Source organism: Ptychodera flava, chromosome 14, assembly GCF_041260155.1.
Source record: "Ptychodera flava strain L36383 chromosome 14, AS_Pfla_20210202, whole genome shotgun sequence".
Lineage (NCBI taxonomy): Eukaryota > Metazoa > Hemichordata > Enteropneusta > Ptychoderidae > Ptychodera > Ptychodera flava.
Window position 1 is genome coordinate 7,309,976 of NC_091941.1, and position 103,752 is coordinate 7,413,727.

General features: G+C 38.9%; 1 protein-coding gene across 1 annotated transcript; it reads right to left on the minus strand.

The window, feature by feature from the left end:
- Window positions 1–6,407: 6,407 nt before the first annotated feature.
- Window positions 6,408–86,935, minus strand: LOC139149155 (UNC5C-like protein). Its single transcript, XM_070720726.1, has 9 exons — window positions 86,867–86,935; window positions 84,748–84,872; window positions 75,710–75,948; window positions 72,183–72,330; window positions 71,582–71,629; window positions 60,128–61,063; window positions 14,756–14,902; window positions 7,670–7,843; window positions 6,408–6,916 (listed from the first exon to the last, which is right to left on the minus strand). The coding sequence occupies exons 2-9, from the start codon at window positions 84,802–84,804 to the stop codon at window positions 6,536–6,538; spliced, it is 2,130 nt and encodes a 709-aa protein (XP_070576827.1). The 5' UTR covers window positions 84,805–84,872; window positions 86,867–86,935; the 3' UTR covers window positions 6,408–6,535.
- Window positions 86,936–103,752: the final 16,817 nt, after the last annotated feature.

The window sequence follows — 103,752 nt, forward strand, 5'->3', positions numbered from 1 at the left end:
AGGGGAGGGGAGGGGGAGGGGGAGGGGGAGGGGGGAGGGGGTGTTCCCAGCTCCTCTACATTGTATGAGATGGATTAACTCCCCATATTTTTTATTTTTATTTTTTATTTTATATACTAGTCAGCAATCATGGATATTAAAACAGTTGTAAACACAATGTACGATGGTATTGTAATCGCAGGACTTGCGATGGGATATCTAATGATCTCCAGCAAATTTCTGAAAATAGAGGTTGGCGATCCAAGTCGTCCAAATTTGACTCGATTGGCAAAATTAGGCGGTGCGACTGCTGCCGCGGTAGCAACCAAAGATCTCCTTGAACAGAAAAATATTATTCCTGCAGAACCTTATACTTCGTAATGGGCACCTTCGGAATAATAATAATATTCATCGAACATTTATACTTAGTAATATATACATACAACGTACAACAATGATCATTTGGATTGAAAGCCAAACAGGTGAACCAGTCACTGTTAATTTTTACCCTTGCATTGACACGACACAGTTTACGAAGATAAGACTGCTAGAGTGCGGACTATATAATTCATGGCATAACATAACATCGACGAATAATGTAATAAAATATCAAGAAGGTGACCAACCGAAGAAGACTAAATCAATACGTCCAGGTAACTACAATATCGATACGTTAAACAAAGCAATCGGGTTGAAGCAAAAAATTAATTTTGAAAAACATCTGCCGACAAACCATGTTTATCTAACTTTGGCTAAAGATATTAAAGTCTATTTCAATGCCACAGGTAGCTTCGCCAACGTCGTTGGCTTTTCAGATAAGCCAGAGGACAACCCAGTTATAAAAAGTACTATGAGTCCGAAGAAAGTGGATTTCTTAACAGTCACTAAATATATAGTTCATTCAGATGTAGTCGATGTTACTGGAAATTATGTTTCATTTGGTTCGGGTGCCTCCGGAGGATACATACAGGGGAAAGTATCGAACTGTTTACAAATACTTCCCATCCGGGATACGAGAGAAATAAGTGAAAAGGTTACTTACGATTTTAAAAACGGAGCAATTTCTATGCCATTGAGAAAAGGGGGAGATTACATGAATTCAATGCGTATCTGGATAACAGATCAGGATGGGAACATGATCGATTTCAATAACTGGCCAATTAGCTTTTGTATTGAATTGCTGTAGTCGTTCTGAAGCGGGGCCGGTGTAACCCTATCGGAAGATAAACCATCCCACGACCAATCCTCCAGCAATATAGATCATCTCATATTTCTTTTGCTCAGGACTGGGCTGATAATAATCTGAGAATTGCGCTAACGCTTGCGCTGGACTTGACGTAGAGTTGCTTTGCACCGCTTCTGCTTCTTCCAGGATTTCTGCATCTGTATCTCTTAATTCTGCCGCAGCATGTGCGTCCTTTGCCTGATTTTCTCTTTCCCAGTCAGCCTGTAGTAATCTTTTTTCTGACCAGACGTTGCGATCATGTTCAAATTTTTCTAATGCTTTATCATGTCGAATTTTCTCTTCAATAAGAGCCTCACCATTCCCAGAAAGCTTTTGACCGATAATATTTCCTCCTGTGAATGCCGTTGCATTTAATACAGCACCGAGAACTGTCATTCCTATAGCTGAAGCCATGACTGTGTATTGTATATTACAAGGTATTATTTTAATTTTCACTGTATATAGGTCCCTACGGAGTATGTCTGATCCAAGTGGCTTCGGTCTAGGTACAATTCGTATGCAAAATCTCGAGCTCGAAGATCTGAGTGATGTTAAGTTAACAATAATACTAAAATGGCTGCTAATCATAATAAGGATTACGTCCTTCGTTATAAAGACCGCGAAAAATATTTCGTTTTAGCCAATGCCGCGGTGCAATCCCACGAGCATGCTGTAGAATTTTCCGAACTTAAAGACATTGATGAAACTGTAATTGACGCCACAAAGGCTTCGAATGATCCTACTCCTTTTGCTCTGACATGGGATGGGGATAGTCAGAAATTCATGCCTTATAATGTGCCGCGTAACATCTTAGATATATTGGATAGTGAAATTGCAGGAGGTGTTGCTGAACCACCAGGAACTCCGAATGTGATTTATTTTGATAGCAATGTAAACAAATATAAATTGTTAGATTTTCGTAGTTGGCTTACTCCTACGAATCCATACATTGCACTTCTTGGTATACCGATTCACCTTAAAATTAGTCCTCTTAATACAATAATGAAGGCAGATAATACACTAAGAAGGTGGATAAACGAGGGGGAGAATTATTGCTCGTATACAGCTAGCGGAGGTTCCAGTTAGATTATTTTGGGACACAACTTTAAAGAAACTGGGTCTTAAAAGTGTCGGTGATGAGGCAGCTGTTCTCACTTTACAGACTGTAAATCAACAGATGACAGATAATATGAAAATACTTCAACATGGTACAGTTCTCATTAGATGTGTAAAGTTAGCTACTGGAGATGAATTTGACGATTTGGTTGGATATTATGCTATGAAAACAGATAACAGAACAACTTGTGATATTATCATAAGTATTGATAAAGATCGGGGAGGGGAAATGAGTATTGAATGTTTTGTTGGCGGGAATAGAATAGAGAACGACTTAGGAACTACATTTGTACGTAGAGATAAAAGAGTGAACACTTTAGATATCAGTACCATTCATCTGAAACGACTCATTTTGTTTGAAGTAATGGTCTTCCGACATATTTTAAGTTCAGAGGAAATTACTAAAATTTTATCTATCGGGTGAACAAGTTAACTAGAGTCGTTCAGAAAAAATTCCACAGAAACCTATCGGAACGATTTTTCTGAAAACTGTAGAATGACAGACATTGAACATGACATCACAAGTTACTAAGCAACTGAAGCCCGGTATTGCGAAAGCGGTATTGCGAAATTCCCTGCTGGAAAGTTCCTGCTGCGTCCTGATAGGGATATTGCGCAACATCCCTATGGTTCCGGTAGGGTAGGGGAAAATCTCGTTCCGACGACTCCAACATAGTGAAAATGGACCAGCCAGCAGATAAAATTCACATCCAGAAACGAGACCCGCACCTTCGGAACTGTTCCGGTACGGGTTGAAGAGCAGACCGGCTCCGGTACGGCTCAGTCAGAATCTATCTAACAAATGAGAGAGAATAGAATGTCGTTCCGTTTTGCCCAGTGGGGTGAGTCATAGCTAGTGTATTGCGCAAGTCCAGGACCTGACTCAGCAGGGAATTTCCCCGCTTAGTACAGGACAATGCACTGCTGCGTGAGTTCGTATATAGGTCAGGGTTATACTTTAGTTACATGGATGGTTAATTTTTCCTTCGCTTCATGTAGATAAATGAATAAAATGGGTGTAAAAATTCTTACTTCATCCCAGTTGCCCACGTTTACTTTACTACTTATATATATATAATTCTTGTTCGATGATAAATTTGTCGATTTTGACCGATGACTCAGTTGTTTACGGCTTGTGACGTGTAGTACAGTATAGTGGCAAACGTAAGTAGCAGACGACAGTAAACTCTCTCGTTTTCCCCAGTTGAAAAATACAAACTTTCACAATCATCGCTATCAAAAGCTTTGACGTTTTCGCTATATATTACGTCACGGTCCCTCCACAAACGGTCAAGAAACGCTTTTGTTCAAAGGTGCTAATCACCTACACAGTTGCAACAGTCCGCGTTGCGGTGGACGCAGGAAGCGAATGACGTCATAGGCAAGTTAGCGTCTTGTTTCAGTGGCGTCTTGTGACACGGTCCCGCTCCGGTATCCTACGATTTCAGTCAATCAAGCTACTTTATTTTCATCTTTCTGCACTGTTTCGCATGTATTTGAAGACTGGTGAGAAGATGAGTAAAACAGTTTCTTAAAGATCTAGGTCACTATCGAGAAATCTTGGATGATATTTTATGGCTGAGTTCAGACATGAGGTGATCTTGACCGACGCCATGCATTTCGGAAAAACTGTGAATTTTACTCCCCGTTTGTTTTTTCACCTTTCATCAAAAAAGTAAGTCATGCACCTCCTAACAAGGCAAAGACTTCGAAAAAATAGGGAATCGTGTTGTGTTGTTATTTTGAAACCTAATTCGACAAGAAAACTTGTCTTTTTTGCCGCGTTTATATTTTCAACTGAAAACAAAATGGCGTCGCTTGGGATCGACGAGTCGTATCTGCATTACATGGGAAAATCCTAAAATGTCTTCCTTAACTCCCTTTTGATATCGATTTAACATGATAATTCCTCAGTTCCAAACTTTGAGAGTTCGATTTGAAATTTTTAATCGTTTTCAACAAAATTCAATGCATGAAATCAAGGAACTCTTACGATGACCTTGTTTTTGCAAGGTGCTCCCGTCGACCGTGCGTCGACCCATTGAGAGTTGGCGTTATGGTAATAGTGCCACGTTTTTCCCCCTTTTTTTCTCCTTTATCGATCGTTCAGAGGTTGTTTGTGGAGGGACCGTGATTACGTCTACCGCATTTTTCAGTAAATTCCTTTGTGCCCACTCAATTTTCATCTGCACGACCCAAACCACATATAGTAATTACTATGGCCGGTCACATGAAACTTTAAAAGAGTCGTTCAACATGCACTTGTTTGCCAGTACAAGCGCACCTACATGTAGTTAGGCCAAATAATTAAATATATATGTTTCCTCTACCCGCCCTTCCCAAAAAAAACTCGAGTAATTTCTCTAAGTTTACCGTATTTTATGGTCTAAGCCAATAGCAATGAACATTTTAAAAAATCCCCACTTAACTTCCTTACCTTTCAGAGGTACGTTACAGGAAATACACAATTTTTTTGTTTGGCCTAATACCTGTATTTCCTTAACTAATATATTGCTTATAAAGGCAGCGATATCTGTAATGTAGATTTGCACACATTCAAAACGGTATCATTATCGTACATACCTGGTCTTCTGGACTGTAGCAACTCCGTCTAAAACCGAAATGTTATGTGATTGTTTACTCATACGTCGATCCTTTTGTACAAAGACAATCGCACATGTGTCGAGTCTCCTTTAGAGGACCCACCTGTGGCGACGCTCTTTAGTACATGTAGGTCACATGTAGGCAGTGTTCCCTCTGAGGTTTCAAGAGGGTGCGCAACTTCAGATACGTCGGATTATTGTCTCACAGCTGGGTCCGTTCATGTATATGCTAATTTACTGAGGTACGTCACAACGTACAATGAACGTTGGTGGCAACTGCGCCACCAACGGGCGCTAAACCCGAAACGCGGAAGTAAAATCTACGCCGAGATCGCACATTTCGCCCCGAGTTATCGTTTCCAAAACTACCGATCGAAATGACTGAGACTAAAGTTGCGCAAAACATGAAATTTCACTGCGAGAGCAGTCGGAGACACTGCGCAATTGGCGCGCAAATAAGCCTTAGCGGGAACACTGCATGTAGGTCACCCAACACTTCCTTATTGTCATGTGTTTATATCTGAAATTTTGTATAAATATGCACATGCGTGCGTTGGTTCGTTCGTTTGATGCCCCCCTTCATATTTTCATTAAAATATTTTCATTTGTTTCTAGCGTACTACTGTTTCAGGTTTATTTGTGGAACTTACGTATGTATTTGTGTATGTGTGTGAATGTGTGTAGGGTTGCATGTATGCCACTGTATGGCCATCGTCCGCTCGCACGGCTCGTTAGCCAGCCAGGAGTCTTCCACTAATTAAATTAGAGATTGATTCATCAAAAAAGCCTTATTACAATTTACCCAAATTTTATTACAAATCACTGCAGTGATTGTTAATACAAATTACTCCAAATTTTATTACAAATTGCGCTAGTTCAATTATTAAAAATTACTCCACAGTTTATTACAATTTACTGCAGTATTACAAATTACCGCAAAATTTTATAACAATTTACTGAAGTATTTCAAATGACGAAAGATTACAAATTACTGCTCTACAGGGCGCATTAGAGTGCCAAAAAATGCAACCTGCTCGGTAAACCATACACCCTCCAGAAAACCAGGGTCTATGATCACGAGCAAACGAAGGCTTCTTTGAATAACTGACCAAGCAGGACTACATACCGATTAGATGTCGTGATAACAAGACACTAGCAATCAAACATCGTGATAACACTTTAAAAGGAAGTTACATCTCACACAAAAAAAGCTTTTCATACTTGGAAAGTTGTCACAAATTTTCATCCTCTTAATTCCCTGTAGCCGTAATTAACATCTAACAACATATTCCTAGATATCTTATAGCTGGGCGTTCAAACATCAAAGAAAGTTTAAAAATTTTACATTTCTCTTGAGCACACTGCTGACAGAATTATAAAATATGAAATCCACTTTCTGACCGACATACTCGTTGATCAGAGTCCATGGCAGCATTAAACAAAAATATACATATAGATAACCTTTACTTTTGCAAACTTTGTTAAGATAATTTTGATTGGGATTTTGCCCATAATCGGACTTCAACAGTTTGTCCTCGTATTTGCACGAGCTTGCTTAAAAGTAGTGAAATTTCAAATGTGCCGAAAACAAAACTATCATAAAAAATAATGACTAATTTGATGACTGGGCTTCCGTTTTACTCTCTGACAAAACGTTCCTCAAAAATTCAACAGCGTCAAGTCGTTCAATGTCCTCTAGAATGACCAGTAGTTCATCCAGGGCTGCGTCCTTCTTTGTCGCCTCCCAATAGTTCAGTACCTCTCTGGTTGGGCTGAGCACTGTACCGACCTGATATTGCCTCTCGATCTGTTGAATGGTATCATAACTGAGAGACATTTTGTCAGCAACCATTCTCCAGTCGTTTCCAAGAGGATTGGCAGGGTCGAGAAGGTGGCTGAGTTTCAATCTATCACGGTACTTCAATCGGAGACTGCGTCTCGGGTTGTGCTGCAACGTGTAACGGGCGGCCATGTCTGTCGGATCAGAAATTAGCTGAAAGTACATAGGAAAGCTTGTCAATTGGATGAGCTTACGAAGTTTTGTTTACGACTCTCGACATATTGCCTGTAGTGGGTCGAGAGTAGACTTGGTTCAAGTCGGTGAATTTCTAAAAAATCTTTGTAATAGTTTCTCTTGTGTATCTCCTATTTCATACTAACCTATTTGGAATTTTGGCAGCCAAGGCCAGGTTTCCGTGCAATTAATTGAACGCGTTACCTTTGAGTCTGCGCAGTAGTGAGTTAGTTTCTGTTCCAGGAGAAACTCCCCTGTATAGCGTTCACCCCACTAATTGCGTTCACCCCACTCACACGTTTCACATGAAAACACAACACAAATCATCGCGTTCACCCGACTCAAACATTCACAATCACAGACTTGAACCAAGTCTAGGTTGAGAGTAACATAGCATAATATGGGCAGTTAGCAGGTTAATCGACTTCTCGGTTGCCCACCCGCCATCCTGAACAGTGTTGCTCACAGAACGGAGTGATCTTCGTATAATTGCTGTGCTCATCAATCATATCATTTTGTTTTTGGGTAACATTTATCCCCTGTCGATTAGACCCATAGTCACTGATGGGCTTCAGATCGGCTACATTCTAGTTGGCATAACGATTATGATGATGTTGATGATGATGATCCCATCATCATCATCATCATCATCATCATCATCATCATCATCATTAATATCATACTCTCCATCATCCTCTCAATCATCTCCTCCATTATCATCACGTTACTCACCGGCTCGTTGATAGTGAAATGAATAGGTAGTCTGTTGTTTTCGTCGTATTTTGGATTGTCTCTCTGGAAAGCGGTGACTGTGCAATCGAAGGTGTTGGCCGACTTGTCTTGTCTAGACATACTATAAGAACACGCCGAGAATGACGAAGACATCACTGCTTCAATATCTACATACTGTAGTGGATAAATTGTAGATAGATTTACTTTAAATCATTATCACTACTTACTATTATTTATTCATTAAATTCAATTTTAGAAGAGGCATTGCAGACGACATTCCTTTGCCTTGAAAGCCTGTAAAAACTAAATTTATAACTCTCCCTTTCAGATATTCGACGCTGTTGGTAATTTCAAACTACGAATCAGTGCAGCGAAGCCCTGGAATGTGACAGATCAGTCCAGAAGCGCTCACGAAGGATGTGCTTCCTACAGTAGTTCGTATCACCGTGTGTGTTAATTGTTGAATTGCGATATTTCAGAAATCTAGTTCTTGGCAGAACTCGCAAGAGAATACCTGACCCATACGCGAAACTCCGCTCTTTGCGGTGAAGGCCAATCGTATAAAATCATTTAAAAAATCATATAAAACTAAAATGTTCTAAAATAATTACTGAGAGGATCCACTCCCAGATGAACTAGACGTAACAGCTGGCTAATCATAGCCGTGTAACATCACAACGTGAATTTACACTGGTAAGGTAATGCGAGGTGAAATTTAAAAGACGTACTACCATGTCTCAATGATTTGTTTGTGGCGATGCAATGCATCTAATTAGTTGTTTTATTTTTTCTTTTGTTTACTATAGAACTATTCAAATATAATTAGACATCCGGGTAATACTCTGTGCGGTTAGGAGGAGACCAGTGAGAACGCAGTGTCTTTAGTGGCAAATTATGGCGCGTAATGCATGCCAAATTAACATCCGTTTTCTTACACCACTGACCGAATTTTTCCACTAGTCATCCACATTCGGCTTGCCGATTTCTGAACCCACTCACTGAATTATTCAAGTGGTTAGCGATTTCTGAACCCACTTACTGCATCCTTCACGTGGTCAGCGATTTCTGAACCCACTCACTTACATTCAAGTGGTTAGCGATTTCTGAACCCACTCACTGAATTCTTCATGTGGTCAGCGTTTTCTGAACCCACTCACTGAATTCTTCATGTGGTCAGCGTTTTCTGAACCCACTCACTGAATCCTTCAACTGGTTAGCGATTTCTGAACCCACTCACTGACATTCAAGTGGTTAGCGATTTCTGAACCCACTCGCTGAATCCTTTAACTAGTTAGCGATTTCTGAACCCACTGACCGAATCCTTCAAGTGGTCAGCGATTGCTGAACCAACTCACCGAATCCTTTGACTACTTGCCTACATTTCGCTAGGCACCCCAGCAGACTTGATATTTTTTTCTATCATAATCCGGTCACTCAAAAAGAGACCGGTCAAATTGCAGGCGGCAGAAGTTGCAACTGAAAAATGACCTTAGGGCAGCGCTGCCCTTAGGGCAGTTCAGAGCGGAGTAGACATGTGCACAACATCCAATGACGTCACTGAGGAACTGTATGTCTGCCCTGAGGGCAGCTCAGATATTGCTGCCCTCAGGGCAGATTGGCAGATAGGATAGGAAATGTATGTCTGCCCTAAGGGCAGCTCTAATAAATTGCTGCCCTCAGGGCAGATCGGTAGATATACACTATGTAATACTTTAAGGATAGGAAATGTATGTCTGCCCGAAGGGCAGCTCTAATATATTGCTGCCCTCAGGGCAGATCGGTAGATATACACTATGCAATACTTATTGCTGCTCTCAGTCCAGATTGGTAGATAACACTATGCAATACTTTAAGGATAGGATATATAAATATGTCTGCCCTGAGGGCAGCAATATGTCTGAGCTGCCCCCAGGGCAGACATACATTTCCTATCCTGAAAGTATTGCATAGAGTATATCTACCAATCTGCCTTGAGGGCAGTAATATATCTGAGCTGCCCTCAGGGCAGACATACATTTCCTATGCTCACACATCAGTGCATAATTGTATATCTATCAATCTGCCCTGAGGGCAGACATACATTTCCTATACTATCTACCAATCTGCCCCGAGGGCAGCAATATATCTGAGCTGCCCTCAGGGCAGACACACATTTGCTATGCTCACACACTGCATAATTGTATATCTATTAATCTGCCCTGAGGGAAGCAATATATCAGAGCTGCCCTCAGGGCAGACATACATTTCCTATGCTCACACATCATTGCATAATTGTATATCTATCAATCTGCCCTGAGGGCAGACATACATTTCCTATACTATCTACCAATCTGCCCCGAGGGCAGCAATACATCTGAGCTGCCCTCAGGGCAGACACACATTTGCTATGCTCACACACTGCATAATTGTATTGCCCTGAGGGCAGCAATATATCAGAGCTGCCCTCAGGGCAGACATACATTTCCTATCCCATCTACCAATCTGCCCTGAGGGCAGCAACATATCTGAGCTGTCCTCAGGGCAGACATACGACATACATTTACTATCCTATCTGCCAATCTGCCCTGAGGGCAGCAATATATCTGAGCTGCCCTCAGGGTAGATATACAGTTCATCAGTGACGTCATTGAATGTGGTGCACATGTTTCCTCCACTCTGAGCTGCCCTTAGGGCAGCGCTGCCCTCAGGTCATTTTTCAGTTGCAACTTCTGCCGCCTGCACCGTCAAATTGACTCACGGATTCTTAAGGTGGCTGACCATTACGCTAGGGGGTCTTTATCAAAGCTTGTAAGATGTGACCCGAAAATGAATCTAATAGATACTGAATCGCATGGTTCGCATGCCCAGCCGCCTCATAAAACGTGTACAATGAACAGTAAAAGGAGTGAAAAATGACTTCTTGTCCGGACCAGAAGTCAGGCTTTCTTGACACACAAGACGAAACGTAATGACACCACCGTCAATCTACCCAAGCACAGTCCCTCTATAGATAGAGGGACTGTGACGCAATTGAGTTTTGTTTTACTGTGGCGTCCATAGAAACCTATGCTCTTCGAAAAGGTCTGGTCAATCGAAACTGGAGACTCAGCCAAAGACGCGCAAAGTTCGGCGAAATACTGGAAAGATATAAATATGTAGGTGTTTACAGATTTTCCGACTATAATGAGCCGTGCAAACAAACGTCTTGAACAGCTAAAGTAACGATGGAGGCAGTCGATTGTAAGCTTCATGCAAGGCATTGCACGTTGTGACCGACGGTACGGAGATCAAGTTTGCTGAATGAATTGAGAGAGAAAAACATATATAAATAAAAATTCAATATTTCACCATCGTAATCATTGAACTAGTAGTTTCTTCCATTATGCAGTATTATGAAAATTTCGTTGAAAATAAATGACGGGACTGCTTCTGCTCTGTCTACTCAAACGAAGTTTGGCGTACGGCCGGCGGGCTACGCTGTATGTACAGAATAGGCAATACATGTACAGCCCATCAACTTCGCATATCGTTGCCGTAATTGAAAATGCATAGAAAGGAACAAATTATATCTTGAATACAGTATAAAAATCTTACTTAGTAAATTTAAAAGTATTTCCAAATAATATCAAACGTAACGGGTATCTAATCCTCATAAGGACTACCTTAGTACAATTACCGGCTAGATGCGAGCACAACATTAATGGCGCTCCAGGCATGGTAGAAGTTCGAACACAAGAGAGATCCCGGCCGGCCTCACTGCAAAGTCGTCCCCGTGCACACCCGGCCCAACAGCAAACTAACCTCTTAGTTTGATTCTGTTGTTTACTTATTTTTTAAAGAATTCATGACACATATATCTGCACAATTTGCTTAGGCTGTAGTCTAGAGACGTTCGGAGTGAGCTATGGCGTACCGCTAAGCATGGACGTAGCCTAATATTCGGTCCATGCGTAAGGCAGGCCCCAAATAACGTTCTGGCTATCGACACGATGATCGTGTTGGTATTAGCAAGAAAAAGCACCTTCTCGACACAATCATGATAACTTGCCATTAAATGCAAATTGTACACTTATGTCACCATTTTGCTGTATCAAATGGTCTCAAATGTATGGCTTTCGTGTTGAAAGAGTTTCCTCGTGTGACAAAAAGTGTGTTCTCAATAATTAGCCTTAGACCCACGTGTTCAATTGACAAGTGAATTGCTGACATCGCTTGCTAAAATCCTATCGCTGTTTCATAATGCACAACCAATGAAATCGTGTTCGCGATCTCAATTTTCACGTTTTCGAGACTCAAACTGCCCCCCTAAAATGAATTCGAGAACATATACAACAAAATTGCAGCTTCAAACATACAACAACATGAGGTGTGTGGATTAATGCTCCCCCCCCCCCAGCAAGTGTGTTCGAATCCCACTCAGGATGAACAATTTTTTTCTTTTTCCTCTTTCATTCTTTCCGTTATTTTGTAATTTTTCTCTTCTCTCACCCTCTTTTTTCCGATTTGTTCTTTTCTCGTTACAGTCATTGCATATTGACAATGTCCGCTGATCTTTGATGGAGATTCAGAAGTTTAAATTTACAAAGTATCATGCCTTTAGCTATAAGGAAGACAAGTGCGCGGATACACATTAAAGTAAATTTACTTGCCCAAAGTTCTGTATCCTCTGAAACACAGTAACAGTACGTTTTTAAACAGTGGAGAACAAAATAAAATCATTCGCAGGTCATTCAGCCAGCGACCGTGGACATTTGCCCGGGCAGGGCGCGGCATGGCCCCAGGAATTTTTTGGGACTGTTGGCTGATGAGAGCCTCTTATTATACGACACTTAACTATTCTAAGGTCTTAAAATACGTTAAGAACATTTCCTTTTATCGTTTCCTAGGAATGTTCCTTGTTTTAACTTAGTTATACCACTCTCCGCCTCGTGCCCATTGTTCTAACCATGCTCTCTTATTTCCATAACCGAATATTTTACTGTATACCACCTGGCTTTCTTTTGTTTAAAAAGTGTCCGATTTACAAGTTCTTTTGTTTAAAAGTGTCCGATTTACTAGTAAATCGGACAGTTCTTTTGTTAAAAACTGTCCGTTTACTAGTAAATCGGACACTTTTAAACAAAAGAACTTGTGAAATGGACACTTTTTCAACAAAAGAAAGTCACGTGGCGACGAGTTAAAAAAACAAATGCGAGACATTATACCAGAAGAAATTTATTTCACCATCAAGTACAGAGTAAAGACACTTTAAAAGAATCACCGGACTGAATTAATTTTGCACGACTGTACATCTCAAAATCAATTACAGGTCACCGTGAAATAACGGTATTGATTGCAAATATCACTTCTGTGTTAAGGTTATTGTCATCACGATCATTCGGAGCTGAAATTTAAGACTTCAAAGTCAGTTATCAACACTGAATGTAGAGGTTTCAGTCGCCTTTGGTAAAGTTAAATCTAGCTACAGGCAGTTAAATTACGATATTCAATTACCATATTGTCGTTTTTCTGAAACCGTACGATGACGAGAGCTGTACTTCCATGCGAGCGATCACTCGTGCGAGGCATGCTGCAAGACGTATACATGTGCGTTGTCAACAAACCCGCGCGGCAATCTAACTCGATCGGGCAGTATTTAGCGTTTGTATGTCACTATATACAGAAGCACAAATTTGGCTTATTTCTTCACTGAACAACATTTCAAGATGGATGAAAGGGAATAACATGTAATTTCGAACAAAAAGGTTAAAAGTTAAAAATAATGGGGCTTTAAGGCCTGGAAGAAAAAATAAAATAAAAATAATCCACTGACAGAGTGTGTTAGTTGACGTAAACGCACTTGTTGTCGACGTAAAACTCAGAGGTCAAAGTAAATTTCGACCCCTTAGCATTCTAATAAAAATTGACACCACAATTTTTGTGACGACATTTGACGTAGGCATGACGCTGTGTGACGTAGGGGTCTTGTTTCGTGTCATAAGTAGAAACTAATGAAGTTGAGCTTAGGGAGTTCAGTACTTGAAGAATTCAGTGACTTGGTTCAGAAATCGCTGACCACATGAAGAATTCAGTGAGTGGGTTCAGAAAACGCTGACCACATGAAGAATTCAGTGAGTGGGTTCAGAAAACGCTGACCACATGAAGAATTCAGTGAGTGGGTTCAGAAATCGCTGACCACATGAAGAATTCAGCGAGTGGGTTCAGAAATCGCTAACCACTTGAATGTAAGTGAGTGGGTTCAGAAATCGCTAACCAGTTGAAGGATTCAGTGAGTGGGTTCAGAAAACGCTGACCACATGAAGAATTCAGTGAGTGGGTTCAGAAAACGCTGACCACATGAAGAATTCAGTGAGTGGGTTCAGAAATCGCTGACCACATGAAGAATTCAGTGAGTGGGTTCAGAAATCGCTAACCACTTGAATGTAAGTGAGTGGGTTCAGAAATCGCTGACCACGTGAAGGATGCAGTAAGTGGGTTCAGAAATCGCTAACCACTTGAATAATTCAGTGAGTGGGTTCAGAAATCGGCAAGCCGAATGTGGATGACTAGTGGAAAAATTCGGTCAGTGGTGTAAGAAAACGGATGTTAATTTTGGCATGCATTACGCGCCATAGGCAAATGTTTCGGTGGTAGAGGAAGAAGTGAGAAAATGTGGAAGTATATAATGAGACACTGAATAGTAATTGAGATACACGAAAATATATCTATGTAATGATGCAGCATGGTGATGAATACGAATATGGGTTTGCATTTACAGTATTATTTTATCTTTGAACTTGAAGATGACAAGTTCTGTGCGATTTAGTGGCAGCTCTTCTTTTCATGTAGGGGGTGTTCGTGTTGGTGTGGATGTGAAATATAATCTTTCTTCTGAACACGCTGCTTCAAAGTTGTACATCGACACCCAGGTCTACTGAAAGCGGGAAGCACTTTGATAAACCATAGAGATGGTTTCGGTTCAGCATTCGTGAGAAAGGTTTTTCGAAAACAAAGAGATCGTGTGTAAATCTCAGTTGAGCTACCAGCTTACTCGGTGCGAAACACCCTTTCTATTTTGAGATGAGTATCGACTTTCTTTCGGATGTAAGTCACGAAATCATGTGTTACCTGAATGGGACCTGTGCCTCCTATTTTCCACGATTGATCAATTTCGGACAAGTGAAATTCCACATCACGTTGATTGTTTACCACCGACATAGTCTTCGGGGCATCGGCTTGGTGGCCACGCAGTTGATGTTCTTCTTCTAAAACCAGCTGAAAGGGTAGGCGAGTTTTGCAGGGATTAGGAACAGCCGTTTAAAGAAATTTTCTAAAGCTCCAAATGAAAATTTAATATTCATTTCAAAGTTATATATATATATATATATATATATATATATATATATATATATATATATATATATATATATATATATTACAGAATAACAAAACCTATTCCACGTTCTCTAAAAGTCATGTTACAGGAACCAAGCGAACATAAGTGTATTCTAATTTAGAATTTATGCAAAGGAGACGATATTGACTGTCGCTCTGCTCACGTTAATGTAAAGCAAATGCAAAGATAAATAAGAAACACTTCAACGCTGGAGTTGATCCAGCTCATGGGGTGACTACCTACAGATATAACGATGCATGTCAATAACCATGTCGGGAGATATGATTAATGTGATATTTCCTTAATACCTGTTTTGCGTCGTCCGTCTTGTTTACACAATACAGCCGGAGAGGCAGTTTCTTAACCCATGGATTCAAATCGCCATGGAAACCTATGATGTCAACCAGTTTCTTGATGGCGGGAGTTTGTTCCTGGATGTCAACATCTTGTTTCTGCGTCGATGATTCGGCGACTGAGGTAAAACCTGTGAAGTGGGAAAATTGTAGTATGCACTTGTTTCCTTGCACAATACTGAGAGAAGAGTGGTCGTCGTCCAACCTCCTGTATTCAGCTTTGTTTCCGGGATCTGCGTTCGAAGACATCGCCACAACATGCACCCCTTGGCTTTCTATGTCTGCACAGTGTTGATACGATAAAATCACCCGTTCGTTGAAATTCAGCCCTGAAGGACCACAGTGGACAACAGCACTTACGGAAACGCGATTTTCCGAAATATCAGGCTTGTCTTTTTGGTCGCCGCTTACGTAAAGATACACCAGCGTGGGTTCTTTATCCTCGCTGAATGCTCCAGGTGGAATGAAGAGATTGATGTCCATCTTGTCCAAGGAGAGACGACCGCCCTCAACGTCATACAAGCCAGCCGCGAACACAGGGTTTGTGTAGAAAGTCTCGTTCCAAGTGTCGGTTCTCTTGGCCTCCTCGCACAGCCTTCGCGTCTCTGAGAGATAATGCTCAAGCTCATTGTAATCTCTCATAGTTGCTAGTCTGTTGGTTCTGACAACGTCCTCATCAGCAACGAAGCCGAGGTTTTCTCCCGATGAAATGATCTCCCCTTCGATTGTGGTATAGGATTCTCTTTCTGCGGGATTGGAGGTTTTCTAGATAGCGTAGGTTGTCGTAATACTTGCCTAACAACGAAAGACGTTTGACATTTTTTCCAGTTTCTTCGATCTGAGAGTTAGCGCCATGATCCAAAAACGTTACCAACTCTACGGGAACAATCTCCGGAGAAAGAGGCGTTTTTATCTGAAACACATTTCGTTGAGACATCATTTAAGATATCATATTACTTGAATGACTGTCATTAAACCAATATGCGGTACTTCTAAAATGTACTATCACAGCGTATTCGGAAGTTATCTTATGACAACACAACATGTACAGGGCATCCCAGTGACATTCATTGCGAAGAAAACATGGAAGATTTAATAATCATAAAAATAAGAAAGTAACCCATTACAATCAAAAAATTACCTAGCTTGAGCAAAGTATAATTTCATATCAAGCGATTATTGAATAATTATTGGTCTGTCACGCAGGCAGGAAAATTATGTATATCTAATGTTTCAGTACGTTTATAAAGATAGGTTTCAGAAGTTTATTACCATTTTCTTTCACTCACAGTACAGTCTTTAGAAAAGGAATCGCAATCAAAATGCTGTTACAAGCTTACGGCTAAGTACGAAGACAGTATAATTATATGTGACGTTCCCATTGTTTGCATTCGGAATATTTGTCATACAGAACGCCCTCGGGGAAAGATATTCGGACTCTCAAATTTTGAGCAACAAGGACCACGCCCATAGCAACAAGCAATCTATTGTGATTTTATCAAAACCAACCCCTGGGAGGTATGTATCTGTGAGTGACTAACTGAAAAGGTGTTAGGCCACCCTAGCAACCGTGATCGAGTCCATAGCAATGAAAAAACTATTTTGTTGCTGACCAAATGGAACACGGGAGACCACAATAGAAGCCCCCGTGATGATCCAGTAAAATTCAATGCCCATTAATACGTTTGAGATGAGGCTCATAACTCCATAGATCGAAGCTAAATTACTTCACATTCTACCACGCTGATCTCAGGATTTTGAAATGAATGTCACACTGAACTCTAAAATCACTTTAAACTGCTTTAAGCCCATGGTCTATTTTTGTAAGCCACTACCTGGGTGCTGATGAGCCCTGATTCAAAAAAGAGACCAGTACTAATTTTCAAAAGAGCTAACCAGAAAAAGGATTGGTGGTTTGGCACCTGGTACATGATGACCCTTGACCTGAGCATCTGCACAGCCATCGCCAAATGTCTTTGGGAGCTATCGCCAATAGGCCTAGCGCATTAACTCATGTTGGAAAATAGCCCGTAGGAGCGTAATCTTGGATGACCTTTGACCAATATTTACGTTTATCAACGGCTGAAACCGTGTCCCTAGTGAGCCATAAACATAATTGCGCCTCTGTAGTGGGCCACAATCACAAATATACTCGCGCAACATGATTTCAAAAGCAAGCTGTTGCCGCTTCTGCAGTCATATTTAGGGACCCAAGCTGCCAGGCTTGCTAGCTACGTTCCTTAGCATGAATGACAGCAACAAAGCAAATGGTACCATTTTCTGAATAAATGAAACTTTTCCGGAGAGCAAATACTGTACTTTTGTCACACAAATAAGAATTATTTGACCATCAGTTAGTCTCTCTGTCAACAAGAATGTAATCACCCTTTCCCAGGCCGTGTTGTGGAAATCATTCATAGCTCTGCATGGCAGGGCTGTGTGTTTTACCCGCGTTAGGCCGTATAACGCCGGTAACACACAGCCCTGCCATGCAGAGCTATGGAAATCAATGTTGTGTTGTCATGCCACATCTGTCACACATGGTAAAGCCATATATTGTCCCATTTCACATATTTATGAATTGACATGAATGGGTTAAGCAGTTGTCAATAGCTTTCTTTTCAAACTTGTGATTTTTATTGTTATTGTTTTGAGGGCAGCTTTTACTCTTTATGTCTTTTTCACTTTTTTTTCTTATGGACATTTCTATTATTTCTCAACTTCCCAAAGAATATTGTGTTACACAGTATTCACATTGTCAGCTGAGCCTGTACATGTCTAGACTGCATTGTTAGTCTAAATATCAAGTCATTGAATTAACGAGCTCACCATAACAGCAGGCATGCCGATGTCACAGAGTGATAAGTAATACCGGACATTCGCAATTATCTGTCACAATAGGCTATAAAGAATGCTGTGCAATATAACACAAAATGTAATACTTAATTCATACTTACCATGGGTATAATTTCGATATCAGACAACCTGGTCTCTGTTGGCTGGATGTTAAAGCGTGTTCCAACCGACGAGACGGAAAAGAAACAGAAAAGTATGAATGGTTTTCCAAAAATACAAAAAAAGCCAAAACAAGCAACAAAACAATATACAAGGCCATGTGAATTTGAAATCTATTTATTTACAATGGACAACTCGCAATTCTACCACTTTACGCCGTTTATAAGTGGATGTCGTTTTATAACATACTAAAGGATATCATAAGCATCATTGACAAAGCTAAGGTTGTAAATGTTGTTTTTATCATATTAGACAAAAGTACTTACAGTACCAGGTAATAGGTTCGTTTTTATCCCTCTTTTGAGATCGTTTGTAATATATATATCGATTACTAGGTGTCAACAATAATTGTGTTTTATATGATAAATTTTTATATGATAAATTAAAAACTATCTACTGTTGATTGACCAATCAGAGTGCTCAATTCAGGGTGTTTTATTTACTCATAAAGCCTTGGTCACCCAATTCCAGAAACGAATGACAGCGCATTAGTAAAGTACTGTCCAATCAAAAGTGAACATGTCATATTCTGTAGACATCTGGTACGTTTTAATATTAAATTTGGTAACACAGCGGAAACCAGCTGCACACAAAATCTGCTGTGCCCTAGGGCATTTATATAATGTGCCCTAGGGTGTTTATAGGATGTTCCATTACATTGGAAGGCTATTTCACAAAAAAGTTTTAATTCATATCCTAAACATGTTACATTGATAAAGGGGACGTTGACCGTAAACACATTGAAAACGAAAATATATCAGTTAGGGGCGATAGTTTTTAAGTCGGATAAAACCCTCGTATTCGGGCTCTTCTGGTATATAAAGTCCAACCCTACGATAAAATGTCTCGGCCTGCGGCCTCGACATTTTATCGTTGGGTTGGACTTTATATGCCAGAAGAGCCCTCGTACTCGGGCTTTATCCTATACATAAACACAAATACACACACATATAATAAGTATTATATACTGTGTATAAATATGTTTCTCTCGTATACATACACATACGCAAATATCTATTTATCTATCTATCTATCTATCTTCCCATTTCATGCAGAGTAAAATGATATAGAATTGCTCTTGTTTACCTCTCTGACGTAGTGTCTTCGTAGGCAACAATACACGGTTGCTGACAAGATAACCAGTACAACGACACCAACAATAAAAACATCGATTATCAGAGCTAGGTCAAACGAGGAGGGTGCGACTTTCTCGGATGCCTTTCTGTAAAATATGATGTGGCCTTCTCTAGAAGACATACAGAAATAAAAAGTCAGAAACGTAATTAATACAACTTAGAGCTCTTTAGATCATTTTGCTGCAGGTTCGTGTATGTCAACGAAACTTTTAGTGACTTCTCATGAATGTCAACAACGGGATTGAAGGCAGGTTTGTCGTTTTTTATTCATCATCACGCAAAGCAAGTATATTGTTATGTAGGTCATGTCCCCCGACACTCATGATACTAAGTCTAATTAATCTAGAACATTCTTAAGGTCACTGTCCTTCATGACCTTGAAGTCAATTAGTCATGTTTAAAACTTTCTAGAAATTCAAATAAGTCACAAGTGGATATATTTTCGGAACAGTAATTAGCATATCAATAGAAGTGATAGATTGTCCTTATATTCTCTTATATAACCACTTGAGTATAAATAGGGAACAACACAGTCTTTTCAGTCAGACATTTGGGATCATGTCACTTGCGTGACTTCGGAAACTCCAGAAGTATTACATTTAATATTTTCAAGATCTTCACAGTAACGCTGGATTTATTCTGTGGACTTTTCGCAACCTCAAGCCTGCAATCAAGCTAAAGGACTGTTCACTTTGTCTCAGTGTCTGACTCAACTCTGGAGCTCTGTGCAGTCCGAGCTGAGAAAAGTAGCCTGTACACTTTTACAGTTTGTATTCTATCCCTTGACTTAGCGATCAGTTTTATTTTTTTGTAATAAATTTCGTTTTAAAAGGAAATTGCTGAGTTCACCGTTTTGTTCGTTTTCTCTTACGTAACAAAATTCGGCGCTCGTCCGGGATACGAACATTTTGAGCCTTTTGACAACATTTTGCCAGCTTTTACCAAACTACTGTATATTGTGAACTCAGCGAATTTTCATCATGGCAGAATTCAAGCCAGAAAAATTTATGGAGGACCTTGATCAGGACGCATTTGATTCCCTCAGAAAAGATAACCTAATTCACTGGCCAATTTCCTTCAAGTAGAAGTCAAAAGATCTATCCGCAAGAGGAAAGTACAGTACAATATTGCAAAACATTCAGTAAATTAGGCAAATTTAAGCAATCCACCTCGAAAGATTATGAGCCTGAGTCTACCTCTGAATTAAAAATTTAGAATTAGAAATACAGGCAGATATGGCAAGTAAGAAGTTGGCATTAGAAAAAGAAAAATTGCAAATGGAATCAGAAATGGAAGAAAGACAGGGAGAGAAAGAGAGGAAAAGAAAAGGAAATAAAATTAGAAGAACATCGAATACAGTTAGGAATGAAACGTTTAGGCTGCATTCACAAACTCCTCTGGAGGGGGGTTGGGAGATTTATGGGGGCACTTGAAAAAAATTGCAACACGCCAGGGGTGGGATCTGAAAAAAATGAAGTCGCACAGGGATGACTTGCAAATTTATTGAATATCAAATTCCTTTTTTCATACCTTCTGACACTTTCATTTCTTGCCATTTCCATTTTCGGCGCGCCCTACTGGCGCAAGTGTCAGGGTATAATACACAACTTATTGATGATCCAAGCAGCCACATTGAGGCAAAAGATTTAGGTTGTCGTGAGTTCTATATACCCAACCCCTCTGTTGTGCAAAGCTGTCCTCTGTAATGACTAAAAGTTTCAACTTAACCTTTCAATAACAATTTGGGAGATAACTTATTTGATATCATTCTCCCATTGACAATACATTGGGTATAGGTCAGTGTCAAACGTTCATGTTGCCGTATGTAGGTTTTTATTTTTTAGAGGACTTTGACAGAATACAAACTATTTAGAATAGTGCATGGTGTCATTAATAACAACTGAAAGCTTTAAGTCAAACAACCTCTGAATAACAATTTTGGAGCTGATAACCTACAGCCTACAATGTACAATGAATCAACATTTAGGTGAAATTTCAGATTTCTTGCACACACATGGATTTGTAGCCACCCTAGTCTAATCAAGTACATTAGTATCAATAATCAAGAGCACATAAATACACAGATTTAGCGATTTAGCTAGTTTTGTAGAAGTCTATAGATGAACAGATATTGCTAGTTTTATATTGGAAATAAGCGTTCATAGTTTTCTCATAGACTACTATGTAGAGTGAATCAACATTATTAATGAAATCTAAAAATCTAATTTTTTGTACACACTTGCACTTTTTACCTGCCAATCCAAGCAAAATACATTTACATGAATTATCTCACACATAAAAATATAGAGATGTAGCTTGTTTATATGGGAAAAAATGTTATAGCTTGCCCAATAGACGCCCGTGAATTATGATTTGGTATTTTGGACGAAGCACTATTTCGGCCACATTTGCCTTCCTTTGGGGGAACTTTAAAATTAAAGCAAGTAAGACAGGGGGACTTGAACACATTGTGGGTTAGTTAGGGGGTATTTGAAAAAAGCTGAGTACTTTTCTTGGAATACCCCCCCCCCCTCCAGAGGTGTTTGAGACGCAGCCTTAGAGCTTTGACATACAGGAAAATTCTCCACTTCAGACAATTTGACATCACTAAAGATTTCGGGTTCGTTCCCCCTTCCAAGAAAAAATGTTGACAAATATTTTCTCCAATTTGAGAAATTGCTCAGAGTGAGAATTGGCCTAGGAAGTCCTGGTCTTTGCTTTTGCAGAATGCTTTGTTGGGTACAGCCAGATAAATTTACATTCAGTTGTCAGTAGAGCAGGCTTCAGATTATGATTCTGTGAAGGAATTTATCCTCAAGGGTTATGAGCTGGTGCCTGAAGCTTACCGACAGAAGTTTAGGGACTGTGAAAAGTGAAGGATCATACTTATGTTCAATTTGCTCGAGCAAAGGAACAGCTGACCGTTGGTGTTCTTCTGAGAAAATTTGTCAGGATCATGAAAAATTACACCAACTTATTTTGATTGAGGAATTTAAAAGGTGCATTCGAAGTGACATCAAGACATTTATCAATGAGCAAAAGACAGATACTTTGGAAGTTGCTGCATGTTTGGCCGATGATTATTCATTGACCCATAAAACTTCATTATATTACCATGCCCTGCCCGTCGCATTTTGATTGGCCGAGCTGAACCACGTGACTGACCATAAATACACAGTAATGGTTTGTTTACATGCCCTTGAATATGAATAATAATATTAACAACTCAAAGTATCGTAACTTTACAGCTCAAACGTAAATCATAATCAATCAAAAATAAAATGGAGCACTTGAAGGTCAAGTTGAGATACTGTTTTCTGAAACATCTCCGGATTTGTTATTTTTTACAGCGCGCGTGACAGTGCGTCATGTATTGCTCAGTTTCTAGGTCATAGTTGTCGTTCGCTCCTGAAATTTTCGGAAATTTTGACGGTTTTCTTGGGTTCGCTGATAATATAATGGAAATAACAGACTCCGCTCTGACCATTGACGTTTATTTGTGGGCGCGGGCTCGAGGAAAGCCAAATTAACGGGCTCGGCAAGCCTCGCCCGTTAATTTTGGGCTTTCCTCTCGCCCTTGCCCACAAATAAACGTTAATGGTCAGCGCGTCGCCCGTTATTTCTATATTTGTCAGCAAACCATCCAAGTCCTTTTCATACCGAAACAATGCAGGGATATTTAAGTCCTCCTCTTCATCCAAGAATTATCAAAGGAAAGTAGAAAATCAAATGACAACAGTTCACAGAGTTCAAGTAACACTCCTACGTCACCAGATCCCAACTCTCAATCTCCTTCTGGCGAACAATTTGGTACATTTTCTTGTAATTATTATTGTAAGAAAGACTGTCTCAAATTCAAATGAAAACGTGAAGGTCAGAGTGGTCAAAGTGGATCTAAGCCCACCGGCTTTATTTCTTCATCATCTCAATTAGAGTCTATTAATGTGTGCAACACATTTTCTTAAGTTAAACCCCTGTTCCTCTCCATAATGTCTCGGACTTTATTTCTGGACCTGTGACTTTAGATATTAAGCCTTTTTTGCATTTTGAAGGGAGTCATCTTCTTGGAAACGACCTTGCTGGGGACAAGGTCATTGCAAATCCACTTGTGACCGATAAACCTAGTTTAGATCAGGATCCAGAGACGATTAAACAGGAAATTCCTGATTGTATCCTGCAAGTGCTGTTACACTAGCCTGTAAAAGAAAACTTCTGAGAATCAAAATATTCTCAAAAATGACGTCACAGAAGTTTTCCACTAAAGATGATAGTAACTAGACTGTCGGCAGTCCCTTGTACCTTTTTTGTCTCTTATTGGTGTAGTATCTCGCACATACGATGGTGGGGGAGCGAAAGCCTACATTGTCACAAGGGACAGTCTCGGTGACCCAGACTCTCTTCTCGGGCGCTGTCGCTTCCATCCGAAGAAGAAGCGACAGCGCCCCAGCAGAGAGTCTGGGTCACTGGGATTGCCCAGCTTGCACTCAGGTGCTACGCTTGCGATTCCGCACACCGTCGTATGTGCGAAAGACTTCGCCAATAAGATAAAAAGCACAGGGGACTGTCGACAGTCTACTAGTAACAAGTTGGATCACATTTAGCCCTCCTGCGCAGATTCAACTCGACTTTTTCGTCACGGTGTGATGATAGAATACTACAATTATCTACTATAAACTTGCGCTCACCAAAGTCAAATGCCATTGGATGAAGTCGTGAAGGTAGATGCATGACGGGATGATTCATGAGACTTCACTCACTTCCTTGAACCAAGTCTCATCTGAATAGAAAACTACGGTTTTAAATCTATAAAGTATTCGCACCTAGTCTGCGTTGGCGATTCAATTCAGATATCAAAGACGCTGTATATTCTATTCAAACAAAGACCCCGTATGCTAACAGCATTTTCCGTTTTCTGAGGTAATGTATAAAACTCTGACCTGCAACACGTGCTTTTGTTGTCCAAAGTCATCACCTCGCCGTCTGAACTGTTTCTTGCCGAACACATTGCTGGAATTGCATCTTTTTCCACAAGACAACCCTTGTCAGCTGGTCGATAACCCGCACTGCACGTCTGCGATAGGGTGAGGTTCAACGTACAGCAGTATTGACAGCTCCTGTGCGACAAGCATGACCAGCACTTGGAAGGCGACTCAGTACGCGAAATCTTCAGATAAAATAAATCAAACGAGTCAATCGAGTCAGCTATGAATGTATAGCAATTGATTAAATTAAAATATAACTCCTAGTGTTGTTCGTTTTTACCTTTACGACAGAGGATAATACTTTCTTTGAAAGTGGCGACTTTTTTGAAAGAGGGAATTTAAATTTCCCATAGTATTTAGGCGTATTGTTCATAATTTGTTTTATTGTATCTCGTAACAGACGTACAAAACCAGGCAGATAGCACAGTGGAAACACATACATACCCAAACATTCAGACGCACAACAAGAAAAAGTGATATTCCTTGACATCATTCATTGGAACAAACCTCCAATTTTTTGAAAAGTATTACTTTTGGTGTTGCAAATATAAAATTCAAAGATAACTCGCAGAATATTGATTTGTGACGTTTCATTCTTTGCGTGTGAGTTGTAACAGGCAACTCTTCAAACAACAATAGCACCAAAGTGTGATTGTATGAACCGAAAAATGAGGGATGTACCTTTACAAAGACTGCAAAATGTTATACCAGCACGGACTTCATTGCACCCTTTACCATGGTAACGGTATCAAAGTCAGTGGAGAAAGTGTAATTCAAAGAAAATGGCGATACTATGTGCATTGTATGGTATCTGGAAATTGAAACACTGTGTTTTCTATATGGTGGATGTTGCGACAAGATTATAACAATGTCAGAAAAAACAATGAAGGACCATGTCACATGCGGCATTGCCTTCAGTTTTAAAGCACTCTTCTCTAATCCCACCCATAAGATCTGCAGAGTGGACTCGACAACACTTATACTGGTATTTCCATCATCCTGCAATTTACCTGAACGCTATCGCACCAGTGAAATTGGTTTGCAAAATCGTTTCAAAAGTTGTGATTTAGAGGGGCTGTTCTGTCTGTTGCTTTTCCGCTAGGTGACTGGGTGCCGTATGTTGTGGGTTCGAACCCCGAATGAAGACACTGTATTTAATTAGCGTTGAAAGTCAAAGGTGTAGCAACTGTTGACAATAAAAACGGCAGGAAATGATGATTAAACGGCAGGTAATAGCAAAAGAGGTTTGTGTTAGTTTTCTTCAGTTTTCTGTGTAGTTATGATTTTAGTGATAATCATTGTCTTCCATGTGTCAACTTATTCATCTCATCAGCCGGACGCATGGGCAATATCTTTGTACGTTGGTCAAAACTAATGACAGTATAGGTCAGGATGTAACATCGGTCAAAGTAATATTGAATATGGAAGACAAAATGCTTTCATTGATTGACAAAAATGAGAGGGAACGAGTCAGTAAATATCGAACCATAAAGGGGAGATCGAGACTGCCATCCCCATGATTAATCAACTGGGAACAAAATATATATTTCGATCAGCAGACTTACACAACCAGAGACAGCATTTTATTCAGCTGTAAAATAATCACCGCCTTTCCTATAATAACACCCCGTTTGCGTTTCGATCTACTCTCTGCTCTGTCTCCAATCGGTATGGCCGTCCGGGTTTCGCCTGCCGTACTGACTGATACATGGTTATTTCTTCACATATTTTTTTCATCGTTTGGCATAAAATACAGCATCTCTTTGGTGCACAAGGCAAATCAACGTTTAGAAGGAAAGTCACAGGAGGTTAGGATATTATATACCGTAGGTGAAATTAGAATGGAATGTTGAAGATAAAAAGACTTTTATCAGTCGACAAAAATTGCCATAAACCGAGAATTGAGATTGTCTATATGATTTATTAATTGGGAACAAAAATATTCGATTGAGTCATTAAGTTTGTGTTTGATTCGTTTTAAAATGTGTTCCTACATTCTTATCCGATTGCTTGTGTTAATAAAAATGTTTGTTTCGCCTCTGATATTTGTAGGGAAGTTTGGATTAGTGTGGACGGTAATGTTTTGTTTGTGTGAGGAAAGCTTATGGCGAGGCGAAACAAACATTTTTATTAACACAAACAATCGGATAAGAATGTAGGAACACAATTTAGAAACGAATAAAACACAAACTCGACACAAAAACATTTTGGATAGTTCGGTGGGGAGCCTCTTTCACATTCTTTACAGCCAGTACGACGTCGTTCGTTTCAGCCATCTTGTTATGCAGTATGCTTGGCCATACACACCTTTTGAACTCGAGAGGGCGCATTAAGACGTCTTAAATATCAAAACAATGGCTTATTTTGTGAGTATGGACACGAGCGGACCCAAACTATTAATCCCCTGTGTTTACAAATCACAAATAAAGTCGCTGAAACGTTTCAATTTTTGCCTGTATGAACGAAGTATATGTCATTTGTGCTCATAGCAAAAGTTGACAGAAGCTTTTGTTCTAAAAGTAGCCACTGAGATACAGTATACTTAATAACAAGTGACAAGGTTTGCCAACACACCAAACAAATGGTTTGATCAACATTTAAGTTAAACTTGAAAGCTTTCAGGTAAGATATACACTGTCTAGCTTTTGGTCTAGCTTTTTTGTTCTCACCAAAACTCCAGTTTACTCGATCGCCGAAACATTAAATCAGCAGCTTCTGAAACAACAAGGACCAGAGCGAGGCTCGACTAAGCCACGGCTATCGAACGCAGCGCTCAGGTTGATTCTAGATTACTGTTGTATTACCACAAATTTTCTCGTCCAAAATCACTCTCAGGTGTATTGTAAATACCCTAGAGTTGAATCTACGCGTAAATTTCTTGAAAATTTGCTTATCAAGCTGAGATATCCATACTTCAAAAAAGAAGTCTGAACCAAGAGCAACAGCATGGAAGAACGTGGCAACGATGACGTAAGACCCGTGTTCTTCACTTTCAACGATGTCTTTCCAGAGAAACAACGAAATACCGAACTCTATCTAACACATGAAGAGGTCTATATCAGCGCAAGTGGCTCAATGTCTACAGAGTTCCTTCGCTGTATACAGTTTGCTGGTGGCCTCTGTCGCATTTCTTGACGGACTGGAAAACCGTATGCGGATCATGGCTTCAGGTATTGTTTTGAGAGGTAAACTCATACAAATTAGAGAACGCAATCCATTTATTCGTCGCTCTGAAGGTGTACGGCTAACCCTCAAAGGTTTGCCTTTTTCGGCAGATAACTCAATAATTCATGCTGGGCTTCAAAAGTACGGATGCGAGATTACTGGAATAAACCATGAACAGCTCCGTGTCAATGGCAAGCTAACGGACTGCTATACCGGAAATCGCTATGTGTTCGTAAAATCTGTCGCCCGACCGATTCCAACTTATAATATCAAAATGGGAAAATTCAATAACATTAGAATTTATTATAGAGGACAAAAACAACAAAATGAAAACTATCGAGAAAGTGTAACGTCAGCCAGTCAGCAAGAGCGTCAGGACACGTCATCTGTGCAGCCTGTTAGTAGAACACAAAGCAATGTTGGGGCTGCCGAGTATAGTGATGAACCCGATGAGAACGACGCAACTAGTACTGATGCGACGGCTATTGAGATAGAAAATGTCGAGCATCAGATAACCGGGAATCGGTCAGAAAAGTCATCGATATCATCTACCACTATATCTGACCTAGAATCGTTTATTGATAAACAGTATGTACAGAATGTTGAAAGTGCTCCAGCCGACGATCATGATGCGTCTACCGTCGCGCGGGATGATGATACGGTGGAGAATGGTAAGAAAAAATCGACGAAAAAGAAGAAGAAAAGTAAGAACGCGGATAAACGAAATACAACCCAAGACGCGATGCAGCAAAGAAGCGCCGCAAATGAAACACCTGTCAGGACTACGGAGACAGATGTTCTCGCAACATCGTCCAATATTAACATATTTAAAGCCTCATCACTTCGCTCAATGATATAGCCTATTGTATTAAGGATTGGGATCGAGATATCTGTTTTGCGGCTGTACATTGAGCGAGTGATCTCCTAAAATAGGGTGGGCGGGTGGGCTCGAGAAAACACACCAGCGCCCCGTCACCTAAGTCTGTACATACTTCATCCGACCCGCCCACCTCCGTTGTTAGCGAGTGACCATGATACCTATTGTCTTAGGACTATTTATACTGTCTATATGAATATTCATGAGTGGCGTAATGATAATCGCTACGTGACTCGGCTTTGAATATTAACATATTTAAAGCCTCATCACTTCGCTCAATGATATAGCCTATTGTATTAAGGATTGGGATCGAGATATCTTTATTGCTGCCACCTTAGCTCCGCTATCTAGTCTTTTACTATAGTAAAGCCACCCATACCTCCATTCCTCCAAGTTTCTGCTCTCCTAAAATAGTAGACACTGAATAAGAGCCACTCCAAGAGACAATATACAGTTAGTGTCTTTAATACATATCCTCAAAGAAACATAGTAGATACATGTGCATATTATCACTACTATTAATATTTTATTTAATACATGAGCGCACCATACGTAATATTTATTTGTAAATAAATATATGCGTACGGAGGTGGTACACATCTTATATGAACCGCTAGCAAGGTGACTTATCTACCGCTTAAAGGGAAAGCCGGTCGACTGGAGGCAACCATTCTTTCCAAAGCTTCATACTCACGCGTCAAATGGGCCTGGTTGGCTATTGCCTCCACTAATCTAGATGCGGGAGCCTCTGCCTTTGCTGACTTGTGCAACTGCATGTAAAGATTAGGGATCTTTCCGACCTCCAGCCCACATGTGACATTACCTCACTGATCGTAGACCCGGCCAGCGTCAACATAATAGCGCAAGCACTCCTGAAACTATGTGGGGTTTCCCCGTCATCGAGGTTCAACTCGTGCAAATAATACTTTAATCGGAGTATATTGCCTGTGATGTGAGCGGTTTGCATTCGATTCTTCCACTTGCGGAGGTGGGGCGGAAAAGATACCCAAGCGACAGATCGAGTCCTATTTTATCCGCCAGTTTTACATATTCCTCTATGGCTGTAACTGCACAGAGCAATTTATCGTGGCACTTTTTAATGATAAACATATTTGAGTGTTCCCCTCTCAGCGTTTTTCCAATGTGTGGTTGAATACGAGACCAGTACCGTCCGCTAATCGAAATATTTCTTGGGTTTTGATCTGTCCCAGGTCCCCTGCTCTGTCGCCCGACATCATTAACATTTGAACACAGTTATATCTCTAGCGTAGATGTACGTTTCTATGGGCGCTCCGGAGGATGCGATCTTGCTCAAAATATGGTCTAGGAAAACTCTAATTTTGTTAACGAATAGAGGCTTAGCTTGTTTCGGCGTGACTTGGGCCTTTGCTTGCTCTTCCCCGGATTTTTTTATATACCTGTCTACCATTACAGATACCGCCGGGTTACTCGCTGTGATACCGACCATTTGCATGGCGGAGTAAAAGGAACTTAATTTGCCACTGCATTCTTGATTGTTCCTAGACGTAAGCGTTTTGGGCATGAGCAAACCGAGCGACTACTACCAGAAACTCCAAGAAATCGGCAGTTTGCTTCGTGCACTTGAGACCGTGCGTCAGAGTCCTTGAAGACCAGAAATCTAACTATGTCTTGGGGAGAGGCTTGGGTCAAATCTTTAGGAACCGGCAATAATTTTAAGAAAGCCTCTAGCTGCTGAACCAATCTGTCTTTTTGTGTGTCATATGCAGACTTGTCGCCCAGCAAATGGTGGATACGGGCGTCAACCTCTGTAAGGTCCAGACGGGCTTGTGCTACTGAAATTTGTTGCTTCTCTTTACGAATTCTTTCAGTGGAGCACACGTGGCATTTCGAGTCGTCGGAAGGCGAACAGTTGCCAGGGGGTGGCGCACCGCATAACCAGCAACTCTGAAAAAATACAACGGGAAATATACCAGCAGCTATCAGCAGACCTATATTTGTTTGTTTGTTGTTTTTTAAATTTGTTTTTTTTTTGGGGGGGGGAGGGGTTGTTTAGTTTTTGTCAACGTATAAAGTTTGACACACTAATGTCAAATGTACTATTTTTTTAATATATACAACTATAGATATATATATATATTAGCCTATTATTTCTGATCTGCAAGTGATTAACCCTACAATTTTTTTTTTTTTTATTTTGTCTACTCGTTGGTGCGGATATTAAATTGGGCGATGAAAAGAGGACCAGACGTTTGCGCATTGACGTATCCTAAGTGCGATGGAAACATAATAACATTCGTTTCACCGGCCGCGCTATCTGGGTACAAACTGAGCTATGTTTTTTCACCAAAGGCCAACATGGCGGCGTTGATTTCTCAAATTGGAGGATGACCGTGGCTCGTAGCTTCTCTTTAACCACATGCTCGATAACGACGGACTGGATAGGGAGAGGAGGGAAAATGTATAGATTGTCTCGCTTATTGAAGTCGTGAGAAAAGAAATTCACACCCTCGCATCTTGGTTGCGGGTAAGGGATATGAAACGCTCTAATTTCGCGTTTGATTCGGTGGCCATTGCATCTATGTCGTGAGGCCCGTATTCGGCTTGGATTTTTTGCCAAATTGATTTTGTCACAGTAACATCATTTTGACTCAGCTGTCGAGAGGGTTTGTCTGCGATGTTGTCGACTGACCCAACGTGGGACAGCATTATATGCAAATTTTGCTCGACGCAGTGGTAAAAAACATCTTTAAGAATCTTGTTGAGTTTTTCTGCTTTTGAGCCCGGGAACCCGCTATTCCAAGAGTGTACCAAAACCATAGAGTCTACACTCACGTCCAGCCTGATATTGTGTAACTTGTCTTTAAAGCGATAAGGGCGCGAAGAAGTGCCTCTGCCTCCTTGACATTAATATGCTGATGCTGCCACGACTCTTCCCACATGTCACTGATTTCTACGGGGGGAACACCCTTAGCTTGGAGTACTGCCCCCCATTTATAAGAGCTAGCATCAGTGTACAAGTTGAGATTTGAGTGACTTGTGGTAGCCATTTAAATGGTCTAACTCTTGTGACTAACTCTCGCCATTCCAACAACTCTTCGCGCACGCCTTGCCTAATGGGAATCAAATAGGTGGCCTTCTTCTGAGCTTTAGAAATCGCTCCTGCTAACTGGCGAATGCACAACCTGGCACACGGGATAGCAAGTGAGAAAGAGCTACATTTTCCGAGTACTTTCTGTATTTGTTGTACTGGGACAGCCCGTCGATCGAGTATGTCCTCCGTTTGCTGTAAAAACTTATTCTGTTTGTCCTCGGGAATAGCAAAGGACTGAGCGAGCGAATCTACTTTGAAACCCAGCATAACAAGTGACGTGACTGGCCTTAGAACACTCTTTCTTAAGGCGATGAAATAACGCCAATCCAATACACACAATGCAAACAATATATACGCGGCTGATTGCGCAAGTTGTAGAGGGGTACAATTTTCTTGCGGCACATTACATATAGATGACAACTGCAAAGGCCCTCCATGACGGTCGTCGATATACTGAATGCAAGGGACCCCCAACCTACGCGCGTAATTTGTGATTTCATAACCAATCGTATGGTATACATATCCAGAAAGCTTCCATCCAAAGGGCAAGGTGTTACATACGTACCACACACCCGCCCATTGGAAACCGAAATAAGTACGGTCTTGTTTTGCTATTAAAACATGGTCGTAGCCACTCTTATCGTCACATTTGTAATGGTAATCGCCCTTTTGCAGATATCTACTAACCTCGACAAGTTTGTCAAGCTTAAACGGCATATCCCGCATCCAAAGGTTAATATAACGCATGTCTATACACATCCTGGGTTTTTTTGGTTCGACAACAATGGGCATGACGATAAGAGGGGGACGATCACGTTCGACGTTACCCCATATAGAAATGGCCCCCATTACCAAACGTTCATTGATTGTTTTTCCAATAAATGATGAGAAATCACTACTGTTAGGATAATTTTGAAATACACATGGAGGTGGAGCTCGTGGTTGTAAGTTTTCCCTTTAAATGTCCCGCTGAAGTGCTGTAAGTATTCGGATACTGAGACGCCATCAGTCAACCAGTTCATTACCAGTTTCCCGTTGAGAGAGTCGGCCGTTAGCTTTTCCCATACATTAAGATGCTGATGCAATTCTCCTGCTACAAACTCGTCTGGATTTCTAAAAGATAGACTGGTCGGGGCTCTCTTTACTAAACCTCTGGCTACCAACTGTAGGTCGTCGAAAACCTCGTCATGCAGTGCCTCTCCGGGGGTGCCCCCTAGCGTAACCCATCCAAAACAAACTCTGGGCTGAGCCTTAATATTGTCGTCGGAATCAAATTCCCATGGGTGGGAGATCTGGAGAAAGAACCAAGGTCAAACACTAACATCAAAACTTAGAAACAGCCCAGTGGTAAAAAAAAAGGAGGCACCCCCGGACAGGACCATGCGAAAGGCAGGCCGCCTGAGAGGCGGAGGGCTCTAGGAGGCCCCCCTGTCCAGGAGTAGGGGTGATTAAAACAAGATTTTTTTTTTTTAATCAATATTTGAGGGGAATATACAAAGAATGTAAAATTTCCCAAGAAAACTGACAACTTTTATTTTAAACTTCGTATGCCACGTTCATATTTATTTTTATATATATATATTTTTTTTTTAACTTTCTGCAAATATATACTACACACAAGATAAATGGAATAACTTAAATACATCAAATTTAAATCAAGGTCAAGTCCGATGTCAGATCATTCCAAGGGTCACATTATGTATATTTATTTCATAGCTTTTGTCAGGGCAGTCTCTGGCAACATGGCCAAGATTTCCACAAACATAGCACTTGACGTCTGGTTTCTGTTGCCGAAAGCCCCGTTGGCGAGGGCTTGGATATGGACGGGCGGATTCCCTCGTATGCTTTAGGAATTTTCCGACTTTTGAGGCTATTTCCTCCCCCTCTTTGTTGCCCAGAAGGAGCACTATCAGTTTTCCCGCGTCCCGCCCAAACTCGTTTGCTTCAAATTGGGATAAAACCGCACGGAACCGGTTCAGCTTCTGGTGGTTCGCTGCTGTAGCCCTATCCACGAGCACTCTGAGGGCGTTAATAATCTGGTAACGGGTCGCCGACAGGTGTGCCAGGTCCATGACCTTCTGGAGGGCCTCATCCACATTGGCAGAGTCCGCTGCTTGCTGCAACTTTTCCACCTTATGCAGCAGCTGTTGCAAAGTATCCTGGGCAGGCACCTGTAAGGACGCACAACATGTGTGTGAGACGATAGCTCAAATACCTTCACAAGACAGGATCTCAAGACTGGAAATGCCTTCAATACAATAGGTATAATTCTATTCTTTTCTTTTTTTTTCCACCTGTGAGACCACTGTGACTTTCAAACTCAAGACAACGTCACTGCGAACAGTGCTCAAGCTGTTGACAAATGCTTCATAACTTTTCTCATTTTTTTTTTTTTAATCAAAGCCTGATTGACTCTCGCAAAGCAGAAGCCTCGTCGCTTCTCACAAAGAATACACCTCATCGCTTCTGACAAACAGAAGCCTCATCGCTTCTCACAAACCAGAAGCCTCATCGCTTCTGTCAACAGAAGCCTCATCGCTTCTCACAAACCAGGAGCCACATCGCTTCTCACGCGCCAGAAGCCTCATCGCTCTGGTATCCCTCGGCCACCACTTACCTGCGTACCTCACTGTACTTAGGTGTCCTCACCGCGGAAAAATTCTCTAGACCATGTAGCAGCCGTCTCAATACAGTCAAATACTATACTTTTACTATAGAAAAAGGGAGAAAGGAAAGGGAAAGAAAGACCGTCGACAGAACCAAGCAAGGGGACAGCACACGAGCCACACTTGTTCCCCATTGTTTCAGACACGTGTTGCACCTGCGAAGGAAGACAAAAACGCGAGAAGAGGGAGGGCAGGAAGACCAGCCGTGGAACGAAACGCAACGAAGAGAAAGAAAAGGAACCCGAAAGGGGCGAGGGAAACGACGAAAAAAGGAAAACCGACACGGCACGGGAACAGCGACACAAAGGCCAACAGAAACGAACGAAAGCCAAAAAGAAGAAAAAGGAACAGGGAGGAGGGAGTTCCACGGCCGACAAAGAGCTAAAAAAGGAAAAATACTCACTTTGACCGAGATCTCTGCTGCAGGTGAAGCTACCTGAAGAGGCTGGGAGGCAGAAGCCGTCCCAGGAGTGGATGCAGTAGACTTGGACGGGCCTGCACCATCAGGTTGAACGGGTGCAGGAACACTAGAACCGCTGGTGGAGCGACCGTGCGCTGCGACGAACGATTTGGCTGCATCTGAGACAGAGCGAGAATCCATGCTGCACCGGCCCAGAGCTCCGTTGTTAGCGAGTGACCATGATACCTATTGTCTTAGGACTATTTATACTGTCTATATGAATATTCATGAGTGGCGTAATGATAATCGCTACGTGACTCGGCTTTGAATACGAGTGCCACCATTAGACGCACGAGGTCCCTTGAAACAATACCACAAACATCGATTGTAACCTTCCTGCGTCATCAGCGCAATACTCAATCATCGAAACATGCCGTGCTAGAACAGGGCACCGCGTCACCAAGAAGGAAGCGTGCACTACAATCACCCCCTGACTCACAACAATCTCCTAAACGAGATAAACCACCGTAAGCCATCAATTTGTATATAACTTGCATCTTTTCGTCTTACAATGAATGACCATGAACTGAAATGTCTAACTCTAAATGTTCGAGGTCTTCGTGACACAATTAAACGTGAATCACTGCTTCGATGGGTTCGTAAACAACGGGTTCATGTCGTTTTCTTGCAGGAAACGCACATCACTGAAGACATTTTGTCTGATTTTCAGTTTTCTTGGAAAGGTCAAGCTTTTCATTGTTTTGGAACCTCAAATAGCAGGGGTGTTGCTATTTTGTTTCATCCTGATATCGATGTTATTGTTACGTCTACAGAAAACGATTCTGATGGCAGAAAATTGCTGGTAAATTGCAAAATTTTTGAGAATCACTTCACGTTTGTAAATATCTATGCTCCTAATAGGCCAAAGGAGAGACATATTTTTCTCCAGAATGCTCCAAATTGGATTTTTTCCAATGTGATACACAAACTTATAATTGCTGGTGATTTTAATTGTTTTCTCGACAAGTTCAAGGATAAAAAAGGCGGAAGTCTTAATTTTGCTTCCAGTTCAATAACTGCTCTTAAATCATTTTGCTCGTCTTTGAAAGTTGTTGATGTGTGGCGCTCTAAAAATCCTAATGTATCAGAATTTACTTTTCGTCAAAAGACACCATTAGTCCTGTCAAGGCTTGATTTCTTTTTTATTCCAAAAACTCTCATGGAAAGTGTAAATTTTTGTAAAATCCAGCCAGCCATCCTCACCGATCACCGTGCTGTTTTTGTCTCCGTTAAGATTTCCGATTTTCCAAGAGGACCGGGAGTCTGGAAATTGAATGCAAATCTACTACAAGTAGAAAAATACAAAGAAGGTATAATCAATGTAATTGAAAAAACAAAAATAGAAAGTCGTAGTTGTCCCATTGATTTAACTTGGGAACTCTGTAAAACCCGCATAAGGGATTTCTCTATCAACTTTTCCAAATTACGTGCACAAGAAAAGCGTGACCGCCTACCTGTGCTAGAACAAAAACTTGTAGAGCTTGAAAAGAAAATAGATTCAACCCTTGACTCGATGGTCCTAAATGAGTATGAAAAAGTGAAGTTTGAGATTGAGCAACTCTATGCTGATCGGGTAAAGGGTGCAAAAGTAAGGGCCAGAGCAAAATGGTATGCAGAAAGTGATAAGCCGACTAAGTACTTTCTAAATCTTGAAAAAAAGCGCAGCTCTAAAAATGACATTGTAAGTCTGAAGGATGGCGAGACCACATTACAAAATCCTGAGGATATATTAAATGCCACTCGGGGTTTTTATCATCAATTATACTCATCAAATAAGGTTTCTAGTGATAGTGTCAATACTTATTTAAATAATATCATTGTCGAGAATAGTGTAAATGCCCAGGAAAAAATACTGCTGGACATGCCAATTTCATATAGTGAATGCACTAAAGTTGTTGCCAGTTTAAGAAATGATAAAGCCCCTGGGAGTGATGGGTTAACAGCGGAATTTTACAAGGAATTCTGGGATTGTGTTGGCCCTATAGTTCATGAAACCATATGCAAATGCATGCAAGATGGTAAATTATCATATACACAAAGACATGCCCTCCTCCGTTTAATTCATAAAAAGAATGAACGAGACAGACTTGAAAACTGGAGACCGATAAGTTCTTCTTAATTTGGATTATAAGATTAACGCCTTTGTTCTTTCTGCCAGACTACAACCCGTTCTAGGTAGGATTATTAATCATGACCAAACAGCCTATCTGAAAAAGCGCTTTATTGGGCAAAATATTAGATTAATTTACGATATCATTGAGTATACACATAATGAAAACTTACCAGGTGCTGTCCTCTTTCTTGACTTTCGAAAAGCTTTCGATACAGTTGAGTGGAATTTTATGTTCAATGTTCTCAAGAAGTTTAATTTTGGGGATAATTTTATTAATTTTATTCGAGTCCTGTGTAATGACTGTCAAGCTAGTGTGTTGAATCATGGATGGATATCACAACCATTGCTACTTAAAAGAGGTATACGACAGGGTTGCCCATATCTGCCTTGCTCTTCTTATTAATCGTTGAAATTCTTGCTATTAAAATTAGATCTGAAAAAGACATGAATGGAATCAGGGTATGCTACTCAAAAAATTTATCAAAAGAAATACGCATTTCCCAGGTAGCTGATGATACTACCATTTTTGTTTCTGATAAAACTTTAATAACTAAGGTTTTAGGCATTGTTAACGACTTTAGTTTAGTAGCAGGCCCCACTTTAAATATCAGTAAAACTGAAGGTTTGTGGATTGGTTCCTTGAAAAATATAAAAGACTCCCATGCAGGCATACGTTGGCCAACAGAACCTATAAAATCTCTTGGTACTTATTTTTCAAGTAACCCGTATGATGGGATTCGTTTTGCCTTAGATAAAAAACTGTCATCTGTTGAAAACACTCTAAATCTTTGGACTCATAGAAACCTTACTTTGTTTGGCAAAATTACTGTTATTAAATCCTTGGCAGCTGCAAAAATCATGTTTCTTTTAAATATCTGCACTGTCTCGGAAGATTTTCTCAAACGTTTAGAAAGAATTTTCTTTAACTTTCTGTGGGGATCAAAGTTCGACAAAATTAAGCGCAAAAACTATTATTGGTGATTATAACCAAGGTGGATTAAAAATGTATGACGTATTCTCTCAATATAACTCCTTCCTTGCTGCTTGGATTTCACGTTTTCTGAGAGAAAACTCCGATAATATTATGCCTTCATGGAAATGCATTCCCTGTTTTATTTGTATAGAGCAGGACTTGATAAAATGATTTTTCACATGAATTTTGATGATTCAAAGTATTGTCCGGCCACACCTGGTCTCCCGGACTTCTATAGATATGCCATCATCGCATGGCACAAGGATGGTGGGGGCTGTTCGCCAGTCAACAATGTAAAAGATATCGTACAAACAAGTTATCTGGTGTAACAAACATGTTCAATTTAAGGGTAAAGTTCTACTATTCAAATCATGGGTCGAGTCTAATATTTTCTTAATAAATGACGTCATTGATACTGATGGTAGTTTTCGTATACGATGGCTTTCACGTAATATTCATGACAAGTCAAATTTTGTATGTGAGCTGTTTATGTTGTATAATGCCATACCAGCTGGCTGGCGTGCTCAAGTAGAGCAGTCAACTTCTATTTTTCAACCAGAGCCGCTGAACTTGTTGACAGCCTCTGTTTTTCTGCCAGGTTTTTCTTCACGAAAATTTGTCAACAAAATCACAACAAAGGAATACTATTGGTCTTTCATTCGTAAAAAAATTGTCGAGCCTTGGGTTTCCAAAAAGTGGAATCGAGTTTTAAATTTAGGAAATGACTTTAATTGGTCAGAACTATGGTATAACAGAGTTATAACTGTAACTAAGGAAAGAAAACTGTCAAACTTTATGTACAAATTTATACATGACATACTTCCACATGGTTTAAACCTGTACAGGTGGAAAATAATGGAAACCAGTCTTTGTCAGATCTGTATGTCAACAAATGACCTTTGTCATATGTTCATAGAGTGTGAGCGTGTTAAGCTTTTCTGGAGAGACTTTCAATCCTTTTTACTACAAAACTTTCATTTTCATGTAGAGATCACCTTGAAGACACTTTTATGTGGTCTACCAAATCAAAACAAAGTTGTTAATCTTCTTATAGTAGTAGCAATGTTCACCATCTATAAGTCATGGATGCTTTACAAAGATTCAAATAAGCTGCAAAATATTAATTTATTTGAATTTTTTAACGCCGAAGTGCGATTAAGAGAACATGAAAGTGCTTTCTCACAACTTGTAAAAGACAAGTAAAGAAAAAAAAATTAATACCATTCTGTATGTTTTCACCCAGTCACAACCAGTTATGTATTGATATTTTTATTTAGATTATTGATTTACTGAAAGGAAAGCTGCTTTCAAAAGGGGAGAATTTATATAAGATGGCTACCAATTTTGTTCAAATAAGAATGTAAAACTTTCATAAAAGCAATAAACGAGTTAAAAAAAAAGATGATGCGAATTGTAATTTTACGACCAAAATAGACGTTACATAGGCCATGTCGTTGGTAAGGTTTTAGTCTACTGATAAAACAACTTCAACAAATACCAAACTGTGTGCAAAATTCGCTTTAAGAATTATATTATTTAAGGCACATTTTTGGTAATAAGGGAATTCTGGGCTATCCTTAAAAAAAAAAGCTTCTGAAACAACTTCCCAAACCAATTACATGTACAGCAAAGTGATAACATTAAGATCAATTTCGTGGTTAGGCGTTTAAAACATAGTAGCTAAAGTACATACGACCCCGAGGGCAATCGGTTGCCTATATTCCCGCCAAAAGAATATAGCCACCCTCGTCCACGCAGTTATATCTTCAGACCTTGACTACTGTAATGCTCTACTGTATGGCTTATAATTACCTGATACACAGTTACAGTGGTTACAACGTGCTCAAAACACAGCAGCTAGAATTGTAAAAAAGACCAAGAAATCGGACCACATTACCCCCATACTTATGCAGCTTTACTGGCTTCCAGTACATCATCGCATTGTTTACAACTACTACTTATTACCTACAAAACCCTAAATGGACAAGCGCCACAATATCTCAGGAATTCAATGACACCTCTTGCCTCATCACGTGTTCTTTCGTTCATCTGATAAATGTCTTCTGCACACACCTATAGATAGAATCTTACTACCTATGGTCGCCGCTCCTTCTCTGCAGCAGCTCCTGTCCTTTGGAACTCTTTACCCCTGGACATAAAAACCTCTTCTAATGTCAACATTTTCAAAAGACGCTTAGGTTCCAAGACAAGAAATTGACCATTTTAAACTAACATTCTCTAGTGTTTAATAAGCTCAGAACCCTCGTAAATTGTATATTTTCAGAAAGCCTAGATATAGGGGAACATTTTGGTTACCACAGTGTCACCATTGTTTACATAATTATCACGTGACAGGTAATTTGCATAACCTTTCAAAAATCGGTTTTCCCTATGTTTTGTTTCAATGCTTTGAGATATGTGGCTGAAATTTGTGTGAGTGCAAGCTGTTCTACGGGTCGTCAAAAGTATGTCTCAGAATTTTTTTAAACCTTCTTAACAGTTGTTATGCCTGAAAAACTTGCAGAGCAGTGAATTTTACCATAGTTGATTTCTTTAAAATTGTGCTCCAAAAAACTAAGCAAGATATAAAAAATCTGAGACACACTTTTGAAGGGTGTTGTGACAGCTTGCATTCCAGCAAGTTTGAGTCAGATATTTTGAAGTATTGGGACAAACATAGGAAAAACCGATTTGTGAAAGGTTATGCAAATTACCTTGTCACGTGATAGTTATGTAAATAATGGTGACACTGTGGTTACCAAAATGTTCCCGTATATCTAGGCTTTCAGAAAATGTATACTTTACGGGGGTTCTGAGCTTATTAACCGTTAGAGAATTGTTAGATTAAAAAGGTCACATTTCTTGTCTTGGAACCTTAAAAGTTACATATTCCAGAGAGCATTTTCATTGTAACGCTAAGCGCCACTGAGCATTGTTTAACTTTGGAAATTTCGCTATACAAATTTGCAAGATAGATAGATACGTAGATAAAAGAAAGGGAAAGAGGGCGCGATAGGTGCGCGTCGCACCAGTGATCAAGGACACGCGATGGGGACCGCCTGATAATTAAACTTCAAAGAATGCAACTTGACATGAGCACTATGTCCCACGTGTAAGTAACAATAATATAAGGTTCCCTATTACAGTACCCAGCTGTACCCGAAAGAATGCCGATCTGTTCGACCACAGGACTATGGTTTCACACTTGCTTGAAAATTCAACCTTCAAGAAACTTAAATCATGACGTTGTTCGATGCCGCAGATTATACAGTTTCAAATGAATCAGATTTGTCGTGATAGTTGGCTCAGAAAGGTAGACTGACGTAATTTGATCTCCATTTTGTTTTCAAGATAAAAAATGAGCCCATCATTGAGTTCCTCTTTAGGGAGCGTGCAGTTATTATGGCCGGGGGTGGGCCGGCAAATTCTTCCTGCGCATCAGTCAAAATAAGTGAACCCCCTACCCATTGTACCAAAAAATTGATGACCCCCTTTCAAGATGACAAAATTTCAAGACCCCCCCCCCCCAACATAAGAATTATATTATTTAAGGCACATTTTTGGTAATAAAGGGAATTCTGGGCTATCCTTAAAAAAAAAAGCTTCTGAAACAACTTCCCAAACCAATTACATGTACAGCAAAGTGATAACATTAAGATCAATTCGTGGTTTGGCGTTTAAAGCATAGTAGCTAAAGTACATACGACCCCGAGGGCAATCGGTTGCCTATATTCCCGCCAAAAGAATATAGCCACCCTCGTCCACGCAGTTATATCTTCAGACCTTGACTACTGTAATGCTCTACTGTATGGCTTATAATTACCTGATACACAGTTACAGTGGTTACAACGTGCTCAAAACACAGCAGCTAGAATTGTAAAAAAGACCAAGAAATCGGACCACATTACCCCCATACTTATGCAGCTTTACTGGCTTCCAGTACATCATCGCATTGTTTACAAACTACTACTTATTACCTACAAAACCCTAAATGGACAAGCGCCACAATATCTCAGGAATTCAATGACACCTCTTGCCTCATCACGTGTTCTTCGTTCATCTGATAAATGTCTTCTGCACACACCTATAGATAGAATCTTACTACCTATGGTCGCCGCTCCTTCTCTGCAGCAGCTCCTGTCCTTTGGAACTCTTTACCCCTGGACATAAAAACCTCTTCTAATGTCAACATTTTCAAAAGACGCTTAAGGTTCCAAGACAAGAAATTGACCATTTTAAACTAACAATTCTCTAGTGTTTAATAAGCTCAGAACCCTCGTAAATTGTATATTTTCAGAAAGCCTAGATATAGGGGAACATTTTGGTTACCATAGTGTCACCATTGTTTACATAATTATCACGTGACAGGTAATTTGCATAACCTTTCAAAAATCGGTTTTCCCTATGTTTTGTTTCAATGCTTTGAGATATGTGGCTGAAATTTGTGTGAGTGCAAGCTGTCCTACGGGTCTTCAAAAGTGTGTCTCAGAATTTTTTCAAACCTTCTTAAACAGTTGTTATGCCTGAAAAACTTCCAGAGCAGTGAATTTTACCATAGTTGATTTCTTTAAAATTGTGCTCCAAAAAACTAAGCAAGATATAAAAAATCTGAGACACACTTTTGAAGGGTGTTGTGACAGCTTGCATTCCAGCAAGTTTGAGTCAGATATTTGAAGTATTGGGACAAAACATAGGAAAAACCGATTTGTGAAAGGTTATGCAAATTACCTTGTCACGTGATATTTATGTAAATAATGGTGACACTGTGGTTACCAAAATGTTCCCGTATATCTAGGCTTTCAGAAAATGTATACTTTACGGGGGTTCTGAGCTTATTAACCGTTAGAGAATTGTTAGATTAAAAAGGTCACATTTCTTGTCTTGGAACCTTAAAAAGTTACATATTCCAGAGAGCATTTTCATTGTAACGCTAAGCGCCACTGAGCATTGTTTAACTTTGGAAATTTCGCTATACAAATTTGCAAGATAGATAGATACGTAGATAAAAGAAAGGGAAAGAGGGCGCGATAGGTGCGCGTCGCACCAGTGATCAAGGACACGCGATGGGGACCGCCTGATAATTAAACTTCAAAGAATGCAACTTGACATGAGCACTATGTCCCACGTGTAAGTAACAATAATATAAGGTTCCCTATTACAGTACCCAGCTGTACCCGAAAGAATGCCGATCTGTTCGACCACAGGACTATGGTTTCACACTTGCTTGAAAATTCAACCTTCAAGAAACTTAAATCATGACGTTGTTCGATGCCGCAGATTATACAGTTTCAAATGAATCAGATTTGTCGTGATAGTTGGCTCAGAAAGGTAGACTGACGTAATTTGATCTCCATTTTGTTTTCAAGATAAAAAATGAGCCCATCATTGAGTTCCTCTTTAGGGAGCGTGCGGTTATTATGGCCGGGGGTGGGCCGGCAAATTCTTCCTGCGCATCAGTCAAAATAAGTGAACCCCCTACCCATTGTACCAAAAAATTGATGACCCCCTTTCAAGATGACAAAATTTCAAGACCCCCCCCCCAACATTGCTTGAGTAAAGCTGCACACACAAGAGGAGCAAGATGGAGCAATAGAATCCCCCCAAAAAGAGCTTAGATTTTGTCAAATGACCTTCCTTACAAAACTCAAAAGGTGTTAATTCTCAGATTTCCCCTTCTGACTTGCTATAATTTTGAAATTACCCCTCAAAGGGGTTGGACAGAAATTACTGGTGGATCGCAATACTTTTGCGCAAGCGTGTATGTACAAAATCTTGATATTTGGATTTAATCAAAAATCAGCTGTTGATAATGTTGATTCACCATACATGGTATACATATATTTTCTCATACATGCATGAGAAATCTATGTAATACTTTTTCAATGCAAAACTATATCTATGCATTTATAGATATTTGATAATTTACATAAATGTACTTAAATGAAATAGGGTTGTTACAACTGGCATGTGGACAAAAAGTTTGACCTTAGAATTTCACCAAAAATGTTCATCCACTATACATGGGAGTCAACGATAAAATTGTGAATAATTTTTTTTCCAATGAAAAACTTGGTATACTTGTGCATATACAGATGTTCAATAATTAACATAATTTTACTTGATTAGAATATGATGGTTAAAGGTGCATATTATGTGTACAAGAAATATGATTATGGAACTTCACTGAAAATGTTCATCCACTATACATGGGAGTCTATGAGGAAAGTATGAATAATTTTTTTCCAATACAAAAATAGGTAAACCCATGTATTTATGTACTCTCGATTATTGATATCAATGTACTTGATTAGATTAGGGTGGTAACAAATGGATGTGTTCGCCAGAAATTGGATTTTTGAATTATACCAAAATGTAGATTCACTGTACATGGGAGTCTATGAGGAAACTATGAATAATTTTTTCCCATACAAAACTATCAAAATCTGTGTATTTACAGACATTTGATAATTCATTTTAAAGTACTTAGTTAGCCTAGGATGGTTAAAGGTTGATATGTGTGCAAGAAATTGGATTTTGGAATTTCACCGAAATGTTGATTCACTATACATTGGAGTCTATGAGAAAACTAAGAATAATTTTTTTTAAAATGCTAAACTAAATTAATTTGTGCTTTTATAGGTGTTTGATAATTGATACAAATGTACTTGATTCAAATAGGGTATTTAAAAGTTCAGATGTGGACAACAATTATGATATTGGAATTTCACCTAAAAGTATTATTTAACTTTTCATGGTACTAGTAATTTCAGTACAGGTAACTGTTAAATACTTTTCCCTGACAAAACTTGCTATATCTCTAATATGTAAGTAATAGGAATTGTTAATCACCCTCAGTGCAGTGAGCTTGATTTACAATAAGACAAGCCTCAGAGTTGTCAAGTCAAGATGTTCATGTGACAGATAATTATACTTTTGTTCAGATTTACAGGTGAATAACTTCAGAGAATGAAATCATGCAACGCATCATTTTTATCTCCCAGAATATTTCTGAACACTGAAACTGCTTTTTGACGGGACGGATACTTATGAAAATTAAGTGACCCCCCTCTGAGCTGTTTGAAAAATACATGACCCCCCCTTTGCAGTTTTCAAATTTGAGGTGACCCCCCCCGGATTTTGCCGGCCCACCCCCGGCCATAATAACTGAACGCTCCCTTAGCAACGGGAAGTGACCATTGTTTTGGATGCTGTGTTCCCGATACGGATCGTTGTTCTTAAGCTCACATGATAATCAATTTCTGTTATCTATGGGCAGAGGTTGACTTATGAATTACATTAAGGCATCATTTACAAGTGGTATAGCTACAAAATGATGACGTCAAAGATGTCGTACTTATGGACATGAGATCAAAGGTTACGTTCTAAAAGGGGCGATAAAGCAAAATGTGGTAAAGCGACAGATTTGGATAAAATACGTAACGAAATTCTCAAGAACAAAGCCTCCACAAAATTACTGCATCGACTTATTGATTCGTGTTTCGATTCGGGATCCGGGAATTGTACCAAGCATCTTGGTGGAAACAAAGATAGGAGTGTTCCATTGAAATACAGAGGCATTACGCTCATATCCTGCGTAAGCAAAGTATTTACTTCAGTACTAAAAATCGTCTATTGAACTTGTTAGAGAAACACGGCCAACTCGCTGATGAACAAATTGTTTCCGTAAGCTGAGATCGTGTCTGGATCATATATTTGTATTGTATTTCGTGATCGCAAACCGACTTGACAAAGGAAAATCTACGTTGCATGTTCTGTTGATATGAGGAAGGCGTTTGACTGTTTAGAAAGAAACTGTTTATTGTATAAATTAAGTGAATATGGAGTTACTGGAAATTTTCTGACTATTTTGAGATCCCTTAACAATGGTGTAACACGTATGATCCAGGTTAGCAACCACCTCACATATAGCTTTCTTTTTGATATCAGAGTCAAACAAGGTGACAATCTATCTCCAACACTTTTTGCCATTTACCTAAACGATTTAGTAAGTGAAAGCAATGGAATAATAGTTGGAGATGACACAGTCAGCATATTACTGTATGCAGACGATATTGTTTTATTGGCCGATAGAGAGGAAAATCTGCAACGTTTACTTGGTATAGTTTACTCTTACTGTACGAAATGGAGACTAAGACTGAGCCATATTGCATCACTGTATGGTGATATGGGTGGATGCCAAACTTTAGTTGTGCACTTCTTGAATCCGAAAAACTCCAATGTACACAAATCCTGTTCCATTTGTGGGTTCATATCAGTTGGCGAAACGTCAAAATATAAATGCGCAAAGTAGAGGTTGTAAGGCTGTGGGTCAGATTGCAAGGACTACCAGACTCTAGGTTAACCAAACGTGTATTTCTACATGACCACAACTGGAACATACGGGCAAAGCTGATATTTAAAGAAGCAGGATTCCTGGATATATTTGAATCACAAAGTTCACTGAACGTCAGTGCTAATGTTATAATGGATTTAGCCAAAGACAAACTGAAAGCGAGTGCATCAGTGAATTGGAGATGTCAGTGTTTAAATAAACCAAAACTTAGAACATATTGCACTTTTAAATATCACTATGATACTGAACCTTATGCATCACCTAATTGTCAACACAAATACCGCTCAATTGTTGCGAGATTACGTAACGGAACATTGCCATTGAGAATCGAAACTGGGCGCTACTCCAACTTAGAGATTGCTGAGAGAAAATGTATTCTTTGTAATGATAATGCCGTTGAAGAGTTTCATTTTGTCTTTAACTGTAGTCTTTATAACGATATTCGAACAAAATTTCCTTACACACCAAATTGAGCTATTTATTCTCGAGTAAACATGTCAGAAAATTTTCAAGGTTACTGTATGAAATGTTCAAGAAGGAGGAGTACAATGGCATCTATCAAATCTAAGTTTAGTAAATCCTAAACCGGATTCTCGATTGATGTTCGCACAGTGAACGGTATATCAAATACGTAAAGTGACTCATATTATTTAAGCTTAAGTTTTGTATTTTTTCCCTTGATGTGAAACCGTGTCACTATAATAAACATAATCTATCTATTTATGTATGTCGGCGGTATAATGACTCGAGACTTAAGTACGTTTCTTCCTATTATTTTAATTCTGTCATGTATAACTTCGAAATGTTTCTGTTATCTCAAAATACTATCACATTTCACATTGAGAAAACGGAGTAATTTTTTGGCAACAAAAAGGTGGGTAAGCGTACATGCCTATTAACTATCAAAATTTCTTTTGTACGGGATTTCTTCTTGACTAGCATGAAATAACGTCTCCGTTTTTTCTCCAAGTCTTTTATGGCTGAAGTTTGATTTAAAAACAAAACTGATCTTAAACAGCATTTTTACGATATATCGCTGACCAAAGGAGTATTTTCCCTCTTTACTTATGTTTTGAACATGATGACCAAGAAAAAAACTAACATGCGAAACTTTGTTGGCTGTTTATTTGGATTATGTTTATTTGTTAATACCCTTTTCTATATTTTAAAATTTTTACACCGATCTGTACTGTTTTATCGCAGTTTCTACTCTAATACAGGAGGACACAAATTGAAGTGAATTGAAATGAGTTTTTCTTCTCTCTATGCACACCTTGTCATTTTATTGTCCGTTTATCGCGACATATCCCGGAACTTCCTCAGCTTACTACAGAAATTACCACAGCTCGCAAGCTGCAATCACTTCTGTAACACGATAGCCTGCATGCTGAGAGCAGCCACCTGGGGTCAAAGCAGCATTGGTACGCTCAAAGGGTTGTCTGTTGTCACCGTGCCAACATCTAGCAAATATCGGGCGTTAGAACGTCGCAAAGGGCGACTTTCATTAGCAATACAATGCAATGCTAGCTGCTCGTGTTGAGAGTTAACGTTAGAAGCGACTTACCTTCGACTGAAGCAATACAATGGCCGCAATGACCAAGAACAGTCTAGCCATGGTCATTGTCCTTAAATTCTTCTTCCTCTTCACGATTTTCTGCAAGACGGTAAATGTCAAACCACACGAACGGCTTTCGCAATGCAATTCAGACATATGTAAATGTGAACAGAGTGACCATTGACGAGTTAAAATATAAATATATCGATTGACAATTTTACACACACACACACACACACACACACACACACACACACACACACACACACACAGACACACACTTACACAGAGACAAACACACACACTCATATATATATAGATATATACATATACATATACATATACAAATACAAATACATATACATATATATATATATATATATTATATATATATATATATATAATATATATATATAATATATATATATATATACACTGTCGATTGACTCTCTTTCAGCCAAATCACATATAGTAACTACTATGTTCAAACTCACCAAACTTCAGAGAGTCGTTCACCATTTGTTGCCAGTGCAAGCGCGCCTAAATGTGATTAGGCCAAATAATTAAATATGTGTGTTTCCTGTAACCCGACCTAACCAAGAAAAATTCGAGTAACTTCTCTAATTTTACCGTATTTTATGGGTCCAAGCCGACAAAAATAACAATAAAAAACCCCCACCTAACTTCCCCAACTTTCACAGGTATATATGTTACAGGAAATACACAGTTTCCTTGTTTGGCCCAATACCTGTCGTAATTGCCTAATATATAGCTTATCAAGGCAGTGATATTTGTAATTTGAATTTCCACGCATTCAAAAACGGTATCATTATCGTACATACCTCGTCTTCTGGACTGTAGCGACTCTGTTTAAAACCGAAAAGTTAAGTGATTGTTTACTCATACGTCGCGTCGATCCTTTTTGAACAAAGACAATCGCACATGTATCGACAACGCCTAGAGTTTCAGTCTCCTTTGAGGACCCGTCTGTAGCGGCGCTCTATAATACACGTAGGTTACCAACACCTCCTTATTCTCATGTGTTTATGTCTGAAGTTTTGTATGAATATATGCACAAGCGTTTGTTCGTTCGTTCGACTAATGTCCTCCTGAATATTTTCATTAAAATATTTTCATTTGTTTCTAGTGTACTATTGTTTCAAGTTTATCTGTGGAACTTATGTACGTATTGTGTGAATGTGTGTAGGGTTGCATGTTTGGCTATCTGTGTCTTTGTAATTTATTGTTTTTGACATTTTTCTTTCCTATTTACAAAGCATTGATTGCAACTTGAGCAGGGATCGACTTTGAGGAGGGGAGTAATGAAGCTGTTGGGGCGATAAGTTGTCCCGTAAAGTTCTATTTGCAGCAGATTTGGAAGACTACCCATCGTACCAGATTATATCTTAAAATGTGTTCATATTGTACTGCAATACGGATGGAGTAATTACCACTGCAATACAGTTGTAGCTCAAGTAGGCGGTACTGTTGTGGTTGATATAAAAGTGTCTGAAAGCAGACTGGTTCTGTATTCCTGAAATTCAAGCACTTTTAGATGCTCATCTATTGACATGTTCAACAGCATTCAAGAAATGAACAACGAGATTAATTAACAAGGAAATGGTCGACTGAAATGACGTCAAAGAAAAATGACAATTGCAAATAGAATGTCTCCACCGCCTGTATTCACGAATGGCACCTCTGCAGAACAACTTGGTGTCAGGGAAAAGTGATAAAATGCACATTCGTACTGAGTGTAATGCAAGGTATGAAAACAATAAGACGTCCCACCTATATATACCGACATTATTCTGGAAGTTTCTGGTATATTGGTATACACACCTAAAGTACCACTGACGTCACACAAAGTAAGAAGTTCTGTTCTAATGCTATGTTTAGACCAAACAAACGCGTGCCCTTTGTTGCAACATACATTACAGCAACTAGAATTCTAGCTTTACACTATTTTATGAATTCTTTACTCCGACTCCAACTCTCAGTCCAAGAGTAAATAGTCACATGACAATCAATATACCTTAGACTACCTGGATTCTCTACCACGGTTATCGGTGTTTATGTATGCAGGAAACTTTTTAGTCGTAAACTTGCGGAAGGTACACTCAGTGTGACATTTTTCGGACAGGGTAGTGAATTTCGCCCAAAGTCGTTTCAAGAGTAAATAGTCACATGACAATCAATATACCTTAGACTACCTGGATTCTCTACCACGGTTATCGGTGTTTATGTATGCAGGAAACTTTTTAGTCGTAAACTTGCGGAAGGTACACTCAGTGTGACATTTTTCGGACAGGGTAGTGAATTTCGCCCAAAGTCGTTTCATAAACGACCAGCAATACGAAATCATATTACCATACCTTTCGAAACTTTATTGCGGTTATCCTCAAACTCAGTTGACACGACGGGAGTGGTATTTCGGGGTCAAAGTTGCCAAAGTTTTGACCACATGTTGAAGGCGTAATAATCGGACTGCAATCCCAGAAATCGGACGTAGTGTTTGGATGTGATTAGGAGCTAAGTATTGATAATTTGAAACTTCAAACCACCGATTATTATTTCGATGTGTTTAGAAAACTGTATATAAGAATATTTCATGATAATTAGTTATGTTTAATCCATGGACGACTCAACTATATTTCGACGTGTATAGCGCTTAGATATCGGACACGGGCTGTCTCTCTGTGTGTTGCTTTCGGCACCTTGTATCGTACGGTGTGGCTAACTTCGCTAAGTTTGTTCAGCGAGTATTACTTATAATTGTTTCCATTGCATATTTTGTTTGTATTAGAATCGCACAGGCATTATTTAATAAAAATAGCGAGTATATTTCATCGTATGGAATTATTTACCTGTCAAGGTTTTACGCAGTAAGTCACTTACTACGTTTACACAATTATGCTAAATATTGTCTGTCCGAAAACTTGTACACTTCTTACGTTCATTAAATGTACTTTTTTCTCGAAACAACTGCGCAGTTTTTGTTAAAACTACATGCAATCGTAGCGAACAATGGAAAGAATATTTTCAAAATCATTATTCTCCCCCACATTCAAAATTCAATGCTAAATCAGGACTTTATTCAAAATTTAAGTTACTTTGACCTGACGGCAGTATGTTGAGAGTATCACTGACGCGGTGTCAGACGACAATTTGTGGCCGCCGCTCGTAGTGAACTCAATAGCTTCTACCAAAAAAAACTATCGAAAACGGGACAACAGTGACTTACTATGAGGTCACATGACCTGTAAAACGCTATCAATACGGAGCGAAGTGAGTGTAACTAACAGCATGTCACTAAATGTCCGAAAACTGAGGTCGTCCGAAAACTGTCACACTGAGTGTAGTCAACGATGTAATACAGAGGTGGCAGGTAAATTTGCTCTCTCTCTCTCTCTCTCTCTCTCTCTCTCTCTCTCTCTTTACACTAACTCACACTCACGCACAGATATATAAGACTTAATTTGTTCAGAAGCACAGTGGAGGTAACTCAATCTCAGTACTTCTACCTGAACGCCAGTGACGTATTTAATAGTGGGTTGGTTTGTCGAAAGGATGTGCAAGGTAGGCAACAAAGCTACTTCCTGCTTCCTGTATTTTCACTTAAAATGAACGACGAAACACAAAAGGCAAGAAATAAAGGTTGAAAATTCAAAAAAATCAACTCGTTACTCGTATATTCTGGGAACAACTATTGAGTCTTTCTTAATACCTGTATGTTCGTCTCACTGAGAGGTATTTTCTGATTGGTAGTTTTGTAAATTCTGGTTCCTATCATTGGTCATCCTTTTGGGCATACCTTGATACACTACTGCTTTAGTGATTTTCATTACTGTGTATATTTGACATTGGTCTGTGTTGACCTAAAAAAAAATAATAATTCAAACCCTTTGCCATTGAGTATGTGGTCAGCATGAGATCACTATACATTGTCTACTTACTTTATACAATTTCATTACTCTCATTCTCGCCGATGATAGAGTTTACAGCGCTGTAACTCTTCAGTGTAAGGGAAATACCCGACATTTTTGCCTTAAATGCACACAAGGATAATGTTTAATGTTTAATGTTTAATATATTTCTATAGCGCTTTTTCTACAATAAAATATTCAAAAGCGCTTTACATCAAGTAAAACAATAAAAAGTATTGCATTCAATAAAAATACAAAACAAGATTTAAACAAAAATCTCATAAAATGTCCAATAATATTAAAAATTAATCAGTGCAGTTGATAAAATTGTTTAAAAAGAAAAGTTTTTAACTTTGATTTAAAAGGTTGAATTTCTGTTATGCACTTTATTCAAGTGGGAGTGAGTTCCATAACCTTGGACCACAGACTGCAAATGCACGATCATTATACTTGTTGAAAGATCTTGGTACTACAAGATTCCTACCGAAATTTATCCGCAGATTATACCTATTAACGCTGACTTTTTCTACCAAGTCACAAATATACTGTGGTGCCATACCATTTAGAGCCTTAAAGACCTGCAAGATAATTTTGGCCTTTACTGGAAGCCAGTGTAGTTGGATCAGTGAGTCAGTCACACCATCATACTTTCTCAGATGCATACCACTCTTGCTGCATCATTTTGGACACGCTGTAATTTATTAAAATGCTGATTTGGCATGCCAAATAAGATTGAATTGGCGTAGTCGAGGTGGGAGCTAATGAGAGCGTGAACAAGAATTTCAGTAGTGTCTTGATTCAAATAATGACGAATACGTCGGAGGTTGTATAAGCTGTGACTGGCTTTTTTACAAATCTGGTTGACATGGTGCTCCATCGACAAGGTCGAATCAAGATATCCTCCTAAATTACGAACCTTGTTAACAATTTTGATTCTGTCATTACCAATTTGAACATAGTCACAAGTTAATTTGGCGAGCTGTTGTTTGGTACCAAAAATCACAACTTCTGTTTTGTTGTCATTAAGTTTCAACCTATGTTCCAACATCCAATTTTGAATATCACAAACACAGTTTTGTACACATTCAAGTGCTGTGGTCTCATCATCAGCTCTCGGTGCAAACACTTTCAGGAGCTGTGTATCGTCTGCATAACCATGACTGTATAATAAATGTTTGTTAATGACGTGGAACGTTGGTTCAACGGAGTATATGATCTCATCCAGTCAGCGCTACCAGCAAAGATTTCTAAAACAGAGTACAATCACTGTAAAAATCTCCATCGCATCCTACAGATTGATTCACGGATGTCACGGCCTCTGGCTAGTTCTCGTATGTTTTTAGGAGTCGCAGAAGTTAGAAAAATAAAAGGATCGACAACTCTCAAACATAATACATGCATAACGGATCATATTCTTAAAGGGATATAGTCGTCAGAACCTGTGCGAGTTTCTTGTTTACAAACAATGTATTTTGTGCACGATATCAAGATGCACCTCATCATCATAGCTGCAACATTTAAATTATAGGATGATAGATTATGACAGACATGTTTTAACTTTCATCAATCACCATTGTGCCTTGGATACATTGTTGCCATGGTCGTATGGGGCCCATACGACCTTTGAGCGCAGTTCCTTTAAATAGAGCGTCACAGTTGCCCATGGTTAAAATTAGTCAGCTTGAATTTGATGAGCTCAGATACACTAAAACGTCATTGTCTCAACATGGTACGGCTTATGTATTTTTGCTTTTTCTTTACAAAGGTACAAGTTTGCTAGAGAAGATGTTCCTATTGCTTGTGTCTGTCTTCGACCGAGAGTATACCGGGGACCTGCTAGTTTAAAATAATTGTCACTTACCGTCGGCCGTTACGCACGGGAAGATATCGAAGTGGATGGACATCCATTGTGAACATAGTGCTGAGCTTATCTTGACCTGTGACACTTGGTGTATCGTCAAAGGTGATAGATAGCCAGACTAGCGACCAATCAATGCCACAGTGGTAATATTAAGTTATTGTCAGAGTAGATATGACAATCATGTCTCAGCGTACAGGTGTAGTTTATCGCGGCCAATCAAGAAGTTGAGCGGTTGTACGGCTGTGTGGGTCGAGGGTAATGCAGAATAATGTATCGTTCGGATCCGTGAAAAATTTCACGAAAATATTGACAAGAACTCGGACGTTTATTGAATTAATTGACTGGAAACAGGAGTGAACTGGTCAAGTTAATGTATTGAAGTGTTACTAGATGTTTCGTTTACGATGATTTAGTTTATCTCATATTTTTAATCTTGTGAGACAACGGCGTCTCCCGCTTACGAGTTCACATTATTCGTATGAAGGTTCACACCTCTTCAGAACGGAGGAATAATTAATGAAAAAGCATTTTGAGTAAAGATGTTGATGAAAAAATTATCGTTAAAAATTCGGAATCACTTTCTTTATCTGTAGACTGTATCATTCGTTGTGAGACAGGATTTACTGACAATTAGTAAACGATAAAATGTCTTTATATCGGCACAACCATAGAGAAAGATAGATAGAGTGGCAACGGGTATTGTTTAAGGCGTGAAGCGGTTACGTAACCCGTCCATGTTCGCCTCGCCTCAGGTTGCTCTCGCCTCTCTTTTCCGAAGAGTGCCGACCATGAATCCTTCGGTAATTTTCGGATTTTCGCCAATTGTTAAGCGAAAGTATGTTCGGCAAAGTTTGTGTTGTTGTTGTCGTGTGGTGCTGAGCAGAATTGACGTGCTGGCGAAAACGGGAGTGTTTTGAGCTTCAGAAAAGTGAGTTTTACTGTTTTAAAAATTCCTCTCACATTTTTATGAATATATAATGAGTGTGTTTGAACCAAATTTGAAAGTCTTTTATCGATACTGTCTGGTTTTACTCAATGGTTTACGGTCAGTCATACCCTCTTTTACACGTGCGTCAAGGAAGGACATGTTTATGAAACTGCTGGCGTGTTATGTTTTGATTGGCGTGAAGCAGTGTTTCTGGCCTGAGAGCTCATAAAGTAACTATGGTTGCTACGCGACTGGCAGTACGATGCCATCTCGTCGTATTTTTCGCATAATCTCGTGTAATTATCAACCACAATACAAACAAAGCCTCCAAAAAGTTTAACACCTTTGAAGCTCATTTTAATATAAAAAGCCAATAGTCTACCGAGACGACCATGGAACAAAAGGCATGCAAGTGTTGCCACTCTGTCTATGTTACTCTGTGGCACAACGCAATCCAGTTGCAAGTCCTGTGTGTACGACATTGTTTCAGTCAACATGACCTTATACCAAATTGTGCTTGATGTAGTACCCCTTGTTATAATCGACGATATCTTTCTGTACTTTTGGGTCGATGTAGAAGTGCGTACAAACTTTCAGCTACCTATTCTCCCAGAGTTCAACATTTACACACTCGATAAAAGTACTTTCTAATGCCATAGTAAATGTTTTATAGACTATAGAGTATGTATAGCAGTATCTGTTTACGAGTAACATTCAATGAATGGGCATATTGTATCCCACAAGGGACTTTCCATTTCGATTTTTATGAATAAAAAATATTTTACTTACTACTACTGGAACGAGGCTATTATTAAATGCCCCTGTGTGAAAGTGGTATGTCATCTCATTGGACAGCAGGGAATGTTGCCATGGAAAGGTTGTCATGACGAACAATTTTGCTTCATTACTCTGTCGAACAAAATCTTGGGTTTGTCACAAAAATACTGATTTTATTTGTGGACTTTTGACGAAACAGTATCGCGAAAACACCACACGTTGACATAAAATTGTTATATGTTTTGTTAAAATTGTGTTTTATTTTAAGCGTCTAAGAATACATTGCAGTAGTGAGGCGCAACTAGCCACCACAACCTAACGTATACCGTGCAATCGGATGTGGATAATATTTACTCAGCGGAAACGTTGAGGGCGCACTAGAATGCAAAAAATGCAAGCTGCTCTGTAAACCATACACCCTCGAGAAAACCAGGGTCTATGATCACGAGCAAACGAAGGCTTCTTTGAATAACTGACCAAGTAGGACTACATACCGATCAGATGTCGTGATAACAAGACACTAGCGATCAAACGTCGTGATAACACTTTAAAAGGAAGTTACATCTAATACAAAAAAAAGCTTTTCATACTTCGAAAGTTGTCACAGCTTTTCATCCTCTTAATTCCCTGTAGCCGTAATTTACATCTAACAGCATATTCCTATATATCTTATAGCTGAACGTTCGAACTTTAAAGAAACTTTGAAAATTTACATTTCTCTTGAGAACACTGCTGACAGAATTATAAAATATGAAATCAACTTTCTGACCGACTTACTCGTTGATCAGAGTCCATGGCAGCATTAAACAAAATATACATATAGATAACCTTTATTTCTGCAAACTTTCTCAAGATAAACTTGAATGGGATTTGCCCATAATCGGACTTCAACAGTTTGTCCTCGTATTTGCACGAGCTTGCTTAAAAGTAGTGAAATTTCAAATGTGATGACAACAAAACTATCGTAAAAAATAATGACTAATTTGATGACTGGGCTTCCGTTTTACTCTCTGACAAAACGTTCCTCAAAAATTCAACAGCGTCAAGTCGTTCAATGTCCTCTAGAATGACCAGTAGTTCATCCAGGGCTGCGTCCTTCTTTGTCGCCTCCCAATAGTTCAGCACCTCTCTAGTTGGGCTGAGCACTGTACCGCTCTGATATTGCCTCTCGATCTGTTGAATGGTATCATAACTGAGAGACATTTTGTCAGCAACCATTCTCCAGTCGTTTCCAAGAGGACTGGCAGGGTCGAGAAGGTGGCTAAGTTTCAATATATCACGGTACTTCAATCGGAGACTGCGTCTCGGGTTCTGCTGCAATGTGTAACGGGCGGCCATGTCTGTTGGATCAGAAATTAGCTGAAAGTACATAGGAAAGCTCGTCAATTGGATGAGCTTACGAAGTTATTTTTACGACTCTCGTATGGCCTATAGTGAGTTGAGAGTAGACTTGGTTCAAGTCGGTGAATTTCTAAAAAAATCTTTTGTTATGGTTTCTCTTGTGTATCTCCTATTTCATACAAACCTATTTAGAATTTTGGCAGCCAAGGCCAGGTTTCCGTGCAATTAATTGAACGCGTTACCTTTGAGTCTGCGCTGAGTTAGTTTCTGTGATTCCGGGAGAAACTCCCCTGTATAGCGTTCACCCAACTCGTTGCGTTCACCCCACTCACACGTTTCATATGAAAACAGAACACAAATCATCTCGTTCACCCCACTCAAACATTAACAAATCACAGACTTGAACCAAGTCTAGGTTGAGAGTAACATAGTATAATATGGGCAGTTAGCAGGTTAATCGACTTCTCGGTTGCCCACCCGCCACCCTGAACAGTGTTGCTCACAGAACGGAGTGATCTTCGTATAATTGCTGTGCTCATCAATCATATCATTTATTAATTTGTTTTTGGGTACCGGGTAACATTTATCCCCCGTCGATTAGACCCATAGTCACTGATGGGCTTCAGATCGACTACATTCTAGTTGGCACAACGATTATGATGATGTTGATGATGATCCCATCATCATCATCATCATCATCATCATCATCATCATCATCATACTCTCCATCATCCTCTCACCATCTCCCCATTATCATCACGTTACTCACCGGCTCGTTGATAGTGAAATGAATAGGTAGTCTGTTGTTTTCGTCGTATTTTGGATTGTCTCTCTGGAAAGCGGTGACTGTGCAATCGAAGGCGTTGGCCGACTTGTCTTGTCTAGACATACTATAAGAACACGCCGAGAACGACGAAGACATCACTGCTTCAATATCTACATACTGTGGTGGACAAATTGGTAGATAAATTTACTTCATAATTATTATCATTACTTAGTATTATTTATTCATTAAATTCAATTTTAGAGGTAGCCTTGCAGACGACATTCTTGTTTTGTGAAAGCCTGTGAAAACTAAATTTATAACTCTCGCTTTGAGAGATTCGACGCTGTTGCTAATTTCAGGCTGCGAATCAGTGCAGCGAAGCACTGAAATGTGACAGATCAGTTCAGAAGCTTGCCAATAATTGGGATATTTCAGAACTCTAGCTATTGGTAAAACTCGCAAGAGAATACCGACCCGTACGCGAAAGTCTGCCCTTTGCGGTGAAGACCAATCAACGTCCATAAAAAATTACACCATTTTTAAATGTTCTAAAATAAATTACAGAGAAGTTCCACTCCAACAGGAAGCTGACGTAACAGCTGGTTCATTAAAGGCATGTAACATCACAACCACTGGTAAGGTAATGCGAGGTCAACTTTAAAAGACGTACTACCATGTCTCAATGATTCGGTTTGCGACGATGCAATGCATCTAATTAGTTGTTTTATTTTTCTTTTGTTTACTATAGAACTATTCAAATATAATTAGATATCCGGGCAATACTCTGTCAATTCCAATACACAGGTTTGGAGGAGAACCAGTGAGAACGCACTGTCTTTAGTAGCAAATGTTTCGGTGGTAGAGGAACGAAGTGAGAAGAAAATGTGGAAGTATATAATAAGACACTGAATAGTATTGAGATACACGAAAATATATATCTACGTATACTCATGCAGCGTGGTGTTGAAATACGAATATGGGTTTACATTTACAGTAGTATTTTATCTCTGAACACGAAGATGACAAGTTCTGTGCAATTTAGTAGCAGACCTTCTTTTCATGTAAGGGGTGTTCGTGTGGGTGTAGATGTAAAATAGAACCTTTATCCTGAACACGCTGCTTCAAAGTTGTACATCGACACTGAGGTCTACTAAAAGCGGGAAGTAATTTGATAAACCATAGAGATGGTTTCGGTTCAGCATTCGTGAGGAAGGTTTTTCGAAAACAAAGAGCAACTAGTCTACTCGGTTCGAAACACCCTGTCTATTTTGAGATGAGTATCGACTTTCTTTCGATGTAAGTCACGAAATCATGTGTTACCTGAATGGGACCTGTCCTCCTATTTTCCACGATTGATCAATTTCGGACATGTGAAATTCCATATCACGTTGATTGTTTACCACCGACATAGTTTCGGTGCATCGGCTTGGTGGCCACGCAGTTGATGTTCTTCTTCTAAAACCAGCTGAAAGGGTAGGCGAGTTTTGCAGGGATTAGGAACAGCCGTTTAGAGAAATTTTCTAAAGCTCCAAATGAAAATTTAATATCCATTTCAACGTTATATATATATATATATATATATATATATATATTATATAATATATATATATAATTTACAGAAAAACAAACCTATTCCATGTTCTCTAAAGTCATATTACAGGAAGCAAGCGAACATAAGTGTATCTAAATGCAAAGGAGACGATATTGACTGTCTCTGTGCTGACGTTAAAGAGGCACTCCCACTTGGTAACATTTTTAAAACACATTTTTTAATGCCAACGGTCGATATTTGACGTGGCGACTCCGCGCGGATCGCGAGATATCGATAAAAACATGTCATTTCCCGAGCGTATTTTTCACATCCCGAAGTTTTACGATCGTTTCTGGTTATGACCCGAAATCCCCCGAAAGTGTGTTGTTGTGCTGATTGACGATATTCTAAGGAGTCCAAAAACGTTCGAATGACGCAATTAATTTACCTTCTACTGCGATGACTTTATATACATCATTATCAATGCCTTTACCTCTGGTAATTCTTTTTTAAAACTTCTCCTTAGTTTTTGTTGTTTTCATTATTCTCAATCAGTTGTATTAAATTTTTAAATAATACCACATAGATATCAGTTTTTACGTGTAAAATATTAGTTGCCTATGATGACTACATTTTGTCGTCTGCCACACAGTTACGCGTGGTTCGATACATAGCGGCCGCCGCGTGTGGTATGCGCGCATACCACGCGGCGGCCACTATGCATACTATGTATCAACCGCACCTATCTGTGCTAGTCACCTATGCGAATTCTGGTGGAATCAGCAAACTTTGTTTTTCGTTTTTTTGCCAAGTCAGTAGGACTCGGCTTTCTCCCACGGGACATGACCGCTCACCGACGCGAGTGGTACTGCTGTGGCGTACAGCAGCGTCAGCGTAGACTCGTACTCCATAGCTTAGTTGACAATGGCCCCAGTGCCGAACGTTCTATGTTCGGAAGCTGAATTCAGGTGGGCCACCGGAATTCAAACTTTAACTTTTTTGAGGACATGTTTTTATCGATATCTCGCGATCCGCGCGGAGTCGCCATGTCAAATATCGACCGTTGGCATTAAAAAATGTGTTTTAAAAATGTTACCAAGTGGGAGTGCCTCTTTAATGTAAAGCAAATGCAAAGATGAGAAACACTTCAACGCTGGCCTAGTTGATCGAGCTCATAGGTGGCTACCTACAGATAACGATGCATGTCAATAACCATGTCAGGAGATATGATCAATGTGATATTTCCTTAATACCTGTTTTGCATCGTCTGTCTTGTTTACACAATACAGCCGGAGAGGCAGTTTCTTAACCTGTGGATTCAAATCGCCATGGAAACCTATAATGTCAATCAGTTTCTTGATGGCGGGAGTTTGTTCCTGTATGTCAACATCTTGTTTCTGCGTCGATGATTCTGCAACTGACGTAAAACCTGTGAAGTGGGAAATATGTAGTATGCACTTGTTTCCTTGCACAATACTGAGAGAAGAGTGGTCGTCGTCCAACCTCCTGTATTCAGCTTTGTCTCCGGGATCTGCGTTCGAAGACATCGCCACAACATGCACCCCTTGGCTTTCCATGTCTGCACAGTGTTGATACGATAAAATCACCCGTTCGTTGAAATTCAGCCCTGAAGGACCACAGTGTACAACAGCACTTACGGAAACGCGATTTTCCGAAATATCAGGCTTGTCTTTTTGGTCGCCGCTTACGTAAAGATACACCAGCGTGGGTTCTTTATCCTCGCTAAATGCTCCAGGTGGAATGAAGAGATCGATGTCCATCTTCTCCAAGGAGAGACGACCGCCCTCAACGTCATACAAGCCAGCCGCGAACACAGGGTTTGTGTAGATAGTCTTGTTCCAAGTATCGTTTCTCTTGGCCTCCTCGCACAGCCTTCGCGTCTCTGAGAGATACTGCTCAAGGTCATTGTCTTTTCTTACAGTCGCCAGTCTGTTGGTTCTGACAACGTCCTCATCAGCAACGAACCCGAGGTTTTCTGCCGAGGAGATATCCGGTTCGACTATGATTGGAGATTCTGTTTCAATCGGATCGACGTCATCCAGATCGCGGAGAATGTCATGATAATTGCATAAAAGCGAGAGACGTTTGACATCTTTTCCAGTTTCTTCGATCTGACCTTTAGCGCCATGATCCAAAACCATAGTTTTCGGAGAAGGGGGCGTGTTTACCTGAAACGTATTTCGTTGAGACATCATTTAATATAAAGTACGAATCATCATACTTCAAAGAATGGCAAATTAAACTGTCATTTAACCGATTATGCGGTCCTTCTCAGGCTGCATTCAAACACCTCTGGAGGGAGGGGGATTTCGGGGAGGGGAATCTGAAAAAAATTGACATTGCAAAGAGGGGGACTTGAAAATTTATTTGATATCAAATTCCTTTCCAAACACCTTCTGACACTTTCATTTCCTGCCATTTCCATTTTCGGCGCGGCCTTCCGGCGCAAGTTTTAGTGTATATTAAACAACGTATTGATGATCCGTGCAACCGCCTTGAACCAAAAGATTTAGGTTGTCATGATTGCCACTTAAGTAACCCCTCTTTAAGTACAAAACTGTCCTCTATAACGACTAAAAATTTCAACTTAGACTACAATGTACAGTGACTCGACATTTCAGTGAGATTCCAAAATCAAATTTCTTGCACACACATACACATGTAACAATCCTAGTCTAATCAAGTGCATTAATATCAATAATCTAGAATCTATAAATACACAGATTTAACAAGTTTTGTATTGTAAAACATTATTAATAGTTTCCTCATAGACTACAATGTAAACTGAATCAACATTTTCGGCGAAATTCCAAAATCAAAATTTCTTGTACACATATGCACGTGTAGCAACCCTCTTCTAATCAAGTACAATAATGTCAATCATTCAGGGTCCATATATGCACAAATATTGATAAGAAAAAATTATTCACATTATTTGTCTTAGGCCCCGATGTATAGTGAATCAACATTTTCGGCGAAATTCCAAAATCTAATTTCTTGTACACATATGCACATGTAACCACCTTCTTCTAATCAAGTACAATAATGTCAATTATTCAGGGTCCACATATGTACAATTATTGCAAGTTTTATATTGGAAAAAAAATTATTCACAGTTTTGTCATAGACCCCTATGTATAGTGAATACACATTTTCGGCGAAAGTCCAAGATTAATTTTTTGACACACATGCACTTTATACCTGCCACTTCAGAGAATTACATTTATATGAATTTTTACTTTCATATAGTTGTAGAGATATAGCTTTTGTATGGGGGAAATGTAAATAGTTTGCTCACTAGACTACTTTGTATTGTTATTTGGACGAAGAATTTCGCAGGGGCGGGGGGTGGACTTAAAAATTATAGCATGTCAGGAGGGGGGACTTGAACACGTAGTGAGATCGTTAAGGCGGTATTTGAAAACATTTTAGAACTTTTTTTGGAATCTCTCGCCCCCTCCAGAGGTGTTTGTGAATGGAGCCTAAAGATGTAAATTTATTAGGGACTAAATCACAGGGGGGGGGGGGGGGCGGTGTTTTTCGAAACACCGCTGCATCAAAAATAGTGACTCGTCAAAAGTTCATGCACAGAAATTAGTGACCCTCCCTCTTATCCGTGCATGAAAAATAATCACAATCATACCAATCCATAATCCAATAACACTAGGTCAAAATTTGTAAGACAATAGTTGTAAACATAGACACAAAACAGCACAGAACAGACAGTAAACAGACGGTACAAACAAAGTCAAATTCATGAAAGAAAGATATATGGACCTCTGGCCAAAAGACCAAGAAGTGATGTCAGGTGTTTCGAAAATAGTAAGCGCATCCTGCCCCACATGTGGCACCCGCCATATATCAATCTGTAAGTCAGATAGGTAGTGGTCACTAACTAAGGCCCAATGTCACCGATGCCATCAGTGATCATTTGTCGAAGAGAGATATTGTATTTATCTACCAGCTTGCGATACCTGCCAAAAAAGCGTTTGAATGTAGAGACAAGTCTTGCTCTGGTGTAACCTTGATTTAACAGTTTGAAAGAGAGATGGCCATGTCTCTCTACAAAATCACCATATGAACTGCATGCTCTTGCATATCGTATAAGCTGGGAAATGTATACCCCATAAGCAGGTGAGAGTGGAATATTACTGATGAGGTGTGGAAAATTAATTATACTAAAGTTGAAATCATCTCTCTTGTCATATAGCCTTGTAGAAAGGTGACCATTGGAGTCAAATTCAAGTAAAATGTCCAGATATGAAGCAGAAGAGGCCGTTTCTGTAGTTTCTTTAATCTCCAATTCTGGAGGATAAATCATAGCGAGATATTTACTGAATTCAGAGTTATTCAATGAAATAACATCGTCTATGTATCTAAATGTTAGGTTGAAAGTACGAGCTACAGAGACCTTTTTCTGCTTGATAAGGTTCTGGATAAATTCTGCCTCGTATGAGAACAGAAACAAGTCGGCAAGTAAGGGAGCACAGTTAGTGCCCATGGGAATTCCTATACACTGTTGAAAATGTGTCCTCCAAATTCAACAAATATGTTGTCAATGAGGAAATCAAGCATACTGATAATGTCTTTCTCGGTATAAAACACTTTAGCATTAGTTGTATTTTTAACAAAATATGTAGAATTATACCCTAATACCACATATTTGTAACGGCGTGAACCGTTTTTGTAGAAAAATGCTTGGTTGATGATGTTTTTCAAGCGTTCTTTCAATTTATCATGTGGTATTGTGGTATACAATGTGGAAAAATCGAAAGTTTTAATAGATGTTATTTTTGAAACAGATCTTGATTTCAAATTTTCCAAGAGTTCCTTCGAATTTTTTAATATCCACATTTGATTTATACCACTCCGAGAAAAGACAACATCACAGTATGATTGAAGTCCCCGTTTAACAGTACAAAGAACAGAAGTCAGTATCTTCGATAACTCTGTTGTTGAACATTTTGAAGATCCTGCGATAAACCTAGCTTTGTAAGGTGTTTTGTGGAGCTTTGGTATCCAGTATAAGCTAGGCAACTTATTATGGTCATCCTTTGTTGTAATATTAAAATTATCCATGAATGACTTATGGTTTGCCAAAATTTCAGATTTGTTGAACATTGATTGTCTGTAAGTGGAGTTGGTTGAGGTCTTAGTTACACCAAGTTCGTCTATAAGACATTCAAAATAATACTTCTTACAGACAAATACAATGTTATTGGCAGCTTTATCAGCAGGGACGACAACATATTTGTCATGGATATCATTCAAACACTTAACAGCATCAGGATCTTTAAATACAGAATAGGGTCTTCTGCAAACATGTGATCTTAGTCGACCAATACGGCCACGCACTATTTTCCTCACAGATTTGACCCATTCTGACAGTGTGTCCAACTCTACATCCTCCCTTTTAGCCCATTTCCTGGCATAATCTTCAACTGAGTCCATAATGATCTTAAAATTATGGTTCCAGTTGATCCTGCGAGGTTCTCTGAACTTGGGTCCACAAGATAATATCTTACGAAGGTGGTGATGTTCAACCAAGTTCAGATCACCAGTGATGACATGGCCAACTGGAGTATATTTGAAGGGAGATGTAGAGCAGTCACAGGATGCTGGTGTTTGAAGGAATTCATCAATTTTTAAGTGCCGCAATGCCTTATTGTAATTGAATATTTTATTGGAGATTGTCTTGGTGTATTGATATGACAGAATAGGTACAGACTGGTTCTTAAAGTATACAGGTATAGTTGATGTAACCTTTTTGTTGTGTAGTATATTGCTGATATTAATGGCATCAATTCCTTTGTTAGTAAATGGAAGATGTATGAAATGACGATGATCATCAGTCATAGGTTCAGCACGAACAGGCTTGTACAGTCTGTATAGTGCAATGTCAGCAATAATACTAACCAGTCTGTACGGTTGTTTGTTCGGATCTGTCAAAGACAATCCCAATGCATAGACATGCAACCTTCTCAAGTCCTTGATGGAAAGAGCAAATAATGAAGTACGAATGTGATGGAGACCTAAAGGCTTCTGCAATAAAAGAAGCAGTTCATGAAATTTGTCATGGCAATTGGATGTAGCTGATGTATCCAATTTAGGCCGATGGTAATGCCTATGTCCATGACTACGTCTTCTACGGACAGAAGACTCAAATAGGCCCATCACATAAGTGACCCTCCCCGGTTACTCAATACCCCCCAACAAACCCACAATGCGTTCAAGACCTTCTGACTGGCTATATTTTTGAAGTCCCCTCCCAAAAAGAAGGGCAAAATGCGGCCGATATAACACTTTGTCCAAAAAATATCACATCATATGTGTGTGATAATTAATGAACATGTACTTTGCTTGAAGTGGCAGGTAAAAAGTGCATGCATGTACAAAAAATGTAATTTTTAGATTTCATCGACAATGTCGATTCACTATGCATGGCAGCCTATGATGAAACTATGAATATTTTTTTCCCAATACAAAATTAGGTAAATCTGTGCATTTATGTACACCTAATTATTTGTATTAATGTTCATGACTAGACTACAGTGGTTTCAAGTCAATGGTTGTGCAAGAAATTTGTTTTTGGAATTTCACTGAAATGACCATTCACTATGGATGGCAGCCTATGATGAAACTATGAATATTTTTATTCCAATACAAAAGTAGGTAAATCTGTGCATTTATGTACACCTAATTATTAGTATTAATGTTCATGACTAGACTACAGTGGTTTCAAGTCTATGGTTGCGCAAGAAATTTGATTTTGGAATTTCACTGAAATGCCATTCACTATGCATGGCAGCCTATGATGAAACTATGAATATTTTTTTTCCAATACAAAACTAAGTAAATCTGTGCATTTATGTACACCTAATTATAAGTATTAATGTTCATGATTAGACTAGAGTGGTTTCAAGTCAATGGTTGTGCAAGAAATTTGATTTTGGAATTTCACTGAAATGTCCATTCACTATGCATGGCAGCCTATGATGAAACTATGAATATTTTTTTTTGCAATACAAAATTAAGTGAATCTGTGCATTTATGTACACCTAATTATTAGTATTAATGTTCATGATTAGACTACAGTGGTTTCAAGTCAATGGTTGTGCAAGAAATTCGATTTTGGAATTTCACTGAAACGTCCATTCACTATGGATGGCAGCCTATGATGAAACTATGAATATTTTTTCTTCCAATACAAAAGAAGTTAATCTGTGCATTTATGTACACCTAATTATTAGTATTAATGTTCATGACTCGACTACAGTGGTTTCAAGTCTATGGTTGTGCAAGAACTTTGATTTTTGAATTTCACCGAAATGTTGATTCACTATACATTGTAGGCTATGAGGAAACTACAAATAACTCATAGGTTATCTGATCCTAAATTGTTATTCAAAAGTTGTTCGACCTGAGGCTTCCAGTTGTTATTGATGACATTTTGCACTATTCTGAATAGTTTGTATTCTGTCAATGTCCTCAAAAAATGAAAAATGTACATACAGCTTCATGAACATTTGACACCGACCTATACCCAATGTATTGTCAATGGGAGAATGATATCAAATAAGTGATCTCCAAAATTGTTATTGAAAGCGTCATTATAGGGGACAGTTTATATGTACAATAGAGGAGTTGGATAAGTAGAAATCATGACAACTTAAATCAATGTGGCTGCTTGGATCATTAATACATTGTTTATTATACCCTTAAACTTGCGAAGGAAGGGCGCGCCGAAAAATGGAAATGACAGAAAATGAAAGTGAAAGGAGGTATTTTTTCTTTTTTCAGTATTCCATATTCTTTAATATGTGCACATGCAATTTCAGCTTTGATGCACAAAAAAAGGTGACCCTCCCCCATAGGCTTGAACAAAATTTTATGACCCTTCAAAAAATGCTTGCCCGAAAAATGGCGACCCACCCCCAAAAAACACCGGCCCACCCCCCTGTAATTTGTGTCTAGTCCCTTACAACTTATTCGGAAGAAGCTGCAATAATTGTAGCCCTGCTGGGCTGAGCCGCGCGGCTTGTGCTTCTGTCGTGGTGATCGCGCGATTGTTGGGCATCTTTATGACAATACACATGTACATCGAAGATTTATAATCATAAAAATAAGAAAGAAACCCCTTTACAATAAAAAATTTACCTAGCTTAAGCAAAGTATTATCCCAGCACTATTTTCCAACAGAACTAACCAGAAAATGAATTCAGTGAATTGCTGGTCTGGCACCTGATATATGATGACCCTTGATCTGAGCATCTGCACAGCATATTCTTCTGAAGTTGTACGCTAGCCCTACGAGTGTGATGAGAGTGTCCTGCCGGCTTTTGCTATTATACGCCGCCTCCCGGGGTTGTGAGGCGGCGTAGCCAAAGCCGGACACTCTGGTCATACTCGTAGGGCCAGTTGTACGCTAGCCAATAGGCGTAGCGCTTTGGCTCACGTAGGAAATTTGGCGGAATGGAAGCATAACCTTGGATGACCTTTGAACAATATTTACATTTATCAACAGCTATACAGTGAGCCATAGACACAAATATGCCTCTGTAGTGAACAACTGCCATAAATTTGCTCACGCAACATTTCAAAAGAAAGCTGTTGCCGCTTCTGCAGTAGTATTTAGGGACCTAAGCTGCCAGGGTTGCTAGCGACGTTCCATAGCATGAATGACAGAACACATAGCAACAAAGCAAATGCTTCCATTTTCCGGCATAAGTAAGACTTTTTCAGGGAGAAAATCCTCTTCTATTGTCACAATATTTAGGAGAATCATTTCCGTCATTTATTTTCTCTGTCAACAAGCATATAATCACCCTTTTCTAAACCATGTTATGGCAAACAATGTTTTGTTGTCCTGCCACTTCTGTCACATTCTGTAAAGCTATATATTGTACTATTTTATATATTTTTGACTGACTTGGCATGACAAATTGCTTTCTATTCAATTCGGTGGGGTTGAGGGCAGCTATTACTCTTGAAATCTTTTTCACTGTTTTTCTTATGAATGTCACTGGTTTCAATTATTTTCCAGCTCCCCAGAGAATAAAAAGTGTTACTATTTCAGCTCGGCCTGTACATATTCAGACTGATTTGTTATTCAAAATGTCAGGTCATTGAGTGATCTCACTATAACAGCATGCAGGCATGCTTGTGTCACAATGTAATAAACAATACCATGCATAACTAAACAGGACCTAACATATTCATCATTATCTGTCATGGTAGGCCATCAAGAATGCTGTGCATGATGACACAAAATGCACCATAGCTGACAGGTGTTTCTATTTACTTTATGATGGATCTATATCAATACAAGTAAGATCTAGCAAAATGCATAATTTATATCCTGCATTTATATCCTGTTTAGGATAATGCATCTATATTGTAATGAAGGTTCTATTTCATTGGCCTTAAAACAAAACATTTGGGAAGCGTTAACCTCTGAGACAAAGCTTAACCTATACCTTACACATTGAGGGCCATTATGGAAAATATTCATATACTTAATGCAAATTCTATTTACTCCATGATAGATCTGTATCAAAGTAATATCTATTTAGGAAAACACGTAGACGTCCATTAAAACTCTCGAAATTGGTCACCAAAGAGACATAGCTTTGCCTATACCTTATTCATTGGAGGCTTGGAGACTTGTCTGTTTATTTGGCGGGGGGAGGAGCTGACCTTCTATTCCAACCTTCGAAAACAGGATATCAATTTGAAAATTTGAATACAGTATTTTGAATGAACTGTGAATATATTCCACACTTTCTATGCATAACTAGATGTCCAGAACTGCTGCACATAAATGGAGGTCAATCATTGATAGCAAAGAGAGAACAGCGGTAAATCATAAACTTTGAAGGGTGTTTAGACTTGCCAGAGAAGCCATAGAGAACTATTTTTATAAGTTGTAGCAAAATCTGATGTGAGCAGTGTCTGAGAGGACCCGTTCTTTTTACGTTGAAATCATATTAGCACAGCAAATAATCATTTTAGTCATGAGAAAACACCTTTAATACTGAAAACCTGTGACACAAAGGACCAGATATGAACTGAAAATGCTCACGTGTTTCATTATATATTACAGTTGTGTTTAAATTTAAACTTGCGCCACATGATTGCAACTTCATTGAAACTGTTATGGTCAAAATCATGGAAATATTTAACACAGATTAATTCTTCAGGTCATTAGGTATACAAATATGTAATTAGCTGAAATAACAATATGAAATTTTTTCGACTGCTGTCATTGTCTCGCCACTTTATATAGCAGGTGTAATTGCCTTTTGTCAAGTCCTTCAAGCTGTATATGCCAAACTGTGAAAGCTAATTAGACATGCAAATTATAAATTAGCTGAAACGAAAATGCAAAATGACTTTCAATATTGTTGTAACCTGGTATCATCAATGTACATAGCATATTTCGCCAACATTCTGCATGTAAATCCCGGTATATATCCCTAATTAGGAGAGTTCATTAAATATGCAAATTAGGAATTGGCTGAAGTAAAAATGCTTAATGACTTTGAATAATGTTGTATGGAAGTATCTTCAGTGTACATAGCAAGTTTCGTAAATTTTGATCAAGTCAATAAAGATATATATCCTTATTTAGGAAAGTTTATTAAATATGCAAATCAGGAATTTGCTGAATTAAATGTTTAATGACTTTCAATAATGTTTTATCATAGTTTTTTTAATGGACATAGCGAGTTTCGTCAACTTTGGTGGAGTCAATCAAATATATATCCCTAATGATAAATTCATTAAATATGCAAATTGGGAATTTAATACACATAGCAAGTGTAATCAATTTAGATATATTTCCCTAATTAGGAAAGTTCATTAAATATGCAAATTAGCAATTATCTTTCATGTCAACCCTTAATATCTTTCACGGCTGATATGTCCTGGTGTGATCAACATTTGTAGCAAATGTCATCAAATTAAGTGCAGTCGTTCTCAATGTATATCCGTCTTTTCTAAAATCATTTATTATGCAAATGAGCAAAAGTATGAAAGACACACCCACCAAAAACTAATCAGTTTTTTGCCATTTGCATACTAAATCTATGTACCAAATTTGATTCTGATCAGATAAGCCTTTTTTTTAAGATATCGGGCCAATAGACAGACAGACAGACACACAGACGGACAGGCATATAGACAGGCAGACATCGCTGCGACATAAGTTCACGTGTGTGTACACGTGAGCTAAAAATAGTTGCATCAATAAGAACGAAAAACATCTTGTCGTTTTTCTCTTTCTAAAATATATCAATGTATCAAATGGCTTATGAAATACTAGTGCATGTTGCTTTCTCATACTGCATTATCATAGAGAAAACAAAAGGGTCAGGACTTTGCCATGCTTGTCATATGAACTGCAGATTTCATAATTTGATTAGTACACTTTGCAAAACAGACTTTAAGTTTACAAGCATTTAGATATTTCTGATATATTAAAGTTATAAGCCCGAAGAGTGCGTCTAAAATGATGTAATTTGTGGCTGGTTTGATGCTTTACATAATATGCTTTCAATTTGCAAACATCCAGATATCTCTGATATAAATCTCTGATACATTTAAGTTTTGCGCTTGAAGGGCATGACGAAAACTGTGACTGAATGATGCAACTTATGGCTGGTATGATGCTTTGCAAAACAAACTTCAAATGTGCAAATATCAAGATATCCCTGATATATATTTCTGGTACATAAATTCTACGCGCCCGAAGGGCGCAACGAAAAATACGTCTAATATATTAAAGTACTTTTTTTGGCTGGTACAATGTATGTTAGGCAACAATGAAGTTTAGCATGAAGTTTAGCAAATTCAGTCTACATTAAAATAGCCTGTAAACATAGACTGTTATTCCACACCGAATAATTCTCATTGCCACATGTGTGTTACTTATTTCATGGTTACTGTAAATTTTTTTTCAGATTTTTGTTACGTGTGTCAGCAACAATTTCTATCTGTACTTCCACAAAGCATGTTAAAATACCTACTACTCAGGTTGTTGACGTCGACTGTATATCTGTGTCCTGAATTGCTTTAATGTTGATAATCAAATCCACGTCCATCTTCAATTTAAGTTCACCAATAACAACTAACTCACGTGAGACACTGACAAGTTGCATTTAACGATTCAGGGTAGTATAACATGTTATAGGAAGTGAAAGAAAAAAAACCCTGTATTTGGTGCAAAACAACTGTCAATAGTTACAGTTACTGAAGCTTTTACACGATAACAAAACATTGAAATATCAAAATATCAAATTCCTTCAAGCAATGAGGTGTCATCAATTTCTTTATCATGGGGTCACCAAATATTATCGAGTGAGTAGCGGGGTTTTTGTTATTTTGACGGAGGAGCAGGAAGAATTTGCCGGCCCAGCCAGCAATAATGACTGAACGCTACCTAACTGCATTGCTTGAGTCCCGGAAACCCTGCCTGCAGCTATAATTATTCTTGCTTTGGTAAGAGAACGGTTGAAAGTTTGATAGAGGAAGTGGGGGCAAGAACTAAAGTCTTTCACTTTAGAGGCCCGTCCTATCTCAAGCAATCTGAAACGAAATCTATGTCTATTGTTGTGTCGCCAATTGCGCTACCTGAGTCGTAATTTTCGCATATTGTTAAACATGTATTCATTGTAACTCATACTTACCACAGGCATGAGGCCTATTTCGATATCGGGCAACCTAATCTCTTCAGGCTAAAATATCAAAGCGTGTTCCAATCGACAAGACGGAAAAAAACAGAAAATTATCAATGACTTTCAAAAAATTACAAAAAGGCAAAAAAGAAACAAAACAAAACCATGGCAATTTGGAAATCTCCTACTGTACAATGGACTACTCAATCAATTTTCGTATTTCTCCCACTGACGTCGTAAAGTACAAGTAGTAGTAATATATATAATGTATCACTGGTGTCAAAAATAATTTTGATTTATGTGATAAAATAACACAGACACACACAGACACACGCACACATGAGTATAATATACTGTGTATTTACACAAATATATATATATATATATATATATATATATATATATATATATGTGTGTGTGTGTGTGTGTGTGTGTGTGTGTGTGTGTGTGTGTGTATCTCCATGCATACATATACACATACGCACATCTCTCTATACCTATCTATCTATCTATCTATCTATCTATCTATCTATCTATCTATCTATCATTCTATCTATCTATCTATTTCCCCATTTCATGCAGAGTAAGATAATCTAGAATTGCGCTTGTATACCTCTCGATGAATGGCTTGGTGTCTTCGTAAGAAACGATAAACGGTTGCTCCTACGATAACCAGTGCAATAAAGCCAACCATAGAAACAACGATTATCGGATGGAAGCTAGATGCCAATTGCAACTGGGCGGCCGGTTTGATGCCTTCTCTAGAACATATTTAGAAGTAAAAATTAGAAATAAAATATCAGAACTTATGGCTGTTTATTAGATGAATTTGGTGCAGGTTGGTATATGTCAATGAAACTTTTAGTGACTTCACATAAATTTCACCACGGACGGAAACAGATTTGAATAGCCTTTTCGGCTGCGTTCACAAAGAACGATTGGGGGAGGGCGCTTGAGGAATTGCGATTGAATTTTTTTTTCAGAGCCCCCCCCCCCGTCAATACCCTCAATACCCCTGTATATGATCAAAATTTTGCAAGTCCCCCCAATATCACCACCCCGCATTTTTGTAAGGGATGTGCACGCAGAAAAAATATGTATTGCGCAGTTCTGCTCACAGATGTTCAACACTACCTGTTATCAGCAGTTTATAGTCATATTCCTAAGGCAAGCTCTTAAATTGATCCATTTTTAAACACATCAGTGAACTTTTTGGATTTATCAGTCAAGCCAACTTGAGTTAATCCAATCTGGCCAGGTCAATGGCACCTGCTGAAGAGCACACAAAATGACGTACCGATCATGAGAGAGTATGCAAATTGAGAATTCCTGGCTAATTGCCAAATTGTAAAAAACTGAGCTCAGTGACCTACCAAAAATTTGTTTCTAAAGTTCAAGGCATTTATAACTTAAATGCTACAACAAATTGACACAACTGGAAGCTTAAAATATTTAAAATAAACGTTTTAATCTCTAAAAAATAAATAATTCCATTTAGCGACACATTCTTAACACGATTGGAACTAATTTGGGATAATTGGATCTTCATATTTTTCAAATTTCTCAAAAGTGTTAGGTGCCCTATAGCTGAATGTTGAAATATTACAAATTACTCATAAAAACAAGTTTGTAACTCAAAATGAAAGGCAAATGAGCTCACATTTGTAGATTAAAACGACATTACTTCACAATCCAATTATCCCAAATTTGTTCCAATCGTGTTTCTTTCATTTAGATTAGTCTTTACTGTTCAAGTTGCACGTAGCACTGTTCACATTTTTACTTTTGTATTATTTTACGATGGGAATGTGAAAATTTAGAAAATCAAGCATGGTGACCCCATCTTTTTTCTTTAATATTTGATTATTCTCATATGCCAGAATTCAAAGAAACCTGATATCTTTAAGTGTCCTGGTCTTCCATGTGTTGTTCTTTGGCCCGATCTTGTATACAAGTACGTTTCGCTGTCATGAGCGTCATTTGGCCCAAACTCTTCGTCAACTGTCATTTACATCAGAGTCAGGGCTATCTCTGTCACTGCTCAGGTATGCCGTGACAGAGACACTGCACTAGCAGGGCAGTACATGATAGTAACACTGCCCGTAGGCAATAGCTGTATCAACTTTAAGAATTTTGACAATATTTTTGTTCAGTTTATACAACTGCGTTCTTGTTCTACTCCTTATAGCATGTTGAACTGTCAGCATTCAGCTTGCTATCACAGCCTGTGTATGTGTACCATCACAGACAAATAGAATAAACAGACTCGCAACGCGGCATGGCTTTTGTTCCATGGTCGTTTCGGTAGACTATGGCCTTTTCATATTAAAATGAGCTTCACAGGTGTCAGATTTTTTTGAGACCTTTGTTCGTGGTTGATAATTGCACGAGATTATGCAAAAAGTACGACGAGATGGCATCATGCTGCCAGTCGCGTAGCAACCATACTTACTTTGTGAGCTCTTAGGGCAGAAACACTGCTTCACGCCAATAAAAACATAACACACCCGCAGTTTCATAAACACGTCCTTCAATGACCAACTTTTATACGATATGACTGACCGTAAACCATTGGGTAAAACCAGACTGTATTGATAGAAGATTTTCAAATTCGGTTGAAACACACTCATTATATATTCATAAAATGTGAGAGGAATTTTTAAAATGGTAAAACTCACTTTCCCGAAGCTCAAAACTTTCCCGTTTTCGCCAGCACGCCGACTTCACTCAGCACCACATGACAACAATAACACAAACTTTGCCGAACATACTTTCGCTTAAAAATTGGCGAAAATCCGGAAACTACCGAAGGGTGCATGGTCGGCACTCTTCGGAAAAGCGAGGCGAGAGCTACCTGAGGCGAGTCGAACATGGATGACTTACGTAACCGCTTCACGCCTTGAACAATACCCATTGCGAGTCTGTTTCTATTTGTCTGTGGTACCATGCATTTGCATCATAGACAAAAGACTGTCAGTCTGGACTCTAATTAAATTATCACCTAATACATATTTATATACACGGGCTTTGTCGACTAACTGAATATTTTGTTTCAGCATGCTGGAAGGAGATAGCAAGAAACTGTAGTCGATATCTTGCATAGAAATATTGCAAACATCATCAACAGCTTCAGCTTCTGCCCCGTTACTAGGCCAAAGTTTTTTTCACGACAAATCATACATGTTTAGATTTTTCGAGATAAAAGTCATGAAATGTGACAACTAGATTTTGTTTGATTATTACTAACATTAGCACAATTGGATGACATTAAAATGTTATTCATTTTTCATTGAATTACCTTACAAACGTTGGAATCGGAAAATTGTAAAAAGTAATTAAAAGGGAACCAAAACATTTCAGGTCCCCCTGTACGGAAAGCAATACTTTAAAAGTCCCCCCCTCTACTACCCCCAAAAGTTTAGAATCCCCCTGAATTCTTCCAGCCTCCTCACCGTTTTTTTGTGAACGCAACCTTAATTTACTTTCACTCCTACATTGTTCATTCGTCTTGACTGAAGGGCCCAGTTTGTCGTATTTCATCCATCAACCACGCAAGGCAACTATACCATGGAGGCAATGTTGCTCATGTATTTCTAACTCTTTGCTATCAATGGTGAGTTTGAATGACAATTTCGTGTGACGTAAGTTACTCTTGCATTGTTAGAGTGTGAAAATGCAAGAATAATGAAATGTAGCCTTGGTTCATCTGCGATTTTAGTATGACCTTTGAATATTGTGATCGTTCGCGCTGAAATACATTAGTGGGGAGAACGTTTGTTGGAAATTTTCATCGAAAGCTGATAGTAACTGGCTGGATCACATTTAGCCCTTCTGCGAAGACTCAACTCGACTTTTTACTAGATATCTACAAACTCGCGCTCATCAAAATCAAATACCTTTGGATGAAGTCATGAAGGGAGATGCATGATGGGATGTTTCATGAGACTTCTTTTTCACTCACACGCTTGAACCAAGTCTCACTTAATTAGAAAACTACAGTTAAAATCGATAACCCATTCGCACCTAGTCTGCGTTGGCGATTCAATTCAAATATCAAAGACACTGTGACAAACAAGGACCCCGTATGCTATCGGCATTTTCTGCTTGTCTTAGGGGATGTATACTTTGTAAAACTCTGACCTGCAACACACCCCTTTGTTGTCCGAAGTCATCACCTCGCCGTCTGAACTGTTTCTTGCCTGACACATTGCTGGAACTGCATCTTCTTCCACATCACAACTGATGTCAGCTGGTAGATAACCCGCAGTGCACGTCTGCGGTATGGTGTGGTTCGACGTACAGCAGTATTGACAGCTCGTGGGCGACAATATCAATGGCAAGCATGACCAGCACTTGTAAGGCGACGCAGTGAACGAAATCTTTAGATAAAAGAAATCAAATGAGTCAATCAAGTCTGCAATGAATGTACTTAGTAATTGATTAAATTAAAATATATCTCCTAGTGTTGTTCGTTTTTACCTTTACGACAGTGGACAATACGTTCTTTGAAAGTGGAGACTTTTTTGAAAGAGGGAATTTAAATTTCCCATAGTATTTACGCATGTTGTTAATAACTTGTTTTATTGTATCTCGTACCAATCGTACAAGCACCAAGACGATAACACAGCCGAAACACATACATACCCAAACATTCAGACGCACAACACGAAATAAGTGATATACCTTAACATCATACATTGGAACACACCTCGAATGTTTTTTGAAAGTATTACTTTTAGTGTTGCAAAAATAAAATTCAAAAATAACCCGCATAATGTTGATTTGTGACGTTTCATTCTTTGCGCGTGAGTTGTAACAGGCAACTCTTCAGACAACAATGGCACCAAAAGTGTGATTGTATGAACCGAAAAGTGAGGGATGTACCTTTACAAAGGCTGTAAAATGTTATACCAGCACGGACTTCATTGCACCCTGTACCATGGTAACGGTATCAAAGTCAGTGGAGAAAGTGTTATTCAAAGAAAAATGGTGATACTTTGTGCATTGTATGGTATCATACGGTGGCCCAAAACTACCTGTTCTCCGCATTCAAAGTCTGCGTCGCAATCAAATGTTTTTCTCTCACATATGTCTCTGCATTCAAAGTCTGCGTCGCAATCAAATGTTTTTCTCTCACATATGTCTCTGCATTCAAAGTCTGCGTCGCAATCAATTGTTTTTCTCTCACATATGTCTCCGCATTCAAAGTCTGCGTCGCAATCAAATGTTTTTCTCTCACATAAGCTTATGTCTCCGCATTCAAAGTCTGCGTCGCAATCAATTGTTTTCTCTCACATATGTCTCCGCATTCAAAGTCTGCGTCGCAATCAAATGTTTTTCTCTCACATATGTCCCGCCACTATGTCTCCGCATTCAAAGTCTGCGTCGCAATCAATGTTTTTCTCTCACAACGTCTCCGCATTCAAAGTCTGCGTCGCAATCAAATGTTTTTCTCTCACATATATCTCCGCATTCAAAGTCTGCGTCGCAATCAAATGTTTTTCTCTCACATATGTCTCCGCATTCAAAGTCTGCGTCGCAATCAAATGTTTTTCTCTCACATATGTCTCCGCATTCCAAGTCTGCGTCGCATTCAATTGTTTTTCTCTCACATATGTCTCCGAGGTATGCCTCAGTGTACGTTATTCCGCGAAGCATAATTTCTATCGAACAGCGCTCTCAGACGGTCGCTATTGACAACGACGAACATTGTATCAAGTTATTTTCAATAGATTATCGATCGATCGCTTGTGCCGGGCGCCCGTGTGTTGAGGTCACGTCATAAACATTTCCACAATAACCCATATATTGACTTATACACTTAAATATCAACATTGAAGGTATCCGTTGGTTTCCTGTACTGAAATTAAATCGACGACAATTTTTTTAGTTTTGGTGATACTTTTACGTACGTTTCGGCACATTTTGGCGCACCTCGGCGTAGTTTGGCGCCATTGTGAACGGGGGACTACACGCGAGTGAGCGAGACAACAATGTATCAATTTCGGACAAAAGGATATCGATCGATAACGTTCACTGCACGATTACAGTGGAGACTCTACGCCCGTTCGCCTCTGTTCTGTGTTATTCTTGCAGTTTACTGGGATTTTCATAGTTAATATTCGCCAAAATTTGGTATAAATTACAACAACCTGACTGGTATTTGGTCTGTATAATTTAAGAGACGCTAACCGATTAAAATGGGTCAATATTAGACCCTGATTCTGCATATGCAAACGCTGTAAGATCGCCATTTTATTGAGGGCAAGAGCAAAAATTCAGCGATCGGAAAAATAAAATGCAACTAAAACAAGTTTCGTCGAGAAATTCAAAAACTAAAACGACAGCAATTTTGTATATATATCAAGGAAACACCGTGCCACTTTTCACTATAATTGGTTCAGAATTGAGAAATTTGAACGAGCGATAGTTGTACGGTCTGTTCAGTACATTAAACGCAATTTTTTTCTATGGGAAATCGAGCAGAGTAGACACATCGTAAAATGAAAAATACATCTGAAAAAAACCGTTGGTTTAACTTTTTCATTTCGCTGTTATTTTTTATAATATTTGGTATGACACATATCATGAAGGGTAACTAAAACTCTATGGTTTATTTTTTTTTAGTTTCCCTCTTTTTTTATGAAATGACGAGTTGAAGATCGTTTGCTGTTGACTGTGTTTTTACTTGATTTTGCATATGTCTCTTATCGCTTACGTATTTTTGGAAATCCCTTGTGAAATTCTTCCCAAAATATTATAATTGTAAGGGCAGCATATACGGGAAATAGGACCTGTTGCTCTTTCATTAATATTTAGATGTGCAGCAAGGAAATACGGCGAAATTTTCAACATGACGCGGGAGGTGAAATTGACTCTCTGAACGCGCACTCCACGTATGTGTGGCAAAAATTCGGGACGCTATGTACCGTACAAAATGGGGCGCCTTTGGGCCGTAGTGCACTACGGCCCAAAGGCGCCCCATTTCACAAGGGAATTCCAAAAATACGTAAGCGATAAGAGACATATGCAAAATCAAGTAAAAACACAGTTTACATAGTAGCTAAAGTACATACGACCCCGAGGGCAATCGGTTGCCTATATTCCCGCCAAAAGAATATAGCCACCCTCGTCCACGCAGTTATATCTTCAAACCTTGACTACTGTAATGCTCTACTGTATGGCTTGCCTGATACACAGTTACAGCGGTTACAACGTGCTCAAAACACAGCAGCTAGAATTGTAAAAAAGACCAAGAAATCGGACCACATTACCCCCATACTTATGCAGCTTTACTGGCTTCCAGTACATCATCGCATTGTTTACAAACTTCTACTGATTACCTACAAAACCCTGAATGGACAAGCGCCACAATATCTCAGGAATTCAATGACACCTCTTGCCTCATCACGTGTTCTTCGTTCATCTGATAAATGTCTTCTGCACACATCTAGATGGAATCTTACTACCTATGGTCTCCGCTCCTTCTCTGCAGCAGCTCCTGTCCTTTGGAACTCTTTACCCCTGGACATAAAAACCTCTTCTAATGTCAACATTTTCAAAAGACGCTTAAAAAGTTACACATTCCAGAGAGCATTTTCATTGTAACGCTAAGCGCCACTGAGCATTGTTTAACTTTGGAAATTTCGCTATACAAATTTGCAAGATAGATAGATAGGTAGATAGAAGAAAGGGAAAGAGGGCGCGATAGGTGCGCGTCGCACCAGTGATCAAGGACACGCGATGGGGACCGCCTGATAATTAAACTTCAAAGAATGCAACTTGACATGAGCACTATGTCACACGTGTAAGTAACAATAATATAAGGTTCCCGTACAGTACCCAGCTGTACCCGAAAGCATGCCGATCTGTTCGACCACAGGACTATGGTTTCACACTTGCTTGAAAATTCAACCTTCAAGAAACTTAAATCATCATGACGTTGTTCGATGCCGCAGATTATACAGTTTCAAATGAATCAGATTTGTCGTGATAGTTGGCTCAGAAAGGTAGACTGACGTAATTTGATCTCCATTTTGTTTTCAAGATAAAAAATGAGCCCGGCATTGAGTTCCTCTTTAGGGAGCGTGCAGTTATTATGGCCGGGGGTGGGCCGGCAAAGTCTTCCTGCGCATCAGTCAAAATAAGTGAACCCCCTACCCATTGTACCAAAAAATTGATGACCCCCTTTCAAGATGACAAAAATTTCATGACACCCTCCCCCCCCCCCCCCACCCACATTGCTTGAGTAAAGCTGCACACACAAACACGTCGGGGTATGGAGCAATAGAATCCCCCAAAAAAGAGCTTAGATTTTGTCAAATGACCTTCCTTACAAAACTCAAAAGGTGTTAATTCTCAGATTTCCCCTTCTGACTTGCTATAATTTTGAAATTACCCCTCAAAGGGGTTGGACAGAAATTACCGGTGGATCGCAATACTTTTGCGCAAGCGTATGTGTACAAAATTTTGATATTCAGAATACCGCTGCCCGCCTCATCATCAAAACCAGGAAGTTCAATCATATCACTCCTGTCCTTCGCGAGCTCCACTAGTTGCCGGTCAACAAGCGCATTGAATTCAAGATTTTGTTGCATACGTTTCGCATAATTCACAATAGTGCACCACCTTACATGTGTGATCTTCTTTCCAAATACCGACCGGTTCGTTGTCTCCGCTCTGAGAATAGTTGCATGTTGAAGTTACCGAGAGTTTCAACCAAGTCATTTGGTAACCGTGCATTTAGCTACGCTGCACCGAAATTATGGAATGACCTGCCGATTTCCATCAAACAGTGCTCTTCCCTGGATAATTTTAAACGATTGCTTAAGACTCATCTTTTTAAACACGTCTATGGATTTTAATAGCCATTGTTTGACGCTTTTTTATTGTTTTGTCCACGTTTTATTTTGCTCTACGTGTTTCTTTTTATCGGAGTTTTAAAAAAAAATTGTGAGTTTTTTACTTATGTCAAAGCGCCTTTGAGCAATTCATTAGTGGATATATGGCGCTATAAAAATGCTTAATAATAATAATAATAATAATTATATTTGGATTTAATTAAAAATCAGCTGTTGATAATGTTGATTCACCATACATGGTATACATATATTTTCTCATACATGTATGAGAAATCTATGTAATACTTTTTCAATGCAAAACTATATCTATGCATTTATAGATATTTGATAATTTACATTAATGTACTTAAATGAAATAGGGTTGTTACAACTGGCATGTGGACAAAAAGTTTGACCTTAGAATTTTACACAAAATGTTCATCCACTATACATGGGAGTCAATGATAAAATTGTGAATAATTTTTTTTCCAATGAAAAACTTGGTATACTTGTGCATATACAGATGTTCAATAATTAACATAATTTTACTTGATTAGAATATGATGGTTAAAGGTGCATATTATGTGTACAAGAAATATGATTATGGAACTTCACTGAAAATGTTCATCCACTATACATTGGAGTCTATGAGGAAAGTATGAATAATTTTTTTCCAATACAAAAATAGGTAAACCCATGTATTTATGTACTCTCGATTATTGATATCAATGTACTTGATTAGATTAGGGTGGTAACAAATGGATGTGTTCGCCAGAAATTGGATTTTGGAATTATACCAAAATGTAGATTCACTGTACATGGGAGTCTATGAGGAAAATGAATCATTTTTTTCCAATACAAAACTATCAAAATCTGTGTATTTATAGACATTTGGTAATTCATTTTAAAGTACTTAGTTAGCCTAGGATGGTTAAAGGTTGATATGTGTACAAGAAATTGGATTTTGGAATTTCACCGAAATGTTGATTCACTATACATTGGAGTCTATGAGAAAACTAAGAATAATTTTTTACAATGCTAAACTAAATTAATTTGTGCTTTTATAGGTGTTTGATAATTGATACAAATGTACTTGATTCAAATAGGGTATTTAAAAGTTCAGATGTGGACAACAATTATGATCTTGGAATTTCACCTTAAAGTATTATTTAACTTTTCATGGTACTAGTAATTTCAGTACAGGTAACTGTTAAACAATTTCCCTGACAAAACTTGCTATATCTCTAATATGTAAGTAATAGGAATTGTTCATCACCCTCAGTGCAGTGAGCTTGATTTACAATAAGACAAGCCTCAGAGTTGTCAAGTCAAGATGTTCATGTGACAGATAATTATACTTTTGTTCAGATTTACAGGTGAATAACTTCAGAGAATGAAATCATGCAACGCATCATTTTTATCTCCCAGAATATTTCTGAACACTGAAATTGCTTTTTGACGGGACGGATACTTATGAAAATTAAGTGACCCCCTCTGAGCTGTTTGAAAAATACATGACCCCCCCCCCTTTGCAGTTTTCAAATTTGAGGTGACACCCCCCCCCCCGGATTTTGCAGGCCCAACCCCGGCCATAATAACTGAACGCTCCCTTAGCAACGGGAAGTGACCATTGTTTTGGATGCTGTGTTCCCGATACGGATCGTTGTTCGTAAGCTCACATGATAATCAATTTCTGTTATCTATGGGCAGAGGTTGACTTATGAATTACATTACGGCATCAATTTACAAGTGGTATAGCTACAAACTGATGACGTCAAAGATGTGCGTACTTACGGACATGAGATCAAAGGTTACGTTCTAAAAGGGGCGATAAAGCAAAATGTGGTAAAGCGACAGATTTGGATAAAATACGTAACGAAATTCTCAAGAACAAAGCCTCCACAAAATTACTGCATCGACTTATTGATTCTCGTTTCGATTCGGGATCCGGGAATTGTACCAAGCATCTTGGTGGAAACAAAGATAGGAGTGTCCCATTGAACTACAGAGGCATTACGCTCATATCAGCAAAGTATTTACTTCAGTACTCAAAATCGTCTATTGAACTTGTTAGAGAAACACGGCCAACTCGCTGATGAACAAATTGTTTCCGTAAGCTGAGATCGTGTCTGGATCATATATTTGTATTGTATTTCGTGATCGCAAACCGACTTGACAAAGGAAAATCTACGGTTGCATGTTCTGTTGATATGAGGAAGGCGTTTGACCGTTTGGAAAGAAACTGTTTATTGTATAAATTAAGTGAATATGGAGTTACTGGAAATTTTTTGACTATTTTGAGATCCCTTAACAATGGTGTAACACGTATGATCCAGGTTAGCAACCACCTCACATATAGCTTTCTTTTTGATATCGGAGTCAAACAAGTTGACAATCTATCTCCAACACTTTTTGCCATTTACCTAAACGATTTAGTAAGTGAAAGCAATGGAATAATAGTTGGAGATGACACAGTCAGCATATTACTGTATGCAGACGATATTGTTTTATTGGCCGATAGAGAGGAAAATCTGCAACGTTTACTTGGTATAGTTTACTCTTACTGTACGAAATGGAGACTAAGACTGAGCCATATTGCATCACTGTATGGTGATATGGGTTGGATGCCAAAACTTTAGTTGTGCACTTCTTGAATCCGAAAACTCCATGTACACAAATTCTGTTCCATTGTGGGTTCATATCAGTCGGCGAAACGTCAAAATATAAATGCGCAAAGTAGAAGTTGTAAGGTTGTGGGTCAGATTGCAAGGACGGCCAGACTCTAGATTAACCAAACGTGTATTTCTACATGACCACAGCTGGAACATACGGGCAAAGCTGATATTTGAAGAAGCAGGACCCTTGGATATATTTGAATCACAAAATTCACTGAACGTCAGTGCTAATGTTACAATGGATTTAGCCAAAGACAAACTGAAAGCGAGTGCATCAGTGAATTGGAGATGTCAGTGTTTAAATAAACCAAAACTTAGAACATATTGCACTTTTAAAAATCACTACGATACTGAACCTTATGTATCACTTAATTGTCAACACAAATACCGCTCAGTTGTTGCGAGATTACGTAACGGGACATTGCCATTGAGAATCGAAGCTGAGCGCTACTCCAACTTAGAGATTGCTTACAGAATATGTATTCTTTGTAATGACAATGCCGTTGAAGATGAGTTTCATTTTGTCTTTAACTGTATTCTTTATGAAGATATTCGAACAAATTTCCTTACACACCAAATTGAGCTATTTATTCTCGAGTAAACATGTCAGAAAATTTTCAAGGTTACTGTATGAAATGTTCAAGAAGGAGGAGTACAATGGCATCTATCAAATCTAAGTTTAGTAAATCCTAAACCGGATTCTCGATTGATGTTCGCACAGTGAACGGTATATCAAATACGTAAAGTGACTCATATTATTTAAGCTTAAGTTTTGTATTTTTTCCCTTGATGTGAACCGCGTCACTATAATAAACATAATCTATCTATTTATGTATGTCGGCGGTATAATGACTCGAGACTTAAGTACGTTTCTTCCTATTATTTTAATTCTGTCATGTATAACTTCGAAATGTTTCTGTTATCTCAAAATACTATCACATTTCACATTGAGAAAACGGAGTAATTTTTTGGCAACAAAAAGGTGGGTAAGCGTACATGCCTATTAACTATCAAAATTTCTTTTGTACGGGATTTCTTCTTGACTAGCATGAAATAACGTCTCCGTTTTTTCTCCAAGTCTTTTATGGCTGAAGTTTGATTTAAAAACAAAACTGATCTTAAACAGCATTTTTACGATATATCGCTGACCAAAGGAGTATTTTCCCTCTTTACTTATGTTTTGAACATGATGACCAAGAAAAAAACTAACATGCGAAACTTTGTTGGCTGTTTATTTGGATTGTGTTTATTTGTTAATAGCCTTTTCTATATTTTTAAAATGTTTACAGCGATCTGTACTGTTTTATCGCAGTTTCTACTCTAATACAGGAGGACACAAATTGAAGTGAATTGAAATGAGTTTTTCGTCTCTCTATACACACCTTGTCATTTTATTGTCCGTTTATCGCAACACATCCCGGAACTTCCTCAGCTTACAACAGAAATTACCACAACTCACAAGCTGCAATCACTTCTGTAACACGATAGCCTGCATGCAGGGAGCTGCCACCGGGGGTCAAGGCAGCATTGGTATGCTGAGAGGGTTGCCTGTTGTCACCGTGCCCACATCAGGCAAATAATGGGCGTTGGAATGTTGCAATGGACGACTTTCACTAGCAATACAATGCAGTGCTGCTCGTGTTGAGAGTTAGAGGCGACTTACCTTCGACTGAAACAATACAAGAGCCGCACTGACCAAAAACAGTCTAGCCATGGTCATTGTCCTTAAATTCTCCTTCCGCTTCAAGATTTTCTTCAAGACGGTAAAATGTCAAACCACACGATCGGCTTTCGCAATACCATTCAGACATATGTAAATGTAAGCAGAGTGACCATTGACGAGTTAAAATATAAATATATCAATTGACAATTTTACATACGCACACCACACACACACACACACACACACACACACACACACACACACACACACACACACAACACACACAGAGACAAACACACACACACATATATATATATATATATATACATATATATATATATATATATAATATATATATATATATATATATATATATATATATATATATATATATATATTTCAGAGAGTCGTTCACCATTTGTTTGCCAGTGCAAGCGCGCCTAAATGTGATTAGACCAATTAATTAAATATGTGTGTTTCCTGTGAGCCGACCTAACCAAGAAAAATTCGAGTAACTTCTCTAATTTTACCGTATTTTATTGGTCTAAGCCAACAAAAATAACAATAAAAAATCCCTCACCTAACTTCCCTAACTTTCAGAGGTATATCTGTTACAGGAAATACACAATTTCTTTGTTTGGCCTAATACCTGTCGTTCCTTACCTAATATATAGCTTATCAAGGCAGCGATATTTGTAATTTGAATTTCCACGCATTCAAAACTGTATCTCGTACATACCTCGTCTTCTGGACTGTAGCGACTCTGTTTAAAACCGAAACGCTAAGTGATTGTTTACTCATACGTCGATCCTTTTTGTACAAAGACAATCGCACATGTATCGACATCGCCTAGAGTTTTAGTCTCCTCTAGAGGACCTGTCTGTAGCGGCGCTCTTTAATACACGTAGGTTACCAAACACTTCCTTATTCTCATGTGTTTATGTCTGAAGTTTTGTATGAATATGCACAAGCGTTCGTTCGTTCGTTCGACTGATGTTCTCCTAAATATTTTGATTAAAATATTTTCATTTGTTTCTAGTGTACTATTTATTGTTACAAGTTTATCTGTGGAACTTATGTATGTATTTGTGTGAATGTGTGTAGGATTGCATGTTTTGCTTATGTGTTTGTTTTTAATTTATTGTTTTTGACATTTTTCTTTCCTTTACAAAGTATATGATTGCAACTTGAGCAGGGGATCGAGTTTTGAGGAGGGGAGTAATAGAAGCTGTCGAAGCGATAAGTTGTCTCGCAAAGCTGTATTTGAAGCAGATTTGGAAGACTACCCTTTGTACCCGATTATATCTTAAAATGTGTTCATATTGTACTGCAATACGGATGCAGTAATTACCACTGCAATACAGTTGTAGCTCAAGTGGGCGGTACAGTTTTGGTTGATATAAAAGTGTCTGAAAGCAGCCTGGTTATGTGTTCCTGGAATTCAAACACTTTTAGATGCTCGTCTGTTGACATGTTCAACAGCATTCTAGAAATGAACAACCCGATTAATTGACAAGGAAATGGTCGACTGAAATGACCGTCATAGTAAAATGACAATTGCAAATAGAATGTCTCACCGCCTGTATTCAAAAATGGCACATCGACAGCACAAATTAGTTGCAGGGAAAAGTGATAAAACGCACATTCGTACTCAGTATAATGCAAGGTATGAAAACATGAAGACGTCCCACCTATATATACCGACATTATTGTGGCAGTTCTGGTATCTTGGTATATACACCTTAAGTACAGCTGACGTCACACAAAGTAAGAAGTTCTGTTCTATAGTGCTATGTTTAGACCAAACAAACGCGTGCCCTTTGTTGCAACATACATTACAGCAAACTAGAATTCTAGCTTTACACTGTTTTATGAATTCTTTACTCCGACTCCAACTCTCAGTCCAAGAGTGAATATTCACATGACACTCAATATATCTTAGACTACCTGGATTCTCTATCGAGGTTATGGGCGTTTTTATATGCAGGAAACTTTTCAGTCGTAAACTTGTGGAAGGTAGTCAACTATACAGTACGGAGGTGGCAGATAAATTTGCTCTCTCTCTCTCTCTCTCTCTCTCACACTAACTCACTCTCATGCACAGATATATAAGACTTACTTTGTTCAGAAGCACGGTGGAGGTAACTCAATCTCAGTACTTCTACCTGAACAGCCAGTGACGTATTTAATAGTGGGTTGGTTTGTCGAAAGGATGTGCATGGTAGGCGACAAAGCTACTTCCTGCTTCCTGTATTTTCACTTAAAATGAACGACGAAACACAAAAGGCAAGAAATAAAGGTTGAAAATTCAAAAAAATCAACTCGTTACTCGTATATTCTGGGAACAACTATTGAGTCTTTCTTAATACCTGTATGTTCGTCTCACTGAGAGGTATTTTCTGATTGGTAGTTTTGTAAATTCTGGTTCCTATCATTGGTCATCCTTTTGGGCATACCTTGATACACTACTGCTTTAGTGATTTTCCACTGGGCAAAATGCTTGATATACAAACAATATATATACATATGCTGATTCTCTACATATGTCAAATACGTTCAGTATACAGTACGTATGCTAACAAAATGCAAAACTACAGTGTACACTTAGTGTGTAAAGATCTGCATAACGTATACTCATGATCTGCATAGAAATGCGCTACGCACATCAACGTATTGAAATGTTCCATATACAAAGATATACGCTGCATATGCAATTAGTATTCTGTTCCATATACATCAATATACGTAAATATGCTAAACGCATATCAAGCATTTTGTCCAGTGTTCATTACTGTGTATATTTGACATTGGTCTGTGTTGACCTAAAAAAAAATAATAATTCAAACCCTTTGCCATTGAGTATGTGGTCAGCATGAGATCACTATACATTGTCTACTTACTTTATGCTATTTCATTACTCTCATTCTTGCCGTAGACAAAGTTTGGTCTCTTCAGTGTAAGGGAAATACCCGACATTTTTGCCTAAATGCACACAAGGATACTCTTTGGTTCAACGGAGTATATGATCTCATCCAGTCAGCGCTACCAGCAAGATTTAAAAACAGAGTACAATCACCTGTAAAAATTTCCATCGCATCCTACAGAATGATTCACGGATGTCACGGCCTCTGGCTAGTGTTGTGTCGCCTGAATAATAAGACGTCACGCCGAAATATACAGACTGAACTGCCTTTATTCAGTATGCCTTCTGACTCGGCTGCTTGCCAATACCACAATACAGAAAATAGACTAGAGCGCCCTCACAGGTCACTCATACTCATAGTAAACGCTGGACACTACATCCCTCCTTTTCTTTAAAAGATAAATTCACAAACATGAGATAATTCTCAGTCATGTTCATGCTGGATGTGATATTTCAAACATGTGGTTCTATATTGTTCTGCTGTTATATTTCACGACTACTTCACTAAAGTTCAGTTCAGTCCTTGAACACAAAATTGAACAGTCAAATTTCAAACACCAAAAAACACAAACAGATAGACTGGCCAAATAAATACAAACAAGCAAATAGGCCTCTCAAGAAAATAACTCTGCTTTTGTTCTAAGCCAAATCAGAACAAGGGTGGACTATCTTGTTCTGAACAGATCTCAGGGGATTATTCTGCCCCATACACAGAGGTCTGTTTTGTTTTGTTTAAGATTTTGGTTTAGACTACAAAATCTTTCAGATATGCAGGTGGCCTCCTATTTTGTCTCTGTGGATAGCGTCTCTCTGCTGGAGGACTGCTTTCTGGTTTTTCGTCTTCCTGCATTTCTTCTTGAGGTTGTATTGGTTCATCAAGGTCAGCAAGTTCAGCATCTTCTGACTTTGTGACTTCTCCTTTTAGCAGCTTGAATTGAGATACATTCCTGGTGATAGTATGCATATCTCTCTGTGCTGTTACCATGGTACCTTTCTTGTTTACTACTTGGTATGGCTTTGTATTAAAAGGAGTGGACAGTTTTCCTTCCTTCCTCTGTTTAACAAGCACTGTGTCTCCTATTTTCATTTCTGAATTCTGTGCATTAGTGCGTACGTCACTGTAGAACTTCATCTTCCTTTTGGCTTCACTATCTGCTTTACGAACTTTCCTGTCTGTCATACGTTTTCTGACTTCAGGTAGTTTGATTCGTGGCATCCGTCTGTAGATCAGTGAAGAGGGTGGTACTTTGGTACTTGAATGAGGAGTTGCACGGTAGTTGCGTAGAAACTTGTATAGTTCTTGCTTCCATGGTTTGCCTTCAGCATGAGCAGTTTTCACAGTTTTCCCTACTGACTTCATGAACGATTCCGCTTCACCGTTAGCTTTCTGCCAATATGGAGTTATCTTTCTGTGTTTGAAACCCATATATTGACTGAAAGATTTGAACTCGTGGCTCGTAAAAGGTGGGCCATTATCTGATTTAAGTTCTTGTGGTATACCAAGGGATGCAAATATCTTATCCAACTTGGGAATAACAGCTCGGGCAGATGTCGACTTGACAATTTCTACTTCAGGGTACCTGGAATACTCATCTATTACAACTAGTAAGTAATCTCCGGACGGAAAAGGTCCGCAAAAGTCAACATCAACTTTCAGCCAAGGTTCCTCAGGTAATTTTGTCATGCGCAATGGCTCTGACTGGTTCTTACCAATCGATGCTTGACATGGAATGCAATTGGCTATGGCTACTTCGACTTGTCTATCAATATTGGGAAACCATACCTTTTCCCTCAACAGACGTTTAGTTTTTACTATGCCTTGATGGCCTTCATGCGCTAGTGATATGGCATGAGCTTGGAGACTTTCTGGGACAACAATTCTGGTGCCACGCAGAATTATGCCATGTTCAGATGTGACTGTCAGCTCTTTGTGCACCTTACTGAATGCAATTAAGGCTTCGCTGTTTACTTTATTACTGTGGTCTTTCGGGACATGTTTCCACTTGCCACTTCTGATATATTCTGTTACCTTCTGTAGCGTCGGGTCAGCTTTGGTAGCTTCTTGGACTTGGAGTAAGGTCATGGCTTTTGGTACAGCATTTTCAGTTACAAACTGTATGTACTCTTCTGATACTTTGGTGGCTCTGCTACTTGGTTCCTCTTGCAATCTCGCTGGGTGTCTAGAGATATAATCTGCTGGATTATCTTTGCCTGCTCTATACACAATCTTGTAATCATATGGCTGTAATCTCAAATTCCATCTTTCTATGCGAGCTGTTGGTTTGGACCTTGGATTACCAAGTATTGCCTCAAGAGGTTTATGATCAGTAACCATGGTGAAGCTGTTGCCATATAAATACAGGTGAAAATGTTCACAAGCCCATACAAGGGCAAGGGCTTCCCGCTCAGTTTGTGAGTAGCGTTGCTCCACTGGAGTGAGTGCTTTACTGGCATATGCTACAATACGTGCAGGACTTTCGAGTGTGTCTTTTTGAGTCAGTATGGCTCCCAAGCCAACTGGGCTTGCATCTGCGATGAGCTCGGTCTGTTTGGATGGGTCATAGTAACACATGACTGTGTCGCTGCTTAACTCTCGTTTCAATGCATCCAATGCATTTTGGTGTGCTTCAGACCATTTCCATCTGACATCTTTCTTTGTCAGTTCTCTGAGGGGATGGGTTATTGTGGCAAAGTCTGGGATAAATCTTGAACAATAACTTGCCATTCCCAGCAGGCTCTTCACTTCACTCTGGTTTGTAGGGGGACTTGCATTCTGTATCGCTAACACCTTTTTGGGTCAGGTGACACTCCATCTGCAGAGAAGATACTTCCATAGTATTCAAGCGAGCTTTTATTGAATATACACTTTTCTGCATTAAGTGTGAGATTCTTCTCGCGGATTCGTTTAAAGACTGCTTTCAGGTGTTCATAGTGATTTTCTTCATCAGTACCTGTAACGATGATGTCATCACTTATATTTCTGACACCAGGTAAGCCTTGTAGAGTTTGCTCAATGTGATTTTGGAACACTTCAGCTGCAGACGTCACGCCAAAATTCAATCGCTTGTATCGTCTAAGACCAAGATGAGTCGAAAAAGTAGTGATATACCGGGACTCTGGTGCTAGCTCCAGCTGATGGTATCCTGAATTTAAATCAAGCTTTGAAAACACCTTTGCACCATTTATGTCATATAAGATCTCATCTATGGTTGGTGTCGTGTGTCTTTCTCTTTTGATGGCTTGATTAGGTAACCTCATGTCAACGCAGATTCGTACTTTATCAGGATTTTTGGGTTTAGGTGCTGCTACAATGGGAGAAACCCAAGGGGTTGGTCCTTCCACTTTCTCAATAATATCTAGCTCTTCTAGTTTTGTTATCTCTTCTTCCACTTTCTTTCTGATGTGAAAGGGAACTCGTCGATGTGGTTGTGTAACTGGTTGTACACTGGAATCAATATGTAGTTTCACTTGAGTATCTTTCAATTTTCCTAATCCTTGGAAAATATCTGAATACTCGTTTACCAGTTTATCTATCTTTCCATCAGATGTTGTTTTCTTGACAGTTGACACCTGGCTGATGGCATTGGTGATCTCAATGAGATTTAAAGCACATGCTGTTTCATAGCTGAGTAGTGAACCACTATTGCCATTTACAACAAAGAATCTGGCATGTGTTTTGCTAGACTTGGAATGGACATCCGTACTAAACTTGCCAAGTATGGGTAGCGGTTTCTTTGAACCATATGGGTAAACACTGGTGTTTGTTTCCTCATACATGGGCTTGTTATTCAATTTCTCAAATGTACTACGGTCTATCAGATTTACACTAGCTCCTGTGTCTACCAGAAATTGCACTGGTGTGCCTGATAATACCACTGTTGCTTTAGGTTGACTTTGATGTCGAACTTTGGTATCACACATATATACACTGTAGATGTATTCATCATCAGAGCTGGACGGATCAATTTTAACAGTGTTTACAGCACGAGTTGGATTTTTCTTTTCATTTCGTTTTGTAGTTGTTGCTTGGTCTTGTTTTGGCCTTGACCGACACACTTTTGCGAAATGGTTTGCTTTGCCACAGTTGTTACATGTCTTTCCTCTAGCCGGGCAGGATTTGGCACCATCTTTGTGTGGGTACTCACCTCCACAGTAACGACATTTAGTGTTTCTGTGTTGTCTGCCCTGAGACTTTTTATCTGGATATCTTTTCCGAGGTTTGATGGCATTTACTGTTTCATAATTGTTCGTGGCATGTTCAATACCACTTGCTTGTGCCTCGGACAGTTCGAGAGCTTTGGCTGTATCTAACAGAGTAGTTAGGGTCATTCCGGGTTCTCTTAATGCACGACGGCGTAACCGTGAAGAGGTACAATTCTGTACGATCTGTGTTTTAATTTCTCTATCAACATTTGTGAATTCACACGTCGCTGCAAGCTGTCTAAGCCTGGTATGGTATGTAGCAATCGATTCTTTTGGCTCTTGTTTCGCTTGTCGAAACATATATATTTCATACTCTACGTTTTTCTTTGGTGTAAAATACTCGGTAAGTTTGTCGACTGCTGTTCGGTACTCGTTTTCTTCTCCTGTGTCAGGCAGAGTATCGAATACATCGTACACTTCTTCACCCGCGTAGTGCAGAAGTAAGGCTCTCTTGCGCGTAGCATCTTTAATATCTAGAGCAAGTGTCAAATTTTCGAACCGTTTGATCCACTTTTTCCACCGTATGCCTATAGTGCTCAGTTCCGAGTTTAACTCGAATTTAGGAAATGGCGGTAACTCACGTGCGGTCGCCATCTTGGATCTATTGCGCACTTACTTTTACTGACTGAAGTTTGTTGACGTCTGGGCTTGTCTACCAGCTGTTCTTTCAGTCTCTGGCGAGGTACCAGTTAGAGTTCGAACGATCCCATCCTCGTCGCCAATGTTGTGTCGCCTGAATAATAAGACGTCACGCCGAAATATACAGACTGAACTGCCTTTATTCAGTATGCCTTCTGACTCGGCTGCTTGCCAATACCACAATACAGAAAATAGACTAGAGCGCCCTCACAGGTCACTTATACTCATAGTAAACGCTGGACACTACAGCTAGTTCTCGTATGTTTTTAGGAGTCGCAGAAGTTAGAAAAATAAAAAGATCCACAACTCTCAAACATAATACATGCATAACGGATCATGTCCTTAAAGGGATATAGTCGTCGGAACTGCGCCTGTGCGAGTTTCTTGTTTACAAACAATGCATTTCGTGCACGATATCAAGGTGCACCTCATCATCATAGCTGCAACATTTAGATTATACGACGATAGATTATAACAGACATGTTTTAACTGTCATCAATCACCATTGTGCCTTGGATACATTGTTGCCATGACCGTATGGGGCCAGCGTGTGAAATTAACGCTGATCCGCTGGTCCGAGACCAACAGAATCGCCAACGGACCAGCAGTTTTTCCAGACCACTGGTCCTTCGGACCAGCGCAAAATTCACATAATAATTTTGAAAACCGAATTGGTTTGGCTATGTATCCAACTATTTGTCAGTCCGATCCCCGCTTGCATGAGTTTTTTTCCCCAGATTTGCTACTGCAGTACGTAACGAATTACCAACTCTTCGGACAGAGAACGACAGCCTCGCCAGCTGCCACGGGCAGGCTGTTATTTTGACCAATCACAATTCTTGATACTAACAAAGTCTGTTAGAAAGGTCATAGGTCTTGCAAGTCTGCTGTCACACCACAGGGGCTCATAAGTGCCTATTTAAGTCAATATTACAGCGTTTTTCTTTCTTTTTCAATGTTACAAATAAAGCTGAAGAGCACAACATTTGTGTAGCTGTCTTTTGTGTAGCTTGTATTGGCATGTATAGTGCGCCCTCAATGGGGAATGTGATCATATGTAAATACGACCTTTAGTTCCGTGACCTCTAGCCAATTCCTCTGGCCATGCCTTCTGGCCACGTGTACAGACGTCGCTGTGTTTACTGTGTACTGTAAGCATAGCGAGGGCAGGGCAGGAAGTAGGCATGGCATGGCTAGAGCCGGGCCTAGAGGTCACGGAACTAAAGGTCACATTTACGAGGACGCACTATACATGCCAATACACGCTACAGAAAAGACAGCTACACAAGTGTTGTGCTCTTCAGCTGGATTATTTGTAACATTGAAAAAGAAAGAAAAACGCTGTAATATTGACTTATACAGGCACTTATGAGGCCCTGTGCTTATACATGGGAGTCTATGGACTTCCTTATACATGGGAGTCTATGGAGGTGAAAACTAAAAAGTCCTCTAACACGGCCAAATTTGATTGCATTGTGAAACAAATCGACATGCATCTGTATCAGGTAAGGTACTATCCTTGTACCAAGTTTGAATGAAATCGCTCCAGGCGTCTCTGAGATATCTGCGTGAACGGACGGACGCACGGACGGACGCACGGACGCACGGACATGACCAAAACTATAAGTCCCCCCCCGGACGGTGTCCGTGGGGACTAAAAAGCACAGTTCCAAATAACAGACAAAGCACTTGTCTATCAACAACAGTACAGTTTAAAATAATTCTAACAGTAGCCATTAATGAGTTGGTTTTTTTTCACCTGTTAGAAAATTGGTTTAGAATTCTCACTGCTGAGGGTACAAAAGTATTTCTAAACCTGTTTGTGCGGCACCTTACTGAATAGTATCTGGTACCAGACCTCATTTTAGTGAAATTACTATTCAGTGGATGCGTTTTGTCAGACAATATAGTTGTAGATTTGTTTTTCACTGATTTCATATACAAGTCATCAAAACTATACAATTGTACGCCTAGAATATTCCTAGCAGCTTTGATGACACGATTTATCAGAACTTTATTAGAGGAGGAAATACTACCGCCCCAGCAAGAAATACAATAACAGATGATTGACTCAACCGTTGATCTGTAAAACATATGCAAAATGTTCCCGGATGCACCAAATCTATGCAACTTACGCAGAAAATACAATCTTTGCTGACATTTACGGTTTAACATATTCACATGGTCATCCCAAGGAACCATGTTTGTAAGAGGGATCCCAAGATATCTATAACTATTTACCCTTCCAACCTCCTCACCTTTGATTTTTAACGAACATTATAAATATTAAAAAGCGTTGGTTGGGATGCCAACTCAGCAGAATAATTCTAAATATCTTAAAACTTCCTTCCAATCAAGTATTTGGATTTTCATCTTTTATCCAATCAATTACCTTTAATACTTTTTAGCCAATGTACAGTTACTTCCTGTAAAGTACTTTACATGTTCAGGTTACGCCCTGAAAAATTGTCTATTTAATGAGAAGTTTTGAGATGTAAGAGCATGATGACTTTTTGGTCGGTCAAGCGACAGCGTTTGCAATAAACATCCTCCACTTCAACTTACGACGCCTCTGTGTAGTAGCATCCTGTGTTACCTCTCAGCGAGTTAATTCCCTAGCTGAAGTTATCAACCGTTAAAACAGCCGGCAACACAGGCTTTGTTGACAAACTGAATATTGTGTTTCAGCATGCTGTAAGGAGACAGCAAGAAACTGTAGTTGACATCTTGCATAAAAATATTGCAAACATCATCAACAGCTTCAGCTTCTGCCCCGTTACTAGGCCCAAGATTTTTTTCACGACAAATCATACATGTTTACATTTTTCGAGATAAAAGTAATGAAATGTGACAAATTGGTTCTTGATGTTGTTTGATTATTACTAACATTAGAACAATCGGATGACATCAACATGTTATTAAATTTTCATTGAATTACCTTACAAACGTTTGAATCGGAAAATGTAAAAAGTAATTAAAAGATAACAAAAAAAATTCAGGTCCCCCTGTACGGAAAGCAATACTTTAAAAAGTGCTCCCCTCTACTACCCCCAAAACTTTAGAATCCCCCTGAATTCTTCCAGCCCCTCACCATTTTTTTGGAAGCAAACTTAATTTACTTCCACTCCTACATACGTGTGACGTAAGTTACTCTTGCATTGTCGGAGTGTGAAAATGCAAGAATAATGAAATGTAGCCTTGGTTCATCTGTGATTTAGTATGACCTTTGTATATTGTGATCGTTCGCGCTGAAATACATCAGTGGGGAGAACATGTGTTGGAAATTTTCATCGAAAGCTGATAGAAACTGGCTGGATCACATTTAGCCCTTCTGTGAAGACTCAACTCGACTTTTTGCTAGATATCTACAAACTGGCGCTCATCAATATCAAATACCTTTGGATGAATTCATTAAGGGAAATGCACGATGGGATGTTTTAGGAGACGTCTTTTTTTCACTCACATGCTTGAACCAAGTCTCACTTAAATAGAAAACGTACAGTTAAATCGATAACCTATTCGCACCTAGTCAGCGTTGGCGATTCAATTCAAATATCAAAGACACTATGACAAGCAAGGACCCCGTATGCTATCGGCATTTTCTGCTTGTCTTAGGTGATGCATACTTTGTAAAACTCTGACCTGCAACACACCCTTTGTCGTCCGAAGTCATCACCTCGCCGTCTGAACTGTTTCTTGCCGAACACATTGCTGGAATTGCACCTTCTTCCACAAGACAACCGCTGTCAGCTGGTAGATAACCCTCACTGCACGTCTGCGGTATGGTGTGGTTCAACGTACAGCAGTATTGACAGTTCGTGGATGACAATGGCAAGCATGACCAACACTTGTAAGGTGACGCAGTGAACAAAATCTTCAGATAAAAGAAATCAAACGAGTCAATCGAGTCGGCAATGAATGTATAGTAATTGATTACATTAAAGTATAACTTCTAGTGTTGTTCGTTTTTACCTTTACGACAATGGATAATACGTTCTTTGAAAGTGGAGATTTGTTTTGAATTAGGGAATGTAAATTTCCCATAATATTTACGCATGTTGTTAATAACTTGTTTTATTCTATCTCATACGAATCGTACAAGCACCAAGGAGATAACACAGCCGAAACACATACATACCCAAACATTCATATGTTGTGGGTTCGAATCCGATTGAAAACTATCCGAATTTTCTACCCTGGGTAGGTAACACTGCTGGTGGACAGAATTGTCCCCGAGGTTATCGTTCGCCCAGTTAAAGCGATGAAATTCGTTTCTTCGCTTCGATAAAGTGTGTATGTGCGATGTATGATAGTGAGCATGCGTGCGTGAGTGCTTCACGAACTCTACAACGTGTTGAGCGGTCTCAGTCAGAAAAATGTAACAACTTAGCCGGCTATTGAACCACTCTTTTTGGGAGTGGAGATTTAGCCGAGTGGTTCTGTCTGTGGCCTCTCAGCTAGGCGACTGATGCCGTATGTTGTGGGTTCGAATCCGATTGAAAAACTATCCGAATTCAAACGCACAACAAGAAATAAGTAATACTGCGTAACATTTCATGGAAAAAGCTCTAACGTCGTTTTGTGTTGCAAATATCAATTCAACAGTAAGTCGCATAATGTCGATTTGTAACATTTCATTCTTTCCGCATGCGTTGTTACATGCAACTTGAAGACAACGAAATCACCAATATTGTGAATCTTTGGACCTAAAAGTGAAAGATATATCTTTGCAAAGGCTGTAAAATATGATACCGGGACCGAAGTTCATGGTAAAGCCCTATTCCATGGTAACTGCATCGAATTCAGTTGACAAAGTGTAATTAAAAGAAAAATGGCGATACTTTGTCCTCTTTTAGCTCACGTGTTCACACACGTGAGCTAATACCGCTGCGATGTCTGTCTGTCTGTCTGTCTGTCAGCCAGTTCCTAATTTGCATCATAATGAACTTTCCTAATTAGGGATATGTATATCTTGATTACCTTGACCAAAGTTGAGGAAACTTGCTTCGTACATGAAAGATACTATGATACAACATTATTGACATCACAGTCATTAAGCACTTTTACTTCAGTCAATTCCTAATTTGCATATTTAATGAACTTTCCTAAATAGGGATATATATCTTAATTGACTTTACCAAAGTTGACGAAACTTGTTCTGTACATTGAAGATACTATGATACAATATTATTGAAAGTCATTTAGCATTTCAACTTCAACCAATTCCTAATTTGCATATTTAATGACCATTCATAATGGAATATATCTGAATTAACTTCACGAACCAAAGTCGATGAAACTTGGTATGTACATTGAAGATACTACAATACAACATTTTTTTAAGTCATTAAGCATTTTAACTTCTGCCAATTACTAATTTGCATATTTAATGAGACCATTTCAGTCAATTCCTAATTTGCATATTTAATGAACTTTCCTAATTAGGGATATATATTGAGATTTACTTGATCTAAGCTGGCATAACATGCTATGTACATTAATGATTACACCAGGTTAAAACAATATTAAAATTCATTTCGCATTTTCATGTCAGCTAATTTATAATTTTCATATCTAATAAGATTTAACAATTTGATATATATAGCTTGAAGGACTTGACCAAAGGCAAAGACACTTGCTATATAAAATGGTGATACAATGACAGCAGTAAAAAAACTTTAGTATTTTATTTATGATAATTACATATTTGTATACTTCATGACCTTTAGAATTAATCTGTGGTGAATATTATATAAATAACGGGCGATGCGCTGACCATTAACGTTTATTTGTGGGCAAGGGCGAGAGGAAAGCCAAAAATTAACGGGCGAAGCTTGCCGAGCCCGTTAATTTGGCTTTCCTCGAGCCCGCGCCCACAAATAAACGTTAATGGTCAGAGTGGAGTCTGTTATTTCCATTATATTATCAGCGAACCCAAGAAAACCGTCAAAATTTCCGAAAATTTCAGGAGCGAACACAGGCGACCCGATAAGTTCTGAGTTTTTCACACTGTTTTCTCTATCATTTTCTCTTCTTTCTTCATGCTCTGAATGATCGGAATAAATAAAATAAATGGTTTATATAACCTAACCTAGCCTCTGTGACTCTTTATTTATTTTACACTCCATTACAAGGACGTATATCTCTCATACACACATGCTGTAATTAATTAGTCAACACAACTAATTATGCTAATCCGTGGACTTATCAGAGGTTGGTCAACATCGGAAAGATAGTGATGTTAATGAAAAAGGAGTAACCATTCCTATCTTTCGCGATGTTGACCAAACCGTTAAAATCCCTGATAAGTCCACGGAATAGCATAATTAGTTGTGTTGACTAATTAATTACAGCATGTGTGTATGAGAGATATACGTCCTTGTAATGGAGTGTAAAATAAATAAAGAGTCTCAGGTTAGGTTAGGTTAGGTTAGGTTATATAAACCATTTATTTTATTTATTCCGATCATTCAGAGCATGAAGAAAGAAGAGAAAATGATAGAGAAAACAGTGTGAAAAACTCAGAACTTATTGGGTCGCCTGTGGAGCGAACGACAACTGGGCCCCAGAAACTGAGCAATACGCGACGCACTGTCACGTGCGCTGTAAAAAATTGCATATCCGGAGATGTTTTCAGAAAAAAAGTATCTCAACTTGACCTACAAGTGCTCCACTTTATTTTGTGATTGATTATGATTTATGTTTTAGCTGTAAAGTTACGATACTTTGAGTTGTTAATCTTATTATTCATATTCACGGGCATGTAAACGAACCATTACTGTGTATTTGTGGTCAGTCACGTGGTTCAGCTCGACCAATCAAAATGCGACGGGCAGGGCATGGTCATATAATGTTCATTATGTTGATTATAACACTTTCAATGAAGTTGCAAACACGTGGCAAAGGTTCACATTCACACATAACAGCAATATATAATGAAACACGTGAGCATTTTCAGTTCACATTTGGTATAATTCCTTTATCGCAACACATCCCGGAACTTCCTCAGCTTACAGAAATACCACAGCTCACAAGCTGCGATCACTTCAGTAGCACAATAGCCTCAGGAGGAGCGACCCGGGGTCAAGGCAGCATTGGTACGCTCAAATGGTGTCTGTTGTCACCGTGCCAACGTTAACGTCTCAAAGGGCGACTTTTCACTAGCAATGACGCAGTGTTGAGAGTTAGAAGTGACATACCTTCGACTGAAACAATACAAGAGCAGCAATGACCAAGAACAGTCTAGCCATGGTCATTGTCCTCAAATTCTTCTTCCTCTTCACTATTTTCTGCAAGACGGTAAAATGTCAAACCACACGAATGGCTTTCGCAATACCACTGAAAAATGTGTAAATGTATACAGAGTAACCATTGACGAGTTAATATATATATATATATATATATATATATATATATATATATATATATATATATATATATATATATATATGTTGTTTATACTGTACGAACGAACACATTGTGCAATGCTGCAGTCGTCATTTATACTGCTATATAAAAATCGTGTCAAATCCTGACTTCGGTCATAATATATGAATAAAACCACCATTGAACTGTATCATTTATGTAACCATACTGCACCTAGAAAAATTATATTGCTCGAACCTGGCGAGGACTGGAGGAGTACGATGCCGTATGAAGATCGTACGTGCGCATATATTCTCAGCGCCTGGGACGCTGTTTGAAATTGAGAAGAAAAGTGTAACACCATTCGTCACAATTATAAATGAAACTAAAATCATAAGCAAATCTAGTAAACAAAGCGAATCAAGAAACTTTTAACATTTGCCAGGTAACGTTCCTAGCTTTTACTTGTGTCTTATGAAAACACTTCATTGTGGCCGCGGATCCTATCGAGCTGACGACGAAGTGACCGCGTTTGCCGTACGTTACCACAGTAAACATTCTCGCTTCAGTACAGCCTAACTCAGTTCAACTGCAAGACAACACTTTGCCGATGCTAAGAATTTAACCCGTCACCTGACAGGATGATGTGTTCATTTTGATACATCATATTCTAAATATATGTTTGATTCTTGTTCGATGATAAATTTGTCGATTTTGACCGATGACTCAGCTGTTTACGGCTTGTGACGTGTAGTACAGTACAGTGGCAAACGTAAGTAGCAGACGACTGCGAACTCTCTCGTTTTCCCCAGTTGAAAAATACAAACTTTCACAATCATCGCTATCAAAAACTTTGACGTTTTCGCTATATATTACGTCTACCGCATTTTTCGGTAAATTCCTTTGTGCCCACTCAATTTTCATCTGCACGACCCAAACCACATATAGTAATTACTATGGCCGGTCACATGAAACTTTTAGAGAGTCGTTCACCACTTGTTTGCCAGTACAAGCGCACCTACATGTAGTTAGGCCAAATAATTAAATATATATGTTTCCTCTACCCGCCCTTCCCAAAAAAAACTCGAGTAATTTCTCTAAGTTTACCGTATTTTATGGTCTAAGCCAATAGCAATGAACATTTTAAAAAATCCCCACTTAACTTCCTTACCTTTCAGAGGTACGTTACAGGAAATACACAATTTTTTTGTTTGGCCTAATACCTGTATTTCCTTAACTAATATATTGCTTATAAAGGCAGCGATATCTGTAATGTAGATTTGCACACATTCAAAACGGTATCATTATCGTACATACCTGGTCTTCTGGACTGTAGCAACTCCGTCTAAAACCGAAAGTTATGTGATTGTTTACTCGATCCTTTTTGTACAAAGACAATCGCACATGTGTCGAGTCTCCTTTAGAGGACCCGCCTGTGGCGACGCTCCTTAGTACATGTAGGTCACATGTAGGTCACCCAACACTTCCTTATTGTCATGTGTTTATGTCTGAAATTTTGTGTAAATATGCACATGCGTGCGTTCGTTCGTTCGTTTGATGCCCCCCCTGCATATTTTAATTAAAATATTTTCATTTGTTTCTAGCGTATTGAAAGCGTACTACTGTTTCAGGTTTATTTGTGGAACTTACGTATGTATTTGTGTATGTGTGTGAATAATGTGTGTAGGGTTGCATGTATGCCACTGTATGGCTTGTCTGTGTTCTTTAAGGTTGAGCTGCATGTTGCCAACACAGCTTTTTTCAAAGCAATATTTCTCATCAAAGATGACATGGAAACCCCCCCCCTCATACTATATTGTCAAAAAGCAGACACTCTAAAGTTTAGTATGGTTGTAATAGTTTACTCGAATGATTAAGTCATGTAAGTGGGTGTATGTTTGAGGTAAAAACCCCAATTTTGGTATAAATGATAGAAATTAATTTAAGTCAAAAGCTTGACGCTTTTTCTGAAATATAATACTTCACTTGAAAGAAGAGTATATGTAGAAAAAAACGACTATTTTATTTTGCATTATTTATCCTCATTCTATACAAGTTTACGATTGAAATACTTCCTGCACATAAAAAACGCCGATAATCGTGGTAGAGAATCCGGGTGGTCAATTATATATCGAGTTTCATGTGAATATTTAATATTTGACTGAGAGTTTGAATTGGATTAAAGAATTCACAAAACCGTATAAAGCTAGAATTCTAGCTTGCTGTTATGTGTGTTTCAACAAAGGCACGCGTTTGTATCGTCTAAACCATAGCCCCTCGATTTTATGAATAAAATACAATTTTATGTAATACTGCAACGAGGCTATTATTAAATGCGCATGTGTGAGAGTGGTATGTCATCTTTAATTTTGGACAGCAGATGACGTTGTCATGGAAAGGTTATCATGGTAACGAACAATTTTGCTTCATTATTCTGTCGAACAAATTCTTAGGGTTTATCACATAAATACTGATTTATTACTTGACTTTTGACGAAATAGTAACGAGTAAACACCACACACTGACATAAAACTGTAATACTTTTTCGTAAACTTGTGTTTTAATTAAGCGTCTAAAAATATTCTTTCAGCGGTGAGGCACAACTACAGTTCGTGTTATCTCTAAAATAAGAGAGCAAAGAACGCATATTGCGCATGCTCATAACCGAGGGCCTCCCATTAACGAAAGCAAACGTACCGTGAAATCTGTTGACTCCGCGGAAACGTTGAGGGCGTGTAGAGCAGTAATTTGTAATACTTTCGTAATTTGTAATCCAGCAGTAAATTGTAATAAAATTTTGCGGTAATTTGTAATACTGCAGTTAATTGTAATAAACTGTGGAGTAATATTTAATAATTGAACTAGCGCAATTTGTAATAAAATTTGGAGTAATTTTTAATAAAAATCACTGCAGTGATTTGTAATAAAATTTGGAGTAAATTGTAATAAAGCTTTTTTGATGAACCAATCTCTAATTTGAATGGTGGTACTAGCCAGTGAGCAGACGCTGATTACATAATTATCCTTTTATTTCGAGCAAACATGTTTTCTTTTATCATGTTTTCGCACAGTTATAAAGGCATAGATGGATTTTCAGGTAACAGACGGCCTTCCTATCCACGATAGGGGGCGCACTGCCATCCTTCCCTGAGAACCGAAAGATTTGAATAGCTTAAGCGGGCTGTAGCACACTAAAGTTTTGTTCGAAAGAATCAAGGAGTTAATTGGTTGTGTTTTTTACCTGAAGCGATAGTAGCTGACTCCTTTCCAGGCTTATAATTCTTGCATTTCTTTAAGAGTAATAATGATTGGAACATTTTCAAAAGTTCTGCAATGTATCGAAATTTTGTAAAAAAATCTTTGGAAATGGTAAAGGTATAGGATATTTTCCACTGGAAACATTGACAAGTAAACCTTTGTCGCCGACGCAAGGAGTATGGGTTAAGTTTCAGGTACATATTTTGTACATTTCTGTTAAAATTGAAGAAATAAAACTAGCCTGTAAGACTGATATTAATGACAAATAACTAAAATAAATAGGTTTTCATATTGTTTCCGGAATTTGAACATATAAAAACGCAAAATTTAGAAAATATGTACTTGAACCTAAACCCATTCTCTTTTATGCATCGGCGACATAGGTGTAATTTGGCAATGTTTCCAGTGGAAAATATCCTATAACTTTACCATTTCCAAAGATTTTTCAGAACTTTGGAAAACCTTCCAATCATTATCACTCTTAAAGAAATGCAAGAGTTATAAGCCTGGAAAGGAGCCAAACTTTTGCCGTTTGTCGCGAAATTTTGCTACTATCGCGCCAGGTACACAACATAACCAATGAACTCCTTGATTCATTCGAACGAAACTTTAGTGTG

Bases quoted from the DNA above. Each gene is read 5' to 3' on its own strand.
- LOC139149155 (XM_070720726.1), bottom strand. From the start codon at position 84,804: ATGACCATGGCTAGACTGTTTTTGGTCAGTGCGGCTCTTGTATTGTTT. The intron at 75,949-84,747 runs GTAAGTCGCCTC...TTTTATCTAAAG, and splicing joins TTGTATTGTTTCAGTCGAAG to ATTTCGTTCACTGCGTCGCC. The intron at 71,630-72,182 runs GTATACAAGCGC...TTGATATTTTAG, and splicing joins ACCAAGCCATTCATCGAGAG to CCTGAAGAGATTAGGTTGCC.